This window comes from Gnatocerus cornutus, chromosome 3 (assembly GCF_029298725.1).
Source record: "Gnatocerus cornutus isolate USDA-ARS CGAHR chromosome 3, icGnaCorn1.1, whole genome shotgun sequence".
Classification (NCBI taxonomy): Eukaryota; Metazoa; Arthropoda; class Insecta; order Coleoptera; family Tenebrionidae; genus Gnatocerus; species Gnatocerus cornutus.
In genome coordinates this window covers 17170534-17280512 of record NC_142235.1, presented here as the reverse complement: position 1 = coordinate 17280512, position 109979 = coordinate 17170534, and the positions used below count along the sequence as shown (strand labels likewise).

The 109979-nt window shown below is 35.7% G+C and overlaps 12 protein-coding genes across 23 annotated transcripts in view; 5 read left to right on the top strand and 7 right to left on the bottom strand.

Moving 5' to 3' along the window:
* Nucleotides 1–2555: 2555 nt before the first annotated feature.
* On the bottom strand, nucleotides 2556–3865 carry LOC148177643 (uncharacterized). 2 transcript variants are annotated; one of them, XM_088032357.1, is made up of 3 exons: nucleotides 3702–3865; nucleotides 3255–3657; nucleotides 2556–3197 (listed from the first exon to the last, which is right to left on the bottom strand). In XM_088032357.1, the coding sequence occupies exons 1-3, from the start codon at nucleotides 3819–3821 to the stop codon at nucleotides 2686–2688; spliced, it is 1035 nt and encodes a 344-aa protein (XP_087888483.1). In that variant the 5' UTR covers nucleotides 3822–3865; the 3' UTR covers nucleotides 2556–2685. The 2 variants fall into 2 exon arrangements, with proteins under 2 accessions (XP_087888483.1, XP_087888484.1); XM_088032358.1 differs by having other exon boundaries at nucleotides 3255–3653.
* A 3194-nt stretch (nucleotides 3866–7059) lies between these two features.
* LOC148177642 (putative cytochrome P450 28a5) lies at nucleotides 7060–8980 on the top strand. The gene is made up of 6 exons (XM_088032340.1): nucleotides 7060–7352; nucleotides 7396–7633; nucleotides 7682–7959; nucleotides 8005–8357; nucleotides 8402–8668; nucleotides 8781–8980. The coding sequence occupies exons 1-6, from the start codon at nucleotides 7174–7176 to the stop codon at nucleotides 8945–8947; spliced, it is 1482 nt and encodes a 493-aa protein (XP_087888466.1). The 5' UTR covers nucleotides 7060–7173; the 3' UTR covers nucleotides 8948–8980.
* Nucleotides 8981–11070: 2090 nt separating this feature from the next.
* plx (PTB_TBC1D1_like and TBC domain-containing protein plx) lies at nucleotides 11071–53655 on the bottom strand. Of its 3 annotated transcripts, XM_088033479.1 has the most exons (9): nucleotides 53191–53655; nucleotides 45359–45553; nucleotides 20688–20813; nucleotides 20059–20638; nucleotides 16495–16964; nucleotides 16247–16446; nucleotides 15487–16195; nucleotides 12422–12674; nucleotides 11071–12372 (listed from the first exon to the last, which is right to left on the bottom strand). In XM_088033479.1, the coding sequence occupies exons 1-9, from the start codon at nucleotides 53302–53304 to the stop codon at nucleotides 11306–11308; spliced, it is 3714 nt and encodes a 1237-aa protein (XP_087889605.1). In that variant the 5' UTR covers nucleotides 53305–53655; the 3' UTR covers nucleotides 11071–11305. The 3 variants fall into 3 exon arrangements, with proteins under 3 accessions (XP_087889605.1, XP_087889606.1, XP_087889607.1); XM_088033480.1 differs by lacking the exon at nucleotides 45359–45553 and having other exon boundaries at nucleotides 11072–12372; XM_088033481.1 differs by lacking the exons at nucleotides 45359–45553; nucleotides 53191–53655 and adding an exon at nucleotides 24596–24767 and having other exon boundaries at nucleotides 11072–12372.
* On the bottom strand, nucleotides 32899–38112 carry LOC148177641 (fasciclin-1-like). The gene is made up of 2 exons (XM_088033482.1): nucleotides 37419–38112; nucleotides 32899–33958 (listed from the first exon to the last, which is right to left on the bottom strand). The coding sequence occupies exons 1-2, from the start codon at nucleotides 37845–37847 to the stop codon at nucleotides 32933–32935; spliced, it is 1455 nt and encodes a 484-aa protein (XP_087889608.1). The 5' UTR covers nucleotides 37848–38112; the 3' UTR covers nucleotides 32899–32932.
* On the top strand, nucleotides 45752–50460 carry LOC148177640 (cilia- and flagella-associated protein 61-like). Its single transcript, XM_088032724.1, has 13 exons — nucleotides 45752–46456; nucleotides 46503–46804; nucleotides 46843–47298; nucleotides 47351–48643; nucleotides 48685–49004; nucleotides 49049–49159; nucleotides 49203–49463; nucleotides 49502–49767; nucleotides 49819–49902; nucleotides 49954–50015; nucleotides 50093–50145; nucleotides 50255–50362; nucleotides 50416–50460. The coding sequence occupies exons 1-13, from the start codon at nucleotides 45876–45878 to the stop codon at nucleotides 50458–50460; spliced, it is 3942 nt and encodes a 1313-aa protein (XP_087888850.1). The 5' UTR covers nucleotides 45752–45875.
* A 310-nt stretch (nucleotides 53656–53965) lies between the features above and the next one.
* emp (epithelial membrane protein) lies at nucleotides 53966–75969 on the bottom strand. 2 transcript variants are annotated; one of them, XM_088031682.1, is made up of 10 exons: nucleotides 75863–75969; nucleotides 75688–75772; nucleotides 60569–60660; nucleotides 60354–60514; nucleotides 59988–60129; nucleotides 58337–58543; nucleotides 58062–58288; nucleotides 55750–55916; nucleotides 55321–55702; nucleotides 53966–54466 (listed from the first exon to the last, which is right to left on the bottom strand). In XM_088031682.1, exons 2-10 carry the CDS (start codon nucleotides 75725–75727, stop codon nucleotides 54355–54357), a joined length of 1530 nt encoding a protein of 509 aa, XP_087887808.1. In that variant the 5' UTR covers nucleotides 75728–75772; nucleotides 75863–75969; the 3' UTR covers nucleotides 53966–54354. The 2 variants fall into 2 exon arrangements, with proteins under 2 accessions (XP_087887808.1, XP_087887807.1); XM_088031681.1 differs by lacking the exons at nucleotides 75688–75772; nucleotides 75863–75969 and adding exons at nucleotides 63637–63802; nucleotides 64101–64247.
* A 217-nt stretch (nucleotides 75970–76186) lies between these two features.
* Nucleotides 76187–77871, top strand: Dph2 (Diphthamide biosynthesis 2). Its single transcript, XM_088031683.1, has 6 exons — nucleotides 76187–76446; nucleotides 76493–76605; nucleotides 76652–76872; nucleotides 76920–77057; nucleotides 77105–77370; nucleotides 77417–77871. The coding sequence occupies exons 1-6, from the start codon at nucleotides 76300–76302 to the stop codon at nucleotides 77828–77830; spliced, it is 1299 nt and encodes a 432-aa protein (XP_087887809.1). The 5' UTR covers nucleotides 76187–76299; the 3' UTR covers nucleotides 77831–77871.
* Nucleotides 77872–78698: 827 nt separating this feature from the next.
* Nucleotides 78699–83182, bottom strand: LOC148177636 (PP2C-like domain-containing protein CG9801). Of its 3 annotated transcripts, none has more exons than XM_088031730.1 (5): nucleotides 81449–83182; nucleotides 81270–81398; nucleotides 80930–81144; nucleotides 80471–80884; nucleotides 78699–80237 (listed from the first exon to the last, which is right to left on the bottom strand). In XM_088031730.1, exons 2-5 carry the CDS (start codon nucleotides 81386–81388, stop codon nucleotides 78814–78816), a joined length of 2172 nt encoding a protein of 723 aa, XP_087887856.1. In that variant the 5' UTR covers nucleotides 81389–81398; nucleotides 81449–83182; the 3' UTR covers nucleotides 78699–78813. The 3 variants fall into 3 exon arrangements, with proteins under 3 accessions (XP_087887856.1, XP_087887857.1, XP_087887858.1); XM_088031731.1 differs by having other exon boundaries at nucleotides 80513–80884; nucleotides 81449–83178; XM_088031732.1 differs by lacking the exon at nucleotides 80471–80884 and having other exon boundaries at nucleotides 81449–83164.
* A 930-nt stretch (nucleotides 83183–84112) lies between these two features.
* On the top strand, nucleotides 84113–86601 carry LOC148177635 (uncharacterized). 2 transcript variants are annotated; one of them, XM_088031734.1, is made up of 6 exons: nucleotides 84113–84437; nucleotides 84562–84690; nucleotides 85041–85195; nucleotides 85241–85806; nucleotides 85854–85945; nucleotides 85991–86601. In XM_088031734.1, the coding sequence occupies exons 2-6, from the start codon at nucleotides 84583–84585 to the stop codon at nucleotides 86468–86470; spliced, it is 1401 nt and encodes a 466-aa protein (XP_087887860.1). In that variant the 5' UTR covers nucleotides 84113–84437; nucleotides 84562–84582; the 3' UTR covers nucleotides 86471–86601. The 2 variants fall into 2 exon arrangements, with proteins under 2 accessions (XP_087887860.1, XP_087887859.1); XM_088031733.1 differs by having other exon boundaries at nucleotides 84121–84437; nucleotides 84578–84690.
* Nucleotides 86602–87153: 552 nt separating this feature from the next.
* On the bottom strand, nucleotides 87154–89872 carry LOC148177634 (uncharacterized). Its single transcript, XM_088033382.1, has 2 exons — nucleotides 89712–89872; nucleotides 87154–89654 (listed from the first exon to the last, which is right to left on the bottom strand). Exons 1-2 carry the CDS (start codon nucleotides 89755–89757, stop codon nucleotides 87154–87156), a joined length of 2547 nt encoding a protein of 848 aa, XP_087889508.1. The 5' UTR covers nucleotides 89758–89872.
* Nucleotides 89873–93290: 3418 nt separating this feature from the next.
* Nucleotides 93291–103048, top strand: LOC148177633 (putative fatty acyl-CoA reductase CG5065). 5 transcript variants are annotated; one of them, XM_088032224.1, is made up of 7 exons: nucleotides 93291–93432; nucleotides 101041–101473; nucleotides 101525–101768; nucleotides 101819–101921; nucleotides 101968–102400; nucleotides 102449–102718; nucleotides 102768–103048. In XM_088032224.1, the coding sequence occupies exons 2-7, from the start codon at nucleotides 101055–101057 to the stop codon at nucleotides 102844–102846; spliced, it is 1548 nt and encodes a 515-aa protein (XP_087888350.1). In that variant the 5' UTR covers nucleotides 93291–93432; nucleotides 101041–101054; the 3' UTR covers nucleotides 102847–103048. The 5 variants fall into 5 exon arrangements, with proteins under 5 accessions (XP_087888350.1, XP_087888351.1, XP_087888348.1 ...); XM_088032225.1 differs by lacking the exon at nucleotides 93291–93432 and adding an exon at nucleotides 93641–93736; XM_088032222.1 differs by lacking the exon at nucleotides 93291–93432 and adding an exon at nucleotides 97135–97215.
* A 2396-nt stretch (nucleotides 103049–105444) lies between these two features.
* Nucleotides 105445–109979, bottom strand: part of LOC148177632 (uncharacterized) — a 5844-nt gene continuing 1309 nt past the window's right edge. Inside the window, exons 4-5 of the mRNA XM_088032839.1 lie at nucleotides 105935–106283; nucleotides 105445–105887 (exon numbers count right to left, since the gene is read on the bottom strand). Of these exons, the coding sequence (XP_087888965.1) occupies nucleotides 105613–105887; nucleotides 105935–106283 (624 nt within the window). The 3' untranslated portion in view covers nucleotides 105445–105612. The remainder of the gene's footprint in view (nucleotides 105888–105934; nucleotides 106284–109979) is intronic.

Genomic DNA, 109979 nt, shown 5'->3' with positions numbered 1-109979 from the left:
GTTTGCTTAATAAATAAACCAGGCATTGGCCAAAAACTGTTTTGAAAACGTCATTTTAGGGTGATTTTTAATCAATGTTTTCAAAATGAAAACGACGATTAATAGCTTTGAATTATACATCAGTCGAAAGAGAAGCTTGAAATCTATCTACTGGCTAAATTTGAGATCGATCGGACAAATAGTTTACAAGCTATGGCCAAAAATAAAAAAAATTAAAAATTTTCATCGTTTGAGTCGGATTTTTTTTTCGCGAAAAATCGACTATCGAATTTTGGACTTTTGAGAACATTTTCTAACGTAAAATGAGCCGAGAAAAAGAATGGCGCAAACCGCATCTCAATATTTCAAACAGTTTCCGAGATATTTTACTTTAAAAATTACGAAAAATGAGGAAAAATGAAAATCAACGTTTCGAAACTTTGATCGGCCATACCTCAGTTATTTGTAGTCGGATCTGAATTTAAGTCCCAGATTTGGAATCTGCGGAAAATTCTGCGTACACTGATGTATAATAACTTGAGTTTATTCTAAAAAATTAGAGAGATATCGATATTAGAAATTTGGCATATTTTTGGTCGTATATTTTTGCGAAAATTTGCAAATTTTGACTGTAGGAAAATCAAAGAACTTTTTCTTATGTAAAAAATCGCGAGAAAAACGATGGCGCAAACCGCACTCCAATATCTGAAATAGTTTTCGAGATATCGACCACGAATTGATTTGAACCTTCAAAAGTTTGACCCTTTGGCGACAATCCAAAATTTCAAACGGCCATAAATTGGTTACTTGTTGACAAAAATTAAAAATTCTCATGTTTTTTCATTCAGCGTGACATTCTGCGTAAAATGAGCCCATATTTGTTGAGTTTGCTTAATAAATAAACCAGGCATTGGCCAAAAACTGATTTGAAAACGTCATTTTAGAGTGATTTTTAATCAATGTTTTCAAAATGAAAACGACGTTTCATAGCTTTGAATTATACATCAGTCGAAAGAGAAGCTTGAAATCTATCTGCTGGCTAAATTTGAGATCGATCGGACAAATAGTTTACAAGCTATGGCCAAAAATAAAAAAAATGAAAATTTTTCATCGTTTGAGTCGGATTTTTTTTTCGCGAAAAATCGACTATCGAATTTTGGACTTTTGAGAACATTTTCTAACGTAAAATGAGCCGAGAAAAAGAATGGCGCAAACCGCATCTCAATATTTCAAACAGTTTCCGAGATATTTTACTTTAAAAATTACGAAAAATGAGGAAAAATGAAAATCAACGTTTCGAAACTTTGATCGGCCATACCTCAGTTATTTGTAGTCGGATCTGAATTTAAGTCCCAGATTTGGAATCTGCGGAAAATTCTGCGTACACTGATGTATAATAACTTGAGTTTATTCTAAAAAATTAGAGAGATATCGATATTAGAAATTTGGCATAGTTTTGGTCGTATATTTTTGCGAAAATTTGCAAATTTAGACTGTAGAAACATCAAAGAACGTTTTCTTATGTAAAAAATCGCGACAAAAACGATGACGCCAACCGCATCTCAATATCTGAAGTAGTTTCCGAGATATCGAGCACGAATTGATTTGAACCTTCAAAAATTTGGCCCTCTGGCGACAACCCAAAAATTCAAACAATCATAACTCAGTTATTTAATGACGAAAATTGAAAATTCTCATGTTTTTGGATTCAGCGTGACATTCTGCGTAAAATGAGCCCATATTTGTTGCGTTTGCTTAATAAATAAACCAGGCATTGGCCAAAAACTGTTTTGAAAACGTCGTTTTAGGGTGATTTTTAATCAATGTTTTCAAAATGAAAACGACGATTAATAGCTTTGAATTATAATCAGTCGAAAGAGAAGCTTGAAATCTATCTACTGGCTAAATTTGAGATCGATCGGACAAATAGTTTACAAGCTATGGCCAAAAATTAAAAAAAAAGAAAAATTTTCATCGTTTGAGTCGGATTTTTTTTTCGCGAAAAATCGACTATCGAATTTTGGGCTTTTGAGAACATTTTCTAACGTAAAATGAGCCGAGAAAAAGAATGGCGCAAACCGCATCTCAATATTTCAAATAGTTTCCGAGATATTTTACTTTAAAAATTACGAAAAATGAGGAAAAATGAAAATCAACTTTTCGAAACTTTGATCGGCCATACCTCAGTTATTTGTTATCGGATCTGAATTTAAATCCCAGATTTAGATTCTGTGGAAAATTCTGCGTACACTGATGTATAATAACTTAAGCTTATTCTAAAAAATTAGCGAGATATCGATATCAGAAGAAAGAAAAAAAGTGGACACTTATTTCCGAACAGAGGGAGTATTAATTATGGGTATCAGAGTTACAAAAACATATTTAGTTAACCGTTTTTAGGATAACTAAACAAGAAAAAAGTGTTTTTTTTCTTTTTTGATATTTTTTTCATCTAAAAGATCTTTTGAATAGATAAGTAACTATTTTGAGTTTTTATATATCTAAAAAACTGGGGGTCCTAGACAGTTTTCAAGGTCACCATCATGTTCGGCATATCAAATTACAAAAATCGTGTTGATCAGTGTTATCATCCTTTATTCCTTCAAAATCTTTTGCACTGATAACTCCCCCCAGTTCGGCTCTCCTGTGGTCAACAGAGCCACCTTCCCGCATTCACCTTGACGTGTCAATTTGAAAATTCGCGCGCTACGTCTTTTTATGCGTCTTCATGTGTCGTACGAGGTGGCTGCTCTGCGTGTACCCTTTGAGACAGATGGTGCAGACGTGGGGCCGCTCCCCGGAGTGTATCACCATGTGGCCCTTCAGGTGTTCGCTTCTGATGAAGCCCTTTCCGCAGACTTTGCACTTGTGGGGTTTTTCCCCCGTGTGCTTCTTCACGTGAGTGGATAAGTGTGAAGTTGTGACGAATTTCATTTCGCAGAAGTCGCAAGAAAAGGGCCGTTCGTTCCTATGGAATCTCATGTGGATGTTCAAGTTTCCGGAATGGGTGAAGCCCTTGTTGCATAATTTACAGCGATATGGGGTTTCCCCAGTATGGATCCTCATGTGGTACGTCAGAGAGGTAGATTGAGTGAAAGATTTCCCGCAAGTTGAGCACATGTAGGGGCGCTCTCCACTGTGGACTCGCATGTGGGCGACGAGGGTGGCGTACTGGATGAACGTCTTTGAGCACACCAGACACTGGTGGGGTCGCTCACCTAAAAATTGCAGTTTTACCAACGTGAAAATAATTTAGAGCCGCTTAAGATGAGGACCTGTGTGGATTCTCTTGTGGATCTTCAGGTGCTCGTCTCTTCTGAATTTTTTCCCGCAGTCTTCACACGCGAAGGGTTTGTCTCCAGTGTGCTTCATCATGTGTTGCCCTAAATTCCGTTTACCGCTGAAGAACTGCCCGCAGACGTCACATTGGTGCGTCTTCTTCACTTTCGGTAGCTTTTCTTCCTTCTCACATTTAACTTCGATTTCGAATTCCGTATTTTCAAGCTCCGGTTTAGATTCATTGTCGGACTCATTTTTGATATCTATTACAGTGGAAATTAATTTTTCTCTAAGTTTCTGATCGTTATCAATCACAGCCGTCTTGAAGTTATAAAACGCGGTCAAGGTCTTCGCGCATTTTTTACAAATTTTTGAAGGGAGGCCGTCATTCATTTCTGCCTGGGAAAATTTGTAAAATGGGTTAAATAATAAGATTTTACTACCTTTACTGAGGTACAAAATTCCAACATTTTTGAGAAATGAAGAGCGCTTTGTCTGTGGTTTGTGAAGATTGAGGTTAAAGGCGCTTGTTGTAAACATGTGCGGCACACTGGGGGCTCCATTGTGGTTTTCTTTGAATTTGTACGATCAGCTGTTTAGTTTGACAGTTTGGTTCCGGAGAAAAATAAAATTACTAGGTTAAAATAGATTATTTATGGGCGCGAAGTTTAAAATGCGGCTCCATGATTGGTCAAAAACTATCTGAAATTTCAATTGTTTCAAATTCGGTTGTTTATTAACGTACGGGAATGTAAAGGACAGTTTTGAAATCTGCGTGAAATTCTGCGTAAAATGAGCACAAATAACTTAAGGTTGCCTTACAAATAAGCGAGATATTGATCGAATTAGGATTATAGAGGATTTTTACGAGGTCACTTTTAACCAATTTTTTTACATCAATCGAAAGAGCAGTTCGAGGTCTACTAACCGGCCAAATTTCAGATTAACAGATCAAATAGGTTAGGAGTGGCGGCAATAAAGCCAAAAATTCAAAAATTTTTCGTTGTTTGAGTCAACATTTTTTTCTACAAAAAACTTAGTTTGAATTTTGAAAATTTAAAAATTGATTCTAAGGAAGAAAGGCCTGAGAAAAACGATGGCGAAGACCGCACCTTTCTATGTGTTTTACTTGCGAAGATATCGAGCATTTAACATTTCGAAATTGAAAATTTACTATTCTAAACTTTAATCGCTTCTAATTCTGTTATTTGTCAATGTATGGGAAAAATAAAGACAGTTTTGGATTCTGCGTGAAATTATGCGGAAGATGAGCACAAATCATTTAAGTTTGCTTTACAAAAAAACAAGATATTGTCTGAATTAGGATTTCGGAGGGTTTTTTTAATGGCCTTTTTAACCTACTTTTTCAGGGCGAAAATGACATCTAATACTTTTGAGTTTACATCAATCGAAAGAGCAGTTCGAGGTCTATCAACTGGCCAAATCTCAGAATGATAGATTAAATAGTTTAGGAGTGGAGAATCATAAAACCAAAAATTCAAAAAACTTTCATCGTTTGAATCGACTTTTTTTTCTTCAAAAAACTTGATCATTCATTTTTGGATATCTGAGAATTGATTTTAAGGAAGAAAGGCCTGAGAAAAACGATGGTAAAGACCGCATCTTTCTATGTAACATATCTTACTTTCGGAGATATCAAGCGTTTAACATGGCGAAATTAAAAATTCACTGCTTTAAATTTTAATCGATTCTAATTCAGTTATTTGTCAACGTATGTCAAAAATAAAAATAATTTTGGATTATGCGTGAAATTCTGCGGAAAATGAGCACAAATAACTTAAGTAAGCATTTACAAATAAACGAGATATTGACTGAATTAGGATTTCAGAAGGTTTTTTTGAGATAATTTTTAACCTACATTTTTTATCCGAAAATAACATTTAATATTTTTGAGTTATACATCAATCGAAAGAGCGAGGCGAGATCTATCAACTGGCCAAATCTCAAATCTGTAGCTCTAATAGTTTATTAGTGGCGGTCATAAAACCAAAAATTCAAAATTTTTCATTATTTGAGTCGACTTCCTTTTTTCCCAAAAAACTTGAACATTAAATTTTATATATCTGAGGACCGATTCCAAGGAAAAAAGACGCAAGAAAAACGATGGCGAAGACTGCATCCTTCTATCTGTCGTATTTCCGGAGATATCGAGGACTAAATATTCCGGAACTTAAAATTTATTATCCAAAACTTCAATCACTTGTGATTCAGTAATTTCTTGACGTGTTGGAAAAACCAGCACAGTTTTAGATTTCACGTGAAATTCTGCGTAAAATAAGCACCGATAGCTTTAGTTTGTTTCACAAATAAACGAGACATTGACAGAATTAGGTTTTCAGTGGGTCTTTTTGTAGTTAATTTGAACAAACATTTTCTCTGCAAAAATGACACCTTTGAGTTATACATTGATCGAAAGAGCAACTCGATATCTATCAACTGTCCAAATCTCAGATCGGTAGGTTAAATAGTCACGTAGCAGACAAAAAAGCAATAATTTAAAAAAAATTATCGTTTGATCTAAATGAATATTCCGGAATTGCAAAATCTTTATCGTTTTGGAAATATTTGCAGTGACACCCTTGTAAAATAACTAATAAATAAACTTATAAATAACACTATACGTGTCCAACTGAAAACGTCATCTTTGTATTTTTGTATCCTGTAGGAATAGCCTTGAAAAATTGCAATATTAGTCAGATAAGAAATGATGAAAAACACACAAAATAATTTATTTTTAGCTAATCACAAATCACTTGAAGTGCAAGAAAAATGATCACAATAACTGATGCAGACGAAGGATTAGATAGAATTTTTTGATTATTGAATTTCTCAAGCACATTATAGATTAATTTTGTGTATAAATTAAAGTCAGATTTGCAAACATACTCATTGTCGTGAGTAAAATGAACAAAATGTTTTTTGTCGTTCTTTTAGTAGTACTCTTTAATCTCACTGCTTCGGCTGACATTGGTGAATTGGTACTCTTACAATAATCCCAATAAATAAATCTAATTTTCCAGGGTACTACTGGCGCACTTTCGATGGTGTAATTCAAGTGGATTCTATAATCGGTGGACAAAACAAAAACGGAGATCTCATGTATGTGGTAGAAGGATACGTTCCAAATGAAGGCATAATAATTGGATATATCACCTCTGCTTCAACTGATGTTTACGTGCAAGTAAATGGAGTTAAACCCGCCAAAGCCTCGAAGGTAGATACAAATCTTTGACCACAATTTTGACTGTTTTATGAAAATGCAGGTTCTTTGTGGTTACGAACAAAATTTCAGTTGGATTCCCACACAATATGGACAGCTGGAGAACGATTTACAAGGAAAAAATCCTGTTATTGGTGGTTATCAAGATGAACGAGGACATTTGTACGTGGCAAGACGCATAGCAAATGGACAAACTTACATAGGGAAAGTCATCCCGACAGGAACGTATTCGCAGATTTTTCTCGCAGTAGATGAAAACTTGGAGAGTGTTGAAGAATATGACTACGAAATTCTTGTGTACGCGCAATAAATGTGTTAAGCAGTTCAAGTTTATTCATTTTAAAAAATATATTGTTTTGAGGAAATTTGCCTCGGGTTGCCTCGGGAGGCAATTTGTTGATCTTTCAACTTAAGAGGTCATGTTTTGTGACAAAAATAAATGGGTGAAACTTCTTACTACTTGTTCTAGATGAGCAAATTACCATACTTTCTTTCTAAATGTTTTCAGGTCTCCAACCTCTTCGCTCCACGCTTACAAACAACATCAGTTGATACAATTAAGACGGTGTTATCGAGCTCTTATCTCTTATCATTATATTATCACTATTATGTCATTGCAACAAACAGTTCGTGTTTAGTTCCATTTCAGAGTTGGATCGACAAGCACTCCGACAATGATACTAATCTTAATAATATGCGCAATAGCCACCGGTCTATACTTCCTTAACTCAAACTACAAATACTGGAGCAGACGTGGGGTTCCAGGACCCAAACCCATTTTCCTCGTGGGAAACTTACTGGACAATTTCCTGGGGAAAAAGTCCATTGCTGAACTCTACTCGGAAGTCTATAGGTAAGAGTCAAAACCCATCCTCTTTAACTAAAAACGATTGTAGAAACTTCCCCAATGCCCCCATGGTCGGAATCTTCAAAGCCGGCACTCCAACTCTGGTAATCCGCGACCCTGAGTTAATCAAAGAGATTACAGTCAAATCATTCCAACATTTTCGAGACAACGATTTGTATATCGACAAAGCTGTTGATTTTATCACTGGAGGGAATCCGTTCTTCATGCGAGGGGATGACTGGAAAGCCACACGTGCCCACTTGACTCCTGGCTTCACCAGTAGCAAAGTCTCTGGTACGGATTTTTGACCACCCCAATCAACAATCTCTTTCTAGATACGATCCGTGCACCCTCTCTTAGAAGACGTCAGCAGAGCCTTGGTAAAATACATAGAGAAGCAACCTGAAGGGTGCAACGCCAAAGAGTTGTGCAAAAGATTCACTCTCAACAACGTGGGGATTTGCGTTTTTGGCGTCAACGCCAAGTGCTTCGATGAGGAAGACCCGGAATTCAAGCAAATTGCCGATCGCTTCCTTACACCAGACGGCTTCCAAACTGTTAAATTCCTTCTCGTTGGTCTTATTCCCGTGATGACCAAACTGGTTTCCATCAGGTAAAGCCACCTCTTCTCATTTTAGTGTAAGAAGGATCTCTGTAGATTCACCCCCAAGGACGTGGAAGCGAAACTAACAAACCTTGTGGAGGACACGTTGAAGTACCGCGAGGCTAACAACATCGTCCGGAACGATTACCTTCAAATCCTTCACCAGTTGGCGAAGACCAAGCCCGAGTTTACCGAAAAGGACATCACGGCTCACGCTGCTGGCTTCTTCGCTGATGGTTACGAAACCAGCTCCATCGTCATGCACTTCGCGTTGTACGAATTGGCGGCGAATTCAGTCGTACAAGAGAAGTTAAGACAGGAAATTGATGCAGCCTTTGAAGAAAATAAAGGAAGTTTACCGTACGAGGTGCTCCAACAGTTGGGGTACTTAGATGCGGTCTTCAAAGGTACTTTTAACGCTGAAGGAGCACTAAATTGTTTGTTTTCGTAGAGACGTTGCGGCTGCATCCACCTCTAGGTTCTTTGAACAAAATCTGCACGAAGGCGTACACGTACGTTCCAAATGGTGGGGTTATTAAAGAACCAGTTCTTATAGAAGAGGGGACTCCGGTAATCTTACCACTATATGCTCTTCAGCGCGATCCTGAGTACTTCGATGATCCTGATGCGTTTAAACCAGAGAGATTCTTAGAAGAAGATAAAGAAGTTTCGAAGTATACGTACCTACCGTTTGGGGAAGGGCCAAGAGCTTGTTTAGGTAAGAACAACGTCGTCTAGGAAGGCCTTGGGTATTTGACAATGCAGTAGTACCAATACATCTCAAATTCCAAGGTCTGCATTGGCGCGATTGTTACTGGAAAACGTTTTAGGACAGAGATTTGGGTCTTTACAATTGAAGATAGGATTGGCTTATATTATTAGGAATTTCGAGGTGTCCGTCAATGGGAAGACAGAAAGACCCATCAAGTACGATCCTGTGTACTTTTTGACGATGCCGAAGAGTCCACTGCGGTTGGATTTCAAGAAAATTAGATAAATTTTAACGTTTGTTAATAAATTGTTGAAAGATTTTGTTTTTTTGTATTTTATGATCCAAAATTTTCGAATTTTGTTTGTTTTTAACTTCAAATTTCAAAATTATAGAGCAGATGCAAATAAATTTAGAAATTTTTATTTTTGGATAATCTAAAACTGCGAAATTTTTTTGTTAAAGATGTAATTCTGGTAATTTGAACGCCACAACAACAAAATTTGGAGAAATTACTAATTAGAACTTAGTTACCAACTGTTTTTTGAATGAATCCAAAACTGTGAAAGAATATTATTAAAGCTCTAACTCTGGTAATTTTAATGCCTTAGCAACAAAATTTGGAGAAGTTACCAATTCAGGCTTGGTTAGTATTTGGGCAAAATTTCAAAATTATAGAGCAGATGAAACTGATTTTAGAATTTTGTTTTTAGTTAAATCTAGTTGTAACTTTGGTAATTTGAATGCCATAACAACAAAATTTGGAGAGATTAATAATTAGAACTTAGTTATCAAGTGTACAAAATTTCAAGCTTATTAGAGCAAATGTAACTGAATTTGGAAAGTTTTATTTTTTGAATAAATCTAAAACTGCGAAAGAATATTATTAAAGCTGTAACTCTAGTAATTTTAATGCCACTTCAACACAATTTTAGAAAGTTACTAATTTGGACTTAGTTAATAAAGGTACCAAGTTTCAAAATTATAGAGCAAATGCAAATAATTTTAATTTTTTTTATTTTTTGGATAAATCTAAAACGGCGAATTTTTTATTTATTATGGTGTAACTCTGGTAATTTGTACGTTACAACAATAAAATTTGAGGAGGTTATTAATTAATACTGTTACTAACTGTACAAAATTTCAAAATTATACAGCAAAAGCGATTGATTTTGAAAATTTTTATTTTTTGAAAAATTCCAAAACTGCGAAAAAATATTATTAAAGCTCTAACTCTAGAAATTTTAACGCCACTGGCACAAAATTTTGAAAGGTTACTGATTTAGACTTAGTAATTAACTGTACCAAATTTCAAAATTATAGAGCAAGTACAACTGATTTTAGAAATTTTTATTTTTTGGATAAATCTAAAACTGCGAATTTTTTTTATTATGGTAATTCTGGTAATTTGTATGCTACAACAATAAAATTTTGAGAAGTTACTAACTTAGACTTAGTTTCTAACGGTATCAAATTTCAAAATTATAGAGCAAGTGCAACAAATTTTAGAAATTTTTATTTTTTGGATAAATCTAAAACTACGAAATTTTTTGTTATAGGTGTAACTCTGGTAATTTGAACGGCACAACAACAAAATTTGGAGAGGTAACTAATTAAAACTTAGTAACCAACTGTACAGAATTTCAAAATTATAGAGCAAATGTAAGTCAATTTAGAAATTTTTATTTTTTGAATAAATCCAAAACTGCGAAAGAACATTTTAAAGCTCTAACTTTGGTAATTTTAATGCCACTGTAACTGAAAGTTACTAATTTTGACTTAGTTAATAATGGTACCAAATTTCAAAATTATAGAGCAAATCCAACTAATTTTAGAAATTTTTATTTTTTGGATAAATCTAAAACGGCGTTTTTTTTTATTATAGGTGTAACTCTGGTAATTTGTACGGTACAGTAATAAAATTTAGGGAGGTTGTTAATTAACACTTAGTTACTAACTGTATAAAATTTCTAAATAATAGAACAGAAGCGATTGATTTTAGAAATTTTAATTCTTTGAATAAATCCAAAATTGCAAAGAATATTATTAAAGCTCTAACTCTGATAATTTTAACGTCACTGCAACAAAATTTTGGGAGGATACTAATTTAAACTTGTTAACTAACTGTGCAAAATTTCAAAATTATAGACCAAAAGTAACTTATTTAAAATAAAAATATTTTTTTTATTAACCAAAAACTGCAAAAAAAATCCTTGGGATGTAACGATGGTAATTTTAACGCCACAACAATCAAATTTGGGAAAGTTACTAATTTAGACTTGTTTATTAACTGTGGCAAATATCAAAATTGTAGAGCATATAACACAAATTATAAAAAATACCTGGAGGGTGAACAAAAAAGTGGAAAATGCGAACAATTTTTTTTCAATTTTTTCAAACTTAGTTTATAAACAACTACTTTATTATTAAATACTACAAATTTCACAAATCACAAGTGATGATAAAATAGAATTAAGAAATACAGTCGAAAATAGCTTAGAATAATACCAACATAAGTACGAGATTGAAACAGAAAGGAACGAACGGCTAAATAACGAGAAAAAAATAAACAGCTTCCTCTTTCCTACCTAACTTTACAAAATAGAAATAAACACAAAAAAATTAATAATTAATATCACACGCAAATCATTTGCCTATAATATCAGGACTAGAATTCCTCGACATATTCCTAATACTCTTGATATTCTTCAGCTCCCTCGTTCCATTGAACGTAAAATTAACATCACAATTACTCAACGGGTGGTGCTCCGTCGACGGCGTCTCGACGCCACTGTCGACCGAATTACACGGCGACACTTTCTCGTGATAACTCTCCGACAAAGGAATCGGCAAACTTATACTCTTCTCATTCGCGTTCTTCTCATTGAACTCTTGCACTTTGATATCGATCTTAGCGTTGTTCGGATGAAACTTCTGCTGCAAGATGTTGTTGTGCGAAGTCGAGAAAAACTGCGAAACTTTCTGTGATTTGTTCTCGTTGTTCTTCTCTTCTTTGCACTGGGTGTTGAGGCTGTTGGAGCGCAACATGCTCTGGTCGAGGTTGCTGGGAATCATGATCTTCCCAGTGCTCAACGACTTCACCATGACTTTGTCTTGGTTCTGGAACATCTTCATGAGGTTGTTTTGAGGTTTCAACTCGCCTTTCCGTCGCTCCGACACGTTGATTTGGTTGACAATTCTTCGGATGTCGTCTGGAAGCTCAATTTCAATCTTGCGCTCAACCAAACCGTTGATGTAGCTCCCGAGGGTCGCTATCGTCACGTCCAACGTCCGACTCTGCATGTCCAGTTTGTTCAACTGCGCCTGTTGCAACGTTCGAGTTTTCTCCAGTCGTTGCACGTTAGCTAGAGCTAGTTCTAGTTGAGCCATCAGAGCCTTGTTCTGCTCGGTGAGAGTCTTGTTTTGAGATTCCAGTTTGTGTAAGGCTTCCACTTGGGGTTGGACGGAAGTCATCTCTTCCTGGAGGACTTGGTACTCGACTTTGTACTCACAAAGTTGCTTGGTGATGTCGGTGGTGAAGACCTGCTTCATGATCTTGTCCAAAGTTGGTTTGTCGATAGTCGGAAGTTGGTTCTTTAAGTAGTTCATGATCTCCTCGAAGCTGTCACAGGCGAGGAGGTTGTCTTTGTGGAAGGTCAACAGCGCGAGGGCCACGCGGAAGATCACGTCGGGGCTCTCAAGGAAGATCAAATCTGGAAGGAAAAAAATTAGACCCGGCGCATCCACCATTTTGCAAGTTACCAAATACTCTGGTGACGAAGCCCAGAGGAAACTGCGAAGCGAAGATCGTCAACAGCCACGGGGCGGCGTATAGAGTCGGCGCCACCTCGTACAGATCGAAGTGGTTGTAGAGATCCGGCAACTGGTCGTGGAGAAGTCGAGACAGTTGGTACAACTTGATCTGCAGTCCCACCATGTCCGGCAAATACTGGTGGCGCATCTCCCGCCGGAACATCAAGTGCTTTAGGAGCAAGAAGGCGTGCGACTCCTCCATCTGCAGAAAGTTAATTGCTTTAGAGAAATCTGCAATGTCTAAGGAGGAACGAAGAAGGAAAAAACAAACGAAAAATCTTAACAAGACTTTAAAGAATCTAAAATGAAAACCAAAGAGGAATCTAAAGAGGAAACGGAAGAGGAACATAAAAAGTATACGAAAGAAGAATTTAAAGAAAATACGATAGAGGAAACCAAAAAGTATACGAAAGAAGAATTTAAAGAAAATACGATATAGGAAACCAAAAAGGAATCTGAAGAAGATACAAAAGAGAAAGACAAAAAGGAATCTAAAGAGGAATCTAAAAAGGAAACGCAAGAAAAATCTAAAAAAGAAATCAAAGACGAATCTAAAGACGGACACGAAACAGAGATCTAAAAAGGAAACGAAAGGAAAATCTAAAAAAGAAATCAAAGACGTATCTAAAGAGAAAAATGAAACAGGGATCTAAAAAGAAAACGAAAGAAAAATCTAAAGAATAAAAAAAAATTTAAACAGGATACAAAAGAGTAATCTAAAGAGAAAACGCTAAAAGAATCTAAATAAGAATACAAAGAAGAATCTAAAGAGGAAAAGAAAAAAGAATTGAAAGAGAAAACAAAATCTTTTTTTTAAGATTTCTCTTTGATTTATTCTTTAGATGTCTTCATCTAAAGAACAAATAAAAGAGAAATCTTAAGAGAAAACGAAAGAGAAATTTAAAAAAAGAAGGAAAAGAAATCTAAAGAAAAAACACAAGAGAAATATAAAAAAAAAACGCAAGAGGAATTTAAAGAGAAAACTAAAAAAAAAATCTATAGAAACAAAAGGAAAATTTAAAATGAAATCGAAATAGAAATCTAAAGTGTAAACAACAGAAGAATCTAAAGAGGAAACGAAAGAAGGATCTAAAGAGGAAACGCAAGATGAATTTAAAAAGGAAACAAAAATAGAGTTTAAAGAGGAAACTAAAGAGGAATATAAAAAAATACAACAGAGGAAAACAAAGAGGAATCTAAAAAAGAAACGAAATAAGAAATGAAAGATGAAACGAAAAAGGAATCCACGGAAGAAATCAAAGAGGAATCTAAAGAGAAAAACGAAACAGGAATCTAAAAAAAAAAACGAAAAATAAATCCAAAGAAGAAACGAAGGATCTAAAGAGGGAAAACAAGGGAATCTAAAGTAGAAACCAAAGAAGAATCTTAAAAGGAAACGAAAGAGGAATCTGAAAAAAACGAAAGAGTAATCTAAAGAGTTAACGCAATGGAAATCTAAAGAGAGAACACAAGAGGAATCTAAAGAAAAAACGAAAGAGTAATCTAAAGAGGAAACGCAATAGAAATCTAAAAAGAAAACGCTAGAGGAATCTAAAAAAGAGACGGAAGAGAAAACAGAATAAGAACCTAAATAGGAATTTAAGCAATCAAGGAAAAACTGTGGAGAATATTAAAAACAAGTTTAATCAAAAAGTCTAGAAATTTACGAAGAATTCGAAGAAAGAATCTATTGAAGAATGAAAAACAAATATTAATTAATTAAATTAAAAAATAAACAAAAAAGAGAATATGTAGAAAAATCTGTAAAGAAAAACTAAAGAAAAAGATCAAAATTTAAAAAAAATCTAAGTTGCAATCTAAAAAATTGAAGACGAACATAAAAAAAATATAAAAAATTTTAGAAGGGATCGATCCATGGAGAAACTAAAAAGAAATTAATGTAAAAAAGAATCTAAGAAGAAATTTAAAGTAAAATTGAGGAAGAATATGAGGAATTTAGGAAGAAATCGAAGAAAAAATAAAAGACTTATAAACAAAAGAATCAGAAGAAAAATGTAAAGAGAAATTTAAAGACTCTAGAAGAAACTATAGAGGAAATTAAAAATGGTTTTGAACAGAAAAGTGAGAAATTTATAAAAGAATCAAAAGAAGAAATCAAAAGAAAAAAATAAAAAGGAATCTGCAAAACCAAAGAAGAATCTAAAAAAACAAAAGGTAATCTAAAAAGGATACGCAATAGAAATCTAAAGAGAAAACGCAAGAGGAATCTAAAAAAGAATTTAAGAATTTAAAGAGGAAACAAAATAAAAATCTAAAGTGTAAGCAAAAGACGAATCTAAAGAAGAAACTAAAGATGAATCTAAAAAGAGAAACAATACAAAAATCTAAAAAGAAAACAAAAGAGGAATCAAAAGAAAAACAAAAAAAATGAACAGGAAACGAAAGAGAAATCTAAAGAGAAAAAAAGAAGAATCTAAAGAAGAAACAAAAGAGGAATTTTAAGAGAAAATGAAAGAGGAATCTATAAAGACGAAACCCAAGAGAAATCTAAAGAGAAAACGCAAGAAGAATCTAAAGAGGAAACAAAAAAAGAATCTAAAGAAGAAACGAAAGAATAATTTAAAGAAGAAACAAAGTGGGAATCTAACGTGTAAGCAAATACTAATTTAAAGAAGAAAGCAAAGAAAATTCTGAAGAGAAAATAAAAAAAAATGTAAACAGGAGATGAAAAAGTAATTAAAACATAAAACTGAGAGGAATCTAAAGATAAAAGGAAAGAGGAATCTAAAAAAACGAATCTAAAAAGAGGAAAAAAAAAAACCAGAGAGGAATCTAAAAAGGAAACAAAAGGCAAATTTAAAAAAAAAACGAAAGAGGAATCTAAAAAGGAAACTCAAAAGGAATCTAAAAAGGAAACGAAAGACGATTCTACAGAAGAAACGATAGAAAAATCTAAAGAGGAAACGAATGAAGAATTTCAAAAAGAAACGAAAGAGGAAACTAAATACGAATCGAAAGAAAAACATGAAGACAAGAAATTATGGTGAACTTACGTGTAAAAGAAGAACCCCCGCGACGAAGCTCATCCCTTGGCAGTATCCCATTTCCGAGTCCAGCAAAGAATAAGCCTTCAGCAGATTGAACAGCGCCAGTTGTCCAGGCCCAAGAGGACTACTGAAGTACGAATGATTCGGGAACGTCCTCCCCAAATCAATCAAAATAGCATGTTGGTGTGAAGTTAGCTGCTTAAGAAGCTGCTCGTACGGAATCCCGAAATTCGGAAAATTGGAAGTGTCGATCGGCGCGCACTTCATGTTGTACTGCTCGGCGAGGAACTGCCAGACTTCGCCGCGTTTGCCTCTTGGAACGCCCTGTCGGATGGCGTTGAGGAGCATCTGGTGGTCGCACTTCATCCGCGTCTCTTTGTTGGTTAACATCTCCCAGACTTCCACGACTTCGCGCTGGGAAGGTTTCATTTCGTCGTACTCGAGTTTGATTCTCTTCACTGCTGATTCTTCTTGTTCGGCTTTGAGGCGGGCGTTTTCCTTCTCCATTCGGACGAGGAGGATGGCTTGGTAGATGGACTTCTTCCAGAGTTCGCGGAGTTCTTCTTTGGTGCGTTGTTTGGTCTCGTTCGGCTTTTCTGATTTGTTGGGGGTGATGACGCGTTTGAAGATGGCCTGGCGCCAGGAGCCGGAGTCGAGTTTGGTGGAGCCATCATCAGAATTGACCGACTTGGGGCTGCTGCCGACTTTCAAGAATCTGCAAAAAGATTGTACTTACGACAAAGAATAAGAAGAAGGAATCTCTTACATGTCCATCATGGGGGACTTGGGGCCCTTCTCCGGCGTGGTGACACTCCTGTCCGGCGAAACTGAAGACTTCTGGTAATCATGCACCGCCAAATGAGTATCTTTAAGATCGTTTTGCGACCCGATGGTTGAAGATCTCGACCTTGTTCCTTCCGACTCCCGATCCGACACCTCAATAGTCGGCGAATGAGGCGAAGTCTCCTAAAACCAACCCCATGAATCCAAGAACCTCCTCCACCTCCTCCTTACCCTATTCAACGACGTAATCGGCAAATTCATCTCCCTCAAAGTCGCCCCAAAGTCATCCTTCGACGCCTTCCTCTTCAGCATCTCGAAGGAATTCGTCAACGACCTCTTCGCCTTCATGAATATAGTCGCTCCTCCAAGATACTGATTCAAGAACTCCGAGCGATTTTCGGCAGTGTCGTGGACGTGGCGCCCCTGTTTCATTTCGCAGTGAGCCCTCAGGAGCATCATCAAGAACTCGTTTTGCTCGCGGACCGAGTCGGTTTCCGCGCCTTTGAATTTTGTCAAAATCGTGTTTTGCTCTTCGTAGTCGAGCTCGTCGAGGCGTCGCAAGATGGCGGCTTGGGTCTTCCGGTCGGACATTCTTTCGATTTCTGTGCAAAGCTTGTGAAACCAGACCATTGGGCAGTGGTCGCAGGAAGTGATTGCAGGGCGCGGGCGCGATTCTGCGCTGCCGAAAGCTTGGGTGATGGCTTTGGGGAAGAAAAAGACAGTTTTGGTTAATTTTGGGGATATTTTGTCGTATTGTTATTAATTTTTAAAAATAATTAATTTTAAAAATAGAAAGACATTTTGGTTAAGATGCTTATAAATAAACTTTGGCCCGAACTAAAAGCAATTGCCAAAACAGCATCCAGAATGACATTTAGATTGTGTATACTTAGAACCAAATTCCACCAAGGCCAATGAGAAGAGTTAAAAATACAAAAATGATAAACAAATAGAAAATAAAAGTGAAAAACTAAAACTGTTGCGGAGGCAGCAATGCCAAGTCTGTTGCCAAAAAAAAACAAAAAACTAATATACAGTGCAATTTATTTTTAAGTGCGGCTTTATGGAATTTGATAATTTCAAAAGAGAATAATCAAATTAAAAGACAAACCTAAAAAAATATATTGAATTTAAGAAAAAATCGAAAAAGGAATCAAAGAAAGAAACCAGAAAAAAATCTAAAAAAAGGAATCCGAAAAATTTAAGAGTAAATTAAAAAAAAATGGAAGAAATATAAAAAGAATCAAAGGACGAATGGAAAAAAGAAATCTAAAAACAAATCAAAAAATAGAGGACTTAGAGAGAAATATGAGAAATTTAAGAAGAAATTGAAGAAGAACCGAAAGGACTATAAACAGAAAAATCAGAATATGATTCTTAAAAAGAATTGGAAAAATGTAAGAGGAAATATGGAAAAAATTAAAAACGAATTTAAGCAGGAAAACATAGAGGAATTGAGGAAAGAATCTATTGAAGAATCAAAAGAAGAAAAAAAAAACTAAGAACGAAAAGGGAATAATCGAAATAAGATTCTGGAAAGGAATTAAGAACAAATCTAAAAAAAATATAAACAAATGTATGAAAAATTCCAAGATAGAATCAAAGAAAAATACAAAATATCTAAAGGGGAATCTGAAGAATCTAAGAAGAAGTTTAAAAATAAATCAAAAGTAGAAATAAAAAGGAATCTGGGAAATTTAAGGACTTAAAGGATAAACAAAAAGGGAATCGATGAAAAATCAAAATATAAATCTAAAGATCTAGATCTAAAAATTAAGAACGAATTTAAACAGGAAGATATGAAAATAACAAAGGAGTTGAAAGGAGAATCTATTGAAGAATCAAAAGAAATTTAAAAAGAATCTGAAAAATTGAAGAAGAAATTGAAGATCAAACAAAGGAGGAATCAATAGAAGAATCTAAAAGGAAATCGATAAAGAAATAGTTAAAGAAACGTTAAAGGAGAATCGAAAGAGAAGAAACTAAGAAAAAATACAACAAATTTATGAGAAATTCCAATAAAGAAAAAAAACAAAAAATCTAATGGAAATCTGTAGAATCTAAGAAGAAATTTTAAAAGAAATCGAAGAGAGAATATAAAAAAATCAAAAGAAGAATCCAAGGACGAATCAAAAGACAGGAATATGAAAAATTAAGAAGGAATCAAAAAAGAAACAAAAGAAAAATAAACAGAATAAGAACCTAAATAGAAATTTGAGAAATAGAAGAAATTAAATTAAAAAAATAAACAAAAAGTAGGAGAATTTACGAAAATTTTTAATGACGAATCTTTTGAAGAATCAAAGAAAAATATAAAAAAAAATCTGAAGAATTTAAAAAGGACTTAAAGGATAAACGTAAGGGAAAACGACAAACTCTATGAAGAAAGCTAAAGAAGAACTAAAGAAAGTATGAGAAAGAATCTAAGCAGCAGTCTAAGAACTAAAGACAAATATAAAAAAAAATATGAGTAATAATTAAAAAAGGAATCTAAGGAGAAACTATAATGAAATTAATGGGAAAATTAATGAAAGATTCTTATGAATCTGAAAACTAATTTAAGAAAAAATTAATAGAGAAACTAAAAAGAAATACATATAAGAATCAAAAGAAAAATCTAAGGAAAGATCTAAGTAATTTAAGAAAGAATTGTAAGAAAAACGAAGGAAGAATCAATAGAAAAAAGAACAAATAATCTATGGAAAAATTTAAAGAAAAACTGAGGAAGAATATGAGGAAGTTAGGAAAGAATCGAAGAAAAAACAAAAGAGTCATAAACAGAAGAACCAAAATAAGAATGTAAAGAAAAATTTAAGAAATCTAGAAAAAACTATGGATGAAATTTAAAAAAAATGTAAACAGAAAGATGAAAAATTTATAATCTTGAACTTGAAGTACTTGAAATACTTGAAGTATAAACGAAAGGAAGAATCGATGGAAGAATCTATAAAGAAAGTTATAGAAGAACTATAGAAAAATATGACAAAAGTTTAAAGAAAAATCTAAGCAGAAGTTCAATTAAGAATTAGGCGAACAGAAAAAAGAATATGAAAAATTGATGAAGAAACTAAAAAGGAATTAATGGAAAAATTAAAAGAAGTCGAGAAATTTAAGTAGAAATCAAAAATAAAAAAAATCTAAAGAAGAATCCATAGAGAAAAACGAAAGAATCAAAGAAAAAAATCTATCAAAAGCAGAATGAACCTAAAAATTAAAACTTTAATTAGCCTCTTGATTAACTTAGAATAGTTAAAATGTCTAAACTATAATTACAGTCTAAAAATAACTAATTCTGCCATGCATATAATAACTGTGAAAAATGTATTTACGCATGCATACAAATCAAATGCAAATTTTTTAATTAAAACTCAAAACTCAAGGAAATCAATGGAGCGGAAGTTGGCCAAGATTCGCGCTCGATTAAAATTATGCGCAGTTTTTCTCAATTTCGTTGTATCAAGACCAATACAAATGCTGACGTCCGTTTTTATTGACGCTAATTGACAAACTTGAACTACAAATTTGACTTTTGTGAGGTTAGAAAACCTGAATTTAACACCAAATTACTTTCAATTAGGAACGTTCCGCTTAATTTCCTACAGTCGCACAAAAAAAATGGGACACGAAAGCAAAAAATTTCAAATTTCGCGCTACTGAGTCACCTTACAGTGAGCTCCATAAAAATTGGGGCACCCGGTGACAACACTAGTCACGAAGGAAACCACAAATTTGAATTTCTATAAATAAAAAACTAGTCTCAATGTCAGCGAATTTCAGTGGAATCCTCCTCCTTACCTGCAACGGCATCGCTGGCTATGGAAGACGACTCGCACTTGAAGATGTACCCCACGAAATTCTGCGGGCTCTGTCCTTCGCGGCAGATGAAGCCGAAGTGCTCCATTTTGCCGATTCCTTGCACGCACGTGGCGATGTCCATGTGCTGCTTTTGCAAAAGAATGACTTTCCGGTCCGGACTGATGAGTCTAAGATCCGTTCTGTCTATTTGTAGTACCATGGTACGATTGTGGTCATCCACTTCAACAGCAGGGCCTTCTTTGGCACTACTGATAGATTCGTTGTCGCTAGATTGAGCATTCTTGGTGTCTTCTTCTGGTTCTGCAGGTTTCACTGTGAGACTCGTAATTGAAGACATGGACCTCTGGAGCACCGGAGGGTACTGGACACTGTCCCCGGAGCTCGTGGAGTCGTTGGACCCCCGTCGAATTATATCCTCACTTCTTAGTCTTCCGATACTCCCCAGCATCTTCACTTTTGATTTTTCGAGCTCGTGCGCTTTGAACTTCTCCAGAGCGTCGTCGATGAAGGTCTCGGGGACTTTCTTTTGCCATACTTTAATTTTACCAATGTACAGAACCTGGAATGGTACTTTAATAAGATGACTTTCGGACCAGCTGTATACGCACCTCGAAAAAGTTACTAGAACTTGGTGATATGTCAACGCACAACGAGGTGAGGTTGGCAGCACTGCTCACCGAACGCGTGGGTGCTTGGTGGTTTTGGTCCTTCATTTGTTTGTACAGTTCCGTCACCTGAAAAAAACGACGAGTGTGAGGTTGGTAGTACTGGTGGGACTAAAATAGGGAGACAGGCGTACCAACTTAAAATTCCGAAGCCTCCTTTGACGTCGATTTTAATCGAGTCCGGGTTGCTCTTTTCATGACTCGGTGATCACGTAATAACATAAACAGTGTATTTTTAAATTACAATTATGCATACACTCGTGTTATTAACATAAAGACTTCTCAGACCTTGAGAAAATTAGTTGTTCTAACAAGTGAAAATAAACAAAATTCGTCGTTGGTAACAGTGAAAAGTTACAGAATTTCTTGCGTTTTTTTTAAGTAAATATCAAGGATTTGTGAAGTTTGTCAATACGGATGATCAATCAGCGACATACGTTTCTCCGTTGCCCACTCCGATGCGTGTTTTTTTTAAAAGCTGAGATAAGACTGTCAGAAATAAATCTCGCACCATCTGTGCCAGGTCGCGGTTTCAAAGTCCATTCAAAAGTGTCCGTTTTCAAACACTTAAATTTATTTCAATCGTGAACACGTGTAATTCTGATGCAGAATCGCACGAAGTTCGCAGTCATGTTCATTTTCTTTTATAAAAAAAATTGTTTGATTGGAGGTATCATTTACATACATTTTGCAAACAGGTTTGTAAAGTTTTTTTTCTGGAGGAAATCACAAATCAGTTACATAAGTTAAAAAAGAATGAGCTTCCAGTTGTGGCAAAAACTTGTTTTGTCTGGTTGTGGTTTACCTGTGCCACCTGTGAAGACTTAAAATATGGAAAAATTCTTGTATTAACTTATCAACACCGAAATTTAGAAATGTGTAAAACAAGTTCTGTTTCTTAATTTTAATAAAAATGATTATAAGGGTATAATTCGATGTGGAGAAAATGTCAAATTTTGTATAATTTAATTTTTGCGTTCGTACAACTTTTCTGCACTTTTTTTTATTTTTATTGCCTCTTAAATCAAGTGGTTAAAATACAGATAAATTACTGATGAATCATAAATCATTTGTCGTCACTAAATCGAGCGACAGATAAGATAAATAACCAGAATCTAAAAATTAATTACAAATCTAAACTGGGCTTTGTATTGTTTGCGATAAAATTCGCAGTGTAATATAAATTCGTAACATTGAGAACATTTGTAGTCGGAAAATAAAATATATGTAAACAGGCTAAAAACGTACTACCTTGAATTTGAAAGTTTAGAATTTAGAAACGATTTATGAGGTGTCAAATTTTTGGAAATTTTAAATGTTCAGGAATAAAGTTTTGAGGGGTTACTATGTTAAACCCATTTGTTAACTGTACCAAATTACAAAATAATTCAAAAAATATTTCAAATTTTTTTTTGAAAGACGAGCCAAAAACTTTCAAAAACTTTTTGGAAAGTTCCATATTTATAAAATTTGGTACACTAGAGGAATAAAATTTGGGGAGGTTACTACTTTGAACCCTTTTGTTAATTGTACCAAATTACAATAGTATAAAACGAATGTGTCAAATTTTAAAATTTTTTTGAGTGACGACTCAAATATTCCAAATTTTTCTTACAATTGTTAAAATTTTGAAATGGAAAGTGCTACAGGTGTAAAACTTTGAGAACACACTGCCTTGAACACGATTGTTAACTGTACCAAATTACAATATTCTAGAACGAGTTGGTCAAATTTTAGAAATTTTCTGTTGAAAGACAAGCTAAAATTTTGGAAAACTTTTATATAAATTCTGTAATTTTAAAACGTGTGGTGCTACAGGAATAATTTTTGGTGATGTTACTATTTTGAACCCGGTTATCAACTGTAGCAAATTAAAGAATAATTCAACTATTACGTTAAATTTTAGAAATTTTCTCTTGAAGGATAAACCAAAAAATTGCAAAATTTTATTATAAACGCTTTACTTTCGAAATGTGTGATGTTACAAAAATGCAATTTTGAGAGGTCACTATTTTTAACCCATTTGTTAACCAAATTACAATATTGTAGAACGAAATGGTCAAAATTCAAAAATTTTCTCTTAAAATTTAAGCTAAAATTTTCGAAACTTGTCATAAATTCTGTAATTTTAAAATACATGATGCTACAGGAATAATTTATGGTAAAATTACTATTTTGAACCCGTTCATTAACTGTAGCAAATTACAAAACAAAATTTAACAAATACGTCAAATTTTAGAAATTTTCTTTTGAAGAACAAACCAAAAATTTCCAAAACTTTCTTTTAAATGGTATAATTTCGAAATTTGCAGTGGTACAGCTATAAAATTTGGTGAAGTTACTATTTTGTACCCGCTTGTTGACTGTACCAAATTACAAAATAATCCAACCAATACTTCAAATTTAAAAAATGTTCTTTATAGAAACAACCACAAATTTTCCATTTTTTTTTAAATTCCATAATTTTAAAGTTTGTGATCTTAAGAGGAATAAGATTTGGTGAGATCACTATTTTGAACCCGTTTGTTAACTGTACCAAATTACAACATTATAGAACTTAATCTGTAAAATGAAAAACATTTTTTTGAGCGACGGGCCAAAAAATTTTGTAAAACTCTCTTATAAATGCGATAATTTCGAAATGTGTGATAGCTACAAGAATAAAATTTTAAGAAACTATTTTCTTAAACCTGTTCAATAATTGTACCAAATACAATAATTTGCATCGCGTTTGTCAAATTTTAAAAATTTTCTCTTAAATCAAAAGCCAAAAATTTCGAAAATTTTCTTAAAAATACTGTAATTTGGTAATGCTACGAGAATAAAATTTGGTAAAATTACTATTTTGTACCCGCCTGGTAACTGTACCAAATTACAAAATAATCCAACCAATATTTCAAATTTTGGAAATGTTCTTGATGGGAACGACAAAAATTTTCCTAATCTTTTTTAAAAATTCCATAATTTTGAAATTTGTGATGTTAGACGAATAAGATTTGGAGAGATTATTGTTTTGAACCAGTTTGTTAACTGTACCAAATTATAACATTTTAGAGTAAATGTGTCAAATTTTAGAAATTTTTTTTAAGCGATAAGGCAAAAATTTCCTAAACTTTATAATAAATTCTATACTTTCAAAATGCGTAGTGGTACAAATAAAATTTTGAGAGTTTACTATGTCCATGCCCTTTGTTAACTGGACCAAATGACAAAAGAATAAAACAAAAGTGTCAAATCATTAGAAATTTTCTTTAGAGAGCAAGTCAAAAATTTTCATAACATTGGTATAAGTGCTATAATTTCGAAATGCGCAATGGTACACGTACAAAATTTAGAGAGATTACTAATTTGAGTTTTGTTAACTACACCAATTTACAAAATAATTCAACAAATACGTCAAATTTTAGAAATTTTCTTTCGAATAACAAACCAAAAATATCCAAAATTTTCTTATAAGTGATACAATTTCGAAATATGCAATGCTAAAGGAATCAAATTTCGAGAGGTCACTACTTGGGACCCGTTTGTTAACTGCACCAAATTACAAAATTATAAAACAAAGGCGTCAAATTTAATTTTTTTTTTTAAACGAACCCAAAATTTCAAAAACTTTCTTATAATGCTATAATTTCTAAATGTGCAACGGTACAAAAATGAAATTTTATGAGGTTACTATTTTGAACCCAAATTACAAAATTATCGACGCTATTATTATTATTATTATTGTTTATTTGGCACTTGGCACATTTTCCCGCAATGAGTCTCCATGAAGGATTCAGTCTCAGACCGGCGATTCTTATCTTATCGCAGATAATAAAAACAACTTTATCTAGGAAAAATTGTGCACCAACCTCAAATTCAATTTTTTCTTTTTCGCGGAGGTAAAATTCTCGGTTTGTTGACATTTCCTTGAAACAAACTGCGCATTATAATCCTAATCGTTCGTGTTGAAATAAACAGAAAACCGCCACGCGCGGCTAAAACAACTTGCAATATTCCACTATCTCATCCATGTTTCTCGTCAAGATAACACCTGCAACGCACTCCCTGTTGCTGCTGATCATCAATAACACACTGTTTACTCTTTATCTAAATTTATCCCAACCTTCCTCGAAATTCTCCGTTATTGCAATTGAACTTTGAACTCCCTGACACATCAAACTTACAGTTTTTTTCTCGATATATGAAGCATCGCTGTGAGAAGAAATCCGACGATGAGGAACGTAGCCGTAATTAGGCACGGTAATCATTTCAACGAATTCGTCTCGCGACCTAAATACGATAATGTCATCGGTCTTTTCAGTTTCAGCGCGTGTGGTGGACTGAAGCTGAAAAACCAAAACATGAAGGAAGCGACGGCGATGACGTCGACGTCGCTTCCAAATTTAAAACGCATCACTCGAGCAGGTTGGGAAACTTGGGGGTGACGGAGTTTTCAAGAACCCTTTTTTTGTAATTGAAAATTTGGTGGCAGCACTGCGTGTCACTTGCCAGATTTCCGGGTTACCAACCCTTTTTAAACTATGAGTGGCTAAAACTTGACTCGACGCCATTTTTGAGTTTTTGGAGTACATAAAAAAAGAGTTTTTGTTGACACCCTGTATACAAAATCCGTCACTTCGTGGACGTCATTGAGGACGCACGGCGGCTATTTCTGGAATAGTCGTCTTAACTACTTTTCAATAAAATAGAGTTTCAAAAACCAAAAAGCACCAGGATGATGTTAAAAAATTTTGAAATTTTGATTTTGATTTTAGGATGAGTTTTGGAGAGTTAATTTCTGACAACTAAAATCTAAGAGAAATTAGTGCGTCTAAGAAACAGAAAAATTCAAACTATTTATTTGAACCTACCATATTTCAAAATAATTTAACATACATGTCAAAAAAAATTGCAAAACTTTTAAATGTGGAATGCGTGATGCTACAGGAATAAAATTTTGAGAAGTTATTATTTTGAACCCGTTTTTTAACCGTACCAAGTTACAAAATTATAGAACGACTATGTCAAATTTTACAAATTTTCTTTTAAGGGACGCGCCAAAAATTTCCAAAATTTTTTATAAACGTTATGGTTTCGAAACGCGCGATGCTACAAGAAACAAATTTAGTGAGAACTATTTTTTGTACCCGTTTGTTAACTGTACCGAATTTCAATATCCTAGAAAAAGTATGTCCAAGTTTAAAAATTTTCTCTTCATAGACAAGTCAAAATTTTTTAAAATTGCTTTATAATTGCTATAATTTCGAAATATGTGGAGCTACAGGAATAAAACTTTCAGACGTTACTTACTTTTTTAAACCCGTCTCTTAACTGTACTAAATTACAAAATTATAGATCGACTATTTCAAATTTTTGCTAATTTCTTTTAAAGAATAGGCAAAAAATTTTCAAAACTTTTTTATAAATACTATAATTTTGAAACGCGTAATGCGACATTAATAAAATTCAGTGAGGTTTCTATTTTGTACCCGTATATTAACTGTGTCAAATTTCAATATTCTAGACCGACTATGTCAAAATTTAGTAATTTTCCCTTGAGAGTCAAACCAAAAGTTTGATAATTTTTATTTTAAATGCTATAATTTTGAAATACGCAGTGGTTCAAAAACGAAATTTTGAGAAATGACTACTTTAAACCCCTTTGTTAACTGTACCAAATTACAACAGTATAGAACAAACGTCAAATTTTAGAAAATTGTTATTGAGAGACGAACAAAAAATTTTTTAAACTTTCTTATAAATGATATAATTTCGAAGTGAGCGGTGGTACAGGAATAAAATTTGGTAAGGATGTTACTTTGTACCCGTTTGTTAACTATACCAAATTACAAAATTATAGAACAAATAAGTCACATTTTAAAAAATTTCTTATAAATGCTATAGTTTTGAAACGTGCAATGCGACAGTAATAAAATTAGGTGAGATTTGTAATTTGTACCCAATTCTTAACTGTGCCAAATTTCAAGATTCTAGAAGGAGTATGTCAAAATTTAGAAAATTTCCCTTGAGACAAATCAAAAATTTTCTAAACTTTATTATAAATGCTTTAATTTCAAAAGGCGCAGTGGTTCAGAAACGAAATTTTGAGAAGCGACTACTTTGAATCTCTTTGTTAACTGTACCATGTTACAACGATTTAGAACAAACGTATCAAAATTTAAATATTTTTTTTTGAGGGACGAGACATTTTTTTTATTTTTTTTTTATAAATGATATAATTTCGAAATGGGCGGTGGTACAAAAATAAAATTTGATAAGGTTTCTATTTTGTACCCGTTTGTTAACTGTATTAAATTACAACAGTGGAGAACAATCGTGTCAAATTTTAGAATTTTTTTTGGGGACCAGCCAAAAATTTTTAAAACTTTTTTATAAATGATATAATTTCGAAATGCACAGTGGGTACAGAAATACAATTTGATGAGGTTTCTATTTTGTACCCATTTGTTAACTGTACCAAATTACAACAGTATAGAAGAAATTTATTAAATTTTATAAATTTTCTTTTGAGACGAACCAACATTTTTCAAAACTTTATCATAACAGCTATAACTTAAAAATACACAGTGGTACAAAACTACAATTTTGAGAGAAGATTACTTTGAACCCATTTGTTAACTGTACCAAATTACAACAGTGTAGAACAAATGTGTCAAATTTTAGAAATTTTCTTTTTAGAAGCCAAAAATCCAAAAATTTTAATTTTTTTTTTATAAATGATATAATTTTGAAATTCGCACTGATGTATAAATACAATTTGGTGAGGTTTCTATTTTGTACCCCTTTGTTAACTGTACCAAATTACGACAATATGGAATTAACGCGTCAAATTTTAATAATTTTCTTTTGGAGGAATAGTCTAAAATTTTCAAAACTTTCTTATAAATGATATAAGTTGAAAATGCGCAGTAATAGAGGAATAAAATTTAGTGAAGTTCTATTTTTGTACCCGTTTGTTAACCGTACCAAATTACAACAGTGTAGGACAAACGTGTCAAAATTTAGAAATTTTCTTTTAAGGAAGCAGCCAAAAATTTTCAAAACTTTTTTATAAATGCTATAAATTCGAAATTCGTAGTGGTACAAAAACAAAATTTTAAGAGGTGACTATTTTGAACCTATTTGTTAACTGTACCAAATTACAACAGTGTAGAACAAATGTGTCAAATTTTAGAATTTTTTTTCAAGGACAAGCCGGGACAAACCAAAAATTTTCAAAACTTTTTATAAATGATATAATTTTGAAATGCGCACTGATACATAAATACAATTTGGTGAGGTTTCTATTTTGTACCCACTTGTTAACTGTACCAAATTACGACAATATGGAATAAACGTGACAAATTTTAATAATTTTCTTTTGAGGAAATAGTCAAAAATTTTCAAACTTTCTTATAAATGATATAAGCTCAAAATGCGCAGTGGTACAAGAATAAAATTTAGTGAGGTTTCTTTTTTGTACCCGTTTGTTAACTGTATCAAATTACAACTGTGTAGAACAAACGAGTCAAAATTTAGAAATTTTCTTTTAAGAAAGAAGCCAAAAATTTTCAAAACTTTTTTATAAATGCTATAAATTCAAAATTCGCACTGGTACAAAAATAAAATTTTAAGAGGTGACTATTTTGAACCTCTTTGTTAACTGTAGCAAATTACAACAGTATAGAACAAATATGAAATTTTAGAAATTGTCTTTTTAGAAACAAGTCAAAAATTTTGAAAATTATGTCATAAATGCTAGAATTCCGAAATGCGCAATGACACAGGTACAAAATCTAGAAATTACTACCTTGAACCCGTTTGTTAACTGTACGAAATTACAATATTATAGAAGAAATATGTAAAATTTTGGAAATCTTTCAGAATTTTCTTATAAATGCTATAATTTTGAAATGTGCGATGCTACTAGAATTAAATTTGGCAAAGTTACTATTTTAAACTTGTTTGTTAATTGTACCAAATTACAAAATCATAGTCTTTTACATCATTTTTTTAAAGCGAGTCAAAATCTCCAAAAATATCAAAAGACGAAGCCGAACTTTTTGAACCAAAATTTTCTTCCTATAAGATCAAACTCCTTAAATAAATAATTTTCTAATAAGCACCTATTCGTTTATTTTTTCGGTACATTAATTTATGTAAGCAGTATGTGTAGAAAAAATTTTATACCGGTTTGAACTCCAAGGCTAAAATTATGAAAACTATAAAAGTCTTTCTTCTTGTAACGCAATAATTTTTAATGTAAATAAATAACAACATTGTGTGTATATTTTTATTATCTATCAACCAGAAAATTTTCTAACAGAAAGATCAAACATCCTTAAAAAAAATCCTCCGAAACGAAAGGAGCAGCTTGTCCACTAACCTTCTCTTGAACATTTTCGGCTAGTTCGACCTCTCCATGGTCTTATTAGATCACCCAAGGTCCAAACATTCATCAAATTTCCTCCAAGTAAACAGTAGTCTTCCACGGAAATCTTTTTCTCCGGGTGTAACCAGACCTCTCCCACAACTCCGAATGTTTACACAGCCGAAAACAAGGCCAAGTTCATAAAAACCTTTGATCTCCACTCTAATAATGACTTAAGTAAACCGAAAAACAACAAACACGACAAACTCTTCTAAGCGACCATGATCGAGATCTACACCCATAAAAAAATGATCACTACTAGATTTAATTGACCAAAATTTACCCGCCTTGACCAAAATTGTCACTTTTACCAAGGCAGCGAGCCGGCGAGGCGCCCGGATCTCAGTCCTATTGAATTCTTCGGGTAATTGAACCGACGTCACTACCCAATCTAGAAGATAACGAAAGCGAAATAGGTTTTTAATGAAGACCAGATGATAATTGCCCTTCGACACGAGCGTCAATAAAACGTCACATTTTTATTGATTTGTTGATGCAACAAGATGACATTATTAACAGGTAGGAGCGAATTAGAAGCGAAGGACGTCGCGGGTGGTTGTGAAAAACATTTTCTACAGCTTCCTGTAACGAGGGCTCAAGTCACGACCTACGTTTTCACAGGAGACTTGATCATACGGTCCAATAAATTGTCGCGAGATTTATTGGTGATAAATCGCGTTTGTGTGGATTCGGAACGGAAGCGGCCTTGACATCAAAATCCGAACTTTTATTTTTACGACAGTCGTCGGGAGGAAATATGCCAACTAGATGTGTTGCGATTAGAAAACTTGTTGAAGTTGTGAGGTTATAACGCCAAATTTTGGGATTTGTTGTCATTATTCATTGTGTCATCTTCAGGGACGGATTTAGGCGGTAAACAAGGAAAACGCGTTTTGGGGGCATCATTAGACAAGGTTTCCGCAGAGTCAAGTTCGATTCTTTTTCTTCTCCGCCATGTTGAAACCGCCATTTTGAATTATACATATTTAAAATGTTGAGTTGAGGCTTTAACCTCCAGATGTCAAAAAACAGGGCTGCCAACACAACTCAAATCTCACAGTCTTAACACAACGTTTTATATAAAATTCAAAATGGTGGATGCAACATGGCGGACGACAGTCGTTCAGAGGAGTCATGCTAACTAGATGCGTTGCGATTAGAAAACTTGTTGAGTTTGTCAGGTTATAACGCCAAATTTTAGGATTTGTTGTTATTAATCCTGCTACTCTTAAATTGGTAATGCTTTGTGTGAAAGGACAAAATTTTAGAGCAAAAAATACAAATTCTACAAATTTTTTGTTTTGGAAAGAAAAAAAATTCAAAATTTTCTTTTAGGACCCATCATTTTCGCAATTTTATTTCAATGTACATAAAATTTAGTGAGGTTAATATTCTTGAGTTGGTTATGCTCTGTGTCAAAGTACAAAATTATACAGCAAAAAATACGAATTTCACAAATTTTCTCTCTTAGAAAAACGTCAAAATTTTCAAAAATTAGCGTTAACGCCTTTTATTTTCGCGATTTTAGTGGAATATACATACATGAAATTTCGGAAGATTACTGTTCTTGAATTGGTTTAACTTTGCGTCAAATTTCAAAATTATAGAGCAAACAATACAAATACTACGAATTTTCTGATTTTGAGAAAAAAAAATCAAAATTTTCCTTTTTTAAAAGCCATAATTTTTGCTACTTTTGTGCAATCTATGTTAAATTAAAAACAGTTGCTACTCTCAATTTGGTTATGCTTTGTGTGGAAGTACCAAATTATAGAGCAAAACATACAAATTCTACAAATTTTCTCTTTTGGAAGATAATGTTTTTTCAAAATTTTCTGTTAGAGCCCATAATTTTTTCAATTTTAGCTTATTATACATGAAATTTAATGAGGTTGATGTTCTTGAGTTAGTTATGCTCTGTGTCACAGTACAAAATTATACAACAAAAAATACCAATTTTACAAATTTTCGCTCTTAGAAGGACGTCAAAATTTTCAAAAATGCTTGTTAATGCCTATAATTTTAACACTTTCAGTGCAATATACATCAAATTTGGCCAAATTGTTACTGGTGAGTTAGTTAAAGTGTGTTTCAAATTACAAAACTATAGAGCAAAAAATACAAATTCTACAAATTTTCTTTCTCGAAAGGACGTCAAATGTCTCAAAAAATTTTATTAAACCCCTTAATTTTCTCAATTTTAGTGGAATATACATGAATTTTAGGAAAATTGTTCGTTCCTCTTAAGTTAATTAACCAGTGTGCCAAAGCACAAAATTATAGAGCAATAAATACAAGTTTTACAAATTTTCTCTTATGAAAGAAAGAAACAATTTCAGAATTTTTTTTAAGACCCATAATTTAGACAATTTTGTTACAATATACATGAAATTTGGTAATATTCATGGTCTTCAGTTGGTAATATTCTGTGCCAAAACACAAAAGTATAGAGCAACACGTACAAATTTCACAAATTTTCTTTCTTGGAAAGACGCAAAAGTTTCCAAAAGTTTGTGTTAATGCCTATAATTTTAGCAATTTCAGTACAATATACATAAAATTTAAATAAATTGTTACTCTTAAGTTGGTTAAGCTGTGTATCAAATTACAAAATTATGGAGCAAAAAATACAAATTGTACAAATTTTTTCACTTGTAATTTTTTTTAATGTTCATTTAAAGCCCATAATTTTCGCTATTTTAGTGCAATCTGCATGAAATTTGGAGAGGTTGCTACTCTTGAATTGATTCGACTTTGTGTCAAAGTACAAAATTATAGAGCAAAAAACATAAATTCAACAAATTTTCCCTCGTGGAAGAAAAACATTTTTTACAAATTTTCTTTTGGGAGACATAATTTTCGCAATTTTAATGTAATATACATTAGTTAAATTAAAATTAGGGAAATTGATGTTCTTGAGTTAGTTATATTCTGGGTCAAAGTACAAAATGATACGGCAAAAATTGCCAATTTTCTAATTTTTTTCTCTTGGAACGAAGAAAAATGTATAAAACCTGTCAAAAAAACAGGGATACCAACATAACTCAAATCCCACAGGCTTAATTCAACGTTTTGAATATTATATAATTCAAAATGGCGGTATCAACATGTCCGACGACAGTCACTAATCGTCGGGAGGAAATATGCCCACTAGATGTGTTTAATTAAATAACTTGTTGAGATTATAAGGATTAACGCCAAATCTTAGGATTTGTTGTCATTATTCAGTGCGACGTCAAAACTGTCAAAAAGACAGGGTTGCCAACACAACTCGAATCCCACAGCCTCCGTTTTATCTCAACTTTTTTTGACGGTCAGCAGTTTCGTCTTTATATAACTCCCAAGTGGAAATAAGTGAGTAATTACCCCAATAATTACCTATAAATATACCAATTGTCACCGACAACGAAATCTAATTATATTCAAATTATACGTTTAATCACATCGTCTAATTATATCGTTTGTATTGTTTGAACTTCTTCCCGTTCCCAACAAACAATTCTGTAGCACAGTTCAAAGACAGGAAGAAATTCCACGTGGCCCCCTTCTCCAAAGAGCTTCACTTCCTAGAGCGCACGCACTGGCAGCGTTCCAAGGTCCAAAACCCCCCAACTGCGCTATTTCTAAGACTCCCAAAACCACAGAAAGACTTACGATAGTTACGCAACCAAACTGTCTCAAGAAGCACTAAATCCGGAGGATAACAAGCCACGACTGACGCCCAAACTTTTGGCACGAACAGTGATTGAAAGGTCCACGTGACCAAATTTATTGTTTACATCACAATATCTTTCAGTGTCTTCCAAAACGAAGATTGTTGCTTAACCGCCCCCAGCGGTGGTTTGGGGGTGGCGAAAACATCGTCAATGATGTGCACCACGCCGTCGCTGCACTGGTAGTCGGCGCGGTGGACGCGGATCCACCTCTGCCCCCAGACCACGAAGAAGCTGGCGTTGGTGAAAACCACGTTGAGTTTGAGAGAACCGCCGAGGGTTTCGATGATGGTGCCACTGCTCTGAGGAGAAGACGCGAGTTTGGCCATGGTGAATCGTCCTTCTGCCACCACCACGTGGCGGGATAAGATGTCGGAGAGGTCGTCGGGTTTGTAGCCGAGATAATTCCTCCAGGCGCGGTTTGTGGGGGCGAAGATGGTGTACATCCCCTTTTCGCGGCGGAGGATTTTCCCCACTCTGCTCCTCTGGGAGATAATCTGCGTTGTGTTCAATTCGGGATCGGCAGCGAGTTTGTAGGCTACCGGAAGAAAAGGAAAGTGTTGGAGCTCCCGGTCGAAAACCGCAAGGGGTTGAGAGATTAAATGGACCACCCCGTTCGCCACGGGGATGTTGCCCACGACGATCTCAGCGAGAACTTCGCCTTTTCGGTGCTCTGCGTTGCCCAAAACTGTGTGGCTCTTCACGTGGTCTTTTCCATTGACCTGGAGGAACGAGAGTACGATGTAGATGTAGTCACCATTAGCCAGCGTCTCATGGAAAAAGTTCTTTGCCGAAGGTCTCGTGAAAAGAACAACATTGGGTACGACATGACCCTCAATAACATAACTGTCGATGTCATCAAGACGATGGTCGTGGTTCTTATCATTGATGGGGATGAAGAAAGTGTGGCCACCTGTCCTCTTGAAGAGGTTTTCTTTTTGGTGGAACTGAACTCTTTTGAAGAAGTTGGAGACGTGGCGAGAGCCGAGTTTCCAGTTTTGGTAGTTTTGAAGGAAGTCGTGGGCTGATGGGTCACTGAAAGGGGCTTGGAGTTTGGGGTCGAGGACCTGATCAATGACGTGGAGGACCTGCAGGGCCAGAGTTAGATTGGGTACTTAAATAAAGCCCAGAAAGTGGATCAGTGGTCGTTGAAACAACTCTTTGTTTGTTATCTCACCGCAGTTGTGGTTTGATCTTCCGGAGTAAAAGGATACGGAATTGTCTGAGTCGTTGCCACATGCTTCTGTCAAAACTAATCTAATAAGTCGTTTAATTTCATGAAATTTCCATAAATTTTCAATAATTAAAAAATAGTACCAAGTCAGAATAACAACTCAAATTTTACAAATTTTCTTTCTTGGAAGGACACAAAAATTTTCTTTTAAGGTCCATAATTTTCGCAATTTTAGTGCAATCTGCATAAAATTTGGAGAGGTTACTACTGTTGCATTGGTTATGCTCTGTGGCAAAGCACAAAATTATACAGCAAAAAATACAAATTTTACAAATTTTCTCTCTTAGAAGGACGTCAGTCAAAAGTTTCAAAAATTTGTGTTATTGCTCATAATTTTGGCAATTTCAGTACAATGTACATGCATTTTGGGCAGATTGTTACTCTTGAGCTGATTAAGCGGTGTGTCAAAGAACAAAATTATAGAGCAAAAATACAAATTCTCTCTTGTGGAAAAAAGAAAAATTTTCAAAATTTTCCTTTAGTGCCCATAATTTTCGGAATTTTACTGCAATCTGCATGAAATTGGAAAAGGTTGCTACTCTTGACTGGGTTATGCTCTGTGTCAAGTTACAGAATGATAGAGCAAAAAATACAAATTCTACAAACTTTCGCTTTTGGAAGAAAAAAAACATTTTCAAAATTTTGATTTAAGACCTATCATTTTTGCAATTTTAGTTCATTATACGTGAAATTTGGTGAGGTTGCTGTTCTGACGTTGATTATGCTCTGTGTCAAAGTACAAAATTATACTGCAAAAAATACTATACAAATTTTCTCTCTTAGAAGGACGTCAAAATTTCCAAAAATTTAGATCAAAGTCCTATATATTCGCAATTTTTGTAGAATATACATGAAATTTGGGGAGATTACACTTCTTGGATTGGTTACAGTCTCTGTCAAATTACAAAATTATATAGCAAAAAATACAAATTTAACATTCTTTTTGGAAAGACAAATTTTCTTGTAAAAACTATAATTTTCGTTATTTTAGTGCAATCTGCTTGAAATTTGGAGAGGTTGCTACTCTTAAATTGGTAATGCTCTGTGTCAAAGCGCAAAATTATAGAGCAATAAATACAAGTTTTACAAATTTTCTCTTTTGAAAGAAAGAAAAAGTTTCAAAATTTTCTATTAAGGCCCATAATTTTAACAATTATGGTTTAATATACATGAAATTTGGTGTGATTGTTATTCTTAAGTTGGTAATGCATTATGACAAAGTACAAAATTATAGAGCAAAAAATACAAATTCTACAAATTCTGTCTCCTGGAAGAAAAAAATAATTTCAAAATTTTCTTTTAGGACTCATAATTTTCGCAATTTTAGTAAAACGTTCATAAAATTTGGTGTGATTGTTATTCTTAAGTTAGTAATGCATTGTGACAAAGTACAAAATTATAGTGCAAAAAATACAAATTCTACAAATTCTGTCTCCTGGAAGAAAAAAATAATTTCAAAATTTTTCTTTTAGGACTCATAATTTTCGCAATTTTAGTAAAACGTTCATGAAATTTGGTGTGATTGTTATTCTTAAGTTAGTAATGCATTGTGACAAAGTACAAAATTATAGAGCAAAATATACAAATTCTACAAATTCTGTCTCCTGGAAGAAAAAAATAATTTCAAAATTTTCTTTTAGGACTCAAAATTTTCGCAATTTTAGTGAAACGTTCATGAAATTTGGTGTGATTGTTATTCTTAAGTTAGTAATGCATTGTGACAAAGTACAAAATTATAGAGCAAAAAATACAAATTCTGTCTCCTGGAAGAAAAAAATAATTTCAAAATTTTCTTTTAGGACTCATAATTTTCGCAATTTTAGTGAAACGTTCATGAAATTTGGTGTGATTGTTATTCTTAAGTTAGTAATGCATTGTGACAAAGTACAAAATTATAGAGCAAAAAAGACAAATTCTACAAATTCTGTCTACTGGAAGAAAAAAATAATTTCAAAATTTTCTTTTAGGACTCATAATTTTCGCAATTTTAGTAAAACGTTCATGAAATTTGGTGTGATTGTTATTCTTAAGTTGGTAATGCATTGTGACAAAGTACAAAATTATAAAGCAAAAAATAAAAATTCTACAAATTCGGTGCCCTGGAAGAAAAAAATAATGTCAAAATTTTCTTTTAGGACTCATAATTTTCGTAAAACGTTCATGAAATTTGGAGAGTTTGTTAGTCATGAGTTGGTTCTGCGCTGTGCCAAAGCATAAAATTATTGAGCAAAAAATGCAAATTTTACAAATTTGCTCTTCTAGATGAAAAAAATTATTTAAAAAATTTTTTTTACGACCCCGATTCCTGCAACTTTAGTAAAATATTTATGAATTTAGAGAGTTTGTTAGTCATGAGTTGGTTCTGCTCTGAGCCAAAGCACAAAATTATAGAGCAAAAAGTACAAATTCTACAAATTTTCTTTCTTGGAAGAACACAAAAATTTTCAAAAATTTCTGTTACATTAATTTTAGAGATCTTCTTTGAGACTTAAAAGTGTACGTGGTCAAAATAAAGTTTACAATTCCAAATAAATTTCTTTGTTTAGAACGATCTAAATATTGAGTGTTCAACTAAAAAGGTAACCACAGCTGCGGTTGTTCTTCCGGAGTAAAACGATACGGAATTGTCTGAGTCGTTACATGTTTCTGTCAAATCTAATAAGTCGTTTAATTTCATGTAATTTCCATAATTTTTCCGTAATTTAAAAACAGTACAAAGTCGGGATGGCAGCTCATAAATAAGTACTTAAATTACAAGTATTTACAACAAATTATAGTTATTAAATATCATTAAACTTTTATGCTGTAATGATTCAGAAATAATAGAGTTTATCAGTGAAGTTAAAATTCCAGATAATTTTCACATTTTCTTGTAGAAGACAATGCCCATTAAACTAAGATTTTGTGTCACTCGGTATACGAACACCCAATACATCAAGTTATATGTTGGTCTTCCTGATTAGAAGAGAACTGAAAGCCAAGAAAAAAACTCCACGCAAGGCTGCCAACCCACGAAATTAATACTATAATTACCACTGTAATCAAACTAATTTTTTAATTACCTTCAATTGTAATTTCTACAGTAGGATAATAATAATGTTGAGATTTATACTAATGTTTCCTTCTTGTTTCAGCTTTTATCTTCGATTGCTTTATAATTTCGCTGTCATTAAGTGGTAAAGGGCGTAACCGAGATAAAATTTTGTATGCAACTCGTAGTTAAAACGCTTTCTAAGCTCGCACTGCTCGCGGAAGACCATTAATTAAGACAGAAATAAGTAAACTGATCCACTTCTGCTTCATTCTTCGCTCACCTGCTTTAGCCCTTGGTTCCTCTTGCATTTCGCCACATAATTCGACTCCCTTTCGACAATCTTCGCATTGTTGACAAAGTACCCATCATCAACCACCGTAACCCACACTGGGGGATTTCCCCCATGAACACTTTCCAGCGAATAGTTCAAACTCAAGTCCTTCAAAGTCCACGGCTCAGCTCCCAGATGGTACAAAACCATCTCATCCGAGTAAAACCCATCGTACTTCGCCATTGCCTCATTCTGAGGCACGAAAACCGTCACAGCACTATACAACAAGTTGATCGTGACGTCATTATTACCCTTGACCATGGTCCTAAACCCGGAAAACTCGTTTTCTTCTTGGAGGCGATCGTAGATGGGTTTCCATGGGTGGGACCCAAGAACCAGAGGCAGCGAAATGGAGAGCAAGATGGCTGACATGGACATGGCGCACTTGTTTATTACCAAATGAATGTGATTTGGATTATTTTTGGGGCAAGGTCGAGTTTATCGGATTTTTTGTTTAGAGTTGAGATTTCCGGAAATGTGGCGCGGAGTTCACTTATTTTCGGCGTTGCCAAGCTGTCTGCTAAAATTGTGCGGATTTTTCCGATGGTATATCATTTTTGTTGGTTCGAAAATAAAATCGAGGAAAATATTGACCGACGAGGCGAGACACGTGTTGTATTTGCAGTCTCATGTTACAAATTATTGGGTAATGTTTAGCAGAGAAAAAAAATTATAATAACATGTGGAATGAAGATCGCCGCACATCTGCACAGTGACGTATGTCTGTGATCAATCTGTATTATTTAACCTCACTTTTTTGTACTATAAAATGGCGTATGTTTCTTCTGTCGAAAAAGCCACGCCATCTTTTTAATTGATCATCCGATATTTAGGTTGTTTTAAATAAAGAAATGTACTTGCTAATTGTAATCCTTATTATGAGTAACCGATAATTTTGAAAATTTTTGCGTCCTGCTAACACAAAAAAAATGTAAAATTGCATTTTTTCCTCTATAATTTTGTAATTTGATAACCAACTCAAGAAGAAGAATCTCCCTAAATTTCATGTTAATTGGACTAAAATTACGAAAATAAGACTTTTAACAAAAAATTAAAACAAAATTCAAAGTAAATAAATTGTAAAATTTGTATTTTTTACTCCACAATTTTAAAATTTGACACAGTGCAAAATTTTTGTGTATTTTCGTGAGAAAAAAATTGCATTTGAATTTTTTGCTCTATAATTTTGTAATTTGACACAGAGCATAACAAACTCAAAAGGAGCAACCTCCCCAAAATTCATGTAAACTCCACTAAAATTGCAAAAATTATCCGCTTTAACAAAAATTTTTGAAAATGTTTGCGTCCTAAGAAAAAAAAAATTGTAAAATTTGTATTTTTAGCTCTATAATTTTGTAATTTGATACAGAGCATAACCAACTCAAGAAGAACAAACTCCCTAAATTTCAGGTTAATTGCACTAAAATTACGTAAATTATGACTTTCAACATAAATTTAAAACAAAATATATTTGCTTCCAAAGTAAATAAATTGTAAAATTTGTAATTTTTACTCCACAATTTTGAAATTTGACACAGTCCAACTCCAAAATTGGCCAACTCCAAAATAGCAATTTCTCCAAGTTTCATATAAATTACACTAAAATTACGAAAATTATGACCTTTAGCAGAAATTTTTGAAAATTTTTGTGTATTTCCGTGAGAAAAAAAATTGCATTTGAATTTTTTGCTCTATAATTTTGTAATTTGACACAGAGCATAACAAACCCAAAACTAGCAACCTCCCCAAAATTCATGTAAATTCCATTAAAATTGCAAAAATTATCGACTTTAACAAAAAATTTTGAAAATTTTTGCGTCCTAAGAGAAGAAAAATTGTAAAATTTGTATTTTTAGCTCTATAATTTTGTAATTTGACACAGAATGTAATCAACTCAAAAAGAACAATTTCCCGAAACTTCAAGTTTATTGGGCTAAATTTTCGAAAATTATGACCTTTAACAGAAAATTTTGAAAATTTGTACTTCTTTTCAAGGAAGAAAATTAGTAAAATTTGTTCTTTTTGCTCTAAAATTTTCAACTATGACACAGACCATTACCAGCCCAACAAAAGCAATCTCCCCAAATTTCATGTTTATTGCACTAACATTGCAAAAATTGTAGGCCTGAAAAGTTTTGAAAATATTTGTGCCCTTCCAAGAGCAAAAAATTTGTAACATTAGTACTCTTTGCTCTATAATTTTGAACTTTGGCACGGAGCATAAACAACTTAAGAAGAGCCATCTCCCTAAATTTCAGGTTAATTGCACTAAAATTACGAAAATTATGACTTTTAACAAAAAATTAAAACAAAATATATTTGCTTCCAAAGTAAATAAATTGTAAAATTTGTATTTTTTACTCCACAATTTTCAAATTTGACACAGTGCATAGCCAACTCAAGAATAGCAATTTCACCAAGTTTCATATAAATTACACTAAAATTACGAAAATTATGACCTTTAGAAGAAACATTTGAAAATTTTTGTGTATTTCCGTGAGAAAAAAAATGCATTTCAATTTTTTGCTCTATAATTTTGTAATTTGACACAGAGCATAACAAACTCAAAAAGAACAAATCTCCCGACAAATTAATGTAAATTCCACTAAAATTGCAAAAATTATCGACCTTAACAAAAAATTTTGAAAATTTTTGCGTCCTAAGAGAAAAAAAATTGTAGAATTTGTATTTTTAGCTCTATAATTTTGTAATTTGACACAGTGTAATCGACTCAAAAAAGCAATTTCCCGAAACTTCATGTTTTTTGCGCTAAAATTTCAAAAATTATGACCTTTAACAGAAAATTTTGAAAATTTGTACTTCATTTCAAGGAAGAAAATTTGTAAAATTTGTGCTTTTTGCTCTAAAATTTTCAACTATGACACAGACCATTACCAACCCATAAAAGCAATCTCCACAACTTTCATGTTTATTGCACTAAAATTGCAAAAATTAAATTGTAGACCTGAAAAAAGTTTTGAAAGTTTTTGCGCCCTTCCAAGAGCAAAAAATTTATAATATTAGTACTCTTTGCTCTATAATTTTGAACTTTGGCACGGAGCATAACCCACTTAAGAAGAGCTATCTTCCTAAATTTCAGGTTAATTGTACTAAAATTACGAAAATTATGACTTTTAACATAAAATTAAAACAAAATATATTTGCTTCCAAAGTAAATAAATTGTAAAATTTGTATTTTTTACTCCACAATTTTGAAATTTGACACAGTGCATAGCCAACTCAAGAATAGCAATTTCACCAAGTTTCATATAAGTTACACTAAAATTTCGAAAATTATGACCTTTAGCAGAAACTTTTGAAAATGTTTGTGTATTTCCGTGAGAAAAAAAAAATTGCATTTGAATTTGTTGCTCTATAATTTTGTAATTTGACTAAATTTGACACAGAGCATAACAAACTCAAAAGGAACAAATCTCCCGAAAAATTAATGAAAATTCCACTAAAATTGCAAAAATTATCGGCTTTAACAAAAAATTTTGAAAATTTTTGCGTCCTAAGAGAAAAAAAAAATGTAAAATTTGTATTTTTAGCTCTATAATTTTGTAATTTGACACAGAGTCTAATCAACTCAAAAAGAGCAATTTCCCGAAACTTCAAGTTTATTGCGCAAAATTTTCGAAACTTATGACCTTTAACACAAAATTTTGAAAATGTGTACTTCTTTTCAAGGAAGAAAATTTGTAAAATTTGTACTCTTTGCTCTAAAATTTTCAACAATGACACAGACCATTACCAACCCAATAAAAGCAATCTCCCCAAATTTCATGTTTATTGCACTAAAATTGCAAAAATTGTAGGCCTGAAAAGTTTTGAAAATTTTTGCGCCCTTTCAAGATCAAAAAATTCGTAACATTAGTACTCTTTGCTCTATAATTTTTGACTTTGACACAGAGCATAACCAACTTAAGAAAAGCAATCTCCCCAAATTTCATAAATATTGCACAAAAATTGTGAAAATGAGAGTTTGAACGAGAGTTTGAACTTAAGACGTGGTCTTGAAGTTTCAACTACCAGTGCTACCAACACGACAAACTACCGTACAGCCTCCTACTCCAATTTTCCTTCCCGAATTGCTCCAAAGAATTTCCGCACGTGATTCTAGTGTGATCGGGGCGTGAATTCGGATTTATTTCGGGTGTTCGGGAATGGCATCATTGAGCAACGGGACGAAACCGAAAACTGATTACTCAATGAATAAAAATGAGTGCGATGCGATCTTTTGTGACCTAATATAAATTCAGAATGTAATGTATTTTGTATATTCAGCCAGCGAGGCTTGGAAGAACGTGACGCAAGTACATACCATTACAATTTAGAATGAAAACTGAATTGAAAATCGATGTGCTTGTCTGAGATAACTCGTAATGAGCGATCGTTTAAGCGAACAAACACGCGATGTGTAGAAAAAAATCAAATTTCTTAGAGGAGCCGCGGCTATTATTAGTCTGTTTTCTCGGAAAGTGTTTGCGAAAATGTTGTGACTGCAGTAGGCAATGGATCGGGAAGTTTGACACTATTTGACAGTTTCATACATACATGACCTCAAACTGTCTATCTATCAACCGGAAAATTACACATTACCATGTAAATTCTCACATCAAATGCTAAAAGAAAAGCGCTGAATATAAATGAACGCAATTTCAAACTCAAAGGCTGAAATGCGTCTCTAAAGCAAACAATTGCTTTTTCTTGTTACATCATTTCGCGGTTGAACCATCTTACAAATGAAGTTCTCGCAATTTTAAATTGGCTTTATTAGTAATGTTGGTAGTATGTATAATGAAGGCATTGGCGGGAAATTTGAAAATTGGATCGTTGTAATTTAAAAGATTCTAAGGAAATGAAAAAGGAAGAAATCTGAGGATCCAAGTAAAATAAAGCCGAAGAGAATTACAGTAATCAAGACAATCAGAGGCGGATTGAGATGAACTGAGACCGGGGCCGCTTAAAAAAATAATTATTGGTCTCAAAAAATTAATACTAATTTTTCTTTAATTTCTGTTTTATATTCTTCAGATTCTCCGTCGATTCTATTAAAATCTGCTTTAGATTCTATCGGGTCTCTACCGATTCTCAAAATTCTTTTTGGATATTTTTCTAGATTTTCAGATTTCTTTTGAATTTTCTTTTTAGAGCAATAAATTCTCATTCTTCTAATTGTTAGATTTTCTTTGATGTTTAGATGTTTTAGAGTCATTTCGACTCTTTTTTATTGTTTTAGATCCTTTATTCTAATAAATTGGTAATTCAAGATCTTGGAATTAATTTTTTTAGATCCTTTACTTCGTTTAGATTTTCAAGAATTTTTAAGTTGACTTTAAATTCTTCTTTAGATCTGATCTATTTGTGTTTTCCCATTTTTCTTAGATATCTGCGTCAAACTAATTTCTATCACATACATTCTATATTATTTTATCCCATTAAACCCATAAAGCTCCCTAAATATTATATATATGTTGCACTTGAATTTCGAAAATTTTTGGATCCTTCCATTTTTGTTTAATTTGTACTTTTTGTTTTATAATTATGTAATTTGACACAAAGCATAACCAACTTAAGAGAAGTAATATCCTCAAATTTCAAATATATTGTACTTAAATTGCAAAAACTATGGGCTTTAACAGAAAAATGTTGAAATTTTTACATTTTTCCAACAAAAAAAAATTGTAAAATTTGTATTTTTTGCTCTATAATTTTATAATTTGACACAGGGTATAACCAACTCAAGAAAAGCAATCTCCCCAAATTTCATGGACATTGCACTCAAATTGCGAAAATTATGGGCATTAACAGAAAATTTTGCGTCCATTTAAAAGAAAAAATTGTAAAATTTCTATTTTTTGCTCTATAATTTTGAAATTTGACAGCGAGTATAAACAGCTCTAGAAGAGCAATCTCCTGAAATTTCATGTTTATTGCACTAAAATTGCTAAAGTTATGAGCTTTACCAGAAATTTTTGAAAATTTTGACATCCTTTCAAAATAAAAAAAATGTAAGATTTGTATTTTTTGCTCTATAATTTTGTAATTTGACACAGAGCATAACAACTCAATAAAAGTAATCTCCCCAAATTTTATGTATATTGCGCTCAAATTGCGAAAATTATGGGCTTGAACAGAAAATTTTGTAAACTTTTGCGTCCATTTAAAAGAAAAAAAATTGTAAAATTTCTATTTTTTGCTCTATAATTTTGTACTTAAGACAAATCATAACCAATTTAAGAGTAGCAACCACTTCAAATTTTTATGTAGATTGCACCAAAATTGCGAAAATTATGGGCTCTAAAAAAAATTTTAAAAATTTTTGCGTCCTTCCAATAGAGGAAATTTGCAGAATTTTTATTTGTGTTCGATATTTTTGTAATTTGACACAGAGTATAAACAGCCCAAGAAAAAACAATCTCCTAAAATTTCATGTTTATTGTACTAAAATTGCGGGAATTAGAGGCCTTATCAGAATTTTTTGGAAATTTGTGCATCCTTTCAACCGAAAAAAAAATTTAATTTGTATTTTTTGCTCTATAATTTTGTAATTTGAAACAAAGTTTAACCAACTCAAGGATAACAATCTCTCCAAATTTCATGTATATTCCACAAAAATTGCAAAAAATATGCGCGTCAACACAAATTTTTGAAATTTTTGACGTCCTTTTAACAGAGAAAATTTGCAAAATTTGTATTTTCTGCTCTATAATTTTGTACTTTAACACACAGCTTAACCTACTCAAGAATAGCAATCTCCTTAAGTTTTATTTTTATTGCATTAAAATTGCCAAAATTATGGACATTAACACAATTTTTTAAAAAATTTGACGTCCTTTCAAGAAATAAAATTTGTAAAGTTTATATTTTTTATAATTTTCTTTTTGATTTTTTGAAGATTCTCTAAAGAGTTCATATTTTATTTGATTCTTGATCCTAGATTCTTTTTGTGTTTTCTCAATTATCTTCGAATGTTTTACACTTACTCGTATTTATAAAATTTGAAACTTACTTTTAAAAAATTTAAAAGAATTTGAGAGACCAAAAAAACTGAAAACCGAAAAGATCAGAAAAATAAAAACGAAACTTAAAAAAGAACACTAAAAATACCAAAAAAGGATAAGAAAAACAGGCGTGCCAGCACAAAACCTTGAATTTGTTCCCAACCCAACAATAAAAAACGCATTTTAGCGTCACACGGTGTTATTTACAGCGAGTTTCTTTAAGCGATTTTTAACGATTTTCAATGCTTTAACACGTTGAAAACTCAATGGGAAAAGTTTGGAAAACAGGTAAATAAATTCACTTCAGCAGTAGAACAACAACCGCAGGAAAAGCGCCAATAAAGTTACGTAAAAACACTTGAAAAATCCAATAAAAATAAATCTCTTTTTAAAACGCGTGTTGTAATAACAGAAATACCGTGCGATCAACAATTATTTAAATCCAAGAAAACCTTGAGATTTTAGACGAAATGTTTGCTAGAGTTTACAGGTTCGTCCGTTCAGACGAAGTAATCAAAGACATGCATCTGTCAAAGTCATAGTCACCTCTTCTAAGCAATTTTTGATCGCACGGGATAAAAGAATTTGCGCATTGTTGAATATCGATTGGTGTTAAAAAGTTTTATTGCCCCCATGACCGCATTTTTATTGACCTCATCAACACCTAAGAAGTCAATAAAAGAGTTCAAAAAAATCAACATTATATAAGCCGCAATAAATTATTCCAGCAACACAAATAAAAATAATTGTGAGAGTAGCTTTCGGTGTCGGTTATTCCACATTAAATATTCAAAGCGCATAATTCTCGCTAGACAAAAAACAAGTAACTGGTAAATTACACGCGTGGCATTGAGACAACTCAAAAGTCGAAATGTCACTTACATCGATGCTCTTCTTCGCCTGGAACAAGTAGCAGTACAACAACGCGTCATTATCATCCCTCATCAGATAGAGGAAAGTCGTCGGATCTTGGTCGGCTTGGGAAAATCGTGTCACTTGCCAGATCTTGTGCGAAAACTGCAGCTCGAAGTCGGGGTTGTAGGCTTGCAGAATCCCATCCTCAATCCCGACACTCAACTGAAAAAAAAAATGCAGAAGTTAGGAAAGCAGAGGATTCTCCTGTCACCAGAGAACGTCAAACGGATCGGACCAAATCAAACCAAAGAAGTGGAGAAGCTGACGTTGAAAAACACCGAATATCTCTTTGGGGAAACGACAGTGGAGGCGCAACTGTGAGTTTCCTCCTGGTAGTCCCACCCTACTTTGAGTTTCCAGGGAACAAAACCACATCTCCCTCGGGATCTACAACGAAGACGCGCTCTCTGGAGTTTGTTGTTTGAACTGTTACCCCAACATCCCGGCTCTCCCCCAATGCGACTGGGAGGAGTGGTTGTACAACATGTACAACCTCCAGCACATCGTCCCCATGACGAGCCTCTGGATCCACTACGCGGTCTGGGACCGTCGCTACACCACCCTCTTCTTAAAACCGATCCTCCAACACCTCTTCCAAGTGTACGAACCGTTAGAACACGTCCTCATGATGTGTCCTCCAGGAGTCCAACAGTTGGACTTCATCGACCCCTACGCACGCAGACAGTTCCCGGATCCCGAAAACCAGAAGACTCAATCTCTGTTCATCGCGAAGAAGTACGACTTCACTGCGAACTACGTCATCCGACGCGCCGTTGAAGAAGACAATGATGACCTCGTGGCGATCATCCCGGGGATTCTTAAGGAGACGTACGGGCAGTACTACATCTCGGAGATTTTAAGCAACGAAGAGATGCAGAGGCAGATTGTTGTGGCGGAGCTCCGCGGGAGTGCAGTTGGAGTACTCTGCATCAATGAGAATATCAACTACGATCTTCTCAACGAGCAGTTTGAGTTGGTGCCGTACAATGGCTTCAAGAAAAGCAACGAAGCGGATGAGATCGTCGAGATTCACACGAGTGCCAGTATATTACCAACGAACGACGAGTACTGTCTTTGAGAGCAACTTCTTGGTACTACTGTTAGTTTCTAGAAGCGCAGAGCGGTTGTGCAGTATCGTCCTCAGCAGCACCGAATCCAAAGAAGAAGAAGAGAAGAAGCCAGGGGAGGAAGACGACGACGACGACGAGTTTTCTCTCGTCAACTTGTCGTCGTCTCTTCTGTTAAACTTCTTGTACGACGACGACCACAGCGACATTTTGGGGAGCAGCGGAAGTAGCCTGAGCATCGAGAGTCACCTCAGTGCCGTCGTGTTAAATGAAGACTACCAAGACCATTTGTACTACGCTGATCGTGGAGGAGACGATAATGACGACAGAAAGTTAAAACACAAAGGTAAAGCTTTTGGTGAAGACCTCAACTAACTCTTTTAGTAGATAGCAAAATGGAGGATGAGACCATCCCGGTTTTCTGCGGAGAGCCCAACGCCTTCGCTCTTGAAATCTGCACTGCGATCCCCGAGCACGAAAACTGTCTTTTCCTCTTGTTCCAAGCGGCGTTCCACTGCTTCCCTGATAGAGACTACATCATCCTCTCCTTACCAGCGGACGCCAAAACTTGCTATCTAACCAAACACTTCACTAGAGTGATTCCAAGAGCGAATTCAGTCTTCGAGCACCAGGTCTACGTTCTGCACAAGTCGGCCATCTTGGGGAGGTTGGCGGTGCGTGAAGCGGTACCTCAAGATGTCCGACACATCAACCACTGTATAAAGTCGCTGGTGCAACCCTCCATCGTTGAAGAGATGTTCAAGCAAGCTGTGGCGATGGCCGAGAGTCCGTTGCGCGCCTTCACCTTCTTGTGCGAGCGGCAGGTCGTCGGATGCGCCAGTACTATTTTCATGGGTACTTGAGATTGGTAAACTTACAGTTGTGGTTCTAGTTCTATCTGAAGAAACGGACCATGAGTACCTCCAGCTCCACTACGACATCGACTCGTGGGCGAAACCCAGCGCGACGACTTTCGGAAATTGGGGGAATTTGGAGCACTTCCTCCTCACCCCGATTTTCCACATGAACACGCGATTCTTCCTGAGGGAGCTCCACCGATTGAGTTACTTCCACGCTCTGTTCTACAGGTTCAAGAACTTCGACTACTTGTACAATCACAAGAATCCTCCAACTCCAATCGTCAACTCTTTGAATCACATGCTTCCGGTACTTCCGTGCGTCAGTCCTCAGTACAGTTCAATCATCCTCACAGAGTTTCAACTCCCTGAGTGTTTGCACCAGCAGCTCCAACCCTTCGGATTGTACATCTCCACCATGCGCTTATTGAGTATGTCTAGGGTCATCATCAACCATAGGATTGTCGTGGTGGGTGCTGGAGCAACCGCCATCGCGTTCTTGGAGTCGCTGTTGTTCAGTGGTAACAAACCTCACCAGCTCGTCTTCACCAACTTGACGATGGTGAGTCCTCATGGGGTTGCCTACCATAAACCGCCATCGGCGATCCGGGAGATGATCTTCGTCCGCGATGGGAGGTTAGACCGGAAGTACATGGACCAGATTTGTCTTCGGACGTACGTGCATGTCATCACCGGAGTGGTAACTGGTATCAACCGGAAGAAGAAATCCGTGATTCTAAACGACGATTCTCATATTCCGTACGACTATATGTTCCTCATGTGCGGGGAGCAATTCCAGAAACCCCCGATGAAGAAAAAGGAAGTAGTGAAGAAAAAACAAGACTTTCCTCTCAACGTCTTCATTATCAACACCGAAGCTGATGCGGGCAACTGCTTCAACACCCTCAGACACCTGAAGATCGGTCAAAAACAAACCACCATCGTCGTCTTCGGGCACTTCCTCGAAGCGCTTTGTTGTTTGGCCACGCTTCTGGAGTTTGGAGTGCCCGGAAATAATTTAGTCTTCGTCGATCCAAGTCCTGATAACTCTTCCGGTGACCACCACGACCACTTGACTCAGTTCTTCAACAACCCCGTCGTGGAGAATGCGATCATGGAGGAGGTCGCTCGTCAAGGCATCACCATCTACCAAGACTTCAACTTCGTTGACTGGCATAACACTTCCAAGAACTTGATCAAATCGGCAAAGTTTGAGAGCAAGTACAAGTTCGTGGAGATCGAGCTCTCGGCGCTCTTCATCTACCACGCGAAAGGAGTGAGCACCAAGACGTTCCAAGCCATCGTCAAGAGCGGGCTTGTCTTCAATGGTAAGCAAAGTTGTTTGTTCTTCTGATGATGGTGAGTCTAGGGCGGTTGATAATTGACCACAACTGCCAAACTAATGATCCCAACATCTATGGAGCTGGGCCTTTGACCATGTATTCGAAGAGGTACTACGCTGAGCATCTCATGCATAAGTACTTTAACGCGCAAGAGATTGGGAGCAAGTTAGGGTACGAAATCCGGAAGAAGTTAGTCCCGGATCTTCCAGCAAGTGAAGAGGAACCTGTAAAGCACCACCTCCCCGTGGTGCAACACTGTCAATTCCCCGGGAATCTGCATTATCTCCAGGTGTCCAACCCGGGACAACCAGTGCCGCTGGACATTGCTATGATTAAGTGCAATTATGTAAGATTCCTGGTTTTTGCGTCTGGAGATAATCGGGATTTTAGGGAAGGGTGCTCATCACCGGAGACTGCAAGAAGTTGCAGGACAAAGGCTACTTCCGCTTGCATCTCAACCAGTTCCAGACAGTGGAGACCATCACGTGTCTGGCGAAATTTGTAAGTGACACCAAAGAGACATCGTCTTCTGATTTTCCTCCAGGAGCTCCACATCCACAACCTCATTGCGTTATGGGGTAAGCATGAGGTTCTCCTCAACCACCTCGTTCTTCGGTACGACCTCAACATGATCACGAACTTGTTCGACTACTTTAACCAACCATGGGCGGCGGCTATTTACCACCGCAACTTCCCAAGACTGTACGATCAGATTTACGACGTGATGAAGAACGTTACTAGTAAAGAAGGTCTTCGGTTGATCGACGAAGTCAAGTTGAAATTAGAGACCAACAACTGGAATCCGGTAATCCAATAGTATCAAATTCGTGATTTTCTGTTTAGTTGAACAGCTTGCAAATCGACGAAGTTGAAGAGATCTGCAGAGACTCCAAACTGGTGCCGGTGATGGAGAAGATGGTCATGGACTTCTTACACGATAATTATAGTTATCTTCCGATGTATGCCCATCAGCTTTTGATACGGTGGATCAAACACGAGATCAAGACGAGTCCTCTTTATTCGAAAGTTGAGTTCTCGAGCGAAGTGGAGGAAGAAGTACCCGATCCTACTGTTATACGACAAATTGTCAGAGAGTCTAAAACCCAGAAGTAATTGGTGGAGTTTGATTGAGACCAAAAAGTATTTTGGTTCTTTTTCAGGGAGGAGGAGGAATTATCGAGGGAGGTGGAGGAAGAAGTACCCGATCTTTCTATTATACGAGAAATTGTCAGGAAAAGCCAGAGGTAATTTGTGGAGTTTGATTGAGAGCAAAAAGTATTTTGGTTCTTTTTCAGGGAAGAAGAGGAGGGTGGTAAAGTGTGGTTGAGCAATCATTCAATCGAAGAAAAAGAATATAGTTTGTAGAAATAGAACAGATTTTTTTCTTTCTTTTTCCTTTTTCTTTCGCAATCATGCTTCTCACGATTAGTCCAGTTTCAAAAATTAAAAAAAAATTGGCCATAATTTCTAATATGCGGAAAAGTTGGGTGACCTAATGTGTAAAAGATTTTGTGTTTTACACTAATTTACTGACCCTTATAAAATTTATATGCCAAGAACAAAATTTAAATAAACAAAAAAAAAGTTAAAATTTAGGTTCTAAAAGCTTTTTTTCTCTTGGTCACGAGTTCTGGGACACCCTGTATATGTAATCTTAAAATGCAGGTACAAAAAAGTTCTACGCTGTTTCAGAAGGAATATAAAGTATGAAAAACCAATTTTTAAATCAAAAACTGACGAGGTAAAATTAACCCAAGTCCACGTATTTTCTACACCACTGGCAAAAAACGCATCTAAAATGACATGTTTTCAAAGCAACCAGCGACTCGATTTAGTATTCACTTTTAAATCAGTGGCGCCCAAGTAAATTCTTTTAAATTTTGGTGTAATTTCATCTCGAAAACAAAGAGACATTTTTAGGCTGAAAATGAGACTTTTCAACCTCTAAAGCGACAAAAGAAAGTCTTTTTAGCCGATCTATGGTGACGCCATCTATACATAGTTTTACATATTACATCAAAAAACCGACCTTACAATTAATTTTATAATTATTTGGGTAAAAACAAATCGACAAACTGCTGTAAAGTGCAACAAAGACGTGTAAAATTATTGAAAATAAACATGTCTAAAACAACATCAAAAAGCACATCAAAGCTAATTCATACAAATTGTGAAGCAACACAAGCCGAAATAGGAAATGTAAATGAAGAAAATATAAACTTTTCTGAAGGATTCATATACAGGGTCCGGCAACACTTGTGTCCACCCCCAAAATCATCTTTAATTTTAAAGATAAAACTTTCAAAATTTGCATACGCTCACAGTTAACAAAGCTCTAGAAGCTGACGCAAAAATTTGTTTTTTATCACTGATAGTTTTGGCGTCGCGACGCTTTGAAAATGTAATTTTTAGGTAATTGTGAGGGTTTGTGATATCAACCCCTAATTTAATTTTTTTTCAATATAAATATGTTTAAAATATCTCAGTTGTTATTTTAGATTCAATGCAAATTGTCTTCAAAATTTGAGAAAAAAATGCTGTTTTATCAAGTTAGTTTCCAATTTCATTACGTCAAAATTGGAAACTACGTTTACACCCATCTGTCAACATCTTGTGTCACAAATGACATCTATTCTTTGGTTCGCTTTAGATTGTAACAAAAGTCTTTCTTGGCGAAATTGTCGCTTTGTCGATGTTAATTAACGATTTGTGGTATCCATAAAGTGCAACATGCCCGTGTTAATCAAAATTAGCCTTTATAAAAGCGAATGAAGTGACTTGTGAAATTTTGGTGTAAACGTAGTTTGCCACTGCGCCGTCATAATTTTGAAAACTAACTTGATAAAGCAGCGTTTTTTTCGCAAATTTTAAACACAATTTGTATTTGATTTAAAACAAAAATTCAAATATTTTTGTTACAGTTATGTCGACAAAAATTTGAATTCGCGAATATTTCCGCAAAAACTCAAAAATCGCTAAAAATTAGACTTCTTGGGCGTCGCGACGCTAAACAAACCGTGATAGAAAACAATTTTTTTGTCAGCTTCTAGATCTTCGTCAACTGTGAGCGTATGCAAATTTTCAAAATTTTGTCTTTAAAATTAAGGACGATTTTGGGGGCCTGTATATTTCCAATTATTCAGTTGTTATAAATGATTAAATCAATAAATAACAAATAAAAATTAATTAACTTGTAAATTTAATGATGTCGCCTAAAAAACTTGTGTTTATCGCCTCGGCCATTAAAAAAAGGCTCGGCCAAAATAAAACACTTTTTGGCCTTGGTACACAAATAACTATTACTAAAAAATTAGTCTCTTAATCGACTCCATATGTGACAAAAAATTACCACACTCTGTTTGCTTCTCAAAAACACCCTGTATATAAAACGAACCTACAGGTTTGACGAATGGAATAACTCTACCGTAAAAAAAACATTTTATTATGTAGCACATTAACATTATTATGTTCACTTCACCTATTGTAGGCGCAGTTTTTAATAATATGTAGAAAAAATGTCCGAAAGTTAGAGAAAACAGACCAAAAATTAGTTCATTTGTGTTATGTTAAATGTTTTGAGCCAATAAAAATATTGTTTCTGCTTGCCTCTTGATTCTAACTATACGGAAAAAAATAAAAACTTTTCGTAAACAATTTTTAAAACTTGAAATTTAAAATAGCGCCCAAAATTTTAGTTTTATCAATTAAAAAAAATAATTTAGGGCCTTTTAACGAGCAGTCGTCAGAGTTGGTTCACTCTGATTTTACAAAGATACACATACATAGGTGAGATACAAAATTGTTGAATTCATCCCAAACCCACTAGTAAATTTTTCGACGCCATGACATTTTTTTAAATATTACATTTGTAAATCCTTTTCATTTTTTTTATTGTTTTGTATTTTTTATTAATTGTTATGACTGTTTGTCATTGTTTTTGTTCTTTGTCATTCCACATTCAAATAAATTGTCTTTGAGCTTATTTTAAACAAACTTTTTAAGCTGTTTTTGTATTTGTAGAAGCGAGTTTTATCGTACAAAATTGTTAAAAATGATGGACAATTTTTTTCGCGATTTTATTACTTGGATTAACCGTGTTCTCATTCAACTAAAAGTGTGTGCGGGCGCGGCGTCGTGCGAAAAATCCAGTGGCGCCCGTGACGTTCCCTTCCTGTTTTCGACATTTCTGTCTTTTATTATTGTTTTTTTAACTTGTTAATGTCTCCACAACCTCTTTTGTTTTATTTTTATCACTAACAAGCATATGATAGGCTTGTGGCCATAATTCCATGCCATTATCAAGTCTCGCTTACAGTAAATATCAATTATTCCACTTCTACCGCGTAGTTATTGTCGTAAAAATCAAAACAAGTTTCCTGTTTCAATCCGAAGATTTCGGAAGCATTACCAACGACCTCGTACCTTTTTTCCATTATCACCGAAACAACAAAACACAATTAAAGTAAACACTCGCGCGCTACAAAAACTTTCAGTTTCAATAGGCTCCAAGTCTGGCCCTCGCGGTGGCTTACCTTCTCATTGTAGTCCCGTTTCCTGATTTCCGAGACGATCCAGGGCAGCATCGGACTGGAAAACCTCCTATCCATGGCGGTGAAGCCGAAATAAGTCACCGGAATAAGTTTCATGACGAAAACTCAAAAAAAAAACGAAAAAAAAAATTAGTCCATCCCGACGCACATCCACCTTCCGAGGTTAACGAAAACAATGCGCAGAGAAGAAGAGAATTCACTCGGTCATGTATTGATCCATCGCGGAAAGACGGAAAAATCAATGCGTCACGTGCGCGTGCTGAAGACTGCTCGCTTCGGAAGCTTAACAACAACTAAGTTCTAAGCTCTCACCGGTTTGACGGAATAATTAAACAAATAACGCAAAGTCAAGGTTGGACAACACTAGTTTATTGGGTTTTATCGCAGGAAAACTGCAGGAATTTGTGTTGGAATGGTTGTCTAAGTTGGAATTCAACAGGTGTTGGACCGCAGGTCCGGCGGCCAATGAGAGGGCGCGGATTGGGCACGTGACTTTGATTGAACGGACTGTCAAATTTGACAGGGAATATGGCAGCAGGAAACGGGAGTTTTATTAAATAGGGGCAGGAGTTCCAGGACCACAAAACCTGGAATCACCATTGGGGATGAGAAAGGCGCTGAATTCCTGCTGGCGGGGTTAGTAGGTATGCAACTGTGCAGGAATTACGCGCGGGTAAATTGGTGGTTGCCTATCCGTCCTGCTGTATTGTTGTACAGTTGCGCGCGAGAAATTCAAGTGAGTAAAATTGCGACTACATACAAAATACAAATTTTATTGTCCAAATATACAACTTTAACCATTAAAATACAGTGAAAATAATAAAAAATGACTATTTATATAATATACATAAAATTACAAAGGACGGATCTTAAAATAATTCTAAACAATCACTTTTTCCCTAAAGGTCTATACATCGCACTATACCTCATGTAAAAATGTACAAAAATACAATTTCGTCGTTTGTCTTTTAATCACCGTTGACGTAAGGCACAATTTTGACAAGAAACACCAACAAATTTTTGTACTAGTAAAAAAAACAACACCTAAATCTCTAAAATCGCTTATCCCTAACATGAGCAAATTGTCCTATTCTAAAACAAAAATCGCATGACTGCTTCGTTGTTCACAACTTTGATCACCCTTTTTTAATTCCTAGCTACGTTTCCCATCGGGACATCTTTATTCTTATTGGCTGGCGGACCCACGTGACCTGGAGCCAAATGGAGGGAGCTGAGCCGATTGGCGCCCCGGACCAACCTGCCGAAAAAAACGCTCGGTTTTTGTGACCACTCTGTATAGAATACGCCAACACTAATGTTCCGGCCCAAAATCGCTATTAATTGTGACGCTACAAGGTGTTTGTAAATGTTTCTAGCATCAAAGGTGGCTCTCGAATTCCTGTCATGCACAATTTTGCCGCTTTGTTTTCATAGTGAATATAACTATCTTGATTTTTTTTTATAATGTTACTTACGTCAATGACGTTTCAGCGACGATTTTGTGTCCAAGTTTTTCATTTTCAGGTTTTAAACCACAACTAACACAGTTTATTTCTCAAATCTTAGTTTACTCCATGTTTGAGGTTAACTGCAAATGTCAATTGAAAAATTGAAACTCACATTTGTAATGAGCGGCAAATTTCTATAACATTTCATAGCCACTCTTGATGCTAGAAACATTTATAAACACCTTGTATAATAGTCATTTGTGTACCAAGGCCAAAAAGTGTTTCTTTTTTCGGCCGAGCCTGTTTTTAATGGCCGAGGCGAAAGAAAGCGAGAGCAAAATGGCACTTTTTGTGAATTTACAAGTTAATTAATTTTTATTTATGATTTATTGGTTTAATCATTTATAACAACTGAATAATTGTAAATATTTATGAATCAATGGGGGGGTATTGTCGATATCTTGATGTAATATGCAAATATGGATAGATGGCGCCACCATAGATCGGCCAAAAATGTTTGCGACTAGAAAAGACTTACTTTTTGACCGCTTTTGAGGCCAAAAAAGTCCATTTTCAGTTTAAGTAATTAATTTTTTATAGCTTCATATTTAATAGCGATTTTGGGGCGGAACACTAATGTTGGCGCACCCTGTATATTACGTACCTCCAGACGGCGACGAGGAGGAGTAACACCCCCACGGCGAACAACACCCCCGAGAGTGCGGCCCTGGCGATGGGGGGCACCGTCGTGGCTAGACCCATCAACCCCGTCATTTCCTTAGGTAGTCCATCAAGGCCTTCTTCAAACCACATGATCGGGAAGATGATGTCTGGGAAAGTCGCGACTTGCTTGATATCCACCACTTGGGACACGGCCAAGTTGATTTGGATCCTGGCCTTGGCGCTCATCGCAGTGCCCATGATGGGCTGGACGTCGATGTAGAATTGATGCTTTTCGGGGTCTGCAGGGGAAATCCCGTCCAAAGCGGTCCGGTAGCTGTCATTGGCTAAGTAGAAGTGGGGGAACGACAGGAGAATCGGGGAGTCTGTAAAAAATTGTCAAATCCAACAGGGGAAGGTAGGAAAAACTCACCGTATTGGCACAGAGAGACGTTGAAAAAGCCGGCGGGGGCACAAGGGGGGCCGTGGGGGCAGAAGCACAAGTTCTCCGGTTTCTCGTCCACGTCGGCGAAGACGTCGAGGGGAGGAGTGAAGCGGTAGGCGGGGATGTCGTCGCTTGCTGTGACCGATTTGTCGTATCTGAAAAAAAAACGTTGCATTTTTACGCTTACTACGATTTTTTTTTTCAAAATCCACGGTTGCTTGATAAATGAACAAATTTTCAGTCTTGCCACATCTGACACAATAAATGATTACAAAATAAATCTTCATAAAATGAAAGTTCCTGTTACCGAGAATTTATTGTCGGAGATTTAAAAGAATTAGAATAACGGTTTTCCGGGAAACATTACTGTAACGGAACAAAATATGCGAACGTGCGCAAAAATTGTGTAATAAGAATAATACGTCCATCGATGTTTTATTTGACATTTTCGAACTGTCAATAATCGCTCATACCAACTGTATTTTAAATTTCATCGCCTACTTTTGTTGTGTGGTTGATGGACGAGAAAATTACAAAAGTACTTCTAATAAATAATAAACTGACTTGTACTCATTAATTTCCAATGAACGTAATTCGCAGATGAAATTGACACGGTCTATATACAGTCAACAAATGTCACTTTTACTGACGAGGCCGATAAAAACAGTTTATGAAAAACGGTCAAGATTGCTGTGAAAAACAAAAAATCCAACACGCTGTCATTTTCTTATTATTCAACGTCACTTTTTTTCAAAACGTACGTTTTCCGTGGCAACCTGACCATTTGGCCGCGGAAACTTCGCCCCGTCCAATTCGTCCCGAGCCAATTTTGATCCCTTATGGTATTTGATACGAAAAACGTAACTTAAAACCGCGTAATACTTTCTCCTCGTTCAGGCCCACAATCCCCCAAACCCGGCTCTGTTTTCACTTGGAATTCGTTGAAATAACCATTTCGACTTTAATTAAAACAATAAAAATGAAAAATGCCATATCGTTTCAACAAACGTATTAATTTAACACTTTCTAATTCCGCTAACATGGTTTGTTTTGGTACTGTTAAAATGTCACGTGCATAAAAACATCTGAATAGCGCGCACCTTTCATCACGGTTGGCTATGTGTGTTATTTCATTGTTTAAACATAATAACTCGAATTATAAACAAAATAAACATAATTTCATTGCTGCCAATAAACAACCACGATCAAGGCCGTGTTGCAATTTTCACCGTCGTATATACAGGGTGGTACGAAAATACGCGACGTGAAATAAACAGTGGTACCAACTTAATTTGAATGTCGAGGCGTCGCAGTTGACACATTGACCGCTTCGTTATTTCTAGTTTTCTTCGCACTGTCGTGGAACTAATCAAATCACGGTTAACCTCAAACTATCACGCCATGACAGACTGAACTACCAGAGCGAGTCGTACCAACATAGAATTTTGAAAAATGGAGCTCACCGCCTCTTTTAAGCAGTTCTACATGTATGAAATGTCAAAGTCGAGGGGACAGGCCTGCCAACCGTTTCAAATTTCAAAGCCTGCTTCGAAGATTTAATTGCAAAAATAGAAAAGTTCAGCAAATCTTGTAAATGGAAATGCAAAATCTAGACACCACAGGAAATGTAGAGAAATCTGTATGATAATAAGGAGAATCTAGAGAATCCAAAGAAAATGTCCAAAGAAAAATCGACATTATGTACAGTAATTTAAATATACAGGTGGCTGAACTGCTGTCAAAGAAACGCGACGCCGTTAATTTAAACAGATTTTGCAGCTGTCAGGTGTTTCAGCAGCAGTCAGTTGGCATTCCTGTACAGTTGACAGACATGATTTTTAAGACGACATATCAAGATAACAATCTATAGCCAATCAAACAAAAAAAATCGCCTTGATTTATAGAGACACGGTATCGATACTACACTCACGAGCAAAAAATTTGGTCGTTAAATTGAGATTTATAGGTTATGTTGTGGACAAACAACCAATCAAGCGACAAACTTTATGCAAAACGTGTCGAACACTTATTTTTTGCTCGCTATTGTACTTAAACTAAAAAAAAGAAACCTGTAATGAAAGTGGGTAACCCTTTTTGACAGCTCGAAGTGTCAAATTTAAAATTTCGAGATTTATAAGTTATGGTGTAGACAAACCAATTAAGCGACAAATTTTATGCAAAACGTGTCGAACACTTTTTTTGCTCGCTATTGTACTTAAACTAAAAAAAATCTGTAATGGAAGTAAGCAACCCTTTTTGACAGTTTGAAGTGTCAAATTTAAAATTTCGAGTTTACTTACACCAAAGGCAAAATCCTGCAGAGGTCCTTGTCGTAGATATGGATGGTGGTATTCTTGGTCATATGGGGCGGGAAAATGGACCCATCCGACCCCATCAAGCTGTTGCACTGGTCAGACGTGTAATGAGTGAGATGCGACTGTCCATTAAACCGATCAATCAGTCCATATTTGGTGATATCCGACGCCCCAGTGAACATCGTAACCGTATCTCTAGCCGTCCCATTTTTCTAAATAAAGAATCTTACCATAATGGTAATCAATCGTCACCAACTTACATTGTACATAAGCCCGAATTCCTCGTAAGGCAATTTCTGCTCTTTGGGCACCACATCCTTCGCCAACTTCAGCAGCGGGTCTTCATAACCCCACAGCAACTGTCCCACGGAAACCTCCACGAATGGTTTAATTTTCAAAATATCCATAATACTGGCCATGGCCAGTCTCAGGAACCTCGCGGCATGTTTCGATTGGGAAGTGGCGCTCTGGAACAGAAAAAATTTACATTTCTGAGGACTTTTTTCGATTTGATTAGCAGGAACTTTCTCTGGCCACTTTATATAACGCGGTGGTCTACGCTAAGTAGGAAAAAATAAATGAATGTCGTTCGGGTGATCTAGATTTTCCGCTCGGACGAAATCGGCTCGTGGCGGCGCCGCAAATTTGTTTTTTGGAAGCGGTTCACTTCAGTTGGTGTGGTTGAAACGGAGATGTTACGAAACACCCTGTATATAAATTGGTTTGTGGGGTTTTAACAACCTAGACACGGATCCGCGGGCGAAATGAAGCGCAACTGCCAAAATTTCGCCATTTAGTGATTTGTTATTCAACGTTTGCAAAATTTTAAGATTTCAGTTGGTAGCTCTGTCACTAAGATAAACTGTCAAAAGTATGTCGGCTTCGTATTCGAAAATTGTCATATTTCTCAAATATACAGTGCTCATACGGAAAAACTGCTGCAAGTGGATGGTTCTATTGTTAGCTCTTGACAGTTATAACAGATCTGATGGAATGTCAAAAATGCCACGCTGACTAGACAATCAATCGGATCGTTAAGTAAAAAAACGAACTTTTGACATTGACCGCTGCCAAAACAATGGAACCCACAAAAAAGAGAATACAGTCGTTAATCAAAAAAGTGTGAAGCTTGACGATCCAATTTGCGATAAATAATCGCCCTGTATAACTGTGCAATTGTACGCGCGTGGAGCTAATTCGCCATTTTTAAACCACTTCCCCGGTAACGGGATAGAAAGGCGTCCAGCATTTTCCATTACTTTAATTGGCTATAAAGTGCTTTATCGCCCTAGGAGTTATAACAAGTGTCAAAAGTCAGACAAAAAATTTATAATTACGAAGCTCGACACTTCCGCGTGTAGTTGGCTTTGTTCACTTCCAGGGCCAACTTTGGCTACAAATTTTGTCGATAAAAACAAAATGTGGACAAAAACGAAGAAAGTCCAATTTTTGACAGAATGAGCTCACACCTTCAATGGCCCGGCGCGAAAGTGAGCGTGCCAAAAATTGCATGACGATTATTACTATTATTATTATTAATAATGTAGAAACACCCTGTATATGCAGGTGCAAAGATTTGTTTGCATTGTAAAATCTATGAGTAATGAGTCTGACGAACAACTCCAATGAATCACGAGTGCAAACTAAATTTTGTTTATACAGAGTGTCAACAAGTTCCGACTAGAATATCGTAGTACTAAAACATCGAACGGCGCTCTTAAAAAACGCCCTGTATGTCGCGGTAATTCCAAGATCACCCGTGCCTTGATTAACAATCGCGAATCAATAAAAACAAGTCCATAATGAAATTTTATGTCTTCCTTCTTCGTTTTGATCCACGCACACTACGACCGTTGCAAAAAAAAAATTGCACCTCAAGGCCGCAAAATCAGAACCGTCTTGATCACTTACCAACATGGGTATGTTGGGCACCACGACGACGTCGTCTTCAAGGCCGGCCGACCTGGACTCGTCAAACATGTAGATCTTCTCCTGATTGAAGGAAACGGTACCATTGTCGTGGAACTTGATGTTCTTCTTCTCCCATTTCTCCCTGTAACATCAGAGTAGGTCACGTGCTTCCGCGTTCGCAATAATGGCGGCGATAGGGGAAGTAAAGTTCCGTTCAGTTACACAATATTTGTCTTTCGTAATCGTGTAGCTCGTCCCGTTTTTGGGACTTTCTCCGCGCTTTCATCTTATGCAAGAGATGCGTGGTGCGAATTTTTTTTTTATAATTACGGTGTTTAGAATAGAGGGTGGGCAACTTTCACTTACACGTAAACGTATGGTCCTAATTCGTCGACGATGGGTTTAGACCCATTATTGAGGAACTCGTCGGCGTTGGTTACGTTGTAAATGTACACTTTTATCATTGGTACCACTGGGGGTTTGGCCCACCAACCGAACGATTGGGAGCCATTCCTCAACGTAATTTCCTAGAAGAATGACATAACCTCATTGTGCTAATGATAACAATTCAAGGTTCTTACGTGATTTATGAAGAATTTGACCCAGCTACTGAAGAAGATTATCACGATGACTCCGAATAAGATGATGCCGACAGATGCCGCCACCACGAACCCTGCAACAAAGAGGTTAGGTTAGATAATGGCGGCGAGAGGGGAGGCATGACGTCGTCACTCGTCCGACCTGTTAAAAATATTATAATCTCATATCGTCAATAAACCAGTTTGTGGAGGTGACCTCACTGGTGTTCTCGCGGGCTCAAAGACTCTCATTAACAGTAAAAATTTTAACCAAGTTGGTACCCTTGAAATTTGCTCTTTGACTCGGAAAACATACACGCGCTTGGTCAATTACAAGTTTACCTCCCCGCCGACTCCCCTCAAGTACAGAAAGGGGAATTGCCGCCCGAGGGGGGCGATAAGAAATTAACACACAAAACGACAAATGGAATCATAAAAAACTTGTGAGAAATCAGTGGTACCATCTCAAGAACCACAAAAACAATACAAGGTTTCGGAAGAGAGATCTAAAGGTGAAGGACCACAACAGATTAACAGTTTGATTGAGTAGCTCAGTCTCCCATTGAGATAACAAGATGCGTGCAATAAAAATCGGTAAAGTAGAAATCGTGATCTTTAACCTTAAACCCACTGGAAGTCTGTGGTGGAATTAATTTTTCTAAAAATAGGTTCCTCCGCGTGTACGGTAATTGCTGTGTTTTTCCACACACGTCAATTTTTTCAGGGTTTAGAATTCTAGGTTGGTATGCCTGATTTTACAAGTTGTCTGTCAATTTTGTAACCAATGAACAATATTACAAGCTGCTCAAAAGTGCCAACCTAATAAAGTCCCTACTTACGTCAAACTTAAGTAAGAAAACAAAGTTGGTACCACTGTTATTAATGTGGACATTCTCTATCTACTATTACGTTAATTTTTTACAAAGTTGGCAACAAATTTAATTTTATGTTGACAGTTTTTTGTTTTTTAGGAACTTTTTGTTAGATTTGCAACAAATTTATCTTTTAATGTTAGTATGCCTAAAATTTCCGTTGACTCAAAGCTGCTCAAAAATGCCAACCCAAAGAAAAACTCCCTACGCTACTCACAAAGAAGGGCGGCCTAACAACATAAGTATGTTGGTAGCCCTGCCTCCTTGACAACTCTCGTTTCGTAGTTGTAACAGTAAGACAAAAGCACTACCAAAGTAAACATACAAGTCAAAAATTGTCAAAACTACCAACTGCTCAGAAACAAATACTACGTGATCAAATACATTTGTTTGGTCAAATTGGCCATGAATTACCATTTTACGACTTCTTTTCTATGTTAATGTCGTCAATTTTATTGTTAGATAATGTTTAAACAGTTTGCTGAATCCTTAACCTAAAAGTGCCTGAAAAAATATCAAAACTGTTGGATTGCCAACAAAAAATTCTAAATTGGTAGCACTGCTCGATATTCCAAAATGACAAAACCACCATATTTAAATTTCCATGACTTGCTTACATACACGACAACAATCTTTGACTTTGGTTAGTCAATCATTTTAACCTCAATTTATCAAATGGACAGTTTGGAATAGTAATTCAACTGTTTCAACCACCATCAAACTGACTTTTCCATAGCCTACTAAAACATTTATGCTCGATATTCCAAAATGTCACAACCACCATATTAAAATTTCCATGGCCTGCTTATAAATACATATCGTTGCATTAACAATAACAATTTTTGACATTGGTTAGTCATTTTTAACCTCAAATTATCAAAACCAGAGCTTGGATTAGTACTACATTTCATGCTCGATATTCCAAAATGTCATAACCACCATATTAAAATTTTCATGGCCTGCTTATGAACACACATCGTTGTATAAACAACAATTTTTGACATTAGTTAGTCAGTTATTTTTAACCCCAAATTATCAAAACCAGAGCTTAGATTACTAATTGATTATCAAGCTGGCGTTTTTCCGTAGCCTACTGCGACATTTTAAATTCCAAAGCTTACTTTGTTTCCTTGTTATGATAGTTACCCGTTTACTTTGAATATTAAATGTCAATCCGTTCATTTGTTCTGGTCGCTGTCTGATTTTTGACAGGCGCGTATTTCCACCGCACGTATGCTTGAAAGGAAAAGTTATTTTGCCCAAACTTAATTAACAGACCCCTGAGGGAAGGTAACTGACAAGAGCACAAAATGGTTGCTTTCGCTTTTAAGATGGCGCTTAAGGGGAAGTAAGTACGCACTAATTCTCATATTGTTTACCGCACTCAGTACCTATTCTCCGCATTCCGAGGATTTTTCTTCCGGTCGAATGGATTGATTTGAAAGGTGCTAAAGTAAAACCGTGATAAAGAAACCTTTTAGTGGTTTTCTTCGCTCAAATTGAGTTGGCCAGGTCTGTATTGACATTAGTGGTACTTAAACGTTACAAAAGCACTTCTTCCGCCATCATAACGGCGCTCGAGGGGAAGAATAAGAGAAACTCATTACAAAGGTAAGTTCATTGTTCATTCAGAAAATAATAACGTGAATACATTACCCGTAATGGCGCTGGAGGGGAGGTTACGCAAAGATTTAACAATGTTTCACCAGAAGTAATTAAAAATGAGTTTCCCGAGCATGTGTTTATGGTCCCCCCTCCTCTGACATTCACAGATTGTAAATATTTTTCAACTCCGCTATTGTTTTGTTTCCACATTGCCGAAGACGTTCCCGTTAACACAAACATCCTTGGAAGAATTTCGCAGTGGCGCCCAACGCGGGGTCATTGTTTGTTTCATCAGCGCTTGCCTAACCGCATTGCGACAGTCCAGGCCTGGGAAGACTGGCGCCCAACGGGTGGCTCCCCATCGGATTTGGGTCAGGTGAATATGTAGGTTGAACGACCTCGTCGGAAAATGCACGCGGAAGTGCAACCGAGCGAGGCGTCAAGGTTGGCCGTGGCGGAGATTTGACAGTTTTGACAGTGTCTTTTCTGACCTCGCGTCGTCACGATTTGCCAATCTCATCGCTATGCAAGGGCCGAGGTGCACGCCAATGGAATAAATTTTTTCATGGTCGACTCGTCGATCGAGATACTTACACCACTTTCTCAGGAAAGCGCTGCTGAGTTTAGCGCAGAGTTTCTCTCTTCCTTTCATTTTTCGTTGTAACTTATTGTTTTTCTAAGGAGGTACGCACTTCACTTGAGCACTGTCACTTGTTTTGATCGGCACTTGTTACTTCATTGTTTAGGATCCTGGTTGGCCCTGGAGTAGTTCAATGAGTATAAGGTGTGATTAAAGAGTAGTTCGTCTGCTGTTACGTCAAATCGAAACCAGTTTCAGTGAACTCAATTAGCGAAGAAAAACCAGTTCCCACAGTGAAAAATCAGTACCCGCGCTTCGATTGTTTCAACATGGTGACTGCGATGCGCTTAGAAATCACAGTCACACTAACCCATAAAGTAACCCATCTGGGCACCGGTGCACCAGCGGTTACCAAATAATTTAGAAAGTTACACGCCGCCGGCTACAACACAACAGCAGACGATCTACAATGACGTACCGTGTGACGGGGGTTCTCCGAACGTTTTGGCGAACGAAAAAAAAAAAGAGCGCTGTGTGCGCGCACCGAGCGAAGAAAGAACCAACTGAGAGGCTAACGGCACGTTACACCTGATCAAGTCTTCAGCTATGCCTCAACTCCCCTCTCGGAATTCGCGAGGGGAAGGGGAGGCGGCGAATTCTTCCCTCCCCTCGACCGGAGGATTTTTCAAAAGTGCTCGCTTTTGGGCTAGCACGACCTTGGCCACTTGATTTTCGGTACGATGTGGAAAGCGTTAGTCAACACTTCTTCGTTTCATAATTTTCAAGTCGAGGAGTGAAAGTGGATGATGGCTTTGATCAAGTTTCACATTCCGGAATATATGGGACCTGAAGACTTTCCTTTGGGGTCTAATGGCTTTTAGATGGTGGTTGGGGTTAGTGGCCAAAACCACTTTTTGATTCGAGAACGGCGAACGAGAAATTCCTCGACTGCTCATATGCCAAGGAAAAGGAAATTATTCCAAAACGGTTATGTAACGGCTCCGGTCATTAAAATCTCTCAAACTCGTGGATTAATATTGATTTTTGACCACAACCGATTTTTTTTTCTTCTCGGAAATGTATGCTTCATCAATGTCTAACTCCAGATTCTAATGAACCAATGAGAAATACCAATAATTCCCAGAACTGAGAGCCATGACGTCATAACATTCTTCTATTGTGAATATTGTTTTTAATTGCGGACTTTCATTTTTATTTCTCTGCCTACATGTTGTTGAATTTCTTCAACTAACCGTTGTCGGCCATTTAAACTTTCCAAGAAGTTTTAACATCATATAAATCATAGATTACAAGTTTTTTGACAGAGGCGGCTTCAGGATTTTGTGCGGTTGAGCTTCCGTGCGTTACTTTTGTTGCGTCACATTTGTTGACCGCAAATACGTAAATGTCGAGATAAAACCGCTTGATTTGTCTGAACGACCACATTCTTAAATAATTACAATTTTGTAAGACTAATTCTAAATTGTCATCGGGGAACTGTCAGAACTTACATTTTCATTTCGGTTTTAATAACCATAAAGCATAAGTGTGGAAACGTAATCTATAACGGAAACATCAACATAACGAACTGTGTATATTAAACATAAAAACAAAATTAATTAAACAAAAAGTTATAACTCTGACGTAATTGGAACGGAAATTATCGCGTTGAGTAAATTATAGTAAAATTTAACATGATAAGAATCGCCCATTCATACATTTTTGTTAGGCGTTGTCTCGGGCGTTAATATACCCTCGGGAATAAAAAACTTATTTTTAACCCTTATTGCTTAATATACTATTTTTGATATTTAATAGCGAATAGAAATAGATTTTGCGTCAGTGCTAATGAAACGTTTTGTTAAATTTAATGGTTTGGCTTATTACAAGTAATAAAATAATAAAAGTACTGTGGACTTTTGCAATTAGAGAATGCATGGAAATGCAGGATTTAATTTCCGAACAAATTAAACTGATCAAATAAATAGCTAGTGGAATATTTTTTTGGACTATTTATGCGAGTTTTGTAGAGTTATGTTGGCTGTCTTTAATAAATTAAAAAAATTGACTTTTTAAATCCGAGATATGCAACACCGGATTACTATATTTGTCGTAATTCCGGAGATATTAAACACTAAATGTTCCGGAGTTTCAAAATTTTGCCTCTGGCCACTTCAATCCTTTCTAATTCTATTATTTATTGACAACCGTTAAAAATTCGCACAGGTTTGGATTCTGCGTGAAATTCTGAGTAAAATGAGCACCAATAACTTAAGTTTGCTTTACAAATAAACGAAATATTGACCGAATTAAGTTTGCAGAAAGTTCATTTTTAATAAAATTTTTTAGTGCAAAAAAGGCATTTAATATCTTTGAGTTTACGATCGAAAGAGCAGCTCGAGATCTATCAACTGGTCAAATCTTATATCAGTAGGTCAAATCGTTCACAAAAAACCATAATTCTAAAAAATGTTACCGTTTTAATCAATTATTTTTTTTTTAAATCGACCATTGAATTTAAGATATCAAAGAACGAATTCTAAGCAACAAAAGCGTGAGCAAAATGATGACGACAACTAGATCTTTCTATCTTTCGCAGTTCCGAAAATATTGAACACTAACTGTTCCGAGCTTCAAAAATTTTGCCCTTTAGTCACAATCCAAAATTTCAGTTGCTTCTAATTCTGTTATTTATTGACGTACGTTAAAAATTCGCACATTTTTGGATTTTGTGTGAAATTCTGCGTGAAATGAGCACCACTAATTTAAGTTTGCTTTACAAATAAATGAGATATTGACCGAATTTGGTTTGCAGAGAGTCCTTTCGGAGTCATTTTTAACTAAATTTTTAGGTGTCAAAATGGCATTTAATATCTTTGAATTATACATCAATCGAAAGAGCAGCTCAAGGTCTATCGACTGATTAAATCTCAGATAGGTAGGTCAAATAATTTACGAGTGGTTGTCAAAAAAACAAAATACCAAAAATTTTCACCGTTTGAGTCAATTTTTTTTTTTAAACATCGACTATTGATTTTTGGAAATCTAAGAGCGGATTCTAAGCAACAAAAGCGAGAGAAAAATGATGGCGAGAACTGCATCTTTCTATCTGTCATAGTTTTGAAAATATCGAGCGCTAGACATTTTAGAACTGAAAGTTCCCTATCCAAAATTTTAATCGCTTCTAATTCAGTTATTTGTTAATTTACATTAAACAGCAACATACTATTGGATTCTGCGCGAAATTCTGCGTAAAATGAGCACCAACAACTCAAGTTGACTCCACAAATAGGCGAGATATCGACCGAAATAGAAATAGAAATAGACAAACGTCATAAAAATAGAAAAAAATTAATGTTTTACCATGTTCTAAAAATACCATATAAAAACTTCTAGTAAGGTCACATGATACTTTCATTCCTTTTAATTCATTATTTATTAGGTGTTTATTGCCGTTTTTCTTCAGTTTACTCTTCCTACAACATATTTACTCGTTTTGACTTTTTTCTTTGACATAAATCCTGATTTTAACCTTCCAACCGTTTCCTTGACTATGACCTTCCTCAAAACACACTTGTAATGTCATCATAATACCCATAATCAAATTAAACATTTTGTCAACTAGTCAAAATGTGTTAAACGATGACTAGTAAAAACAGATTTCACGAACATTTATTTTTACTTTACCTTTTCGATAAGTTGCGCGTCATCTAAGTGCACCATGTTCAAACACAGTTCATAGTGCGACCAAAGTCATTTCATCAAACATCGACGCAAGTATTTAATTACACAGACTTGTTAGTGTAATTGGTAAAAAATAGATGTAAAAAGCGAGGATACAACTTTTTTCCACACGCGCAAGGCTTTTTTGGTGGCCTATTTTTGAACCCCCTGTACATATGTATGTACATAATATAGTATAGAGTATTTTAAAGATTTTTTTTGAAAACCACTGCAGTGGTAGAAAAACAATAACAGGATAATGAAGAATAACGTAATTGTGCAATTTAGAGACAAAGGCAATTAAAAAGTATTTTTGTACTTTCCAAATGACGATTAAATGGTAGAAGCTTCTTAATGGAAACTACAAGATTCTCGGAAACAGGTTTAGACCGCAAATTTGAATCCTAAATTAATTAAGTCAAAGTCTTCTTGTTCTAATCTATTTTTATCTCTTCTGTTAAAAATAAATCCGTAGAATAATGACTCACTCTGTGTATGAAATGTGCAACAAAATTTACCCAAAATTTTCACTTTTGCTGTTTAGAGAGTTTACTTTAATGCGGAAAATCACCTGTGATAATAGACAGGTAATTGACCACTCCTCTCGTGGTGATTTTCCATGTCTTGTAATTTTAGTGAGAGTATGTAAAGAGTTATGGTAACAAAATTTCGAGACGAATTTTAAAAATCAAAAACACAGGTCTGTATCAAATAAAACGAAGCCACATTGTAGTCCAAAGAATGCAAAGAAAATGACTTCGATACCGACAAAAATAAAAATTTGGAATTCGAACTATCGAAGATCGATTTCTAAGCTAAAAAATTGCGAAAAAAACGATTTCGAAAAGGGTTTAAAGATATTTTGCTTAATTCCGGAGATATCGAGCAAAATCGTCAAAATTTTGACCCTCTGGCGACAACCCGAAATTTCAAACGCCTCTAATTCAGTGATTTGTTGACTGATTAAAAAAACAAAGGTGGTTTTGGATTCAGCTCGAAATTCTGCGTAAAATGGACCCATATAGCTCAATTTTCCTTAACAAATAAACGAGATATCCACTGAAATAGATTTTCAGAGGATGTTTTTAGGGTCATTTTCAAGAAGCTGTTTCGGGGTGAAAACTACGTTTAATAGCATTAAATTATATACCGATCGAAAGAGCAGCTCGAGATCTATCAACTGGCTAAATCTCAGATCAATAGGGCAAGTAGTTTACAAGCGGCGAACAAAAAACAAAAAATTAAAAAATTTTCATCGATTGAGTCGCAAAATTTTTTGCCCAAAAAATTGACCATCGAATTTTCGACTTTAGCGGGCAGATTCTAAAGTAAAATGAGGCGAGAAAAACGATGGTGACAACCGTTTCCCAAAATCTTTCGTAGTTTCGGAGATATTGAGCTTTGAAAATTTTCCAATTCAAAATTCTATATTCGAAACTTTGATTGCTCATAACTCAGTTATTTGCGGACCGATCTTAACGAGTCTTACTTTTTTGAATTTTACGTGAAATTCTGCGTCAAATGAGCCCCAACACCTTAATATTGTTTCATAAATAAGCGAGATATCGGCCGTGTCTGAATTGACACAGAAAAGGAGCTGAGATCCATATTGAAAAAAATAAAAAAGAAGAAGAAATTAAAAATATTAAGTGTATAATACAAACAAATACACAATATAAAAATATAAGCAAAAATATATAAAAATGCCAGAAAAAATACATTTTTTCTGATCACGTCCCCAATAAATGTCACCATAAAAAATACTTATTATTTTAATGCTCACAAATTTACTCGTAAAAAATATGTTTATTAATTATCATTAAACAGAAGAAAATTAAAAATAAACGGCCAACATGACGACACATAATTAAAATTACTTACTTGCAAAAATACAAAATTGGTTTATTTTGCATAATTAAATTTGTAATTTGGTACTACAGAAAAAAACATGACATTTGAATGAAGCATAACCTCAAACAAAAATTTAATTTTTTTAAATAATCACACGTAATAATTATTGCATAATAATTCCTATCATATTTCCTGATTTTGAAATAAAGTGTCAAACTTTTCAAAATATTTAAACAAATACTTAGATCGTTCCAAAATTATATTCTTCAGTTTCTTTGTAATTAACATGCTTACGTTAGAACAAATACAGGAGATTCGGTTAGATCGCGTCGTTCAAGTTCTGAACTTTCTGAATCGGCAGTTTACATGCGTAAAATTGGCTTTTATTTGTTTTCTTGTACAGCTAAGACAACTTTAGTTATAGGAGAGAAATTAGCATTGAAAAAGTTTAGAGTCCCTGGCTCTCTTTTCCGTAAAAAACTCTTTGTTAAAGTAGCAAATCTGTATTGAGAGCCACTGGAAATACAATTTTCGTTGTTTTGTTGACTTTATTTTAATTTATTGTAATTTTGACGAAGTGACTTAATCCTAAATTGATTAGTTTTGTTAGTCGTCGAATTAAAATTTAAATTTTGTGGGGTATTTCCCACGATTTTTTCCAACAATTATTTTAATGACTCTTTGATGTTTTTTATCTTGTTTACCAACGTTTGTTGATTTTATTATTAAAATCGATTTTTTTACGATACTTTGTCCGTTTCATAACGAGATCTACTTATTTCGAATCACTAAAACGAGCGGTTTTAATTAACCGAACATAATTTTGATTCTTCTGCCTCGAGCACCGCCGCGATTATAATTAGCATGCTTTTTATTGTTCACGAGGACTCGACAATTCGCGTAATTAAACGTTGAATAAAATCCGTGATTTATTAAATCCTTTTAATTACTGTAATTCTATAAGTATTTTGACATCTTAAGGAGACTTTAATGGTAGTAGGAATCTCAAACTCGTCATAAATACCGGAGAATTGCTCATAAATTAATACGAACTATGAATTACCGCCAATTATTGTTATCACTCGCAGGCGCGGCGTTAATCACAAAAATTATCGGTAATCAGAACCACAATCACGCCATTTCCTGCCATTTCGCGTCTGCTCCGCCGTTGAAGTCTCCGAAAATTTCACCGCGACGCGGAAACCGCGTGCCGGAAATCTCGAATGTACGTCTCATTTTCAACAATTTACATCAATTAGGCGAGTTAGAAGTCCACTTTGATGGATTTGTTATTGTTAATGGTGCCTTGGGAATGTCGAAACCATTCCACCAAGGCCGTGTCACTTTTTTTTGGCTCGAAATTTCGTCAAAGTCGACGGGTCTTGACCGGTTCACATCCGAATTTTCGAAGTTTCCATTCGCAGCACGTTCAAGTTGGAAATGGACCAAGGAGAAGGTTCTTTCCTAAAATAATGGAAAAGTCGTGACGAAGACGAGCTGCATATTAAGCGCTTGCGACAGAGGAGAGGAGCTAAGGCCCAAACTCGTTTAGAAATGGTAATTTTATAGAAAAGAGGATTACGGTACAGGCTTCAGATGTGGATGTTCTTTTCATGGTCGAGTGTTATCGCGCAAAAATAAACAAAATGACGTGTTTGCACTCTGGAGGAACTTAAGTTGGTTTTTGACTTTTTTTCTCTGACGAGGTGGTTCGTGTCAACAAGATAAATGAACAATTGTGGACTTGTGGTTGATTTTTTTAATGGAGGATCAAGGTTGTGTGCTTTTAGAGGTATTTTGTCCATTGCCAACCACTTGGAAACTGATGTTTGTTGAATTTTTTGCTGCTTTAGTAAGTCAATCAAGTTGAAACTATATTAATTAACTGATCCCAAGAATCACATTACCATAATTAAGATAATTAGAAGTTGAACTAGACCTGGTTTCGGATTTTAGTTTTATAATGAGCTAAACCATATAAAAACTTTTTTTTCGCCACAGTCATGCCGTCTGCTTCCGAACTGTGAAAATAAATTTCGCTCCTAGAAGTAGATAAAGAAAAACGCATTTTGAGTTGCCTAATATTTAAGAAATTTTTATTCAGTGGTATTAAGTGGTATTAATAAATCTTGAAATTCGCAACTCTTAATTAAAAGTGATGGAATCCTCTTCTTGAGAACTCAAAGATCACCATTTTGTCAGAACTGTTACTGTTTTGTTAGCAACAGTTTCATAACTGGAGCCAAGACAATAAGTATTTTCCCACAAAAATAATTCAATCTGATAAAAGAGATTTTGTACTAATAATGGTGTTGATTCCCTCCATTGTAACGCCACTGGTAAATCTGACAAATTGTTTTGTTGAAACTGCCCTCTCAATAAAAATTTGCTTTGTTAACAGAGAGCTTTTTGCGTAAAAAAAGTTGGTGGGGCTCAAAATTAACTTCTTTTCGTTCTAATGCGAAAATTTGCCAAAATAAACGTCGAAATGTATAATTTTAGTTTAATAATTTGATTTAAATGACACATGTCGTCAGTAACTACGACATTTTGACGTTCATTTTATCAATTTACGCACCAGAACAAAAGAGACAGTTTTGAATACATAAAGGACTGATTGGGAGCCACTGGAAACTTAAATTACAACATCGTACTGCCCTCTAGTGCACTGAAAAAAAATTTGCTTTGTTGACAAAGAACGTTTAGCGTAAAAATTTACTAAAATAAAGTTAAAATGTCATCTAAGTAAATATGTAATTCTAATTCCCAGTGACTCTAAATAAACTAGAATTCTACTCAAATGACACATTGTCATCAGTAACGATGACATTTTGGTAAATTTACGCAATAGAACGAGGAAAGCAGTTTTGAATATTTAGAAGATTAATTGGGGGCCATTGGAAACTTAAATTACAACATCCTACTGCCCTCTAGTGCTCTGAAAAAAATGCTTTGTTGACAAAAGCGTTTTGCGTAAAAAACTCAGTGGTGCCCAAAACTATTTTCTTTTCGATCTAGTGCGAAAATTTGTCAAAATGTCATTTAACTACATAATTCTAATTCCCAGTAGCTCTAAACAAACTGAAATGCCACTTAAATAACACATTTTAACATTTATTTTAGTAAATTTACGCACCAGAACAAAGATGGCGGTTTTGAGTACTCAGAAAACTGATTAGAAGCCACTGGAAACTTAAATCATATCCTAAACGTCGAAATGTCATGTAAATACACACTTGTGATTTCCAGAGGTTCTTAAACAAACTCTATCGATCGTCCACAATTTGTTGACATACGAAACATATGATGACGAATTTGGATTCAGCGTGAAATTCTGCGTAAAATGAGCCCCAAAAAAAGTTAGTTAGCTTCACAAATCAACAAGATATTGACCAAAATAGGTTTTTAGAGGGTCTTTTTGAGGTCATTTTCAACGAGCATTTTCGGAGTGAAAACAACGTTTAATACCTTTGAGTTATACATCAATCGAAAGAGCAGCTCGAGACCTATCAACTGGTCAAATCTCAGATTGGTAAGTGAAACAGTTTACAAGTGGCAGTCAAAAAACAAAAAATTTAAAAATTTTCATTTTTAAAGTCAATTTTTTCCGACAATGTCATTTCAATACATACTAGTTCTAATTTATAGTGGCTCTAAATAAACTAGAATTCTACTTAAATGTCACATTTTGACGTTTTTTAAGTAAATTTGGGCACTAGAATAAAGAAGGTAGATTTGAATCTTTTGAGAACTGGTTGAGAGCCACTGAAAAATTAAATTTCAAGATCAAAAGAATGACAACTGGACGCCTATTTCAGTAAATCTCGATATTCCAAGAAAAAGAAAGACAGTTTTGGGCCACTCCACCTCTTTTACGTAAAACTGAATGTCAAATCAACAAACTTTTGAGCGTCACTGGAAATGAAATCAATCAAAACCTCATTCGCAATTCTAACCAAAACTAGTTCGAATCACAAACTTGTTCTACCCACTCGTTCATAAAGTGCTTGACAACACGCGTTTTATATAAATAAACGTGTAAAACCTGCTTTTCTCGAGTACCAATTTAATTAAATTTGCGCTGATATCTAATAAACATTTTTAATGCAACAAAAATCTGACTTTGTTGCCAACATAAATTGTCTGCATAATTAGGGAAAGTAGAAGACGAATCATATTTTACAAGATTCATCTTTTATGCGAAAGCAACAAAATTTCACTGCAAACTTTTCCTGCGACGTAAATTAACAAAAAAAAAAGATCACAATCAGCTCGCACTTTGGCACAAATTATCAAGACGGCAGTTACCCAGGAATGCCAACCTAAAAGTCTCAAAGTAGCTAGTCACCAATAAACATTTCTATTCTCATTTAATTAGGTACTTGACGTAAAAATCGTAAATAGAACCATAAAAAACAAATTGCCGCAATTATTTTTAACTTTGTCGATGATTTTTAAATCGATCGCATTACCCAACACATTACATAAAGGAAATAATGGAAATAATGACATGGTTCTATCTTATTTCAGCCCAATTGAAAAACGGTGTACTAATTAATGCAATTATTTAATTATCTTATCACGATGCAAATTCTGAAATCTAGTAGGTTGTGCATTTATCTTACACGTTGTTTCAGATGTTTGACATTTCAACTGTCATGACGTCATAAGAATAATAAAATTTCTTCGACATTTTTCATCAGAAGAATTCAACTGTTTTGTTTAATTAATCACTACTCTGATTACACTCATTGGTAAGAATTTTATCGCATTCTTCTTATTCATGCGATAAGCGCTGACGAAGAAACATTTGCAAATATGTAACACCTGAACTATAAGATATCGATAACGGTGCAGATATAATTTCAACGTTACATAAAACGCTAAATAGCAGTTAATGATGTTAGAACTAATTAAGAATTCTAAAAATATACTCGAATTAAAACTGCGTCAAAGCAGGCTGTGAAATTCAAAGTAAGTTGGTAGCACTGTGATCTATTACCAAACTACAAAAACAATTGATTCCAAGCCTGCTAAATGATGCGATGTAATGTAATCTAGTAGGAGGCTATGCAACCAACAATACATTGTCATCAATGCATTATTCGCGTTTTTTTTTTTGTTATGTTTGACTTCACCTACCCTTTGAGCCAATAGAATTCCAGATAAAAGTCTGATTGTCTTTGCAACATTTTTTGTCAAAAGTCGATCTAAAAATGTCAAAAAATTAAGACAATCGCGCGTCTTCTTGACATGTGTGACACTCGAACTGTCAAAATTTATGATGCGTCGCGTAAATAAGACAAAATCAAGTTGTCTTTGGGTCATGTGGGCGGAGTTAAAACAAAGTAATGAAAGCCCGATCATTATAACTTTTTAATTATTGTAATGATTTATTACTGCGTACATTTCATGGGATTTATTGCATCGTTTACACAACAATTTAATGGTTTATTAATTATTGTTATGGTAAAAATTACCATATCTTGTTATCTCATCCGAGGCTGTAAATTTCAAACTTTAAACTGTCAAACTGACAGGACTACCAACACAATTAAATTTCCAAAGCCCCCTTAATGTTGTTTTGATACAAACGCAATGTCAGTGTCAAAGTTAAACGTAATGACAAGTAATTTCACAATTGGTGGAAATTGTACAGTCGCGGAAATAAACTTTGGGCGTCATTTCTGCCGTCGCTGCAAGTAAAGCGATTGATGTAATTATTTCTGTTGAGATCATCAAAAGTCTCAATTTGACAGATCAGAGCTGCCAACAAATCTCAAATAATTGTAAACAAAGACAATAATTTGTTTTTTTCACCTCGAATTAGTTTAGTAATAGACGTGACGCAAACATGTAAAAAACGGGATCCGGTGTGAATGTAGCTACGAAGTTTCCAGTTAAAATCTCATCAAGTGACCGTTGGCCTAATAGTACCTATTTAGTGAAAGTTGCATTAAAATCGGTTCGGTGATTTTCTAGATATATCGTGCGTTCAGTTAGATCTAGCGGTAAAGTGAGTTTGAAATTAGACACATGAAAAAAGAGCGCTGGGCGTGACATTTAACCCAGAAACACGCGTGGGGTAATCTGCGACGTACGTTCTCTAATCCGCGGTGTCTTCAAGTAGCGTTTTTCTACTGAGAATGAAGAGTTGGTCCCACAATTGTGTAGTTTTCAACGCTCTGAAAATCGGCGAAAAACATTTCCCACACTTTTCCCCAGACAATGAAACTGCACGAATCTAACGTGACCTTGTCTTGGCGCTCAATTTTCCAAATTACGTTATTTTAAGTGATTCATTTGGGGTAATTAAATTAAATTAAAGAGTTGATAGCCATCACACTCTGCTATTGTCAACCGATGGACCTTGTGAAGATTTGAATAAATAAATTCGATTTGCGGTACAATTCTGGGAACAATAAAATTCCACTTCACACTTCAAACTCTGTGACGTAACAATAGAAAAAAAAACCCAAAAAAGGACTTACCGAGTCTACAGGATCTTCGATGAAACAGCGTCGACAGCATCTTCGAGGTCCAGTCACTAGCGCCCAAGGATTTACCCCTTCACTTCTGCAAAAAAGCAAAAATTAGAATTGCAAAATCGAATAACGGGAAAGTTAGAAAAACGCGTTTTTCTTTCCTAACACTGAAAGTGCATACCATAAAATGCAGATACGATTTTCACAATTTCGTGGGCGCGCGCTAAAAAAAACAAGTGAACCCGACAAACGAGCACAGCCGACTAAGCACTCTCTACGGTATTGTTATTTCTTTGTCTGTATGATTAAGTCGCATAATTATTTAATAATAATGCAATTACACATCGAAATTGGAGAGGGACGTGGCGAAAAAGGAAATTGTGATTTCTTTCCACACGTACGTAAAACCAGAACTTACCAGTGCCGGAAATTTAAAAAATCATTCGAACTAATGATGAGTAGGCGCAGTATCCCATTAGTAGGCCTGGTGTCTCGCCAGTAGGTCTTTTCCCCGCACGAGTAGTTCCATTACGTGTGCACGTAGTTCCAACGTCCTGTCATTGATTTTTGAACGTGAAGACAGTCACGTAGTCCCATGTCGGTGAAATATCGGCGAAAATGTCGCAGTTTTCCACCAACGAGGCCGTTAGCTTGGAAAAGGACGTGGAGTCGATGATAATTGAGCCTACGAAACCGGAGCTACTCGAACAAACGTATGAACTACAAAAGTGTGCGGAGTGGATTAAAGAACACGACTTCCAAAAGGTGGGCCCCCTTGATGGTGATGTATAGTTCTAACGACTCCTTTCAGGTGTGTCTTCAGTTTCCAGACCACCTCCTGGTGGACTCTCCGGAGGTCGCTTTGAGGTTAGAAAAGGGACTGGGGCGCGGGGTGTACATCCTCGCTGACACCGCCTACGGAAGGTAACGAAACTTCCTCCCCAAACACCCCCAAAACTGTCTTTTTTAGTTGTTGTATTGACTACGTCGCTGCGGCCCACGTGGGGGCCGACGCCATCATCCACTTTGGACCAGTCTGCTTCTCAAAGACAGCCGCGAAAATCCCCTTTTTGAACATCTACGAGAAGGGGGCGCTTGACCTGGGGGCCCTCCATGGAGAAGTCACCCAATTTTTCCCCCGTGACAAAGAAATCGTGATTTTACTCGACACCGACTTCGTCCACATGAGGGGTAAAATGAGGTTATGTCCCTCCAGAGTACTAAAACTCCAATTTTAGACGAAATTTCCGCGAGATTTCCTTCAGCGAGCGTGAAAACTCTTGCGGATGACCTGGATCTCGAGTTCACCACAGTGGTGTTCCTCGGTGGGCGCAATTATCTCCGGAAGCTTCCCAATCTGAAATTCTCTCTCAAACGTGAGTGGCTAAAGTCGTTGGATTTCAGCTAAATTGTTGTTTTGTAGCTAAAAATTTGTACTTTTATGACGGCCGGCAGAGCCCTAGCTTATCTAATTACGAATTAGATGAAAGAATCATTCGCCGAAGGTATTTTCTGATTGAAAAAATTAAAGATAGCAATACTGTTGGTATAGTTATAGGAACGTTGGCCGTTAAAAATTATTTACAAGCCATCAATCGATTAAAAAAACTCATCAGTTTGCATAATAAAAAGTACTATTTAATCAGTGTAGGCAAGCCCACTGTGGCCAAGCTTGCCAACTTCCCTGAGGTAAAACCCTCAATTGTCTCTCCCCCTATAACTGTCTTCATTTCAGATTGACATTTACGTGGTGGTAACTTGCTCCCTCAACGAAATTTTTGACAGCAGAGACTACTATAAGCCCATCGTAACAATGTACGACGTAGAAATGGCGCTAAATTCAAACTCCGACCCTTTGAACTTCAGCTATGACTACAACGACGTGATCTCAAGACCCATCGGAGACGTTTGTGACTCCAGTGACATTAGTTTGTTGACAGGACACATTCGGGGCGGTTCTAACGTGACTGTAGGGGACGAGCTTGTGGCCAAGGAGGCGGGGACTGTTGCTTTGAACACATCGCATGGGGCGGGGTTTCTAGCTGCGAGAAGTTGGAAAGGGCTGGACTTGGACGCGCGGGCCCAGCCCACCATAGCGGAGGAGGGGCGGCGCGGGATCGCGCAGCAGTATAGCGACGAAGCTAGTTAGACTTTTGTTTACTGTTTGTTTAAATAAATGCAAGAAAGACACTGGTAGTTTTGATAATCTTAAGCTCCACCCACATTAAGAGATTGATTGGATTACAGAGAAGCTCCGCCCACAGCTCTTAAAAAGTCTATTCAAGACCCATCGGAGACGTTTGTGACTCCAGTGATGTTAGTTTGTTGACAGGAAACATTCGGTTAGAACCGCCCCGAATGTTTCCATTGAGTATAGGGGACGAGCTTGTGGCCAAGGAGGCGGGGATTGTTGCTTTGAACACATCACACGGGGCGGGGTTTCTAGCTGCGAGGAGTTGCAAATGGCTGGACTTGGACGCGCGGGCCCAGCCCACCATGGCCGAGGAGGGGCGGCGCAGCAGTACAGTGACGAATCTAGTTAGACTTTCCGGTAGTTTTGTGAACCTCAAGCTCCACCCACATTAGGGGATTAATCGAATTAGCGAAACTCCACCCAGTTCTTAAAAAACTAGATAGATCGGAGATTTTTGTGACTTAAGTGATGTTGATTTGTCGACGAGAAACATTAAGGGCGGGGACTGTTGCTTTGAACACATCATATGAGGCGGGGTTTCTAGCTGCGAGAACTGGGCGGAGGACTGTTTGTTTAAATAAATACAAGAAAGACAGTCAAAGTTTTGATAACCTTAAGCTTCACCCACATTTGGGGACTGATGGGATTAGAAAAACTCCGCCCACAGCTCAGATGTTTATGATTTTAGTGCTTGATTAAGATCGGAGCTTGTGGTCAAGGGGCGGGGTTTCTATCTGCGAGTAGTTGGAGAGAGCTGGACTTTGGTAATAAGGTATTGGTTGGACTGCAGAAAAGCTCCGCCCACGGCTATTAAAAAACTAGATACGGAATTATATTTTATTAGTCTCTGTTCCTGGAAAAAATAAATAAGTAATTTTAGCTTCTCTTAACAAAACAAATAAAAACAACGGACCGGTTACAAAATTGCACAGTTACACTTATTGACTAATATTACCCACGTTCCACGCGACTACCGTCACGTGATCCAACTTTCCCGGTAAGTTTTGCACTTTCTCCAGCCCCCGCTTCCTCCGGATTTTCTTCTCTTGTTGTGAGACCTCGACTAAAACTCCGTTTCTGTTATCAAAATACAACTCTTGATCCTCCAGAGTGTGTCTCTTCGCCGACGTTATACTTAAAGTGAAACTAACTAAATTCTCGCAAAGCGTTTTGGCAGTGGTGCATGGCTGATCCCTCCCACTGATCCCGTTCCTGAGTACGTCTTCAATAAGTAACAATTGAAGTTCGTATCGTTGTAAAGGCGTGACGTATGGAATCCCGTCGTCGTTCCTCGCGATTTGGTGCTTGGCCACGCCTCCTGCCCCCGCCCTCACTTCGATTGTAGTTTTGGACCGTAGAAACTTGTACCCTTGAGCTGTGTCACTTTTCCGCGAAGTGGAGGTTTCCTGTTTTTGACTAGAGATCTGTTTGCGAAGACTGCTGGTTTTGTTGTCCACGCCTCTGGCCCCGCCTCTTGAGTTCTGCGACCGCCTCGGTGGTTTGATTGGTGGTTCGGTGGTGCTGGGCGTTCGCCGGACTCTCGACGGGACCTCCCCTAAGCAACTGTTGACGGTAAATCGGCAAACGTTGGGATCGAAGTTGTCCGTCAAACCGTCACTTGCGACCAATACGATGTCACCTTTGTTGAGGGTGGTTATGCTCAAGGTGAGGTTACTCAGCTCAGGGTTGATCCCGTCGACTGGCCCTAGCGCCCCCAAAGCATCCCTCATGTCCCGATTGCAGTTGATATCGTGCGAGCCTTTTGTGAGCTCTCGTAAACCGTGCCGTTGCGAGTACACGTACGCTAACGTATCGCCGACGTTACACACGCAGCACACGTACCGTTGCGTCGAGTCGTCGCGACGTTTCAACGGCAACACCACCGCTACCGTTAACGTCGTCAACATCCCCTTATTCTCCAAAATGAGATCATGGGCGCAACTGAACGCCCGCAACAAACAAACGAAAATCTCCCGGGTATTCCCCACGCGACTTGAGGTGGTCCCTGAACTACTCCCCGCCACGTCCGACTTTATCGTCAAGTTGTCGAACGGCTTCGTGTCGTTGAAAATCGTTTTGTTGAGGTAATGAAGGCTGCCATGGACGGCGGATTTAGCTGCAATACTCGCTTTTTCGCCCCAATTCACCCCGTCGGCGACGGCAACGATAGCGGAGTTCGCCCGACAAATAACCCCGAAACAATCGGCGATGGGGTCGCCGTTTTTCGTGTCGGTCACTTGGTTGCAGTCGTAGAGCGAATCGGAGATGCCGTACACGAAATCGGATTTTTTTGTCCACTCCTCTGGGAGGGCGGAGTCGTTGGGGGGTTGAACGGTGGAAGGCGTGGCTGAGGCGTCGTCACCTAAAACGTAACGAGATCATTGGAGCGAGTAGGCGGAGGCGTGGCGAAGGGCGGACACCCGTGCAAAATTCATGTAACGACTACGTGACAGTGAAACCTCGCACAAATGGACACAATGATGTGGAAAAATCGCCATCCTTTGTGTCGAGGTTTGACTGTATGCTAAACTAAAAAATACACACATGCAAACTGTTAATCACGATGCAAAAAAAAAAACATAAAAACAACTAAACTCAAAACTACATTCTGGCAGCCACAGCCATGCGGATTTTTACCCCTGGAATGTGCCCTCTGAGCCACCTTGATAATTTTCCCTTTCTTTTTATGATGGAACGGATTTCCTTCGCTTTTAGATTTCGCCAAATTAAAATTTTCGTTAGTCCCCGAACTTTCATCGTTACTTTCAGTTTTTTCGCTATTTTTACAGTCACTCGTATTATTATTACTATTATAAAATTCTTTATCTATTTTGGTCGTTTCGATTTCCAAAGAGAAATCTGATATGCTCCCCAAACTGTGACTTTTACTGTGTTTTTTAGTGCGGTTGGTAACACAATACTCTTGCCCAGCCACCTTGATAACCATCGTCGTATTATCGACTGGTAGGCCTTTTGGCCGTTTTGGTGACTTTTTCAGTGGTGGCTCCACTGCAAGGAACTGTTATTAAACCCACGACCCCAGCGCCAACTTACCGTTCTCGTCTTGAGTATCAATAAAATCGATATCGGGGTCAGGGACCGATAAGTGCTTTTCGGTACGTTTTACGGTAGTGAGCCCCCCTTTGGGGCCCGAGTAACAGCCGACAATGGAAGAATGGCCAGTCTCGTACTCGCCCAATTCGTAGTTGGGCAAATCAGTCGGGTTCTTTCCGTAGATGATCGGGGGGCCGTCCCGAAGAGTTATGTGTCTGAAACGGGGGGCAATAATTCGAGGTTCTACTGTAGTTTTTAGCATGTGTTTACGTCAACGGTTGTCTTTGAGCCCCAAAATTGAGGTGGACACATGCAAGTTGTAAGAAGGGGGGTGTCTTACCCTTGAAGATACTTTGTGACAAAGGAATTCTCATTTACGTTGTGTCTTTTGTCGCGAGGCTCGTTGTGGAAGCTCAGCTGCCGGAAATAGCTGGAGACACGTTTCCGAAGCGATGGCATTTTAAATTAGCTGCAAATTAAATGAAGTAAATATTTATGTTTACATTCTAGTTAACCTACCTGATATGATAGTGATAGTGGAAAAGTTAAAATACGCGCGGTGATTGGTCGAGGGTGCGATAAAAATAGTTAATTTAAGCTAAAATTGTTTATATTGGGACGATATCATTGTTTGCAGGATTTTTTATTAAATTAACTGATTTAGGATACGCCCATGTTGTTCTGTTGCACTTGACAGACAAAAACCCCAGATCTGAAGGGCGAAAATCCCTAGATTGTGTGACCTTGGTGTATTACTGGTGGCCTAGCCAAGCAAAAACTAAAACAAGTTGCGCAGAATATATCTCAGGTTTTTAGGTGCTAGGTTTCCGGTTTTTCAGAACTTAGATTTTCATGTTTATTAACCTACAAAATTAGAGGATTTGGCGCTAAATTTAAACTTTGTAAAACTTTGACGCATTACTGGTGACCTAGTCAAACAAAAACCTGAAACAGGTTGCACTAAATTATCTCAGGTTTTCAAGTCCTAGGTTTTCGGTTTTTCAGAATTTAGGTTTTTATGTTTCTTAACCTATAAAATTTGAGGTTTTGGCGTTACATTTAAACTTTGTGGTAAAAAACATGGTAAAAAACTCGAGAAACCTTGAGGATACGAATGTTTCAAAGTGAAAACCTAAAAACCTAGAAACTGAAGGGCCGGAAAACTCCTGATCTGATGGACAAAAATCCTCAGGGTGTAAGACGTTGGCGTATTACTGGTGGCCTAGTAAAACAAAATGAAACAGGATGCACAAAATATATCTCAAGTTTATATTCTAAGTTTCCGGCTTCCTAAAACTTAGGGTTTTATGCTTTTTAACCTACAAAATTGGAGGTTTTGACAGTAAATTTAAACTTCGTGGAAGAAAACGTAAAAAAAAGTGAGAAACCTGGAAGATACACATGTTTTAAAGCGAAAACCTAAAAACCTAGAAACTGAAAGGCCGGAAACTCCAAATCTGACGGACGAAAATCCCGAGATTGTATGACCTTCTCGTATTACTGGTGGCCTAGTCAAGCAAAAACAAGTTGCACAAAATTCATCTCAGGTTTATATTCTAGGTTTTCGGTTTCTACAAAATTGGAGGTTTTGGCGCTAAATTTAAATTTTGTGGTAGAGAACATGAAAAAAAACCTGAGAAATCTGGATTATACGCATGCCTTAATGTGAAAGCCCAAAAACCTCATAAACTGAGGAGCCGGAAACCTAAAATCTGACAAGACAAAAATCCCTAAATTGTATGATCTTGTAGTATTACTGATGGCCTAGTTAAACAAAAAACTAAAACAGGTTGCACAGAATACATCTCAGGTTTATATTCAAGGTTTCCGGTTTCTCAGGACATAGGATTTGACATGTTTCTTAAACTACAAAATTGGGAGGTTTCGGCGGTTAATTTAAACTTTGTGGTAAAGAACATGAAAAAAACTGAGAAACCTGGAGGATACGCTTGTCTCAATGTGAAAAACCTAAAAACCTAAAAACTGACGGGCTGGAAGAGCTGGAGTACTTAAAAACCTGAGGATCTAACACTGGAGATCTGGAAATGAGCAAACCTAAAACTTAAAAATCTGTGAGTGTGGAGGCCTTAAAATTGAATTCTAAAACCTGAGACAAGCCTAAGAAAGCCTAGAAACTAACCAGCTCAACGTGCACCCTTTTGGTTTCGGAAACAAATTACGCATCTCGTTCGAATAAATATAATTGGCAAAATTTCAAGAAATGCTTCCGCGGCACTTCCGCAATTAAAATTTAACTATTTATTTAACTTCGATTTGTATACCTAAGATAAAAAAAAACTGTAAAATGTTATTTTTACGAGCTTAGTATTGATAAATTTGTTTATCCCTCTTTAGATTCCTGGCACACCTTTTGGAGTTAAAACGCACCATTGGTTCCAAGGCCGCGTTACATCTTTCACACTTGTACTTTTCATGGAATTTGTCAACTGAAATATCTCTTTTGTTCTTGTCACTGTGCTTATTTTTACCACACTAATTAAAATTAAAAGTCTTTAACCCTAGCATTCGGTTTGGCCCATCGCCAACACGCTACTGTCCCCACAATGTTGGTTGCCTAACCGCCCATCGATTTTTCCGCCTCATTGACACCAAATCTATTTTTACTCCGATGAACCAAAAATAGTCCACTTCACACGATTTTGCGTCTCTCACAAACAATAAAAACGCATTTAAGACAAAAACAAAAACATTGCGCATCGCACTTCTTCGTTGTTCGATATTTTTGGCCCAGCCAGTGACCTCAAGTGTTATTTTTCTTTTCCGAACCCGACAAATTATCCTCGTGTTCTTTGTCAACAAAATCAAATTTCGTCAGGGTCCACTGTTCGCACCGAGCGGCCACTGGGGCTATTTTCCCACTTGACCAACACTCCACTCTTTGTGTTTCTTGGATCGGTTACAAGAGCCGGGATTAAGTCATCAGGTCAAAATTAGCTCTGTTTTGACCCCCCAAAGGGCACATGCCCACGTGCCGCTCTCCCGAAATTCCGTTCCTGCGAAATTCGCATCTAACAAAGGAACAACTTCGTATTTGGCCCTCGGCCAATTTTCAGTGGCCCAAACAAACCGCGCTCGTGGAAAATGCGCGGAAATCGGCACTTTTAAGGGCGATTTCAACCCCTTTTTCGGGTTTTATCAGCGAGTTTCGTGGTGGTTTCACCCAGTTATGCAATTTTGTGGAAAACCGCGGTGACATTTCGGAAAATTCGTGCAGACAACGTGGAAGGGTAAACACGCTTATAAATAGAAAAGCGTCGACGATTTTGTTAGTTTGACGCGAGGTTTCACACGGAGGCGTCGCGACGCTTTTCAAACAAAAACCTGTGAATCGCAGTAAGAGATTTTCGCGGATTTTCCACGGAAAGCGGCAGTTTTTCCGAGTGCCGGTGCCTTCTTCCCAACCGTTCCTCTACTTGGAGTGTTTTCCCACCAATTTTCTCACTATTGCGTCTGGTTCGATAAAAAAGGGTCTTCAGGAGAGCACTGAGTAAGCACGAATTAGTCGATTTTTGCATAACAGAAGTGCATTTACGTTTGTTGGCAACACACAGAACGCACAGCTGTTCGTACTAACGACTTTCTGGAAATAGCAAAACTTTATTTAAATCAAGGCCACGGAAATTGTAGGTGGGATGCCGACGGAGTGTATTACCAACCCTCTGCAGAGGGAGCTCGCGGACTCCATCATCCGCATGGTGCCGCTGGACGAAATCAGGATTCTGCTGGCGTGTGGGGCCAAGGTGAGTCCGCAGACGTGCTGTCTACTGCGTAGGTAAAAAGTTGCATTCGGCTTCCATAAAGCGACACCTGTCCGAGGGACCAAAATAGACCATTGCATCCACAAAGAAACCGCGTGTTCATTCAGCGCTAACGCGGTCCTGAAATATCTCCAAATGCGGCTTTGCAGTTTCTCGCATGTTGGCACCTCTACTAGAATCTAACCTCAAACTGTCATCCTTTGTTGATGAAACGTCAATTTTTGACGCGTGACGTTGAATTAACCAATGAAATCTCGCCTTTCTCTCCGATGAGCCAATCAGAGGCCTCAAAATGGCGGAAATAGTTGGGATAACGAAATTTCGTTGGCTAGGTGAACGAGCCGGTGACCCAGGGCCTGCGCCCCCTTCACTACGCCGTGTGGCAGAGGTACTACGAGGCAGCCCAACTCCTCCTGACGCGCGGTGGTGATGTCAACGCCGTCGACGAGTGCGGCTACAGCCCCCTTCACCTATCAGCAGAGCACGGGTAACCACTCCCTCAACTTCTTCATGTGGTAACTTCTTCTTTTAGTTACACGGAGGTGGTGCGCCTCCTCCTGCTCTCGGGGGCGAAAGTGAACTACCGCCCCAACACCGATGAAGACTTCCCCCGGACCACGCAATGCGACGAACCGCTTCGTTTGGCCATCCGCAACAAGCATATGGACATCGCGAGGATGCTCCTCGAGCACGGGGCGGATCCCAACAAGCGGTACTTCTTCGGCGCGGAAATCAACCTGGTGACTGATTTGGAGTTTTTGGAACTTCTGTTGACTTTCGGGGCGAATCCGGACAGTAGGGACAGGTCGGGGTTGACGCCGCTAATGAAGGCGGTGAGGCAGCCGCAAGGGATGGAAGCGGCGTTGATTTTATTGAAATACGGCGCGGATGTGAACGCCCTGGCGGACGAGAGACACGATTACAGGACAGTACTGCATTACGCGGTGCTTTCTGGAAATTACGAGATTATCAATTTGATGATTAAGCAAGGAGCGAAGTTGAACTACGACGAGGAGTACGATTTGGGGAAGCCGAGTCCTTTGGATTTAGCCATCTTGAAAGGCGATCCGAAGATCGTGGAGCTGTTAATACGATCAGGTATGGCAGTCTTCACGTGGTGGTAATGTTAATTCTTCTTCCTCCAGGTGCCAATGTCAATTGTAGCTCACCCATTATCGGCTCCCCCTTGCATGTGGCCTGCGCAGACAACATCCCCAATCGTTACGATATTCTCCAGGTGCGTTTCCAAAAATTTTGACCGTCACTTATTCACTCTTTGTAGATGCTCCTCAAAGCCGGTGCTGACCCCAACCTCAAGGTCTATAATGATGTCTTCGACCACAACTCCCAGCTAAGGCCTGTTTTGGTGGAGTACCTCGCCAGCAACACGAATCCAAGTGTATCAGTGGTGAACCTCCTCATCCGCTATGGAGCTAAAGTGATAATGAAGACTCAATTCCGTGATCCTGATGGGATCCTCAACTCTCTCCACAACGTGATTGAAGGGAATTGCGAGTCGATCTTCTTCCTCCTCCTGGAAGCTTGTGAATCTTTCGATGTTTGTATGATTCGAAGGAATAACGTTATAAGTCCTGATCAGAAGACGACGTTGTTGGACCTGGCTAAGTACCCGCTGACTTTGAGAAGACAAGTTCGATTGTTGATGAGAAGATTATTGGGCGGGAACAAGTTGATCGACTCTGTTGAGACGTTTGAACTACCGAAATGTTTGGAGAAGTACTTGCTCTTTGATTATAGCTGATTGTGATATTTTTAAGTCAGCGTCAATGGACGCTTTGTCGATTTTTGTTTTGTATCCTTAGAGACTTGCTTGAATCCCATAATTCCGATTTGTGGTATTATTCTTGGTAAGCTATATAACCTATCGTTAGATGGTAGTTTTATATATTTTTATCCTTCTCTTACCTTTTGGGCAAATTTATATATATTTGTAATCATTGACTATAATAAATATATCGGAAAAAAATTTGTTTTCTCATTGTTTCGCGTTTTTAAGGAAGTTCGTTGTTACTGGATGTTTATCTCCTGTTTGCTTGGAGCTTAAAAACAATGAAATTTCGAGATATATTTATGACGCTTGAACGTCATTTGGGGGTCCAATCTGACCTTGGGTGCAAACAATATGAAACTACTGGGTTCAAAGTTCAAGCGATCTAGTTTTCACTGATTTTTAAACAAACGAAGAAAAGTTTCTTAATTATTTAAAAAATCAGGCAGGTCATGACTGTTTTTCATGTAATGGCAACACTAAAAAAAAACAATGAAAATGTCACATTTCGCTGTATTTTAAACGTCAATCGTCGATTGACACTCAGTGTTGACACTTATTCTTCCAATTTTTTTTAGGGTTAGGTAATAATTTTTCTACAATTTGTGAATGCTACTGTTTATTAATAAATTTCTTTTGCATGATCAATATATAAATTAGCGAACGATTAGTTTTCCAATGATATCAGCCAAATAAGCGCATTCAGATGGTACTCCTGGGATGGGTTTTACTCCTGGTACGACTGGTACTTCGACTTCAATGTCTGGTACTTCAATTGGGAGTGGGACGGGTTTGACTCCTGGAACGATTGGTACGGGTTCAACTTCCATTCCTGGGGTTTCGATTTCTGGGAGTGGGACGGGTTTTACTCCTGGTACAATTGGTACTTCAATGTCAATGATTGGGACTTCGATGTCTGGAATTGGGACGGGTTTTACTCCTGGTACGATTGGTACTTCGACTTCGATGTCTGGTACTTCAATTGGGAGTGGCACAGGTTTGATTCCTGGCACAATTGGTACTTCAACGTCAATGATTGGGACTTCGATGTCAGGAATTGGTACAGGTTTTACTCCTGGTACGATTGGTACTTCAACTTCAAAGTCTGGTACTTCAATTGGGAGTGGTACGGGTTTGATTCCTGGTACAATTGGGATTGGCACAGGTTTGATTCCTGGTACAATAGGGACAGGCTCGATGATTGGAACTTCGATATCTGGAATTGGGACGGGTTTGACTCCTGGAACGATTGGGACGGGTTTAACTTCGATGTCTGGTACTTCAATTGGGAGTGGTACTGGTTTGATTCCTGGGACAATTGGTACTTCAATGTCGATGATTGGAACTTCGATGTCTGGAATTGGGACGGGTTTTACTCCTGGGACGATTGGTACGGGTTCTACTTCAATGTCTGGTACTTCAATTGGGAGTGGCACAGGTTTGATTCCAGGTACAATTGGGATTGGTACAGGTTTAATTCCTGGTACAATTGGGACAGGCTCGATGATTGGAATTTCGATGTCTGGAATTGGGACGGGTTTGACTCCTGGAACGATTGGTACGGGTTCAACTTCAATGTCTGGTACTTCAATTGGGAGTGGTACGGGTTTGATTCCTGGGACAATTGGTATTTCAATGTCAATGATTGGAACTTCGATGTCTGGAATTGGGACGGGTTTTACTCCTGGGACGATTGGTACTTCAACTTCAATTTCAGGTACTTCAATTGGAAGTGGTACGGGTTTGATTCCCGGTACAATTGGAACAGGGTCAACTTCGATTTCTGGAGTTTCGATTTCTGGGAGTGGCACAGGTTTTACACCTGGAACGATTGGTACAACTGGAATTGGCACGGGTTTTACTCCTGGAACGATTGGTACTTCGACTTCAATTTCAGGTACTTCAATTGGAAGTGGTACGGGTTTGATTCCAGGTACAATTGGAACAGGGTCAACTTCAATTTCTGGAGTTTCGATTTCTGGGAGTGGCGTAGGTTTTACACCTGGATCGATTGGTACAACTGGAATTGGTACGGGTTTTACTCCTGGAACGATTGGTACTTCGACTTCAATTTCAGGTACTTCAATTGGCAGTGGTACGGGTTTGATTCCCGGTACAATTGGAACAGGGTCAACTTCGATTTCTGGAGTTTCGATTTCTGGGAGTGGCACAGGTTTTACACCTGGAACGATTGGTACAACTGGAATTGGCACGGGTTTTACTCCTGGAACGATTGGTACTTCGACTTCAATTTCAGGTACTTCAATTGGCAGTGGTACGGGTTTGATTCCCGGTACAATTGGAACAGGGTCAACTTCGATTTCTGGAGTTTCAAGTTCTGGGAGTGGCACAGGTTTTACTCCTGGAACGATTGGTACAACTGGAATTGGCACGGGTTTTACTCCTGGAACGATTGGTACTTCGACTTCAATTTCAGGTACTTCAATTGGCAGTGGTACGGGTTTGATTCCCGGTACAATTGGAACAGGGTCAACTTCGATTTCTGGAGTTTCGAGTTCTGGGAGTGGCACAGGTTTTACTCCTGGAACGATTGGTACAACTGGAATTGGCACGGGTTTTACTCCTGGAACGATTGGTACTTCGACTTCAATTTCAGGTACTTCAATTGGCAGTGGTACGGGTTTGATTCCCGGTACAATTGGAACAGGGTCAACTTCGATTTCTGGAGTTTCGAGTTCTGGGAGTGGCACAGGTTTTACTCCTGGAACGATTGGTACAACTGGAATTGGCACGGGTTTTACTCCTGGAACGATTGGTACTTCGACTTCAATTTCAGGTACTTCAATTGGAAGTGGTACTGGTTTAATTCCTGGTACAATTGGAACAGGTTCAACTTCGATTTCTGGAGTTTCGAGTTCTGGGAGTGGCACAGGTTTCACTCCTGGAACGATTGGTACAACTGGAATTGGTATGGGTTTTACTCCTGGAACGATTGGTACAGGTCCAACTTCAATTTCTGGAATTTCAATTGGAATTGGTACGGGTTTAACTCCTGGTACAATTGGAACAGGTTTGATTTCGATTTCTGGCGTGTTGATTTCTGGAAGTGGTACGGGTTTGATTCCTGGGACAATTGCGACGGGTTCTTCAGCCTCAATGATTATCGGGATTGGCTGAATTGCAGCGCTTTGGTAACCTATATCACAGAAATTATAGAATACAATTTTTTTTCTAAAAAGTTAAAAAGTCTAACCTGGAACTAGCGCAAGCGCTACTGCCAAAATAATTGCAACTTTCATCTTGTTGTAAGATGAGACAACACCACTTCTATGCCTCTAACGTCCCAAAACGGGGTTTATATTGAAAAATTTTCAATTCACGACAATAAAGTAATTTGAGAATTAAAGATTAGATTGATAAAAAATCCCATGTCGGTATTGATCTAATAAACACCACAAAATTTTATTTTAATTGGAGCAATTATCGAGGATCTGTACAGCACATATTTAGATGTTTATTATTTCAAATAAATGATAAAGAATAAAGCAATTGCAACCAGACTGTATTACTTTGGTGATTTTATAGACACCCAATTAAAGTAATAATGGACTTAAGCCACTTTTACTGCATTTGTTTTGCAGGAAACAAGTCAATCAATGAACCCAAAGTACACTTGACGTTGCCCAACATTGCGTGACCACAAGTGTACGAAAAATGGAAAAAGGCCTTGCAACGTTTTTGCAAGTTGGCACCACTGCTTTGAGCAGGATGTCAATGATAGGTAGCCTCTAACTGTCAAATGTTGACATGCAACAAACGTCAAACACGTTAAAAAACAGCAGACTTGAAATCAAAGACAACTAGATCATTTAATTTCTCAGAACGAAGAAAATTTTCGAAAATATTTATGTAGGTTAATCCGAGTTGGCTTTCTCATTATCATAACAAGTTTGTGATAAAAAATCCCGGAAGTTACATCTTCTCATTCTTATGTAAATCATAATATTTGTCTGAAACGACAAATAAAACTTGAGACTTCCTGAGATTTGTCATACAGATGTTATTCTATTGTGACTATGAGACAAAATCCTGGAAATTTTCTTTTAATTTTGAATATTTTATCCATTTGAGTGCGTTCCATTAGTCGTTCTGGAGCGGAACTTCATTGCAAAAATCTTCTCGCATGGAAAAACTGAACGAATTAATGAACGAAAATAAAGAAGTTGATCCGCTTTACTTGAAAGCAAGTAGGCTGTGAAATGAATGAATTATTTTAAATGCGGAGACGTGTTAGTTCTGACCTTAGATTAGTAAAATTCCGTAGAATTAAATAATTGTAAATTTTAGAACAAGAAATAAAAAAAATTCAAATTTTACATTTGTAGGTTGGCTCAAATTTTTATTAAATTGCAAATGTTGCAAATTCGACAATTTTAACGCTAGAGCAATGAAATTTAGTGTGCGTGTCAGTTTAGAGTTCTTAATTTAGTGTACTAAATTACATAATTTTGCAGCAAGAAATGCAATTTTGAAAATTTTTTTGTAGGTCGAATTCAAAAACCAAAATTTTCTATTAATTGCACCAAATTCGACAATTTTTACGCGAATGCAATGAAATTTGGTGTACATATCACCTTAGAGCCCTTAATTAAGTGTACTAAATTACATAACTTTAGAAAAATTAAGTTTCCTAGATCGAACTCAAAAACCAAAATTTTCTATTAAATGCGGCAAATTCGATAACTTTAACATTACAGCAATAAAATTTGGTGTACGAATCAGTTAAGAGTCCTTTATTGAGTGTACTAAATTACATAATTTTTGAACAAAAAATATTTTTTTTGAGAATTTTTTATTTGTAGGTCAAATTCAAAAGCCAAAATTTTCTATTAATCGCTTTTAATTTGACAATTTTGACTCTAAAGCAACAAATGTTGGTATGTGTATGACTTTAGAGTTATTTATTGACTATCTTTACTGACTTAATTTTAGAACAAAAAATTACAATTTTTAAAATTTTTCATTTGTAGATCGAACTCACAAACCAAAATTTTCTATTAAATACTGCAAATCTGACAATATTAACGCTAATGCAATAAAATTCTGTGCACGCATTGCTTTAGTCTTCTATTTTGTGTGTACTAAATTACAAAATTTTAAAACAAAAAATAAAGATTTTGAAAATTTTTTATTTGTAGCTCGAACTCAAAAACAAAATTTTCTATTAAAATTCGACAATTTTCACGCTAAAGCAATAAATGTTTGATGTGTGTATGTATGTCTTTAGAGTTCTTTATTGAGTGTACTAAATAACATAACTTTAGAACAAAGAATAAAAAACAAGAAAATTTTTTATTTGTAGATCGAACTTACAAACCAAAATTTTGTGTTAAATGCTCCAATTTCGACAACTTTAACGCTAAAGAAATGAAATTTATTGCGTGCGTTACTTTGGAGCCGGTAATTAAGTGTACTAAATTACGAAATTTTAAAACAAAAAAAAAAATTTTTAAGAATTTGTTATTTATAGATCGAATTCAAAAACCAACATTTTCTGTTACATGCTCTAAATTCGACAATTTTAACGCTAAAGCAATTAAATTTAATGTGCATGCAAATTTTCATAATTTTTTTTGTAGGTTGGACTCAAAAACTAAAATTTTCTATTAAATGATGCAAATTCGACAATTTTTACGCTAGAGCAATGAAATTTGGTGTGCGTGCCACTTTAGATTGCACCATTTACTGTTGTAAATTACATAATTTTAGAAAAAAAGGTGACATTACAAATTTTTTATTTGTAGATCAAACTCAAAAATCAAAATTTTCTAGGTAAATCCGGCAATTTCTATGCTAATACAATGAAATTTTGTGTGCTTATTAGATTTAAATCAATTATTAAGTAGACCAAATTACATAATTTTGGAACAAGAACTAAAAATTTTAAGAATTTTGGGAGTTGAGTTGATCTCAAAATCCAAAATTTTTATTAAACACTGCAAAATCGACAATTATAATTATTATTGTTTTGTGTTTCTATTATTATTTAATTAAATAAACTTTTATAATAACATATACAGAGTGTTCATTGAATATTAAGTACCCCACGAGCCATTCACAGATCTTAGAATTGGATTAACTTTACTGCAGTATAATAAATTTTTACAGGAGATTTTATTTTTCTACTTTATTGATGTCTATTATCCATTTATTACCATCTTTCTCTATCAGACGATCAAAAAAGTGATTGCGGCAAAAACTGCAAGTCACGTCCGTTCTGATACGCCATGGAGGAAATCAGATAAGCAAACTTTTGACTCTTCTTACATCACGTAAAATTGCTCTGTTTACAAGTGACATAACTAAAAACCGAATTTTTCCACCAAATTAGGCGTCACCGTTAACCTTCATGGGCCTCTACTTCACCTACTTTTTCCTACTTCCTGCCCGACAAGTGCTCCATTGAGAAAAAATTAAAGATCATTCGAGGCAGCATTGGACCTATTACAAAGCTTTGCGTAACACCTTCCTCCTCCAAAAGATCCGGTAATCGCTAGCGTCTTATAAAACACAAATATGAAAGTGATCTTGGTTTCCAAAACACATTCTTGAGGAAAAAATGGTTTCTTGGAACAATCCGGGAAAAGTCTTCAGCTTGCGCAAGATCCGCAATGGTCCTGAAGAGACGATTTTGTACCATCAAAAATCCACCACTAAAGGGCACAAATCTGGCACCATCTCGCATGTCCCAATCATTACATCACAATACTTTCTTCCTGCTTTCTCTCCGCAGTGGCCGTTTCCGCAAAAGTGGGGCACTCGGACCAGCATCAGTTCATTTCGGACTTGGAGACGGTTCACAGTTAATCCGAAAAAATAATGAGTTAGTGTCCAACAAACCAAGAGCGCCCACGACTTTTCAATTGGACTAAATCAGGGAACGTTGCTGGCCGCAACCTACTCCAAGGGCTAAGGTAAGACTTTTGACCCATTTAACAGCGTGAATGGCGCGAGTTCGCGGGGAAATTGGCCCCATGACCGAGTTCCCAGCGCGGTGAAAGCAGAAAAGGTGTTAAATGGACGACCAGGCGAAGAACCGATAAAATTGAGATTTAGACTAGTATGCAAAGTCTTTCGTCAGGAGTGGATGGATATGTGGCTCCGATGACTAACATGAAAGCCCAGAAAGTTTTCTAGATGAATCGCAGTAGTAGAAAGTCTTTCGTTATAATGTCTTCGGCGTGAAGTTTGCGCAGTTGGTGAGTGCACTTAAGACTGGTAAGTTTCAATAAATTATTGGTAATTTGTCAATGGAAAAATCTCGGATGAAAGAGAAAATTCACACGGAAAGTTTCTGGGTTGACCACACAATTTCGGATTGAAAGTTCTTCTTTTGAATAATATCGCGTGTCGGACGATTAATTATTTATATCGCACTTATTTTAATTTATAGAACAATATGTATTTTAAAGTACCGTAATAAACAACGAAGATATACGCAATTCTTTTGAATTTATGGTCGATTTAACCGATAAAGCGTTGAGTGGTTAAATATGTCATGTCCAAAACTGTAAATTTGAAGCAAGGCCAACAAAAAAGTATCAAAATTGTTGTTAAAAAACACTTTTTTTTTATTTATTTGTTGTATTAATTCTCATTTTACAAATCTCCTTTACGTCGAAGAAAATCTCATTAATTTACAACTTCCAATTATTATTTTTTGTGCGATGTGAGACTTGGAAGTCTAATTTTTGACTTGGCATTGAAAAAAAGTTTTGATAATTTAAATTTTATCACTAATCAAATATACAAAAAAGAACAATGAGATTTTTTCGTTTGGAATTTGAAGATGCGACTTTAATAATAAAATCTGGCCCGCAGTGAGAAATAATTAGTTTTGTAAATAAGCTTAAAACGTTTCTTTGTAAATTTTCTGTCTTATTACTTATTACGATGAACATCATAAAGTAGGAATCAGATAAGAGCTCAGAATTCAAAACTAAATCCAACGATTTATGAACGTCTACTTTTTACCAGCGTGTAACTTTCACAGTTTTCACGTTAAAGTCTTGGAATTTGGTGTGTTGACTGCTTTAAGACCGTGTATTAAATTAGTGTTCTAAATTATATAAAATTTGAACAAAAAAAAATTTTTGAGAATTTTTTATGTCTAGGTTTATCCCAAAAACCAAAATTTTGTAATAAATTCTATCAATTTGACAATTTTAACATTACTGCAAAGAAATTTGGTACATTTGTCACTTATGAGTCATTTATTGAGTGTAGTAAATTATATAATTTTTGAATAAGAAATACAAAATTTAAGATTTTTTATTTGTAGGTCAAACTTAATAGTCAAAATTTTCATAGTGCTAAAGCGATGACATTTAGACTCATTTATTGGGTGTGCTAAATTACATAATTATAGACGAACAAATAAAAATTTTGAGAATTTTTTATATTTAAGTAGAACTCAAAATTTTCTAATAAATTCTATAAATTCCACAATTTTAAAGTTAATGGGAGCAAATTTTGTGCGTTTGTCACTTTTGAGTCATTTGTTGAGTGTACTAAATTACATAGTTTTAGAACAAAAAGTAAATATTTTGGAATTTTTTTTATTTGCAGGTCAAACCCAATAGTCAAAATTTTCTGTAAAGTTTTGTAAATTTCACAGTTTTTATGCTAATTAAATTTGGTGTGTGTATCACTTTCGTCTTTCATTGAGTGTACTGTACTACATAATTATAGAAAAACAAATAAAAATTTTGAAAATTTTTTATTTTTAGGTGGAACTCAAAACTCAATATTTTCTAATAAATTTTATAGATTCCACAATTTTAAAACAAAAATTAAAAATTTTGAAATTTTTTATATTTGCAGGTCGAATCCAATACTCAAAATTTTATAATAATTTTATAATTATAATAATAATAAGTTCTGTAAATCTCACAATTTTAGTGCTAAAGTAATGAAATTTGGTCTGCTCATCACTTTACGGGCGTTTATTATGTGTGCTAAATTACACAATTTTAGAACAAAAACTAAATATTTTGTAATTTTTTTTTATTCATAGGTCGATCAATAATCAAAATTTTCTATTAAATTCGATAAACATGACAATTTTAATGCTAAAGCAATGAAATTTGGTGTGTTCATCACATTAAAGCCGTGAATTAAGTGTGCTAAATTGCATAATTTTTGAACAAAAAAACAGAAATATTGAGAATTTTTATTTGTAGGTCAAACGTAAAGACTAAAATTTTACATTATTTGGTGCAAATTCGACAGTTTTTGTACTAAAGCAATGCAATTTGGTGTGCTCATCACCTTATATTAAGTGGGATAAATTACATAATTTTTAAACAAAAAATAAAAATGTTGAGAGTTTTTTAATTGAAGAATGAACTGAGCTTAAAATTTCCTATTAAATCCTGCAAATCCGACAATTTAAAAGCTAAAGCGATAAAGTTTGGTTTTTGTTTGTCACTTCAGAGTCCATCAATGATTGTCATAATTTTAGAACAAGAAATAAAAATTTTATGACTTTTTCGTTTGTAGGTCAAACTCAATAACCAAAATTTTCCATTCAGTGCCACAAAACCGTTAATTTTACTGACCGCACGAGAAGTTCAAGTGAATTAATTAAATTAAACTCAATTAATTTTTTAATTGACGATCAACACAGCGTTCCACAAAGAGAATGTTCTGGTGATTTCCACCATTCTCTCGCACAAAACGATTCCAATACCCCCATGAAGTGACACGATCTCCACTAATTACAATCAATTAGAACTCGTCTTAATTCAATTAATTAATCTTAATCGTAATTTTATTTAGCGAAAGCGCGATATTGTCGCAAACAACACTTTCTAAAATTAAAGTTTTATTCGTACAGAAAGACGCATTTTACCGTTTTAAGTTCATATTTTGTACAGAATTCTCGGAATAATTCGTTTGGTTCGTTTTTGTCCCAGAAAAGCTCTTGCCAGTGGAGAAAAATTTGCATAATTTCTCGCCTGCGTGTCAACAATAAATTGTTTATTTATAGTCGCAACTCGAACCTTCTAGACAATTATGCATATTCTACAATTGAATAAAATTGATGAAACAACTTTCACGGTGCTCTAAAATTAGAAATTTTACCGCAGGATCTCAAGTTTCTAGAGAATCTCCCAATCGATTTCCAGAGGTTTTATTTTCGCTGACTTCTGAACGTAATTTACATTGTTATTTGACGACGAATTAAATTAAATCCGATTACTTGCAAAGTTGTGGTATTATGTGATAACAACAGCGAATTTTGGAGAGGAGGCTCTAAGACTTTTTTGGGGAAAATAAGTTGGTAGCACTGCTAAGAGACCAAGACGCGCGCATCGACCAACTGTCAAACTCAATCAATTGTGAGTTGCAGATTTTAATTTTTTGTTCATGCGACAAACCTTTCCGTCGCTTATCTCTGCAATCATATAAATATAACAATTACATTCATAAATTAATATTAAACTAAACAAAAGTGTTAAAATAAGCTTAAGTCAATAACCACAGACGTAATTAAAATTTTCGGAATAACTTATCTGATATAATTCTACAACGCTACTTAGAAAAATTGAACCGCGTTGGGAGAATCACGTGGTTTTTCGAGGTGGGGTAAATTATAACAATTGCGATTTATATCCACTTGGGCTTAAGTTTTGGTCAGTGTGTTGTGTGGTTCGAATTTGATAGATCTATAGTGGAAAATATCGGAAAAAGAGGTAAGAAATTTGTGTTGTGAGTGTTTGCCAGATGCGGTTTATTGATCGATAAAGTGTGGAATTTCGTAAACAGGGGTTTAAGGGATTGGGGGCGAGGTAAATGGAAAAATTCGTGCGCTCAATCCAAGATTTTATTTTTTATAAGGGAGGACTGCTTAAGGTCGTTGGTTGTTGTGTTTTGATGTTGATATTGATTCTTTCACTTCGCAATTTTTTTGTTTTTTTTTTATTTTTTCGTTTCTAGAGAGAACCCAAAAACCGAAATTTTTTAATTATTTTAATATTTTTTTTTTATTAAATTATGCGAATCCAACTATTTTACTCCTAGAGCAATGACATTTGGTGTACTTAGCACTTTAGAGATGTGTTTATTAAGTGTACCAAACTACATAATGTTAGAACAAGAGGTAAAAATTTTTTTTTCTTGTAGGTCAAACACAAAAGTCAAAATTTTCTATTTAATGCTGCAAATTCGAAAATTTTACTCCTAAAGCAATGACATTTGTGTTTTTATCACTTTATAGACATTAAGTGTACAAAATTACATAATTTTAGATGAAAAAAATCAAAATTTTGAGAACTTTCAATAAAATGCTGTAAATGCAACAGTTTTAACGCTAAAGCAATGAAATTTGGTGGGCGTATAATTTTAGAGCCTTTCAATGAGTGAACTAAATTTCAGAATTTCAGATCAACTAATAAAGATTTTGAAAATTTTTTATTTACAGTAGGTGGATCTCAAAAGTCAAAATATTATATTGACTGCTGCCAAGTCGTCAATTTTATCGCTAAATCAATAAAATTTGGTGTGCGTATTACTTTAAAGCCCTTCATTGAATGTACCAAATTTCATAATTTTAGAACAAAAATCAAATTTTTTCTCTTTTAGATCGAAGTTTAATGCAACAAATTCGACAATTTTAGCGGTATAACGATCAAATTTTGTGTGCTTAATGCCTTAGGGCCATTTATTGTGTGTACTAAATGACATCATTTTAAAATAAGAACATTGGACATTGGGTAATTGAACAATTTTATCGCTAAAGCAAAAAAAAAATGATCTACGTATCACTTTTAGGCCATACATTGAGTGTACCAATTATAATTTTTGAATAAGAAGAAACATCGAACCCAAAAGTCAAAATTTTTGATTAAATTTTGCGAATCCGTCAATTTTACTTCTAGAGCAATGACATTTGGTGTGTCTTTTGCTTTAAGGATGTTTATTAAGTGTACCAAATTAAATAATTTTAAAACAAGAGATAAAAATTTTGATATTTTTTTGCTTGTAGGTCAAACTCAAAAACCAAAATTTTCTATTAAATGCTGCAATTCCGATAATTTTAACCTTAAAGCAATGAAATTTGATTTGTGTATCACTTTAGAGCCCTTGATTAAGTAAACCAAATTTCATAATTTTAGAACAAGAAGTGAAAATTTCGAGAATTTTTCATTTGCAGGTCGAACTTAAACGTAAAAATTTTCTATTGAATGCTATAAATCCAACAATTTTGACGCTAAAGGAATAAAATTTAGTACGATTATCATCTTTGGCCCCTTATTTAGTATACTAGATTTCATAATTTTTGAACGGGTAAAAATTTTGAAAACTTTTAATTTATAGGAAGAACCTAAGAGTCAAAATTTTCTATTAATTGAAGCAAATTCGACAATTTCAACACTAAAGCAATGGAATTTAGTGGACGTATCACTTTAGAGCCCTTCCTTAAGTGAACTAAATTTTATAATTTTACGAGTAAAAATTTTGAGAATTTTTCATTTAGAGGTAGAACTCAAAAGTCAAAATTTTGTATTAACTGCTGCCAATTCGACAATTTCAACGCTGAAGTAATAAAATTCGGTGTACGTATTACTCTAAAACCCTTGATTAAGTGTAGCCAATTTCAGAATTTTAGAACAAGAAATAAAGATTTTGAAAATTTTTTTTTGTAAGTAGATCTCAATAGCAAGTTTTTCTATGAAATGCAGGAAATCTGGCAATTTTAATGCAAAAACGATGAAATTTTGTGTACTTGTTCCTTTAAATACCGTTTTTCTATTTTGTGTTCGTACTAAAGCTACTGTTTTCGGTGTCGTAACTGAGCAATTTCCGTATCGTACTGAACAGTGCAATTTTGTGTTGTAAGGATGGCATCGGTTTTATTTGACGCGCGTATGACTAAGATATCCTGAAAATAACAACAAACTTTTAGAAAACATTCAACTAAACTAAATTATACCTGTAAACAACTAAACGCAATTAAAATCTAATTGTTATTCACGGTCACATTAGAAGAGTTTTTAGAGTGAATGATACCTAACTCCTAGTCATAGACGCTGACTTTGTCGAGAGAAAATTACACATTGTGTTTCCAGCCAAAGCCCGAATTTCAGGAGGTGAGCACTCTTCGCTCATTTTTTAACGATGATAAGCCATCTATTTCAAAAATTCATATTCTAGTAATGCCAACTGTGGCAAAATTCCCTAAATTTTAAAATGTGTTTGTAAAAATAAAAAAATAGCGTATGATAGCTCGTTTATACTGGATTTTGTCGCACTTGCGACAAAATCTTCAGTATAAAACTCGTATCATAATATACTATTATTATTTGCACTAAATTACCTAATTTTAGAACAAAAAACTAAAATTTTGAGAATTTTTTATTCCAAGTCCGATTCAAATACAAAAAGTGCTGCAAATTCGACAATGCAAAATAAAATAACGATCTTAAAAATACAAAAGTTTTACGTCCACAAAAAATCCTTAATTTAGTCTTAGATAAAAAATCCAAAAAAAATTGAAATACAAATTGACCCATTTAGAGCTTTAAATCTCTCAATCTAAAAGTCTAAACAGCCCAGAAGTTCCATACTTAATAAATAGTCATTTTTTGAACAGATGTTATTTAAACTATTAATTTCCTAGTCATGTTTTATCAATTGGAATCATTAGTTAACATATTATTATATTATTATTACGCAAATAAGTTATTATCACTACCAAGGGAAACAAGATGTTTTTCTATGAAATTAATTACAGAAGCTAAACCGGATTGCTCTAGTAACAAAAAATTCACTATCGATTAATTTTACCAAATTGGTACCACTGTTCCTTCAAATTTGACATTTCAAACCCGTCAACACTGAGGAAGAACCAGTTCTACCAACACAAAGTCATGATACAAATTCAGCTGTTAGCTCTGCTTCTTTGGCAGATTTTGAAAGATGATCGTACTCAACACATAAACACTGCTCTGATTACGCCGTAATTAAAAATAAATTGCTGCGTATTCATTAGTTTTGCTCGTTCAAGCAGGAAATATATCGTTTAAGAAAGAGTTTTCACATCAACAGTAATAATTTCTAGAAAATTCCGTCATTACCGTCACTGTCGAAATCAAATCAATATCCAATTTTTTTAATAATTTAACTGCACAATAATATCAACTGGAGTTGCCCCGCCCAGTTACGACGCTTCTGGTATGTCAATTTTATTATTGTATGGTTTTAAAAAATATGTAATTAAACAGGAATTTGGGTTAACTAAAAACATTAAAATTTTAAATATGTAATAGTTATTAATGTACCAAGGAAGTAAAGTTTATCATAGCAAGGATTTTAATACATAGGTAAAAAGACACTAAAAATTTACAGTCGCGACTATAAAATTTCAAATTTACATTATCAACAACACTACTTTCATATTTTTCTTATCACCTCCAAATTCGCAGCTACTAGCATAATTTCCAGACAAACTCCATTAAATATTTAAACAGCGATTACCACAATGCTAAATGACGCAATTCACCTTAATTTCTTTTCAGCAAAAACCGCAAAAATGGGTGTCCCAAAATTCCAGCAACGGCTCTATAACCTCGAATCCGACCACATCTACATCAATGAATTCGCCACCACCAGCATCTCCGGATTTTACAAGAACTCCACAATCTTCATTACCGGAGCTACCGGATTCGTCGGTAAAGCTCTAGTTGAGAAGCTGTTGCGCTCATGCGAAGACCTCGAAGTGCTTTATTTACTCATGAGACCCAAAAGAGGGATGAGCATCGAGCAGAGACTCAAAGAACTGTTGAAGAATCCCGTTTTTAATAAGATCAGGGAGAAGAATCCGGATATTTTTGGTAAAGTCCGAGCGATTCCGGGAGATGTCAGCGCGCATAATTTGGGGTTGTCCGAGGCTGATCGCGCCAGGCTCCTGGATCAAGTGAATGTGGTTTTTCACTCCGCCGCCACTGTCAAGTAAGTGCGATTTTACGTCGTGGTTACATAAATAACGGTTTGGTTCAACAGATTTAACGAGGATTTGAAGAACGCGGTGGTTTTGAACACTTTAGGGACGAAGCGCGTGTTGGAATTGTGCGAGGAAATGAGGAATTTGAAGAGTTTCGTCCACGTCTCCACCGCTTATAGTAACTCGGATAAGAAGATCGTCGAGGAGATGGTGTACGAGCCCCCGCACAACCCCAATGGGGTCATCAGCAGCGTGGATGTCCTCCCCAAAGAGGGGGTGGATCTCCTCTCCAAGAAAATTTTGGTACGGCCAAAACCCTCGTTGTTAAGAAAAATTTTAATTTTTTCTTTTAGGGTAAGCACCCCAACACCTACACGCTGACGAAGGCCATGGCGGAGCACCTGGTGCTCGAGAGCTCCGCGCTAATCCCCGCCGCCGTCGTCCGTCCGTCAATCAGTAAGCCGCCCCCATAATCCCCAAATTTAGCTAACGCCGCCCCCAGTTACAGCCGCTTGGAAGGAGCCCTTCCCCGGGTGGGTTGACAACGTGAGCGGCATCACCGGCATCTTCATGGAGTGCGGTCGCGGTACCATCAAAAGCATAATTTGTGACGACCGCTGCACCATGGACCTCATCCCCGTGGACATTGTGGTGAACACCATCATCACCGCCGCCTGGCACACCGCCGTCCACAGGTCCAACTCCATGCGGGTGTATAATTGCACCAGTGGCAGCGTCAACCCCATCACATGGAAGGAGTTCGGCCGCTTGACGCATAAATACTCGCTCGAGTTCCCGAGCAAGTACGTCACGTGGTACCCGGGATTCACCTATCGGACGAGTCGGTTCATGCACGTGATCTGCGCCCACTTGTTTCATTTGCTGCCGTCGGCCTTCTTGGATGTCTTTTTGTACTGTACGAAACAGAAGCCGATGTAAGTAGAAAAAACGAGTTTTTGGTGGTTTCTAATTGGAGTTTTTAGAATGTTGAAGATTAGCCGGAAGTTCTACAGCGCTCTGGACGCTGGAAAATTCTTCTCGACCAACGAATGGGAGTTTAAAACATCGACGATGGATGCTCTAGTCAGTGCCGTTCGTGACGCGGAAGACGGCACTAATTTCGAGGTGGACATGACAGTCAACAACGGATTTAATTGGAATTTCTACGTCAAAGACTTCATCTTAGGAGTAAGACAGTACGTGCTTAAAGATGACCTCAGTAGTTTACCACGCGCCAGAGTCAAACTCAACAGGTATTTGCATTTTTATTGATCAAAAACCGTTCTAATGACCTCATTTCAGGTTATATTGGTTCCAGAAAGTGGTCCAAGCTGTTGCAATATACACAGTGGTCAAACTAGCATTACACCAGTGCACTTAGCTTAATTTCGTACTTTTGAAAGGTATTTTATTATTGGAATAAAAATCAAACTCAGATTTTATTATTATGCGGACAAATTTGTGCATATGACAATAGTATAGGCACTAAAGTTATTTTTATTTATTTTCATATGAATGTGTAACACTAACTTGTTGTAAATGAGTGGATAAGGTTTATGTTAATAAAAATTTGTATTAAATAACAGTATTTTATTAATTGGCATATTGACCCGGCGCATCCACCATTTTTAAAAACAACAAAAAAAAAACAACAAAAAAGTGGTAAATAATTTATTATACAAACCTTCAAAATCGCTGAATGTTCCATTTAATTACTCACATATACAGAAGTGTCAAAAAATTGAACTTTTAATTTATAAAAAAAGTTGACAGTCGACAACCTCCCAAACTTATTTCCCGAAATTGTACACTTTTTAATGTTTTGACATCTGTCATGGTTTTAGGATACATATGATTCTTACGTGAAAAAACTACAATAGTTTCTGTCTAACCTCAAATTGTCAAAATTACAGGTCTACCAACGTATTTATGATACCAAGGTACACACAACAATTTTAATGTCAAGTTTGAAAACTGTCATTTTAGGGTGGTGGTAATACCAACATTGCCATGTAAAAAATACCGAATTTATCAAGTTTCCAACATTACATAAATGAATAACTGTCAAAGTTATAAGAAACGTTCGACTAACCGTGGAAAATTGACAATTGACATTTCAAGACTAAAATCACTAAACTCGCGTATTTTGCCAACATAAATTTAATTTTTTCATTTTGTTCAGTGAATTGTAGGCAACCAATAATTCACTAGTTGTGGCAAAATTGGTGGGAAATTCGAATTTAAAACAGATAATCTTTCTCATTGGATAGTTTGAAAAACAAAAACATGTGTAGTTCAACATACTTGAAAAGATTACACTCAGCAACTTTCATGTTTACATAAAAAATGATAACAGCATTGCGTATACGCAAAAGTAAATAATGAAAGTGAAAACGTTTTTCTGAGTACCTGCGAAGATAAAATAAAACAAAAAAAATGTTGTAATAAATGTTACAAATCCGGCAATTTTAGTGCGAAAGCACTGAAATTTAGTGTGCTTATCACTTCAAGGTCATTTGTTGGAGGCAGCGAATTACATAATTTTACAAAAAAATTCTTGACAATTTTCTTTAGTTGTCGAACTTAAAAGAAAGTATTTTTTATTAAATCCTGCAAATTTGACGATTTTAACACTAAAGCAATGAAATATGAGCTGCGTATCATTTTAGAGCGTTTTATTAAGTGTACGAAATTTCATAATTTTAGAACAAGAACTAAATATTTTGAGAATTTTTCATTTGTGAATCGAACTCAAAAACCAAATAAATTAATTAATTAATAAATAAATTCGACAATTTTCACGCTAAATCGTGTGGTGTGATCACTTTAGAGCCCTCCATTGAGTGTACGAAATTTCATAATTTTGGAACAAAAAATAAAAATTTTGAAAATCTATTATTTGTAGGTCGAGTTTTAAGTCAAATTTTTTATTAAATGCTGCAAATTCGACAATTTTAAAGCTAATGCAATAAAATTTGGTGTGTGCATCACTTTAGAAACCTTTATTGAGTCCATTTCATATTTTTCAAAAAAAAATCAAAATTTTGGGAGTATGTAAAATTCAAAAGCAAAAATTTTCTATAAAATGCTACAGATTCGACAATTTTAACGCAAAAGCAACGAAATCTGGTGTCCGTATCACTTTAGAGCCCTTCATTGACTTCATTGACTTTTGACTTTATAATTTTAGAACAAGTAAAAATTTTAAGAATTTTTCATTTGTAGGTGAAACTCAAAAGCCAAAATTTTCTATTAAATATTGTAAATCGAACAATTTTAACGCTAATGCAATGAAATTTGGTGTGCGCATCACTTCAGACCTTCATTGAGTGTACTAAATGTCATATTTTTCGAACAAAAAGTTTAAATTTTGAAATTTATTTATTTGTAGGTCAAACTCAAAAAACAATTTTTTATTCATTGCTGTAAATTCAACAATTTTCACACTAAAGCAATGAAATTTGGTGCGAATATCACTTTGTACTAAATTTCGGAATTTTGAAAAAGAAATAAAAATATTGACAATTTTTCATTTTCGAAATTCCAAATTCAAAAGCCAAAAATGTCTATTAAGTGCTGTATATTTAACAATTTTAAGGCTGAAACAATGAAATTTGGTGAGCGTATCACTTTAGGGTCTTTTATTACGTGTACTAAATTTAATGATTTTGGAACAAAAAATAAAAATTTTAGGAACTTTTTAGAACTGGCGGCCAGACTCTCAAGTCCTGAATAAAATATACATATAAAATATGACCTTGAAATTAACTTGATTATAACAATGTATTGTTAAACAAATCCGAACATCCGATTGGTATTAAGTAGCTATAAATTCCGACTTTTATCTAATCGCAGATTAAAAAAGTCAAACAAAGCGTAGTTATCTGAACACTCGGAACATTTTAATAAACGAAGATTCTACAGCGCGGTCTAAAAAATATGTAATTATTTAGATACAGCCAGGAATGAAAAAAAACTGTTAAACCTTATATTTATTTATAAAAAGATCGTAAACTCAAATAGGTTAACCATAATCCACTGCAATTTGGCTTCTAGATAGACAAAATAAACAAAATTTTCGAAAATATACAGAAAAATCAAAATAAATTATGATGAATCAAATAAAAGTAAACAGAAAAATATTCAACTATTTCTTCATCTTCCCGATCAAATCGCTCGAAGTAACTTTTCGTAAAACAGGCGTCGTTTCCATCTTGGCCCTTTTCATAAGAAGTTCTCCTCCATCTTTCGACTCCAACTTCTTCTTATTTTGAAACCTGTGATGATCCCGTCCTAAAATAGTAAACTTAATTTTCAAAGGCATATCATCGAGTTCAAACATGGCGTCATGTGGACTCGTCCCAAAGAAGTTTCGCATTTTCGTATCCGCGCGGTACTGCATCAAAAGCGCCACCAAATCAACTAAAACAAAAATTTCAGAGACTTTCAAAACGCGACTTTCGCCTCACCATCATATCCTTCAGCGGCGTGAAAGAGCGCAGTCCTCCCCGACTTCATGTCTTTGATGTTGGGATCGGCGCCGCTCTGGAGGAGGAGCTCCGCCGCGTCATACGAATGGTTCAAACAGGCGAGGATCAGAGGGGTGAAGCCTTCATAGTTGCAAAGACTCAAGTTGAATTGCGTCGCTTTTGCCTGTTTCATGAGGATTTTAAACATGTGGGAACGCTGGTGTTCGATGGCTAAGTGGATGGCGGTGTTGCCTTCGGGGTCGGGGAGCTGGAGGTCGGCGCCATTGTGGAGGAGAACTTTGACGATTTCAATGCTCACGTCGTTTAAGATGGCCAGGTGAAGTGGGGCCTGAAGTAAAACATTACAAAACGAGTTAATTTAATGAAGCTATTAACGCACTCGAATTGAGTGCGGAAATAACTCTTTACCACAACTAATTAGGAAAACACAACTCTTGAGATTGGGAAATTTGGAGATAAAAATCTAATCAATGTGGGGCAATTCTCAGTTTTTAGTGCGTTGGATAATATTTAAAAGATAAATAAAGATTACAGGTAAGTTTTGAATTTCGAAGTATATGGCGGCTCTGCTTTTCAACCACACGTTTGACAGATCGAGGTTAAGCAATAACGTCACTGGAATGATTGAATTTGGACCAATCAAAAGTTCACAATATGACGGCCATTTTGACGTCACGGCCTTCAAAATGGCGCTGCTTAAAGAACAGGTTTAGCAATATAATTTATGATAGATTTGCCGCAATTGAGATTAAGTGATTTGATTGCCATAAATTTAATTTGTTTCTTTTTGTTACATTATTTATTTTAGTTTACAGTCAGACCATAAAATAAAGTGTTTAGTCTTATCTACAAGATCTCTTATCAATAATGAAAAAAGTACATATTACATATGGAAACATGAAAAGTATTCATGTTTCCTTATCAAAGCTACTGTGCTAACTGGGATATCCGTATTACGCAACGATTTGTTAAAATTTTCTTTTTCTGACGGCTCATTGTATCACTTTTTTTTTAATTACAAGAAAAAAATACTTTAGGAAACAACTTTTTTTAACTTATCTCAAAAAGAAACTGATTACAAAAATTTTGATTTTTTATGGCGCAAAGTTGCGCAACATTTCGCCAAAAATTATTCCACTGAAACGTTACAATCTCCCCTCGAAATCACAAGAAAAAGATAAGTGACTTTTCAAAAATTAGGTTGTTCAATGAAATTGCATTTTGGAGAGAGATAAGTCTCTTAGAACTTGTACTTAAGTAAACTAATGGGGAAATTATTTAAAAAAAATATGTATGGCTATGAATCATTGCAGTTGGCTATGATTTCACAATGACGTTTCGTACTAAGAAAAAACATTGACGCTGTGATGATTTGACTAGAACTAAACATGCTGTGATTGGTCAGAATTTTCCACGTGATGTGACATGAGCAAAATTTTGACGGAATAATTTAAAAAAAGTAAAAAAATGGACAGTGTGACTTTGATTTGATTTGAAATGTCATCAAAATTTGAATTTACGTTGAATTTACGGAACCTTTGGACAGATGACAGACTTTAATGCCCCAAATTTATTGACCGAAACTGTAAATTTAATTTAGATCAGAACTCAGTGAAATTTAATTTTGAGAAAATTTTGACAGACGACGAGCTTATAAAGTCCCAAATTTATTGCTCGGAATTGTACACCCAATACCACACAAGCAAAATGTGAAGATTCATGAGTGAAAATTTGAAAAAAAAACACAAAAAAATATACAGGTGTCTTCAATTTTGAGCACCAATTGACACAATGACAAATGAGTTCAAATTGATAGTTACATGTTTTCCTTAAAATTGTCAGTGAAGTTTAATTAGACTTATTGTCTCCAATTTATTGCTCAAAACTGTATGTACTTAAAGCAGATTTAGACCAAAATTGACAGTAAAATTTAATTTAAAAGGCTTATAAAGTCTTAAATTTATTGCTCCAGATTGTACACACAATACCACAGAAGCAAAATGTAAACTTTTAAGTTTCATGAGTAAAAATTTGCCAAAAAAAATACAGGTAGTCGTTTTTAAGCACCAATTAACACAATGACAAATGAATTCAAATGACAGTTACATGTTTTCCTCAAAATTGACAGTAAAGCTTAATTTACAAAAAAAAATAGACCGACGACACATTATACTGTCCCCAACTTATTGCTCAGAACTCTACTTAAATCAGATTGAGACCAAAATTGACAGTAAAATTTAATTTAGAGAAAATTTTGACAGACAATTCCATAGAAGCAAACCGTAGACTTTTAAGTTTCATTAGGTAGATATATAGGTACAAAAAAATAAATACAGGGTGATCCAATATTCGTTTTTGAGTCCTGACACCATGACAAATGGACTTATATTGATAACTACATGTTTAAATCAAAATTGACAGTAAAGTTTAATTTACAGAAAAATTTGACGGATAATACCATATATTGTCCCCAATTTATTGCTCGAAACTGTAAATCTGATTTAGTTCAGAGTTGACAACAAAATATAATTTAGAGAAAATTTCGACAATGAGTTTATAAAGTCCCAAATTTATTGCTCGAAATTGTACACCGAATGCGATAGACGCAAACTGTGAATTTTAAGTTTCATTAGTAAGATATACAGGGTGATTTTTTTAAAACGGCAGGCGTTGTAGAATTTTTATTTATGAACCGATTTCAAAAATTTAAAAAACAAATTAAATGGTTTTTAATTTACTATAAACTGGTGATTTTAAAATTTTTCTAAATGTCTCAGTATCTTTTGGGCGATACTCAACTTTCTTATTTTAAATTGACACCCATATTTCTTTTTTCATAATTTAGAAGATATTAATTTTCTTGATTCAGAAATGTGTAATATGTTCTACTTTTACAAAAAATATTTAAAAAAAAAATCAAAAATGAAAAAATTTAGGCAATGAAAGTTAATAAAATCTAGGTGCATGGTGTCAATTGTGCAATGAAAAAAACGGGATGGCGTTTCAACAGTATTTTAATTAAATTAGGTAGTTGTTTTTTCTGTTTTGTAATTATTATTGTCTTTTGTTATTAATAATTTCAAAAAAAAAATGCCGATCCTTTCTGTTATTTGCTGCTTTTTGACATCACAATAACGGCATTCTTTTATTTGACACCATGCAATAGATTTTATTAACTTTATTGCTTATTTTTTTTCAATTTTGTTAATTTTTTTAAAAATATTTTTGGTAGAAGTAGAACATATTACACATTTCTGAATCAAGAAAATTAATATCTTCTAAATTGTGAAAAAAAAATATGGGTTCCAATTTAAAATAAGAAAGTTGAGTATCGCCCAAAAGATACTAAGACATTTAGAAATTTTTTAAAATCATCAGTTTATAGTAAATTAAAAACCATTTAATTTGCTTTTTAAATTTTTGAAATCGGTTCATAAATAAAAATTCTACAACGCCTGCCGTTTTAAAAAAATCACCCTGTACAAACAAATAGATACATTCATCGTTTTTGAGTCTTTAATGACACTATGACAAATGGATTTAGATTGACATTACATGTTTCACTCAAAATTGGCAGCAAAGTTTAATTAAAATTTGACAAACGATACTTATACTGCCCCAAATTTATTGCATGAAATTGTAAATTGCAAAATTACAAAGAGACCTAAATTTTTAGATTTTAAAGATTTAGCGATACCCAAAAGTGTATGTCAAATTAAAAAATATATATACGGGATGGTCTCATTTGACAGTATCATTAGATTGCAGATTAGGTTATTTTATACATGGGAAGTCCCTTTGACGTAATTATATCAATTATCGCAATTACAAAAACAATTCTGAATTTTCCACCATCTGTCAAAAACATCCATTTACACATCAAGTGCCAAAAGAACAAAACCCACAAAGCATTGTTCTCCGAATTAGGGTCAACAGCGTGACCTTGAGTGGTTTTTATCGGCTTGGGTAAAATCCCACACCTCAGGTATTATTAGCGCGACAAATATTTACCAGCACGTTGCGG

What these genes read in the sequence shown, in the direction of transcription:
- LOC148177643 (XM_088032357.1), bottom strand. Translation starts at nt 3,821, where the DNA reads ATGGAGCCCCCAGTGTGCCGCACATGTTTACAACAAGCGCCTTTAACC. An exon ending in AATTTTGTACCTCAGTAAAG is followed by an intron (nt 3,658 to 3,701) that starts GTAGTAAAATCT and finishes AAATTTTCCCAG; the next exon opens with GCAGAAATGAATGACGGCCT. An exon ending in CCACAAGAGAATCCACACAG is followed by an intron (nt 3,198 to 3,254) that starts GTCCTCATCTTA and finishes TGCAATTTTTAG; the next exon opens with GTGAGCGACCCCACCAGTGT.
- LOC148177642 (XM_088032340.1), top strand. Translation starts at nt 7,174, where the DNA reads ATGATACTAATCTTAATAATATGCGCAATAGCCACCGGTCTATACTTC. An exon ending in CTCTACTCGGAAGTCTATAG is followed by an intron (nt 7,353 to 7,395) that starts GTAAGAGTCAAA and finishes AAACGATTGTAG; the next exon opens with AAACTTCCCCAATGCCCCCA. An exon ending in ACCAAACTGGTTTCCATCAG is followed by an intron (nt 7,960 to 8,004) that starts GTAAAGCCACCT and finishes GGATCTCTGTAG; the next exon opens with ATTCACCCCCAAGGACGTGG.
- LOC148177641 (XM_088033482.1), bottom strand. Translation starts at nt 37,847, where the DNA reads ATGTCCATGTCAGCCATCTTGCTCTCCATTTCGCTGCCTCTGGTTCTT. An exon ending in GGAACCAAGGGCTAAAGCAG is followed by an intron (nt 33,959 to 37,418) that starts GTGAGCGAAGAA and finishes CTGGCCCTGCAG; the next exon opens with GTCCTCCACGTCATTGATCA.
- LOC148177640 (XM_088032724.1), top strand. Translation starts at nt 45,876, where the DNA reads ATGTACAACCTCCAGCACATCGTCCCCATGACGAGCCTCTGGATCCAC. An exon ending in CTATGATTAAGTGCAATTAT is followed by an intron (nt 49,005 to 49,048) that starts GTAAGATTCCTG and finishes TCGGGATTTTAG; the next exon opens with GGAAGGGTGCTCATCACCGG. An exon ending in AGAGAGTCTAAAACCCAGAA is followed by an intron (nt 49,768 to 49,818) that starts GTAATTGGTGGA and finishes GTTCTTTTTCAG; the next exon opens with GGAGGAGGAGGAATTATCGA.
- plx (XM_088033479.1), bottom strand. Translation starts at nt 53,304, where the DNA reads ATGAAACTTATTCCGGTGACTTATTTCGGCTTCACCGCCATGGATAGG. An exon ending in AGCCAGCGATGCCGTTGCAG is followed by an intron (nt 16,965 to 20,058) that starts GTAAGGAGGAGG and finishes TCTTCCCCAAAG; the next exon opens with CCATCACCCAAGCTTTCGGC. An exon ending in CGATTACGTCGTTGAATAGG is followed by an intron (nt 16,447 to 16,494) that starts GTAAGGAGGAGG and finishes GGTTGGTTTTAG; the next exon opens with GAGACTTCGCCTCATTCGCC.
- emp (XM_088031681.1), bottom strand. Translation starts at nt 63,694, where the DNA reads ATGAAAGGAAGAGAGAAACTCTGCGCTAAACTCAGCAGCGCTTTCCTG. An exon ending in CGCTTTCCTGAGAAAGTGGT is followed by an intron (nt 60,661 to 63,636) that starts GTAAGTATCTCG and finishes TCTTTGTTGCAG; the next exon opens with GGTTCGTGGTGGCGGCATCT. An exon ending in CTCCTCGTCGCCGTCTGGAG is followed by an intron (nt 54,467 to 55,320) that starts GTACGTAATATA and finishes TTTTTTCGGCAG; the next exon opens with GTTGGTCCGGGGCGCCAATC.
- Dph2 (XM_088031683.1), top strand. Translation starts at nt 76,300, where the DNA reads ATGTCGCAGTTTTCCACCAACGAGGCCGTTAGCTTGGAAAAGGACGTG. An exon ending in GCTGACACCGCCTACGGAAG is followed by an intron (nt 76,606 to 76,651) that starts GTAACGAAACTT and finishes TGTCTTTTTTAG; the next exon opens with TTGTTGTATTGACTACGTCG. An exon ending in CGACTTCGTCCACATGAGGG is followed by an intron (nt 76,873 to 76,919) that starts GTAAAATGAGGT and finishes CTCCAATTTTAG; the next exon opens with ACGAAATTTCCGCGAGATTT.
- LOC148177636 (XM_088031730.1), bottom strand. Translation starts at nt 81,388, where the DNA reads ATGCCATCGCTTCGGAAACGTGTCTCCAGCTATTTCCGGCAGCTGAGC. An exon ending in TGATACTCAAGACGAGAACG is followed by an intron (nt 80,885 to 80,929) that starts GTAAGTTGGCGC and finishes AGTTCCTTGCAG; the next exon opens with TGGAGCCACCACTGAAAAAG. An exon ending in CTGCCAGAATGTAGTTTTGA is followed by an intron (nt 80,238 to 80,470) that starts GTTTAGTTGTTT and finishes GTTACGTTTTAG; the next exon opens with GTGACGACGCCTCAGCCACG.
- LOC148177635 (XM_088031734.1), top strand. Translation starts at nt 84,583, where the DNA reads ATGCCGACGGAGTGTATTACCAACCCTCTGCAGAGGGAGCTCGCGGAC. An exon ending in TGCTGGCGTGTGGGGCCAAG is followed by an intron (nt 84,691 to 85,040) that starts GTGAGTCCGCAG and finishes TTCGTTGGCTAG; the next exon opens with GTGAACGAGCCGGTGACCCA. An exon ending in ATCGTTACGATATTCTCCAG is followed by an intron (nt 85,946 to 85,990) that starts GTGCGTTTCCAA and finishes CACTCTTTGTAG; the next exon opens with ATGCTCCTCAAAGCCGGTGC.
- LOC148177634 (XM_088033382.1), bottom strand. Translation starts at nt 89,757, where the DNA reads ATGAAAGTTGCAATTATTTTGGCAGTAGCGCTTGCGCTAGTTCCAG. An exon ending in AGCGCTTGCGCTAGTTCCAG is followed by an intron (nt 89,655 to 89,711) that starts GTTAGACTTTTT and finishes TCTGTGATATAG; the next exon opens with GTTACCAAAGCGCTGCAATT.
- LOC148177633 (XM_088032224.1), top strand. Translation starts at nt 101,055, where the DNA reads ATGGGTGTCCCAAAATTCCAGCAACGGCTCTATAACCTCGAATCCGAC. An exon ending in CGTCGTCCGTCCGTCAATCA is followed by an intron (nt 101,922 to 101,967) that starts GTAAGCCGCCCC and finishes CGCCGCCCCCAG; the next exon opens with TTACAGCCGCTTGGAAGGAG. An exon ending in GCCAGAGTCAAACTCAACAG is followed by an intron (nt 102,719 to 102,767) that starts GTATTTGCATTT and finishes ACCTCATTTCAG; the next exon opens with GTTATATTGGTTCCAGAAAG.